The sequence below is a fragment of the Aulonocara stuartgranti genome (genome assembly GCF_965226115.1).
Source record: "Aulonocara stuartgranti genome assembly, chromosome: 22".
In the NCBI taxonomy this organism is placed as follows: Eukaryota; Metazoa; Chordata; class Actinopteri; order Cichliformes; family Cichlidae; genus Aulonocara; species Aulonocara stuartgranti.
In genome coordinates, this window is record NC_138957.1 from 14,835,083 (window position 1) to 14,946,220 (window position 111,138).

Genomic DNA, 111,138 nt, shown 5'->3' on the forward strand with positions numbered 1-111,138 from the left:
GTCATGTTGAGAAAAGCTGGACGTCAATATTTTTTCTGTTCTTCACTCAGTTTTGTTTACCAGAGGTTCAGTCAGTCTCCCTTAAATCCTTCATGACTTAACACAACTCTGTGTCCTGCCTGCATGGTCAACAAACACACGCACAGAGAAAACACTGCGATCTTTTTGACTAAAGTCTTCTGTTATTTGGCCGACGAGCGAGCGACGAAAGCAAAGGAAAGGGTTAGCTAAAGGTCTTGCCCACTGAATAAAAACAAGAGAGACATCAAAGAGAAATTAGTGCAAGACAAAGCCTTCTGGTCTCAATCAGGCTGGTAAACAGTTGAGTGTAATATCTCTTTTTAAATTAGTCACTAATAGGAGCACAATGATAGAACAGCCACTTCACTGCAGGGGAGAGGAGAGTAGCCTAATGGAAGTGGGATTGCCTTTTTCACCAGCTGAGCCTTGCAGCTCTTTTTTTGTACCAAATTAGCAATTTACATGAGTGCACCCATTCTTGGCGCCAACCACCTTTTCTCCATTTTAACATATCTATTTGTGTCGAAGCGACAGGATAAGCAGGGGGAAAAGAAACAAATTGAATCATGAGTGGAGCGTAACCTTGAAAACAATCTGGCCAGAATCATAAAAAGAGCTTGAAGAAGAATTAGGATTAAATGAGCAGGACGCACCCCTCAGTGTTATGGTGCATAATTGGACAAACAGTGAAACAGTCTGAGGGAAACTGACATTGTTACCTTGGGACCTGCTTGTGCATAAGCAATGGCTAAACTGCAAATCACCAGCAAAATGCCTACCAATCCATTTCTATTCCATTTGGCAAAGCATTGCTTTATAATTTTATATATATTGTTTTCCTTCCTTGTTTATAAAACGCCTCTTGGAGCTGTTCTGAATATTGATAAGGCACGTGTGTGTGGATGTGTGCATGTTCTGCTTGAGACAGCTTTAACAGGCAGACATGTATCATCATGCAAATCTGCACTCCTTCGCAAACACACACATACATACTGTACATCACAAGCTAAGTCATTTGTCACACTGAAGTGTGTGTATGTGGGAAGGACTGAGCAAAAGGAGAAATTCATCAGAGCCTGCAATCCGTTTCTCCTGCGTTTTTCCACTCACCCACTCATCCCACTACCTCTATATATCTTTAGCCATTTAATTAGCTGGACAGGTAATAAATTGCACGTGTTACGTTCCTCCCACTAGTTTATTTATTTATTCCTCAGCCTTTTAGAGCAGTGCAAAATCAGAGGAGCAGACTCCATTATAAGGCAAGTAGCATCACCAGCCTTTTAAGGTCTGAGTCATTAGTTAACATGACAGTGTGACAGCGAGAGGACTGTTGCATCAACTTAAGCAGCTGTTGCCTCTAACCGCACCACAACAAATATATAAATGTGCATTTTGTGACTACAGCAAGTGTTGGCTTTTGTGGGACAATGGCACTCAAATGTGTGCCAGAGCATTTTTCTGTGCGTCAGTGCAGACAGGTCCTGCCACATTATGTTGTATCATTTAAACTCAGTGAACTGTCTGTGATCTCATTTCTTGGGGAGATATATATCAACTAATGGGAAGTCATTGAGGTTATGGTTTCCTTCTCCTTCTTCCTCCTACACAATGCTCTGTCAGCACTTGCACCTCTGATGTTTTACAATGCATGCCGCCGTATCTGTGACTCTGCTTAACCTTTCCCTAATTGAATCAGGCTGGATTTACAGTGCTTGTTACTCTAGAGTTTGGTTACAGTCAAGTGTTTGTAAATGAGTGAGTGTATGTGCATGGGAAAAGCATGTGATAACTTCATTAGTTCTCATTTCTCACCATTAGGCAGATTGGCAGAGCCAAAGCGTGGTTGACTCATTGAGGATGTCCTAATTAAATGCTTACAGTGTGGTAAAGTTTAACATGTATCCTGTCATGGTAATTGGCCACTCTGGCACAAATTAGCTTTCACTTAATACAAGAGGTTAGGGTTTTGTGTTTCACAAGAAACACATGAGCTGTGTCTGCGATAATGGTAGAAAAAAACAAAAACAGAACAGTTATTAGATAAATGTTTGAGTCTCAAGACACCAAATGTACCATTATTTTTCTTTCTCCTTTTTGTGTTCAAGCACTGTTGTGCGTACACACATTGGAAACATGAACGATGGGGATCTGTAAATGTAAGCTTGTATGTCTGAGTTTTTTTTCTTAGATTTAGATTTGTATATTATATATTTATAATAACTTCACAGTTTCTTTGCTGTGTTCACTCAAAAAGAGCTCAAAAAACTTTTAAATAAAATGCATCTGAACTAATGAAATCAAAGGTTTGTCTATTCAAATAATTATTTTTGAATATACAACGTGTGTTTGGTGTAAATTCAGTACACTGTAAATTTCATTTGACCAGATTCCATTAAACTTAACATCTTACATTGTACTTATGTAACAAGATTACATGGAAAATTTATGTATGATCAATTTGCTTAAAGATGGCATAAACATCATTTTGAGTTTTTTTTTAATCATTAAGAGTTTTTGTCTCTTAGTTTTTTTGTCTGTTTATTTTTCCCTGTAGTATCTAAAATTGTAGTGACAAGTGTAGTTTAACAGAATATTGGAGACATTTGTAAAATAATCTATATTTGTTCTAAAAATGATGTATTTCATAGACTATTTTATGATTTTAACACTTTCCCCAACACAATAGAAAATAAAAGTGATGTGTGTGTGTGTGTGTGTGTGTGTGTGTGTGTGTGTGTGTGTGTGTGTGTCTCAAGCTCAGGTCCTTTAGCAGAGTCCTGGCAGTTTTCTGCAGAGTATCTTAGCTGTTCCTAGAACTCACTCTTCTGGACAGAGACATCGGATGTTGTGTCTGAAACATGCCAGAGTCACTCTTGCAGCTTGGGGGTTAGAGCTCCTAATGCTCCTGTTACTACTGGGACCATTTTGGGCTTTGCCTTCCACATTTGCTCCATTTAGTTTCTCCCTTAGCTCTTGGTAGTTCTCTGTTTCTCTACTTCAATGTCTTCCTGGTGCATTAACGGATGCTCGGTTTCCCCTCCTGGATTGTGGCTCTGACACTCTTTATTCCTCACTCCTCCCCTTTTGGTTGTTCATTGAGCTTCAGGATGCTGGACAAGAAAGGTCTGCTATTGCACAACAGTGTCAACAAAGGTTACTGAAACACTGTCATAAGAACTATATTGTATTAATGGTTTTGCTAAATGTTCCTAGCATTCCTTATATTTTCTCCAGTTTACTTCATTGTACTATTTAACATAATCAACAATATGACAATTCGGAAATGCCAAAAAAGTTGATACTGTCCATCTGTTCTTCGTAGCATTTTCAGAGGGTAGAACAGATGAACACAATCAACTTTTTGGGATTTCCGTACCTGGATGATTGAGCATGCATCAAGACAATTAGGAAATGTTCACCAACTGAGATGTTCTCAGACTGTTCTGCGAAAATTACTGTCTTCAACCTGTGAGCACTGTAGCGCACATGTGAATGTCTTTAGGTGAATAATATAATAAAATTAGGATATTTGCAAATTTACTAAATGATACCATGTCTGCCTCAATGAGCCAGAAGCTCAACTAGATATACATTACTAGGTAATTAACCACCATGCTACTTAAAATAAAGGTTTACTATGCCAACTACACTGTTTAGTTTCTAATTATTGGATTATGTGAAGCACTTTGGCTACCTCTGGTTTTAAATGTGCTATACAAATAAAGTTGTATTGAATTGTATTGCATTTGAGGAGAAATTCAATTTTTTCTTGAATTTTAATTCAACTTAAATCACCTAGGTTTATGGGCCCATGTGCGTTTACAATAAATGTGTTTATGTGTATGTGTGTGCATGAGTGTGGCTGTACTGGTGTGCTGCTGGAGCTCCTGATGGAGTGCCATTAGATTCTCGTTAGTTCAGCTTCAGGGCTCAGGGACTGGGACGCAGCTGCCCTCACTCCCCAAGCACTGTCAGAATCAGGCCCAAAAGGCCATTCTTGCTCCCCCTATATATTCCTCTCACCCTCTTTTGCCATCCACCCCTCCCTTTGCTGGACCCCTGCCATCACCTACTACTACTTCATATTTCTCTCTCTAAACTTTCTTTTTTCCCATCTATTGTTTTGTTGGGACCCACAGCAGCAGTATTGTCCCAGCATGGAACGAACTGAAGGCTGAAGAATGTAGTTTTTTTAATAAACAGCTACCCCAAACTTTTTCACCACATTCATGGCTATCCTGGTAACCCATCTTTTAAATTCATATCCTTCCATTTGGAGATATCTTACACACTTGATCTATAGGATACAATAAGGATACAAGGATAAAATAAGGGCTTCTCACCTTGCCTTTAAGAATGAACCCTTAGAGCAGGGGTGGGCAATTCCAGGCCCGGAGGGCTGGTGTCCTGCAGGTTTTAGATCTCACCTTGGGTCAACACACCTGAATCACACGATTAGTTCGTTACCAGGCCTCTGGAGAACTTCAGGACATGTTGAGGACCTAATTTAGAATTAGAATTAGAATTAGAATTTGAATTCAACTTTATTGTCATTGCACATGCACAGGTACAGGGCAACGAAATGCAGTTTGCATCCATCCAGAAGTGCTTTAGTGATATAGATATATTACAATATATATTAGCAATAATATAGATATGTGAGTATATTACAGAAATGGGTCTATTATGGTATGTTATAATGTACACGGTATGAAGTATGTTGTGAATATTCTATAACTATAAGTATGTACAGGCTGTAGTGAGTACAAGCTATGTACAGGATATGAACAGGATATAAATATGAAAAACTATACAGAATATGAAATAAATAACTTTACAGGAATCTGAGATATACAGCTATACAGAAATGGGAACTATGCAAGTTGTAAACAGTTGTAGGATTAAAAATTATCGAATGTACAGAATGATTATTTACACAGAGCTATACAGTAGTGCAGTTAAGATAAGTGAGGGTGTAGATAGTTTCTACAGAGGCTATATAAAGTGCTAGTGGTTGTGAGTGGTGGTTCAGTCCATGTTATTATTGTGTTTGAGGGTACAGTTGTCCATTGTGGGTGTGTGTATGTTCAGTCCATGAGTTTAACGTGGGTCAGATGTCAGGAGGCAGAGTTCAGGAGTCTGACAGCTGTGGGGAAGAAGCTGTTCCGGTACCTGGTGGTCTTAGTCCGGAGGCTCCTGTGGCGCCTCCCAGAGGGCAGGAGGGTGAAGAGTCCATGTGATGGGTGACTGGGGTCTCTGATGATTTTCCCAGCCCTTTTCAGACACCGCTTCCTGTAGATGTCTTTTATGGCAGGAAGTGGTGCTCCGGCGATGTGCTGGGCAGTTTTCACGACCCTCTGCAACGCCTTCCGGTCCGAGGCAGAGCAGTTCCCGTACCAGACTGTTATACAGTTGGTCAGGATGCTCTCGATGGTGCAGCGATAGAAGTTCACCAGGATGTCTGAGGACAGGTGGTTCTTCCTCAGAGTCCTCAAGAAGAAGAGGCGCTGGTGAGCCTTCTTGACCAGCTTGGAGCAGTTGGTCGTCCAGGTGAGATCCTCGGAGATGTGGACTCCCAGGAACTTGAAGCTGCTCACATGCTCCACAGCCGTCCCCTTAATGTGGATGGGTGGATGTGGGTCAGCATTCCTCCTGTAGTCCACGATGAGCTCCTTGGTCTTCTCGGTGTTAAGCAGCAGGTTGTTTCTGTCGCACCACTCAGCCAGACGATCCACCTCCTCCCTGTAGGCGGCCTCATCGTTGTCACTGATGAGGCCAATCACCGTGGTGTCATCTGCAAACTTAATGATGGTGTTGGAACCATCAGCAGGTCTGCAGTCGTGGGTGAAGAGGGAGTAGAGGAAAGGGCTCATCACACAGCCTTGTGGTACACCGGTGTTCATTGTGATGGTAGATGAGCAGCGGTTATCCAGCCGGACATGTTGGGGGCGGTTGGTCAGGAAGTCCAGTAACCATTTGCAGATGAGGGAACTGATACCCAGGTCTGTCAGTTTCCTGATGAGTTGTGAGGGGTGGATTGTATTGAATGCTGAACTGAAGTCTATAAACAGCATTCTGGCGTAGGTGTTGTTGTTGTCCAGGTGTGAGAGGACAGAGTGCATTGCGATGGGGACTGCATCCTCTGTGCTCCTGTTCCGGCGGTATGCGAATTGGTGGGGGTCCAGGGTGGGGGGAGACAGGATTTGAAGTGTGCTAGGACCAGTCGCTCTAAGCACTTAGTGATGATGGGGGTGAGTGCTACTGGGCGGTAATCATTGAGGCAAGATGGGTTGGAGTTTTTGGGTATCGGGACGATGGAGGTGGATTTGAAGCAGGCCGGTACCACAGCGTGGGCCAAGGACAGATTGAATATGTCTGTGAGCACTCCTGCAAGCTCCCCAGAACACGCTCTGAGAACACGCCCGGGGATGCCATCAGGGCCTGCAGCCTTGTGGACATTGATCCTGCTCAGCACCGCTCCTACATCGGTGGGGGAGAGAGTCATAGGTTGGTGGTCTGGCGTCATGTCTGCTTTGGTTGTGGTTGTGGGGTTCCCTCGCTCAAAACGAGCATAAAAGTTGTTGAGCTCGTTGAGGAAGGAGACATCAGAGGATGCGGGGGAGGGTTTGGTGGTCCTGTAGTCTGTGATGGTCTGGAGTCCTTGCCACATGCGTCGGGGGTTGGAGTTGGAGAAGTGTTCTTCTACCTTCTTTTTGTAATGCTGTTTGGCTTTTTTGATGCCCTTCTTTAGATTAGCCCTGGCTGTACTGTAGGCGTGTGCATCTCCTGACCTAAAGGCAGTGTTGCGGGCCTTCAGGAGGAGACGAACATCCCGGTTCATCCAAGGCTTCTGGTTGGGGTACATGGTGATCCGTTTCTGGGTGGTGACACTGTCTGTGGTTTTGGAGATGTAATCCAGTACAGATGAGGCGTACTGGTCCAGGTCTGTGTGGGTGAACATATTCCAGTCTGTGTTTTTAAATCTGTCCTGGAGCACTGCGTCTGTCCCCTCTGGCCACACTTTAATTGTCCTCACAGCAGGTTTCACACGTTGGATGAGTGGTGAATACCGTGGTGTGAGGAACAGGGAGAGATGGTCCGATTGTCCAATGTGGGGGAGGGGTGTGGCTTTGTAGGCTCCAGCCAGGTTGGAATACACATTAGCCATTTAAATCAGCTGTGTTGGTTCAAGGACACATCTAAAACCTGCAGGGACACCGGCCCTCGAGACCTGGAGTTGCCCACCCCTGCCTTAGCGTAAGTTTTGATAACCAGTGATCCATTTCCAAGACCTCTTCCTCTGACTCCCAGCCGATGTGGCTGGGATGTGGTTGAATGAGACCCTATCCCCCAGCTTCTTGATGAACCTCTAAATTTGAACTGAAATGGCTTTTAATAAGGTTTCTGGATAGACTGTAGGCTTTGACGAATAATCAAATATAATGAGAGTATAAACAATCTATCATTGAGCACTTGATATTAAGGTTAATAACATCTAAAAGCATGTCGTTTAGCATTGGTGAGAAACCAGATAAAAAATATTTGTTGTTGTAAATTGATTTAATTTAAATGTTGTTTTTTTGTCCTATTCGTGTGGCAGGTACAACAGAAAACATCAAAATACTGACAGATAACCTAGAATCATATCAACAATAAAATGTCTTATTTATAGGCCCCTGTGGTTTTGCTCTGTCATCTTGCCTGAAAGCGATTCATACTATCTAAGAAGAAGAAAAAACTACAAAGAAAGGTGACAGGAGAACAGAAAAAAGTTCAAAAAGAAAAGTTGGGAAAAGTTTACTGACTGGGGTTTTGTTAGGGGAGAGTCAGTGTGGGGGCGCTGCATGTTCCAGTGTGTGGAGCGGAAGGGAAAGAAGTCTTTCGCCGGCTGATTAAGACACGAGTCAGTGAGACAGAAATTGAATAAAAGTATTATTCATCCATGGGCAGCCTTCCATCGAAGTGCTCTTCCCTGAAACGCACACACGCATAAAGAAACACAGAGAGGCAGTGAAAAACAGACACACCCAAGCAGAGTGGTACGGATAAATACATCCTCTTCTCAATGCTCAGGAGTGCACTCTGTTCTCATTCAGATTCTGTGGCAAGCAGAGACTTTGAAAACGAGATTTGCTCCTTTTATCACCTGAAATACATTTACCTCGGCAGCTAGTGGAGAAGCTTTATCTTAATGAAATCTATCCCTGCTACCCATCTCACTGACATTACAGTGTGCCACATCCTAAACAAGCAACCTCATAGACAACCCAAGAACTGCAGTTGTTTCTGTATGTGCGTTTAAAGAAAACATAAATAAAAAGTGACTGAAAGCAAAAAAAGAGACATCTTGCATCCTAATAATGTATGCGTCATCTCAGCTGAAGATTTTGTTATTTTTGTCAGTGAATCACTGACAAGTTAGGTTACCTTTGGCTATTTGTCACCCCGATTTGGCACTTGTACATGTTTGCGTACCTCTCCAGCGGTTGTTGATGCATCTAATATTTTTCTTTTCCTGTAAAACATCAACACCTTTCAATAAACTGGGGCATTTGCGGGTGAATTGCTTTGTGTGTTCTTCTATAACTTCAGGGGTTAGTCCAGGACAGGGACGTAGTACCTGGCACACCGCATGCCCTCAGATCTGTCTAGCATTCTTAATGAACATAATTGGCTCAGACAAAAACATTTAAATGATGATGAGCAGATGGCATCGTTCACTTGGGCTGCATAACAAGAGCCTGGCACCCCGATCTGCTGGAAAAATAACAGGTGAAAACTTCAGAAATCATCCTCTTAACTCAGGACATCACAGCGGTAATCAGATGTAAATTACCCAGGCAAATAAATCTTTGATTAGCTTTCATTGCATGCTGTTTTTGTTTTCTCTGGCCTGCTACCGGTTGCTGCAAACACAGTAGCCTCCTATTGTGCATGAGAAGTGTACTAATTTTGTCTGAGTAACTTATACATACGTTTGTGCCTCAACACGACTCAACGGCACATCCACAAAGTCTAATTACAATACCTCTACAGCACTGGTACTATATTAAATCTGTGCAAACAGAATAACAGATGTGTATACACTTCTAAGATATGTATTAAAGTCAAGTATTTGGGTTGAGGATAAAAAAGCAAAGCGCCAAACAATAATAATGTTTGCTGAGGGTGGCAGGTAAGTCATGTCTTTCTCATAGCTGTGCTAATTAAATCCAGCACCAAAGGGACAGAGGGAGAAGACACACTGATATAGCTGTGGGTTTGAACAGATGCTGTGCTTTGATGAGCACCAAGGTTAGCCTATCATACGCTGTCTCAATCATCAAGAGAGGAGGGTGTCTTTAATTACCTGAAGGATATGTAAGGGGCTTTATTTAAAACCACACTGTACGCATTGTTAAAGGAATGAGAAAATACGACCTGAAAAGCATTGTTTCCTTATGTAATTTGCCTCATGCCATTAATTATTTAAGTAAAAACGGCTACTTCTTTCCTATTGGTGACACTTTTACTTTAAGGGTATTTTGTGCTCTGTGTTTGACCTCCAGTTTTATCCAAATGACCTGCCAAGGAGCTATTTTACTACATTTCCCTTAATGTGTCAGCAGGGCTTTCTTTGTAAAATTAGAAATGCTCTGGTTCTATAAACAGTGCTATTTTATTGTGAGTGTTAAGTCCATTAAAACCATACCAATCCTCCATCGCGGATCAACAGGCAGATATGGGAAAATAGTAATTATATGGCCAAAAAAGATTCATTTGAGGTAATTATGGAAAACTTTAATTATGTTCAGTTTATGTTTTGTGTATACAATGTTTTTGGAATATATTTTTGAAATGACTGCGTGCTAAAGCAGTGTTCTTGCACACATTTCAGAGTGCATTTGATGGTAAAAGGATATGCAGTGGATAATACACCTACTCCTGCTTTTCAAAAAAAACATTTTCTCATGGGGATCGTGAGTAAAATACGCATGAAGTATTGAAATCCAAATGAAAAGCTTTCAATAATACCAAATGGCATTGAAAGTTGTCTGTTAACAAACTGAGGAGTGAGTCTTAACAAGCTCAAATTGGACCGTCTGATTCATAATATGCGCGTCATGTACTAGAGTTTGTGGTACTTTTATGAAGAAACAGTGTTGCATTACTTTTTATGTTCATAATTAGTTTGACAGGAACTTCTGGCAATGCCACACTGGAGAAGGTATGTGCTAATCAACAGGAATATATATCTCTGTATAGCTATATATCCAGGCCTTTTGAAGGTTTTTCAACGTTTTTCTTTTGACAGTGGCTGCCTTTTGTTGCACTTTTGTTGCCAGCAGCCCGTCACAACACGTAATTTCTTTCCCATTCTTCAGATGAATGTATTAAAAATGGCAAAGATAACACAGTTTGACAGGAATAGAAAAATAGTTTTACACTAACAAGGTCATTCCCAAAGAGCTGTTAGCCAAAACCTTGGCATATTGGCGTGATGTGCTCTTAAACATTTTAAGGAAACTGAACAAGTTCAGGACAAGAAAAGTCATGTCTCTGAAAATCATGTCATTAATAATGAGAAGAAAAATCAGCAAAAACCTGACAAAGAACCAGAGAGCTGCATCTGGCCATTTAGTTGTTCAATTTCCTGTTCTCTGAAGTCTCATAAGAAATAGTCTCAGTGGAAAGGTGGCTGTCACCACATGGAAAAGGCTCCGTTATACTTAATTACACAAGAACTAGACTCTAAATCACAGGTCTTATGGTGCAGTAAAGCCAAATTTAAATATTTTGTTTCATCATCAATATATACAGAGAAGGCCTCTCTGCCATGGCCTGCATCTTGTCAGAAGAACTATTTCTCCGGCCAATGATAATCTGGAAAACATCTGAGTCACAAGAGCTTCATTTATCAGAATTGCAATGCTCCCAAACACACAGCCTATAAATACCTGGATAGAAAAACATACAATTAAGCACAATCAGTCATGGATTGATCTCTCTAGAGGCCGAACCTCAACCTTACCAAAGCAATGTGGGGTCCTGTTGACAGAGAATGGAAGCAAAGGCAGCTAACATCCAAAGAAGAGAGAATTGTACAAACTTTGCCTTTTCCATTTATGTTTGCATGTTTAAATAAATTGTTGCACCTGTTCCCTACTTATCTAGCAAATAATAATGATCTGAAGACTTTAGCACAGCACGGTAAACTCAAAGCAGTATGTTTTTCCACCTTAAGTCCAAGCACTCTAAACAGGATTGATACTAACAGGGTTAATAATTAATTCTCAAACAGACTACTGAAGTGGAGGATACTTATGCTTGAAATTATTTTTTAATGCTGTCATCTTTTGATAAAAATGTTAATCTAACCAGTCAGCTTCGTACAACAATTCTTGTGATAATGAATTAACTATTAAATCATGAATTTCAATTTAGATTTTGATTCTTCTGTATGTAAAGAAAGGGGGAAAAATATGTACTTACTTTCATTTTTAATAAGTGAAACAGTCTCTCTGTCTTTACCATTGAAATTTGCAGCAATTATAACTGAAATAAATTTCTGCAGAATCTTTCATCTGCTTTTCTCATCATTAATATTTTAGTTAGGATAAATAAGTATACATAAAAGCTGTATTAAGTTCCAGATAAGTGTAGCTGTCCTTTTCTGGCTATGGAAAGTGGAAAAGAAAAAGTAAAATCCCCAAAAGCGCTGCTATAATTTGCACACTGTATGCCTACATGCACAGATGTCGTCTTGTCAACCATGGCAGCTGATTTAAGCTGAAAATGTCAGATCAGGGAGTACCTATTATTGATCAACACATCACATTGTGTTTTGATCAAGACTTAACACAGGCAGAAATTGCAGCACATCCTCTTATTTGGAGAAAACATTCAGATGAGCTCAAGGTTAGCCTGGCTGCAACTTTACAGGCAAGAGCACTTCAGAGATTCTGCTGAGATTCCTGAGAGAAATTCCATATGAAGGGACTCGTGTCCTAAGAAGACTTTGTTTTTACAGGATAATTTATTCTGTCATTTTACAGTTTTTCTCGATTGCTTAAACACTATAACCAGGCCTCTAAACTAAAATTTCAAAACCGTAACGCTACTGTTCAAAAAGCTCACCCATTTCCCTGAACTATAAACACTATTCCCTGCTTTGACACATGACTCAAATTTGGTGAACTGTTACTGCAAAACTCTACACACAAATCCCTACATTTTACAGTGCTTACACCATGTAGTCATTTAGAAAGCACTAGCATGCAATAATGTTAACTTAAGTCAGCATAGCTTGAGCTCAATTAGCACACAATTAACCAGGTGGAAACACTAGGAGTCAAAATTTAGCACACACCAATCAGAACCTGCGATAGATAGATAAAAGGGCCAAAGTCAGCTCATTCAGGTTTGAAACAATGGATCCAAAGAGATGCAAAGGAAGAGGATGTGGTGGAGAAAGAGGACGTGGTGAAGGAGGTGGAGAACGACGGCGACAAGGAAGGGGAAGAGCAAGGGCAAGAAGACAGTCAGTCTCGGATGAAATTCGAGCCACTTTAGTTCACCATGTCCTTGTCCATGGGATGACTATGAGGGAGGCTGGGCAACGAGTACAACCAAATTTGAGTCGCTTCACTGTTGCCTCCATCATCAGAACCTTCAGGGAGGAAAACAGGTAGGTGTACTTGCAGTAAGACTGCTTTGTACAGTAACGTTTAAGTTACTGAACTTATGTGTCTTGAGTTTCAGTATGTTTCCATTATTTGCCTGTAAAATGAATGTGTGACAGTTACAGTAATGAGTGCTTCTATTTTTGTAGGACACAGAGACGACCACCTGGTGGAGGCAGGTTAAGGCTTTTGTCGGAGGAGCAAGAGAGGGAACTTGTAAACATGGTAATTGCAAATAATGTAATCCGCCTGCGAGAGATTCAAAGGAGAGTGATTGAGGATGATCATCTTTTTCGAGGCATAAATGCCATCAGCCTCTCCACAATTGACCGAAAGAATCAATTCCGGATGAAACAGGCATACCGAGTCCCTTTCAAACGAAACTCTGACAGAGTGAAAAACCAACGTGTGGAATATGTTCAGGTATGAGTTTTGATACTGTATAAAGTATTGTGTACCATCACAGCATGGCAGTTTATGCTGCCATTTCAGCACTCTTGAACTGTGGTTCAGGGTACCGATTGACTCTACTGTGTTATGTGTTTTGCAGAGAATCTTTGAGATTGAAGGACGGCCTGTTCCCCATGAAATAATCTTTGTGGATGAGGCAAGTTTTAACCTGACCAAAAGAAGGAAAAGGGGGAGGAACATAATTGGCCATCGGGCTATTGTAAATGTCCCTGGTCAGCGTGGGGGGAATGTCACTATGTGCGCAGCCATCAGCCAACGAGGGGTACTCCACCGCCATGCCGTACTAGGACCCTATAACACTATGCTTCTCCTTGCTTTTCTTGATGGTTTAAGACAACATATGTTCCAGCTGGACTACAGGGAACCAGCACAGCCAGAGCAGCCTCACTACGTTGTTGTGTGGGAACGTCAGCTTCCATCGCACTGCTCTGGTTCATGACTGGTTTACCAATAACCCAAGGTTTTCTAATATCTTTCTGCCTGCATACTCTCCCTTTCTAAACCTGATAGAGGAGTTATTTTCGGCATGGCGGTGGAAAGTGTATGGCCGAGAACCTTATGTCCGTGTTCACCTCCTTCAGGCCATGGAAGAGGCCTGCCTAGACATATCAGTAGATGCATGCCAGGGGTGGATCAGGCATGCAAGAGGATTTTACCCCCGCTGCCTGGCTGGGGCCAATATAGCCTGTGATGTGGATGAGATTCTCTGGCCTGACCCAGACCAAAGACAAGATGCTGAGGTGGGATAATGTTTCTGGTGTGTGTTGTACTGTATAGTACATGAATGACAATGTGCCACTCTACATACATTGGTTGCGTCTTTTGTGTTTATCATGTGACAAGGGTTTTGAAGGGGAGAACCATAAGCAACCTATTTGTTTTGGAACTATTGTTTTGAATTAATTGTACCAGTGTGCAAAACTCTGTTGTAGTGTGTGTGTTTTTGAGGGCTTGTGTTTGATGTCTGAGGGCAAAGTTTGGTTTTTCAGCAGGAGTGAATAGTTTTGGGTGTAGAGCTTCATTTTGACCTGGAAATAGGATGTTTGGGAAATTGAGTGAGATGTTATGGATTTGTGTTTACTGTTGTGAGGATATGAGGCGTAGTTTCAAGAAATGTGTTTTAGCAATCGAGAAAAACTGTAAAATAAAAAGGTGCTCTTTTTTTCTTGACCCTTTCCAAAAAAATATTAACCCACAATCACGAGAAAGCAAGCTTTGTTATCTTAAGATAATGGTATTTAAAAAAGTTTAAAAGCTGCTTTTCTTCTTAGGCCGCAGTCAATCTGCACTTCAACACTTTTTAAAAACAGTCAGCTTCGGCACATTTGAAAGCAACAGCAGTTAATTAGCAATAGCATTTTAACAAGTCTTAATTTAAAAATAAACTTTGTTTATCTACTCATTAGAGTTTCCCTTTAATTGTGCTTTATGTGATGATAAACAATTACTTTGGCAGTACACTGGTGCTTCTGCACATGGTTTTCAGCCTGTTGATCTATTCATCCTAGGAACTGAGTTTGCACACTTATGCGCGCGTACACAACCACATACACACACAGAGTTCATGCAAATACGTAAACAATAGTTGCATGTTTTTAACTGCTCTGGAAGATTCCAATTACTGAGCTTCAATGATCCACAGCAGCACCGCCTACTGTCAGTGTGCTAATTTAACTTGTGCCTATTAAAAATTCATTTTAACAATCAGCACCACAAGGGGCGGGTTGTTGGCAGGGCCACTGATTGCATTTGAGTGAGCGTACATACGGTGTGTGTGGGTACATGTGCATGGATGAGAGTTCCCCAGTGTGTCCCATGTGACCTTTAGAACATGTCCTCCCGTTCCTCTTTGTGTTGTTCGTCCTTAGCTCTATATTCACTCTCTCACCCAGCCCCCCCTCTTTCTGTTCACCTGCTTGTCCTGAGGCCCTGCAATTAGAGACTGTGCTCCTTCTCTCCAACACGCTGCTGAAAATGGGGGACCACCCCATGCGGATGAAGCCTGAGTGATCAAGCCACAGGACAATCCCTGAGATTTCATTAAACCTCCATTTAAGGTTTCATCTGCCCCAGGGAGACACAGGAATGGAGGGTGGAATTTGTGCCACTGGCTGTGAGAAAAGTGTGGAGAGGTGGCAGAAGAGAGCAGTCATTCGGGTCTCTGATTTCCCCTGCTGAACTTGTGAATGAATGAATGAATGAATGAATGCTTTATTGGCCATATGCAGGTTGCCCCACAGAGGAATAGGACCCCCCCCGACTTACACACACAACAACAAGACATCACATGGGAATACAGTCGGAGACCGGCAGCGTTGAGAGAATAACACTGAAAAAATTACACAACATTGGGAAAAGTACAAGAGGAAAAAAAGAGACCTCTTCACACGCTGGGCAACCTATGGGAGGGGGAGGTGGCTAGATGTTGCCTTGGCGACTGCAGGTGTGCAGACAGTATGTGTGTGAGTATTCGCACACGCACACAAACACATCAAGTGCCCTCTGCTAGTGTGGAGTTTCCTGTGGCTTTCTCAACACCTTCTCTCTTTCCATCTCGCGCTCAGAAAACAGAGGGAGACGCTGTCTTTAGCAGAAGCAATGCTTAACTGTTAGCCTGGTGACTGCGTGTGTGACTCCAGATGATCAAACAAACTGGGGGAAGGAGAGAAATCTGAGTGGATCAAAAACATCCATTAAATTCGGCGCCATAACTTTGCTGACATGCTGTGCGACAGCAGCAAGGACTTGTTCTGCTCAAAGGAGAGGTTATCATGCTGTTTCATAGCTCCAACTTTCTTTCTTTTTTTATTTCTAGATTAATTTAACTTTCCTTTTTTTATTTGAGCTGAACATGGATGTTTGAAGTGATAAATGATCAATGCAATGTTTTGTCCTTATACTGGTCACCGCTTGTTGCACATAGAAACAGACACACATAAACTCGAAAAGTTGTCCTGACATGCACAAAGCAATTACGAAGAATCAGTTTACTTTGCTTCTACTTTGACACAGAATTCTAACAACCATATTCTAACAATTCTAACAACCATATCTTGCTTTCGTCCTCTTGTCACAGCTGGAGTAACAGGACTTTTTTTTTTCCTCTTTAGCAGTTTATTTCCTATGTCTACGCATTTTTGCAGCCGCCCCTACTTTCCTCTGTGCAAATGCAATGAATGCACAGGAGAGGATGCATTACTGAAAATAAAATGCTTCATATCCCATAGATAAGACTTGCCCATGGCAACTTTGCCAGTGGCTAGGCAGCACTCCATCAGCTCATTACCCTGAGGCATAAGAGTGTTTCTGTCAGAAAGCTTGTGTTACATGAACATAAAGCAGTTAACCATGCCTGCACCTGAAGGTACAGGAAAAACAAGATCAGTCATGGTTCTATTTGAACACATCAGTATTGCAGGAATATGAAAATATGCAGTCAGTACCAATCACTGTTCAGCAGCTGTCCATAAAATGACTGCTTTAATCTACAGACTATTGTCTATCTTTTACTATAAGTTAGCGATTTATTTCAGTACAGTGTGCTCTGTTTCCATCACCATACAGGGCACAGTTGTGAAAGTGGGTTGAATCAATGATAAGGAGATAGGAGATTGTGTAAATAAACATGAATAATGCATAAGCCGGCTTTGGATGGATAACAGCTGCCTTTGAAAAGTCTTTTTAAAAAGCGAGCATATCCGCTTAATGCAAACTTTCTCATGCTGCGTTATGTGAGGTACACGGCGACATGTGGCACTGGAGCCCTGTAGAGAGGCATATTCTGTGATGAGAGAGTGGCTCGAAACACAGCAGTGTTACTGTAAATGTGAAGATGAGTAAGTGCTCTTTGAAATCCTTACATTAATTGCGCTGCACAGTCTGTTCATTTATAAAGCTTTTCCCATTGTGGAAGTTGTTCTAATCTGCAGTTATGATATCTGCACAATTACTAAATGTTTGTATAAAATCATGATCCTACCAAGATAGCTTAAAGATCTTGATGACAGAACCAGAGATGTACATTACATTTAAATTCAAACAAGCTCAAGCTGTCATAAAATATTAAGACATTTTAAATTTAATTTTGTTTCTTTCTTTTTTAATATAAGCAAAAGGAAAACAATTTTAACCTTCAGTAAAAGCACCTAGCAACAGAAAACAATTTTGTAAAGTATATCTATGTTGTGTTTACTTTGCAACTCAAACTAACTCTTCTTCTAACCTCGTTTCCATCATGAATGAGGCTCCCATTCATTTTTAATTTCTTTTTCAAAGCTTGCCTGACTTTTTCTTACAAATCTGTCTTAAGTGTCTTTAATTAGTGTTTATGGATATGTAAACCCACAAATCACTACATGTTGCTCATTTCCATGAGGCATTCAACAAATCTCTTACTGAAGTGGTATTAAATATATACATTTTTTGTTTTTTTTTAACCAATGTCTTGGTGGTCCTTGTGTGAGGAGGACACTCCCCTAGGACTTAAATCTGGGACTCTGCACCATTTGAATAAAAATAGTAAAAAAAAAAAAGTAAAACCTAAATAAAAACAGCCTAGTAAATGTAGAAAAAATCCAAAAAGCTTCAATAGTAATTTTAATGACATTAAGTGGCTCAGTAAAACATTGTGATCAACAAGGAATCAACAAATCAGCAGTGATTTTAATGTACTAGATCCCCCAAATACAGTAGATATAAATATAAAAAACTAGTTCATGGCCTTTTGGACACCACCAGTCTTTTGATGGTTAAAAAATAAATGAATAAATAAATAAATAAATGACATGCTGGCACAAGCGCTATTATGCGAAAATGCAATCTAAAACTAAAAGGTTTGATTTAGTCAGATTTTGTTCTAGTGCTGTAGAATTTTTCAAGCACGATCGTTTTGTATTGTGTTTTTAAATTGTTTCCCCTGGGTTCAACAATCCCTTAACTACCTTTAAATACAGATTTTAATGTCCCCCAAAAAACAAAAAAACTTATGTCAAGGATTCCACTGGGAGACTTTGGGAAGTAATGTGTCCCTGCTAGGGCTGGGCGATATATCGAGTTTTTTAAAAATATCGATATATTTTTATACGAGATATAAGATGTGACAATATCTTTTATATCGATATAGTCTATGTTACGTTATAATTACAGTTGTGGAGCCACAAGTTTGCCTCTCTTTCGTCCACTTTTGTCTTTACGCAACGTTACTGGGCCTCGCCTCTCCTTCACTGAACACAACTCCCCCTCCTCCCCCATCGCTTCACCTGCAGGCAGCGACAAGATGGACACGGCAAATCTCCGTTAACGAGTTACTGCACATCGCCCCGTGCGTGGGGCTGGACGGCGTCAACGTGTTAACGAGCTAACCACGCTAACGCCATGCACGGCCTGAAATCCTTTCATCTTCTCAAACGTTGACAGCACGCCTTATGTATGAATTCTGGTTGTGCTTACTGACCGCAAACCGATTTTATGTGGTACACAGCGCTCAGCAATCTGTCAAAAATGTTTTAGTATGACTTTGCTAAGCTACGGAGCTGCACCGCTTGATGGATTGTCGGAGCATTACGGCTACCGAGGAGCCTCGCGGAGTGATACGTACTGTGCTTCAACGTAATATTACCGTATTGTGTGTGTATAAGGACCATAAATGGCACCTGTTAAGAGACACGGTTATGAAGAGGATTTCAAACTCCAGGCTGTCAGTCACGAACTTGGGAACAGAGCAGCTGTGAAATCTGCCCTTGTTATTATGCTCAGCGTCTTTTAGTTTACATTTTGACTGCACAATTGTGAGCTCTTTGTTATGCACAAAAACAACATAGTTTTCTTTTATTTGTGGAGCACTTTTATTATATAATAAATGCTCATAATTTATTTTTGAGTAGTTTTTTTCATGTACATCTATGCTGTATGTTAATAAAAGTGCCTGTGTGACATCAGGGACACAGCTTTGACTAAGAACTCTCTTTTTGTTCTTACTTTATGGCTTTAAAAAAATATCGAGATATATATCTTCTATCGCCATCCAGCTAAAAAATATCGAGATATGGATTTTAGGTCATATCGCCCAGCCCTAGTCCCTGCTATTAATAATAAGCATTCATACAGGTAAATGGGGAGGGATTTTGTGCTCCCAGTGATCCTGAATCTAAGCTGAATAAGCAAATATGGCAGGGCAGGTATTCAGTATCACAGCCTCACCTCTGGTTTGACAGAAAATCTGAAAAAATTCAAGTTTAATTCATGAATATAAGCAGAGACTATGACAGCTGGAGAGAAATTTTGAGTTGGAACAGAAAACATCTGCGAGAGGAAATTAAATGCAGACTCAACTCGCATGTTCACCTCTCTGCGGGAGACAGATTCTGGCACTCGGCTTCTCCCTTAGCTGCTGCACTCACTACTGTAGGTTCAGAGCCAAATTATGGCATATGTCAAATAAGGATGCCATATATTTGGAGACTTTTTAAACAGCTCTTCCAGCAACAGCCTGAATCTTAGACATTTCTTACATTCCAATGCTGAGTAGAACAAGAAAATAGGAATAATTAATATGACAGGTAACATCACATACATTCTGTCAGTGTGTATCTGTACTGTGTCTATCCAGCTGTGTTGTGTGTGTGTGTGTGTGTGTGTGTGTGTGTGTGTGTGTGTGTGTGTGTGTGTGTGTGTGTGTGTGTGTGTGTGTTTTCTCTCAGAATCACTGTCGCACACATAGATCAATGGTGCGAGATAGTAAAACTATAACTCAACACCCTGGAGAGATGATATCGATCTATGACCGCACTGTAAACACATGAGACCTTTTACTGAGAATCCAGAAGCACAAATCATACACTGGTTCTGTGAATGCTTAGTCACCTCAGTGTATCACCTGTTCATTCATTTATTTCATTCTCTGCAGAGGAAAAATAACTTTTAATCGTGATTTTTTTTTAAATGAAATAGATTTCTTTTGTTTGTTTACTGTGGATATAATGATTAAAAACACCATCACTGGAAAATTAATCAGTGTGTTGTGCATGTATATTGTTAATCATTTATTTCCAGAATGAGAGTGTCACAAATTGCTTGGTAAATGACTTTGAAATAATTGTTTTCTCTTTTGCAGCGGCAAAATTAAAATGTAACTTGAATGTTTTTTGGTAAATTGAAAGAGTTATTTTTTTTTCTTAGTGTCTTAGTTTAAGAGCAACATATATACATAAAATTCAATTGAATTTTGAATTCAATTGACAGACAAACATAAAATTCTATTGAATATTATGTATTTAGTGCCAGATTACAACAGCAGTCACCTCAAGGTACTTCATATTGTAAGGTAAAGATCCTGCCAAACTACAGAGAAAACCCCAACAGTCAGATTTCCCTCTGAGGAAGCTCTTGGTATCAGTGGTGAGGAAAATCTCCCTTTGACAGGAAGAAAGTTCCAGCAGAACCAGACTCAGGGAGGAGCGGCCATCTGCTGTGAATATTTGGGGGATGATGAGAGAAAACAAGACAAAGCACTGTTACCTGATCCAGCCCTAAATACAAGCTTTATCAAAAAGGAAAGTTTTAAGCCTAATCTTAAAATTAGAGGAGAGAGAGTCTTATTCTTTACACAGAGGAAGGGTCTGAAAGCTGAAGACTCTGCCTTCAGTACTTCAATAGTCATGATTATTCATAACTTGGTATCTGGGGAGAAGGATTTTAAATTAAAATCTGAGTAACTAATATTATTTTATAATAATATTAGTTATTCAATAACAAAATAACCTGGTCTTTAGCAGACAAACTCAGATGAACTACAAGAGTTAACATCAGTCATCAAGTAATTGTTTTCTGATTTTGTCCGTCTCTCACATCACTGAAAAGCAATTCTGGCCCTTATTTAAAACATTGCTTCAGTTCATTGAGGTTTGTGGATATTCATTTATGCATGCATTTATGCTTGAGGTCTCACCATTGCAGCATCTTCATTCTTTTCTTTTTCAGCCCTTCTGCTGTAGAGTTGTTGGTGTGTTTAGGATCATTGACCATGTTGCACGACCCAGCTGGCCCCTTGACCTCACGTTGACCTCTAGAGTACTTTTGTATAGAAAGGAGTTCATGGTCAAATCAATGACTGCAAAATGCCCAACTACTGTAGCTGCAAGACAAGGCCAAATCATCAGTCCTCCACTATTGTGTTTGACAGCTGGCATGAGGTTTTTGTGCCATATGCAAACTAATATATCGAACATAGTGTTGGGCATAATAGTCAAACATCTCCACTTTGTTCTTTTCTGTCCAAAGCACATTGTTTCAGAGTTTTGTGGTTTGTGTCACTACCCAATCCGTACCGGAAACCCGATCAGTACCACGCAAATCTTACATCACTTCCTGTCTTTGCTAACATTGCGACATGTAATATATTTGAATGACACGGTTAGCGCCCAGTTAGCTCCTAGCATTTCTCAACAGCTCTGCCTCCTTTTCGACTGCCTGGGACATTTAAACAATGGATACCCCCGTATACATACAAAGTCATGCTTTTCTCCTCAACGGAGAGCTTCCTCCGATTGAACAACAGCGCTGTAAAATAGTTTTTACTGATAATTGGCAGTGATAGCGGACATCGTCATCCCTATTCCAACAATTCTCTCCACACAGACGAGCATAAACACGCTCAACTATCACTAAATCAAATTTAACATGCATACACAAACACAATTTGGTTCAGTTTACAATAGGGCTCATTCGCTCGGTCAGCAAGTGGCGGACTCGTACACTGGGGAGTAAAATGCCATTAAATGAAACAGAAGAAGAAGTGAACCTCTGCACATGCACGGTATGGATCGGGTAGACCCGATTTGTATGGTCCGACTTTGCACATGCGCAGTAAGGATCGAGGAGTCCTGATCTGTAACTATCTTTTTATTTTTCGTTTTTGTCTACATTATATTGAAATGTTTCATTATTGCAAATGTAGCCAGATGGGCTACTCGCCTTTCTTTTTTTTTCTCTCGCTCTCCTGCGCTCGTTCTCTTCGCTGCGCAAATAGGTTAATTGGGAACCCACCTGTATATTGATTGCAGGGTGGCGTTAGCCCGTATAAAGCTAAGCCGGTGTTTTTGTTGGATCATTCCTCCCGTGCATTCGGTGCAAAGCAGCAGTAAATGCTGGCACACTGCGACGGACTGATCAGCAAGAGCAGATCATATGACAGCTACAGGTATGCTCTCGCTTAACCTCAGATTCCCTCCGAGTACTGGAATTTGTGTTAATATAGTTTTTGCGGCCTGTTGTAGCGCGGCAGTTTGTTCTACTCCGACGTTGCGGAGAGAGATGCTCGTGTTATCCCCACCAGTGAGAGTATAGTGCCTCCGGTCCTGGGGTAAGCCATTAAAACTACTTTTATTAGCATTCATAGCTATAAGAGTCTAAGGTTACATTTATCTGTTGTTTTAGGGTTTGACTGCTGTATTCACCTCTCCGTGGCAAATCGCCCAACCTAAATCGGAAGAGTGAAACGCCTTCCCAGCCGCTGTTGTGAGGACTCCTCCTCGGTGGAGCCTGCTGTCTCGTCTTGTCTTGCCTTGTCTCATCTTATCTTGTTTTTATTAAGCAGGCTTACCTTTTTCTGGTTCGCCTGGTTTTATTCTGGACTGTTGCTCGTACCCACGCTTCTGTGATCGGGCTGAAGCGACCCTCTGCCCGAGTGTGGTGCTGGGACTTTAAATCGCCTTGGTTGCCGGTCTCAGCCGGTGGGGAGCCAGACCGGCTTGCGATTGAGAATAATTACTACCAGCACGAGTAGTAGTTTGACCCGTGGGGTATAAGCCTTCCTGCGTGTGTGTGATTTCTTTTATTAAAGTGTGTTTTAGTTTTTTATGATCTGTAGCGAGCCTGACGCTCAGTGTCCTTTTATTCTTTTAACATATTTTTCTGTTTTATTTCAGTGAACGGAGGACGTGCCAGTGGCCCTGGGACCTCAGGTGGTGGGTCGTTTTCACACTTTCTTTTGTACAGCACCGGGTGGGCTGCAGTGATTTTCTTTTTGTGTGATTTTCTTTTGGTTCAACGGCTGCTGGTAAGTCCAAGTTCCATGATTGTTTTATTTTCACTTTAGGACACTGTCAACAATGACGCCACATCTTGGTTTTTAATATTTTATTTATTTTTACTATAAATAAAACTGTTTTAATATTGGAGCCAACCTACCTCAGTGTGCATCCTTGAATCTGTGCGGCCTCCTTTTATTCCTTTTATCTATTTTTCTTAAATATATTTCCTGGGGGCGAAATTCCCCTAGGTGGCGTTGTCATTTTATTATTTCCTTTTATCTAACCCCGCCGACCACTTGGTCACACAAACATTTTAAGAGATACTTATTATTGTTAACATCTTAACAGAATAGAATAGAATAGAATAGAATAGAATAGAATAGAATTCAACTTTATTGTCATTGCACATGCACAGGTACAGGGCAACGAAATGCAGTTTGCATCCATCCAGAAGTGCTTTAGTGATATAGATATATTACAATATATATTAGCAATAGTATAGATACAGTGGGGCAAAAAAGTATTTAGTCAGCCACCGATTGTGCAAGTTCCCCCACCTAAAATGATGACACAGGTCAGTAATTTGCACCAGAGGTACACTTCAACTGTGAGAGACAGAATGTGAAAAAAAATCCATGAATCCACATGGTAGGATTTGTAAAGAATTTATTCGTAAATCAGGGTGGAAAATAAGTATTTGGTCAATAACAAAAATACAACTCAATACTTTGTAACATAACCTTTGTTGGCAATAACAGAGGTCAAACGTTTACTATAGGTCTTTACCAGGTTTGCACACACAGTAGCTGGTATTTTGGCCCATTCCTCCATGCAGATCTTCTCGAGAGCAGTGATGTTTTGGGGCTGTCGCCGAGCAACACGGACTTTCAACTCCCGCCACAGATTTTCTATGGGGTTGAGGTCTGGAGACTGGCTAGGCCACTCCAGGACTTTCAAATGCTTCTTACGGAGCCACTCCTTTGTTGCCCGGGCGGTGTGTTTTGGATCATTGTCATGTTGGAAGACCCAGCCTCGTTTCATCTTCAAAGTTCTCACTGATGGAAGGAGGTTTTGGCTCAAAATCTCACGATACATGGCCCCATTCATTCTGTCCTTAACACGGATCAGTCGTCCTGTCCCCTTGGCAGAAAAACAGCCCCATAGCATGATGTTTCCACCCCCATGCTTCACAGTAGGTATGGTGTTCTTGGGATGCAACTCAGTATTCTTCTTCCTCCAAACACGACGAGTTGAGTTTATACCAAAAAGTTCTACTTTGGTTTCATCTGACCACATGACATTCTCCCAATCCTCTGCTGTATCATCCATGTGCTCTCTGGCAAACTTCAGACGGGCCTGGACATGCACTGGCTTCAGCAGCGGAACACGTCTGGCACTGCGGGATTTGATTCCCTGCCGTTGTAGTGTGTTACTGATGGTGACCTTTGTTACTTTGGTCCCAGCTCTCTGCAGGTCATTCACCAGGTCCCCCCGTGTGGTTCTGGGATCTTTGCTCACCGTTCTCATGATCATTTTGACCCCACGGGATGAGATCTTGCGTGGAGCCCCAGATCGAGGGAGATTATCAGTGGTCTTGTATGTCTTCCATTTTCTGATGATTGCTCCCACAGTTGATTTTTTCACACCAAGCTGCTTGCCTATTGTAGATTCACTCTTCCCAGTCTGGTGCAGGTCTACAATACTTTTCCTGGTGTCCTTCGAAAGCTCTTTGGTCTTGGCCATGGCGGAGTTTGGAGTCTGACTGTTTGAGGCTGTGGACAGGTGTCTTTTATACAGATGATGAGTTCAAACAGGTGCCATTCATACAGGTAACGAGTGGGGGACAGAAAAGCTTCTTACAGAAGACGTTACAGGTCTGTGAGAGCCAGAGATTTTCCTTGTTTGAGGTGACCAAATACTTATTTTCCACCCTAATTTACGAATACATTCTTTACAAATCCTACCATGTGAATTCATGGATTTTTTTTTCACATTCTGTCTCTCACAGTTGAAGTGTACCTCTGGTGCAAATTGCTGACCTCTGTCATCATTTTAAGTGGGGGAACTTGCACAATCGGTGGCTGACTAAATACTTTTTTGCCCCACTGTATGTAAGTATATTACAGAAATGGGTCTATTATGGTATGTTATAATGTACACGGTATTAAGTATGTTGTGAATATTCTATAACTATAAGTATGTACAGGCTATGAACAGGATATAAATATGAAAAACTATACAGAATGTCAGGGGTAGTGTCGTGGATGAGAGAAGGAGGACCCAAACGCTGGACTCACAGGCAGGTAGGTGAAGGTGGATGTTTATTGCCGAAGGAGTGAGCAAACAGTACAGAGGGAGGAAATGGCTGGCTGACTGAATGAACAAAGGACTGACTGGACATACAGACGACATTGACATCAGACATACATCATTAATGACCCGACATTGAATGGGTAGAACAGAGAGCTTAAATACACAGACTGGTGATAATGATGATAATGAGAGACCGGTGAGTACACAGCTGAACATAATGAACTAATGATAATGGGAAGAGGACGGAACATAATGCACATGGACCAAGGCTAACACAATAAAACAGGAGGTGAAGCAGACAGAATATAAACAGTGAACATGAACTAAGAATACTGGGTCAAAGACCCAGAAACCCTGACAGTACCCCCCCCGCAAAGGCCGGCACCCGACGGCCAAAAGAACGAAAAACCAGGACAGGGCGGGCGGAGGGGGCCCAGGACGGAGGGACGGAGTCCACACAGAGACAGTTCAGGGGGCCGACCGTGCGGACGGCAACGGCGACGATGACAGCGCTGGTCCGGGGGCCGACCGTGCGGAAGGCGACGGCGACGATGACAGCGCTGGTCCGGGGGCCGACCGTGCGGAAGGCGACGGCGACGATGACAGCGCTGGTCCGGGGGCCGACCGTGCGGAAGGCGACGGCGGCGACGTGGACGCAGTTCGGGGGGCCGGCCGTGCGGAAGGCGACGGCGGCCACTCAGGCGATGACGGTGCAGGTCCGGGGGCCGGCCGTGCGGAAGGCAGCGGCGGCGGCTCTCCAGCGTCAGGCGTACTGGCCGAGGCCCGGTGGGCACAGGACCAGTCGAGGCGGGGCCAGGCGAAGCACAGGCTGAGGCTGCAGCAGACGAAGGCTCTGAGGCTGCAGCAGACGAAGGCTCTGAGGCTGCAGCAGACGAAGGCTCTGAGGCCGGGCCGGGCGTGGGTGCAGCTGAGGCCGGGCCGGGCGTGGGTGCAGCTGAGGCCGGGCCGGGCGTGGGTGCAGCTGAGGCCGGGCCGGGCGTGGGTGCAGCTGAGGCAGAGGCCGGGCGTGGGTGCAGCTGAGGCAGAGGCCGGGCCAGCGGGTGCGGAAACCCCTGGCTGAGGAGCGGCCGGGCCAGCGGGTGCGGAAACCCCTGGCTGAGGAGCGGCCGGGCCAGCGGGTGCGGAAACCCCTGGCTGAGGAGCGGGAGAGCTCACAGCTGGCTCTGGGTGCTGTGGCTGCAGGTCCGGGAACCGAACAGGATGGTGTACGGGCGACTGGGAAACAGGAGGCGACTGGACTGACTGGACAGGGGACTGGGAAACAGGAGCAGACTGGACAGGGGACCGAGCTACAGGAGGTGACTGGAGGAAAGGAGGAGACTGAGCTACAGGAGGTGACTGGAGGACAGGAGGAGACTGAGCTACAGGAGGTGACTGGAGGACAGCAGGTGAGGGAACTGACTGGAGGGAAAGCTGAACAGCAGGTGAGGGAACTGACTGGAGGGAAAGCTGAACAGCAGGTGAGGGAACTGACTGGAGGGAAAGCTGAACAGCAGGTGAGGGAACTGACTGGAGGGAAAGCTGAACAGCAGGTGAGGGAGCTGACTGGAGTGGAGATGCTAAGGGAGGAACAGAGGCAGGCGTGGCTGACAACGGAGCTGAGGTTGGTGTGGCTGACGGCTGAGCTACAGACTGGGCTAGACAGGGAGATAAAGCTACGGCCTGGGCTAATAAAGCTGGTGCATGAGCAGGGGACACCTCAGCTAGTCTAACCAGTGATACTGCGAGGGCGTGAAAAGCTGGATCAGGAGGTGGATGAAAGGGTGAAGTAGTAGGTGGACCGGTTAGCTCTTCCAAGCCTCCAGGGAGGTCAGGCTGGGTTCTGGCTGCCCTCAGCCTGGGCGCTGGGACAGGCACAGAAGGTGGCTGGACACCAGTCACCCCCACCCGAGAAACAGGAGCGGGTGTGGAGGTAGACACTGACAGGTCTATCGGGTTGTATTCTGGTCTTTCTGCCACCACTATTTACAGTTTTTGACTGAACAGTCTTTGGGGAGCCAGAGCAGAAAAAATCTTCCCAGTCCACATCATCCTCAAGGAGGGAAACTCCCCATGAATCAGAAAAGAGTCTGTTGTGTGTTTTAAGTGGATAATCAGATGAGGGGTGTGGAAAACAGTCACTGGAACTCACCACCGGGAGTTGCTGAACAGAGTCCGTTTTATGGCGGCGTGTGCGCCGCTTTCCCCGGGAAGAGGAAGCGGGCCGGGTAAACGGCTGAGCCTCTGGCGCGGTAGCCTCCGCTGAGCCGAGATGGGAGGTGTAGCCGCTGTGCCGTGGCGAGGCGGAAAGGCTGGAGAGTGAAAAGGCTGGCGGGCGAGCGAGGAGCGAAGCGGCGGGAGAGCGAGCGGCCGAAGCTTGGGCTGTGACGCCCACTCTCCGCGGCGAATGCTCCGGTGCAGCTGAGGCAGCAGGTGGGGGAACGTGGCGTCTCCGAGGCCCGCCCAGAGCCAGGCGAGTCCCCTCGAAGACGTGCTCTCTCTCCGCGAAGAGCCGCTGTTTTCCCCGAAGCCCCTCCGTCCAGCGAAGGAGCGCTGCCTCCTGCCGCTCGAAAAGTTCAGGGTCCGCTGGGTCCACAACGCGGGGTCGGGTCATTCTGTCAGGGGTAGTGTCGTGGATGAGAGAAGGAGGACCCAAACGCTGGACTCACAGGCAGGTAGGTGAAGGTGGATGTTTATTGCCGAAGGAGTGAGCAAACAGTACAGAGGGAGGAAATGGCTGGCTGACTGAATGAACAAAGGACTGACTGACTGGACATACAGACGACATTGACATCAGACATACATCATTAATGACCCGACATTGAATGGGTAGAACAGAGGGCTTAAATACACAGACTGGTGATAATGATGATAATGAGAGACCGGTGAGTACACAGCTGAACATAATGAACTAATGATAATGGGAAGAGGACGGAACATAATGCACATGGACCAAGGCTAACACAATAAAACAGGAGGTGAAGCAGACAGAATATAAACAGTGAACATGAACTAAGAATACTGGGTCAAAGACCCAGAAACCCTGACACAGAATATGAAATAAATAACTTTACAGGAATCTGAGATATACAGCTATACAGAAATGGGAACTATGCAAGTTGTAAACAGTTGTAGGGTTAAAAATTATCGTATGTACAGAATGATTATTTACACAGAGCTATACAGTAGTGCAGTTAAGATAAGTGAGGGTGTGGATAATTTCTACAGAGGCTATATAAAGTGCTAGTGGTTGTGAGTGGTGGTTCAGTCCATGTTATTGTTGTGTGTTTGAGGGTACAGTTGTCCATTGTGTGTGTGTGTGTGTGTGTGTGTGTGTGTGTGTGTGTGTGTGTGTGTGTGTGTGTGTGTGTGTGTGTGTATTTGTATGTCCAGTCCATGAGTTTAACGTGGGTCAGATACAGATACTCTGACCCATAACTATCGTAGAATGCTTAGAGCGGAAGTAGACTCTGTGTGCCTCCCAGAGCACTCTGGCATACACACACAGCTTAAGGTCATGAGAGAGGTTGTACCTTCTCTTACTGATTTATACTATTGGAGGACACCTACTTTGTATCTGTTTAAGTATAAGTGCCTTTTGTTTAGGTGGACCACTGGACTCCTGGTACCAACTTTGGGGAGTCATTCACAGGGTCACATCTTGGCACACACACACACACGCCTATATGTACACACAGACAAGGTACTCTTTGTTCACATGTATGCCTGTGTAAGACGTCATGTGTTAATGAACTTCTGCATAGTCATGTAACCACAATAAAGAGCAGGAAGCTGGCTGAGAGCGACTGGGGTTCAAGCGGAAGGAACGGCGCTCGTCACAGTTCTCTCCCTTGTGCACGAGATCAAACAAAGAGCTCTGCTTGGTGTCCAAAGCTTTTTGCTGTTGTAGTAGAATTGTCTCGTTCCAGCAGTGGGTCTGTGCCAGACAGACCCATCAGTAGTGTCATGAACTTTAATGTTTAACAAAGGCCCCACTAATTTGACATTGCAAACCATGCCAGCTCTAATAATATAACACTGTACAGACATGACAAGATTGACATTTGACATGACATTTAATGCTTTTAACAATAATATATATATATCTTCTTTAAATCTAAATGCATCCAATTAACTTGTCATGTAATTGTTGCATCAATTTCACAAGAAATATGATATTCATATTTGTTACACATATTTGGTAATATTAACTGAATACAAAATATGACAAATGCTTTAGTCAGTGAGTTAATAATCAAGGCAACAGGATGAACTGAAGGCTTTTCCATATTTTATTCAATTTAAACTTTAGAAACTGTAGATATTATGGTTTGTTTATAGATAAAATTCCTTCGGTGTCCCAAGAGTTCAGGTTATTCCTAAAACAATTTAGTGTAAATAATTTATTCCTCATCTTTACAATGGAGCGCTATGAAAATATTTTTATGTCTAAAAGGATAAAAGTTTTTAATACACTCAACAACACATCATTTCAACAAGAATAAATTTAAATAGTTTTAGGTTGCTCAATTTCATGCAGATCGTACATGATTTTATTACATTCACCATAGAAATATAAAAATATTTTGTTCAAATTACATATTAGACTCTTGTAAATGTAACAACCACCCAATTTCACTTTTTTGAGTGTAACATTATTATCAAATGGTAAATAGTTGTTCGCATTGACAAATTTTTTTCAGCTAAATAATGACATAATTCCTTTTTTCTAACTGGTAATTAATTAGTTTGTGAAAAAATTATCTGCATGTTGAATGTAAAGTTGAAACTCGTGTTTGGACAGTTTAAAAATCCTGCTCATATTCTGGTTCCCGAACCAAACTGTTGTTATGGGACACAATGGAAGAAAGGTTATGGGAGAACCCTCTTTAATAGCCAGCTAGACCTAGAAAACAACATAGGTCATGGTACAGTAGTTAGAAGGAACAAGAAAACTTAGCATTTATTGAACATGCCTAGAAAAGTCATGGCAGCATTGGTAAACCTGTATTTTATAAGGTTTAATTGTAGTGTCTTGCAAGCATTGAAACACTGTGTGCAAATTCTCAAACTAAGCTTTCCGGCTGTACTGGAGGAAAGTGTCTGGTGTAATAGAAACACAAGCTGTCAGGTGTACTTACCAGCAGCCCAATATCAATATCATGTTACAAAACATTAGTCTAGATCAGGCTTGGCCAACTCCAGAGACACTCCGTCTCTTCCAAGATCATGAACTAAGACAGTTGTAGGTAAGTACAAGTTATTTGAATGTGTCTACACTCTGCCACGGACTGGAAACAGAACCAAACTGTCACCCTCAGAGGAGATGAAGTTGATTAACTAGTTTGGAACCACTAAGACCCAAGCATGCATGCACAATTTCCATTTTTTAGTTACATTTTTGGTTAACTATTTCATGTTCAGACAACACATGATTGAAATATGTTGAAACAATTATAAACCGCATTACTGGATGAGTAAAGGTGACACTTTCAAACCTGAACCATCTAGGGGACACTCAATACGGGGAGTGAAGTTTACACGCAACATTTCTTCTAAAGTCTCTGTGGTAGCTTCACTAGACCTTGCAAACACAGTCTGACATTTCCTATCTGGGGTGCAAATAACATAATCAGTTTCATTCTGGTTTTTTTTCTCTACCAGATAAGGTATAGAAAACATTTTCCTGCTTTATGAGACATGGGGCGGAAGGCCATGACAGACTCTCCAGGTTGAAAAATGTCGTCATTGTTACATTTTTTTTTAGAATGACTGAATAAAGATATATTAACATGAAATTTGAATGAAAGAACATCATGCTTATTAAGCTATTAAACTAAATTAAAATGCATCAAATCAAATTAATACTACACACAAAACTGCAAAGCACTATATCACTCAATAACACGGTGATTCCAGAGGGAGGTAAATGAGTGCTCCAAATGTTTTTCAACCTGTTTTCATCTTCCTCTGTCCTCATTCTTCATGTCAACCCTGCAGGCTGTTTCCCGTTAAAATGTCCCCCTGCATTGGGGCAGTTGCACTATGATTCAATTATGAGTCACCCTCTGTAACTTAAACTTTTCCAAAAAGGTGCTGAGAGTGGTGGACAGAAAACTAAGTGGTCGTCCATAAATATTACAGGGCCACGTTGCATTGTAATAAAATATACATGGAACCATTTCATAGAGCATTTACATGTTATCTAACAGAAAGATGACATATTCTTCCCAACTCCTCCATTCACACAGACGCTCGTCAGAACGCACATCAGCAATTTCTAATTGAGTGTTAACCACTGGCTTGAAATGCCATACAGAGAGCCATGCCATTATTATTTAAAGTACAGGGTGGGCCATTTATATGGATACACCGTAATAAAATGGGAATGGTTGGTGATATTAAAGTCCTGTTTGTGGCACATTAGTATATGTGAGGGGGCAAAGTCCTCAAGATGGGTGGTGACCATGGTGGCCATTTAGAAGTCGGCCATCTTGGATACAACTTTTGTTTTTTCAATAGGAAGAGGGCCATGTGACACATCAAACTTATTGGTAATGTCACAAGAAAAACAATGATGTGCTTGGTTTCAACGTAACTTTATTCTTTTAATGAGTTATTTACAAGTTTCTGACCACTTATAAATTGTGTTCAATGTGCTGCCCATTGTGTTGAATTGTCAATGCAACCCTCTTCTCCCACTCTTCACACACTGATAGCAACACCGCAGGAGAAATGCCAGCACAGGCATCCAGTATCCGTACACAGCAAATTCAAAAGTGTTAAATGTTTTGGTGTTAATAGTCTTCTTGCAAAAGTAGAGTTAATTTTACTCTAAGTAGAGTCACATTCTTTTAATGTAACTCTGAGGTGTAAAATGACAGTAGTTAAAATCGAGTGTTAAAAATGAGTGTTTCTATGTCAAATCTGGAGGTGTTACAATGGAAACATTAACTCTTGACCTCTTAACTCTGAACTCCTACAGGGGCTATGACACCAATAGAGTAAATTCACAGACTCCGCCCCCAGCACCATAGGCTCCAATCGAAGCTGAAGTGAAGCCGTTTCAGAACATTTTGCTCTACATATTTGAGTTGTTTGCCATGCTTGGTAATTCATTTTTTCAAAGATTGTTTCAATTGTTATTAGCTTTTACTTCTGTGGCTCTTTGGAGTTGAGACAAAGCTGTGTGAAAGGCATTAGCCATGTTGCTTGCTTATAGCATAATATTCTGTTTTAGCTAGCTGAAAGGTATTGTTTGCGGGCAAATACCACAGCCTTGAAAAAAGCTTGCATGTGAATTTTCAGTCAAACCTTTGGTCAAATACACCTAAAACAATGTCTAGAATGTGAATTGTTGGTATAATGGTGCTACTTGAAGCCTGAAAACGATCGCCCATAAAAAAACGAGCAAACAGCAGTAGCAGATGTCCTGACTGGATTCTACGTTAGCATAGATCCCTCCAGAGTTTTGTGCACACGGTTTAGGTAAAAATGAAAAAGGTTGAGGTTTTACATTTAGTTCAGTATTACCTGTTCCCTGTGTCCTTGTCTTTTGGGAAAATACTTTACACAAATAATGGCTCAAAAAGGATTCCTTTTTTTTTTTCACTGTGCTAAAATTGATTTGTGCCATTAATTAGTGTCAACTAATTTTTATTCGATCTCCACACAGGATATGCTTGTGAAGATGGAATATGGGGGAGAGCAGAAGTGCGTTGAAGTTCCACAAAGGGATGAATGAAGGACATGCATATTGTATTGAAGAAATAAGTGATGAGAATGCTGTTATTTGCATTTACCACCTCACCTACGTCAGACCTTTTGTCAGACACAATTCTAATGAAAGTGAGAACATGTACACTGTTACATCTTTCAGAAAATGTTTTGAAATTGTGATGCACAGTTCAGAATAAATGTTTTTCAAGAACCATTGCGTCTTTTTAGTAAATGTTTATTTTCAAAAGAAATTTCTAGAAGTTCAGAACAGTAAAATTCCCGCTTTTTAGAATGAATTAGAAGATAACTCTTACGTAGTTAAACTAAAATACTCTTTGAGAGTTAATATATAAACTCTTAACACCAAGTGTTAAATTATCAACTCCAGACAGATTTGGTGTTTAACACTAAATCAGAGTTAACGTACCAACTCTCCAAAAAGAGTTAAATTAACACTCTCTGGTGTGGACCCATATAGACACTTTAATAGTGTTGAAATCAAATCCGACAGTGTTAATTTGGACATGCTGGATTTGCTGTGTAGTTTCAGGTGCTGCACATCTCGTATCTTCACACCATAGACAATTGCCTTCAGATGACCCCAAAGATAAAAGTCTAAGGGGGTCAGATCGGGAGACCTTGGGGGCCATTCAACTGGCCCACGACGACCAATCCACTTTCCAGGAAACTGTTCATTGAGGAATGCTCGGACCTGGCACCCATAATGTGGTGGTGCACCATCTTGCTGGAAAAACTCAGGGAACGTGCCGGCTTCAGTGCATAAAGAGGGAAACACATCATCATGGGGCGATCGTGTCTCAAGAGTTGGGAGTTTGCCTTGTAATTGGAAGGTTGCCTGTTCGAGCCCCCTGCTTGGACAGTCTCGGTTGTTGTGTCCTTGGGCAAGACACTTCACCCGTTGCCTGCTGGTGGTGGTCAGAGGGCCCGATGGCGCCAGTGTCCGGTAGCCTCGCCTCTGTCAGTGTGCCCCAGGGTGGCTGTGGCTACAATGTAGCTTGCCATCACCAGTGTGTGAATGTGTGTGTGAATGGGTGGATGACTGGATGTGTAAAGCGCTTTGGGGTCCTTAGGGACTAGTAAAGCGCTATACAAATACAGGCCATTTACCATCATGTAGCATGTATCGTTGTAGCCCATATACCACACCAAACCATCACTTTTGTTGGTCCAACAGTCTTGGAGGGATCCATCCAATGTGGGTTAGTCTCAGACCAATAGCGGTGGTTTTGTTTGTTAACTTCACCATTCACATAAAAGTTTGCCTGATCACTGAACAAAATCTTTTGCATGAACTGAGGGTCCTGTTCCAATTTTCGTTTTGCCCATTCTCCAAATTCTGTGTACCGATCTGAGTCATCCTCGTTGAGATGCTGCAGTAGTTGGAGTTTGTAAGGGTGCCATTTGTGAGTAGCTAATATCCACCGAAGGGATGTTTGACTAATGCCACTCTCCAGTGACATGCAGCGAGTGCTACGCTGTGGGCTCTTGCTGAATGAAGCTAGGACAGCCACTGATGTTTCTTCATTAGTGACAGTTTTCTTGCGTCCACATTTTGGCAAATCCAACACTGAACCAGTTTCACGAAACTTAGCAAGCAGTTTGCTAACTGTAGCATAGGAGATGGGTGGTCTCGTAGGGTGTCTTGCATTGAAATTTGCTGCAATGACCCAGTTACTGCGTTCACCAGATATCAACACAATTTTGATCATGTGTTAACCTCTTCGACATGTCAATGGCTGTGAACAAAGAGAAACTTGCAAATAACTCATGACAGAATAAAGTTACGTTGAAACCAAGCACACCATTGTTTTTCTTGTGACATTACCAATAAGTTTGATGTGGCACATGGCCCTCTTCCTATTGAAAAAACAAAAGTTGTATCCAAGATGGCCGACTTCTAAATGGCCACCATGGTCACAACCCATCTTGAAGAGTTTACCCCCTCACATATACTAATGTGCCACAAACAGGACTTTAATATCACCAACCATTCCCATTTTATTACGTTGTATCCATATAAATGGCCCACCCTGTAGAATAAAAAAGGTGGCATTGATGAAGAGTTTGACAAATGAGCGTTGCTTTTTCTCTTGATTTAAGTCAGCCGGAAAGGGTGTTGTGACAAGTCTCACCAAACTTGCTAGGAAATGATTAAACTGGAGACTTGTTTTTCCCCTTTTCCTGTTGAGAACTAATGGCATATGACAGGATGTGTTAGCAGTGCTGTCTGCCCTTCCACATCTCTTTCAGTTAATTTTTCTCTGCCCGACTACTACTTAAGATCCCATTACAACTCGAAAACACCACTTTATGCTTGTTTCTGGCACTTTAGTTTATTCTCATTTCAGACTTTTTTGTCCAGACACACAGACACACAAGCACTTGTGCACACAACACCACTGGTCCTGTCCGCCTAATGATGGTCCATTTCTAGTGGATGGGTGAGCCCTCTCCTTCACTTCCTGTTTTGATCTGGCCTCTGATAGGTTGAAGGTCATGCCAGATATGATGCGGGATTGTTTGTTTACTCCTAGCGGGGGAGATGGATCTAGTCCTCTGAGAGCAGGACCTCATTATGGGAACATATGAGAGAGCCACGGAGGAGCAGGAGATGAAGGGGAACAGAAACAGGTAGGGAGGAAAACACTAAAGTGCCAGAGTACAGGAAAAATGGATGATAACAGAAAGCTGTGGAAGAGGGAAGACATGCACGATGAAAGGATGGATGGAAAGGTGGATGGAAAGGGAATAATGATGTGAGAGAAGAAGTGGCAGACTTGACACAGCCAGCTTTTAGAGGAGAAAGTCAAGAAAGTGGTTGAGGTTGAAAACTATGACTTTGTTGCTCTGATCTGAGATGAAAGTAAAGTCAGAAAAAGAGGAAGGAAAACACAAGAGAAACAAGGACTGATGAAAAGAAACAAAGGGAATGAGGAGTGGCTAACGGGAGACGGCACTAATGATACCACATTCAGTGTCACAGCCCGAAATATAAACAACAAGCACACATAATAAAGCAGAAGCCTTGAACTTCACAACAATTTAATTGGAATAGCTGGATACTACAAGTGTGTGGGTGGCTGTTTTTTTCTATGATCTATCCTTTTCTCAATCATGCTTCCAGTAGTGTTTCACTGTGCATTTATTAACATATCTGTTAATAACAGACTTTTTGATTCGGATCAGAAACCTTTTAAAGCACCAGTTAACAAAAATGACTCTTTACGTGAATCACACATATTTATGTGGACTTCAGTTTCCTCTCTGATTAAGGAAAGCACAAGAGATGAGAAGAAGTAATGAAGAGAAGATGAGGCAGAGACTTGCGCGCTGGGAATCTATCAGAGGCCAGTGGGGCACAGAGCCTCCAAGTTGCTGGGGTCTCCAAGGCGATTCTGCAGTCTGTATACAGCAAGCAGTAAAGTGAACAGTATTTATTTCAGGGAATTTTCACTGCAGTAATGGTGGATACACATGCAAGACTTGAACATTTTGGTTACTAATTAATTCCTAAGATAGCACAACAGAAAAGAAGTTTTCTGTATCATACTTCTGAAAAAAATCTTTTCATAAAACTGTAAAGATGTCTTTTTTCATCCTCCATCTCTAAATGTACCAGCTAACGGTCATGTAGTTTAGATCTATATTAAGGATACATGCTTGGTGCTAATGGATATTTTTTCTGAGATAAATAAGTAGAAGGTGTGTTAACATCTTCCAGTGGTTTGTGTTGAAGTGGGATGATTTGAACCTTTGATATGTCATCTCTGTGAATGTGACGAGGAGCGCACACCTTCAAGAATCACATCTTAAGTACAGACACAAGAAGCTTCTAGAAGGAGATGCTTGTATGAATCTGTTTACCATTGCTTTTGTACATTTTCTTTGTTTTTTGTGTTTAGATCACATCAGATGTAGTCCTGGCATCTCTTTTGAAGTTTTGAGGATGTGAAAAAATCCTATGCATAATTATTTGTTATCAGAACTATTTACTTCTAATGATCAGTGTGGATGGCCATGTATTTTGTTGTTCAAAGAGACACTGTGGCAAGCAAGGCTTGGACTGATTGGCCAGTAAATATGAATATTATCATTATTCATTATTTATTTTTTATTATTCTTTTTTTTTTTTTTTTGAGGACTGAACAGCAGTGCAATATATACACAGAGTGGGAGAGAGAGAGAGAGAGAGAGAGAGAACAGTTGTAAAGCTTAGTATTAACTAAACCATCTTGCAGCCACACAACACAAAGGCCAATAAAGTCTTTCTAGGCTCAGATTATGAACCATAATTGGATTGTATAATAATCCGATTTTCTGGATTATTGTATGCCAGTAGGGTGATGGGTAGGAATGTAAATCTTTGGTGCTGTCGTACCTGATAAATATGTTTTGTGCAATAGTTTGTGATTATTACATGATAACAACTGCAACAATTTTTCACCTAAATTGATTTGATATGTCAGTGCTTCATTACTCAGACCGAAGATTGTTTTCTTCAGGGCTGTAGTAAAATGTTACTTTATCGACTCTGCAGGTGCTTCTATCATTCTTCATTCTTTGACAGCACAGAAAAAAAACTGACAACCTCGAGTTGTTCACCTGGCATAATGAACGCCATTATAAATTTTTCTTTGAGATTATTTTCATCAAAAGCTGGTGTGCAATAAACATATTTCCTGCTCATACTTCACTGAATCAATCCGATAGCCACGTCGTCAAACTGTTGCTGAAATTAAATTACATTAAATATGGTTTACCTTAAGATGAGAATGTATCAACTTATTTTAGATGTGTCTGGAATCTTATTAACAAGCAGATGGGCAAAGGTATATGCTGTGCATCATAATGTAGTATGAAAACAGCCCTTTGCTGATTATCCTATAGCCTAGAACCATTTGTAAGGTTATATTTTTTTCTCTTCATTGCCATGGCCTTGGTTTATAAATTAAATACCTTATACTGCCTAACACATAAAATACACAACTGCTTTTTCCGCATCAGCAATAAAACCATGAAAACAAAGTTGGATACAGACATTGTCATGTCAGCCAAATGCCACAAGTAGCTTTCAGTCACTCTATAAAGCAAGAGCTACTGTTGCAAGAGTATCAGTTTTCTGTACTTAATATCAGCACTAGTTACTTTTGCTTCATTCAGTCGTCTTCTTTTTCTTTCAGCTGCTCCTTTTAATGGGGTCGGTACAGCAGATCATCTGCCTCCATCTCACCCTATCCCTTGCATCCTCCTCTGACACACCAACCCTCTGCGTGTCCTCCTCCGTTACATCCACAAGCGTCGTCTGAGGTCTTTTCCTCCTTCTGGTGGCTCCATGTTCAACACTGCTGTGCTTCATTCTTTACGAAATGAAAATGTGTTGATGTTTTCACACAACACATTGGGCAAAGGAATTTAGTATCTTGTTTTATTTATTTATTTAACAACAAATAAACAAAGAAGCTACCATACAAGTATGTTACGTGGTTGGTCACCTTTGTTTTCATCAAAAAACTGATTTTATTTTTTTCAAAAAGAGAAATATGGTTTTTGAAAAGGTATGATGAATTATTGCAGCGTTTTGAAATACATGAAAATATTGCACTACATTGTGTTGGCAAAATCAGATCTCTCCTCAATATGATGCATGAACACTCATTGGCTACTTTATTGGATACACTTCGCTGGTACCCTTTTGGCTTTAGACCTGCCGTAATGCCTTAATACTTTGTGGAGCTGGAAACATTCCATGATATTCCAAACATTGACATGACAGCATGCAGTTGCTGCTGATTTTTTGACTGCACATCAGTGATGCAATCTCCCATTCTTCCACATCCCAAAAGTGCTCTACGGGATTGGGATCTGGCGACTGTGGAGGCCATTTGAGTGCAGTGTACTCATTGCCATGTTCAAGAAAGCAGTGTGAGTTGACATGAGCTTTGTGACATGGCACGTTATCCTGCTGGAAGCAGCCATTAGAAGATTGGTGGTACACTGTAGTCATGTACACTGGATCTATGTTTTCATGACATTTACAATTTGGTCCTACCATCCAAATGTTGCAGAAGAAGTCACATCTCATCAAACAAGTCCTCTGCATTCCACTTTGACGAGCCTGTGTGAAATGTAGACTCAGTTTCCTGTTCTTAACTGACAGGAGTGACACCCTGTGTAGTCGTCATCTGCTACTTCATTGGCTTATAGGTTTGACATGCTGTGTATTCATAGATGCTTTTCCGCATAGCTTGCTTGTAATATAGTAAGTGGTTATTTGAGTTGTTCTTGGCTTCTTATCAGCTCAAAGCAGTTGGCCATTTTCTTCTGACCTTTGGCATCACCAGCCCTCAGAAAAGTGCTGCTCACTAGATATTTTCTCTTTTTCCACCCGTTTCCTATCAACACTAGAGATGAAGAAGATAAGACAACCCTTCTATGCTTTTATGATGCTTGGTTTGATTTCCAGCGGGTCCTCTTGGCCATGTCTACATGCATAAATGCATTGAATTGCATGCATGCGACTGGCTGATTAGATATTTGTGTTTACAAGCAGGTTAACAGGTGTTACTAACAAAGTGGCCAATGAGCATAATTTGCTATTCAGGATTTTTATTTGGTTAATCTAAAAGGATGATATGTACATTAAAAGATAATTACAACCTTCCACATCTCATAGCAAGTTTTACCCAATCACCAAAACTATTAGAAAGAAACATGCAATAACTATGATTTATTAGCATATAATTACTATTTTTTCAGGACTAGATGTTGTGATTACACAAAGGGCTTTGTGTTGGGTTTGTTTAAAAGAAAAAAAAAATGTAATCTAAAACTAACAATTTGCACATTCCACCAAAGCAATGCTACTCTCTATAAAACCAAGCGTTTTAAAATGACAGACTATAGAGTAACCATTGTGACTTGGGCACCATGATCTTATTATCAGCCCCCATAAAGAGCTTGTTTCTTGCTTGTTAGAAAGACATTATTACATCCAAATGATCATTGCCCATACAGGCTACTCAGGCCCTAGTTAGCGACCAAGAGAAATAAGAGGGCACATGACAAAACAGATAAGAGTGGATATAATGGAGAGAAAACCACACAGGATAATGGATGAATTATCCACACGCAGACCGAAAAATATGTGTCGCAGGGGTGAGACGGGCTAAAGGGCAGAAAATGAGCTGGCATAAGAAAAAGGAGGAGTGTTCAAATATGCAAAAAATACCATAAAATTCAGAGACTGAAGCTAAAAAACAGAGCAAGTCAAAAACCACCAATCACTTGGTGACATTCTGTGTTTAAAGGACAAACGTTTTATATATATATTGTTTTTAAAAGGCCAATAAGGAAAAATGCACAAGAGCAAAGTAAAACATATGTACATGAAGAAGCTAGATTAAAAGAACGGGAGGCAGAAGGAGAGGCTCGCAACCACTAATCCCGACAGAAAAACATTCTGATTAGACTTATCCTTTTCTCTGAGGATTTGAAGCTTTGATAAAACCTTCACCCCAAACCAAAATCAATTTAGTCAGGGTGTAGCGTTCACAAGCAATATCCTCCTTTTCTCCACTATAGACAAAGCTCTGAGTGAAACCCGGTAAAATGAGCAAGTATTTTTGTTGACTCATTTTAGTAACTTTTCCTTTTTTCTCCTAAAAAAAGACTTAATTCTATGAGCCCGATTAGAGCGCGTCCAAACATTGGAACCTAAAGCGGGCCAGTGGATATACAAATATTCACTCAGCTTCATACAGACAGAAAATATTTAATTCCAGTCAGATAGCAGTGTGCTGCACTTTGTTGTTTTCCTTTCTTTCTTTTTTCTATTTTTAATTCCTTGGGTAACAAAGGAGATCCGCTTGAAAATCTGGAGGGCCCTTAAATGCTGCGAGAGGAAGGAGACTAATCAAAACAAGCAGACCACCTCGGTGACACCCTATCAGTGATTTACACAGAAATGTCAGATGTCACTCATTTAATCAGAAAAAAAGGTCTTGTTTATAATTGAGTTCTTGCTGAGACAGAGTTTGGATCATGAAGCCTTATACCATTTAATTTACAACTATCACAATGGTTTTTCGGGAGATGTCATTTGGTAATTTCTCAAACCAATGCCTATAAAGTACCATAAAGCTCATCATACATATGAGCTATGTGTATTTATTTCTTTTGGATTTCACCTCACCTAGTGTCTGTAAATGACTCAAAGCTGACCATGAGAGATTGCTGCCGGTGTATACTTAGTGTGGATGGCCTTAAGAGTTTTTTTTTCTTAAGGCAGTGTGGCTGTCTGTATGTCTATGTGTGTTTTCTCCCCTTTCACAACAAATCAACAGAGAAAAACTCATTTTTTCCCCACCATGGCACAGTGCTGGGAGTTTGAGTGTAGTCTTAACTGTGCTTGGCAAGCAGAACACACAGCGTAGCACAAGTCCTGAGAGACCCAGCAGCCTAAGCTAATCACTGCAGAGACATGACACACACCCACACAACTCACCATGCCCACACAAATTTGCACATGTGAAATGCTGTCCTCCGTGCACAGCCATGCACGCAGGCTATTACACATGCTATTAATGGAAGGGGGTGGAGGTGGGGGGCAGATGCAGAAAAAGGAAAAAGAACACGCTTTCAACCAAATTGGATTAAGAGTGTCATCTAATATGGAACAAGCGTGAGAGGGTTCCCTTGAAACTTTGCTGTAAAGGGATATTGGCGTTGAAAAATGAGCTGCATGCTTTTTGGTTAGGAGACAATTCAGATTCCTCACGGATGGGAGAGCAAGGGGGGACGGTGGAGGGAGAGAGGCCTTAAATCCCAGGAAACGATGATCCATCTGAGCGGCCATCCAATCATGATCAGTAGCTATCCCTTGATATATACAGTCTACTTAAAAGTATATGAATAGATAAAGCATGGGACCTCTCTGTCTCTATTCTTTTGACTCTCACACTTTGTTCCTGTTTCTGTTTTTTTCTCTCCTTTGTCATTTCTCCTCTTAGCACTGGCTATGCACTTAGAATATGCAGTGCAAGCATTCTCTGCCTACCCTTTGCCTTCTCATATATTCTCCATCTGCTCATATGGACACACAGACAACCCAGTAACTCCCTGGAGTGGGCAGGACCTCAGGGGCAACTGGGGGCAATGATGGCCACTGGCATATCCATTTTACTGCCCAGGGCATGCTCATGGTAGAGAATGGCCATGTGCCCTTCACTGTGGAAACAGCTTTCAGCAAATAAGAGGAAACAATACCGAGTTATCTGGACATCAAAGACAACTAAAAAAATACCAAAAAACAAAACAAAATAAAGATGAAATACAAAATCATTGTGTGTGATCATTTAAAATAAAATAAAAAATAAATCAGTCTTTCTTTGTTAATATGCTATTTGTGTTATGGAGATGAGATATAGTGCTTAATATTTGTATGTTCACAGTAAGTATCATTCAATGGCACTATACTTAAAAGCAGATAAAACAGATAATGATGACACAGCCATTCCTGCATTCTGTATGCGGCACTCATGTTTCAGAATATCTGAGGTTAACTGTGCTACATAGGATTGAACCTGTGGGGTTACGGGTACTGTGGGTGGTGAAGTGCAGAGTGAAAGCCTGTAAGTGTGTGAGCACAGCGCTGTCAACCTGTTAAAAGGTAGTGTTGTGTGTGTAGGTACGTACATGTTGTAAAGAGATGTTAAGGAGCTTGTTCCATCATGCTGATGAGCTCCTTAATGCAATGTAGTCGCGCTTTCCCGACAGACACAGGGATGCTTTCCAGAAAATCTTCTCCATTATCTCTGTATACATTAACCTTGAGCACAATGGCAGGTAAGTGAAATGTTGCACACACATACACACAATACACACAGCATACGTCCAGATGCTGATATTTGCATTATGTAAATTCTATTAAATCTGCTTTTAACCACAGAAAGTGTTTACATTAAGTACAGGACAGAACTGTATTTTGCAGTAAATGCAGACATGCACATGTTTAGACAACTATAGAGCAATATATTGATTTGTTTGTCTTGTAATATGTTAGAAAAATATCGGTCCCAAAACAACTCACCAGACATTTTATTAGGTACACCTTGGTAGTCCCAAGTTGAACCCCATTTTGCCTTTTAGAAATGCCTTAATTATTCATGACATAAGTTGTTGGAAACATGTCTCAGAGAGTTTTACTCAAAAAAGTAATGCGTTTCACAGTACATTTAAAGTAATGCAGTATATTACTGTCATAAGAGGCCAAGAATTGACCCAAAAGAGCAGACCCAAACAACTGAAAGACAGTGAAAGAACTCATTTACAGTTAAAATGGTGAAAGCAACAAAGGGCGATCTGCTGGAAGAAGGGAGAGCAAATGTTAGACCAAGCTGGTCTGGAGAACTAATACTGAATGAGGCAAGTGTTGGGAGTAGAGCTTACTTGTTACACTGTTGGAATGAGCATGGGGAAGGGTTTCTGTAGGCAGGCACGCAGAGGCTGTCAGCAGCGGAGCCCAAGTAAATGAGGTCCGAAGCAGTTGAATAGCTGGAATGAAAACCCAGGAGCAAGTGTTTGCCCGTGGCTCACTTCTTCTGGCAGGCATGATGTAATGCACAGAGATTTGTCTGGATGCAAAGGAAAGTAGGAAAGCTGAAAGCTATAAAATGCCTAAACAGAAGTCACTTGGATAAGGCCAAAGTTTTGTTAGCAGTGTTTCGCTGTTGCATTTTTTTCCCTCTTTCTCTCCACAATGTGCAGATTACTGCAGAAACTTTGCAATGCAAGTCACAACATAAATGTAATTATTGAATTTAGTACAGTAATGCATGACATTACTGCAATACTGATAATGTCATGCGATTACAGGAAAGCGAACACTGAATGATATGATAGTACCACATAGTTGCTGCACATTTTGGCTGCTAATCAATGATGTAACTGTCCCATTCCACCCAATTCCAAAGGTGATCATTTGGATGGAGATCTGGTGACTGCACAGGTCATTTCAGTAAAATGAACTCACTATCATGTTCGAACTTGTTCAAAAAAATAGCTTTAGAGGATTTGAGTTTTGTAACGCAGCATGTTAGCCTGCAGGAAGCAACCATCAGAAGATGGGTACTCTGTGGTCACAAAGGGATGGACATGGTCAACTGCTCATTTGGTACTAAGTGTATTCAAAGTGTGCCAAGAAAATATCCTCGAGATCATTAAACCACCACTTCCATTCTGAACCAGTCATTCAAAATAATATGGATCCATGTCTCATGTTGATTATCCCCAGTTCTGAAATGTTGCAAGAAAAACCAAGACTTAGAACAAACCAGGCAACATCCGATTTTGTTGAGCATGGGCAAATTTTAGCTTCAGTTTCTTGTTCTTGACTGACAGAGGAAACAAGAGCATAGCTGAAAACACAAACTATCTGAATCTGTAATTTAGTGCACTTTCTGTCATTAGATGGGATTTTCTACCACACCCTTTTAAAGTGAATTCTGGATCTGTTTTCTGTTTGCTGTGTCTAAGGCAAAAAAAAAAGTATCACATTTCTTTACTTTCCATAGCACATCCCTTTTCAAATCCTTAACACTGCTGACTGCCAGATTTGCTTTTAAAGAACTGATGAGGTTTTGACCAGCACTGCATATAGAGCAGTGTTTTTACAAGTAGGTCCCATTCTTTGTTCGTATTGTGCACGAGGAGGCCAAACACACATTCAAATCCACAGCTGCAATTCAATTTCCTGCCCTCAGTTTCATGCTGTCTTATTGATTGGCACTTGCCGAGTATAATGTGCCGAGAAACAAAGCAGAGCCCCCAGACTCCAATACAGATGTAAAAACTGTGTGATGTGAAATTTTCAAGGCTAATTTTGTGAGACTGATGATATACTACTGTTAAATGTCAATACTGATAAATACCAATAATGTTCACAGTGTTATATTAGTAATCAGTTTTGTAATAAAAGGAAACTGTTCTTGAAAAGCATATTATGAATGCTGGTGAGAAACTCTGATTTTAAATGTTATACTTTTTCCAAAAACCTTTTCCAAGACTGTCATTTAGGGCCAAGAGATAAAAAATATGCTAACAACATGTTGATTCCATAGTTCAGTAATGCATGGATGTACTAAAGCTGTTTTCACTACACTAGTTTTGGTGTTGTGGAAGACAAGCAGCTAGCAAAGGACAAACAACATTCTCAGTTTGGTGTTATGTTCCTTTTTAATGCATCTGTTAGTAATGAGTGGGTAGCTCTGAAAAGATTTGTAAAGCCATTCATCATCTTTGACCATAATACTGCTGTTTGAGCTAAGGAAAAGGTACCAGAATATTTCATAAAAATGTTACATAATGAACTGATCCCTCAGTCAAGATTTTCTACTGTCAAGGACAAACACTGCGAGCCTGTTAATGCTTCTGTTTCAGCAGAGTGAGTGTGTGTGCCACAAAGCAGAAGAATACAGCGTGGTCCAAGGTTCACTACAGTTATGGTGTCATATTGATCAAGATGCAGTCTCTGCAGGATGAGGCATTGTGAAGGTCTCCACATACAGGTAAGCATCGCTTTTTCAAAAACAGACCAAACTGAACAAATGCGCTATAGTGTCAGGTCTTTAGTGAGTGTGTCTAAGCAGTTAAGAATTACTGTTGAATCAGATAAAATGCACTTATGCTTGCCACATGGAGATGCAAACCAATGAAAATGAGGGTTCTGAAAGATTGCAACCGATGGTAACCGCAGCGAGTTGCAATCCACTGCAATTAGGGCCTGTGGAGGTCCCCTGGGAGACACACACACTGTGTCTTCACACATTTTATTTTTTTTCGTGCCTGCAAACAAATCCAATACCATAAAATCAGCCACTTCCTTGCTGGGCGACGATTGCAGTTTTATCTGTGTTTAGGGAAAAACTGTCATACATAATACACAGTACCAGACACACAAACACACAAACGCGCACACGCCTGCAATAAAGAATTGTTTCCATTATGAGGTGTTGCTAAAGCTGCATTAGGTGCAATTGGTTTGCTGTGATGGAGAGTTGAAGGAGGGGTAAAGAAGGGTTTAAATCTGAACTGAAAACAACCTTTTATTCCTTCTGAGAATGCAGGAAACTGCATGTCTGCTTATCTGCACCATTAAAAATACAAAAGAGATCAATTTTATGTGGGTTTTGGCCATTAAACAAACTTCTATATGTAGTAAATAAGTGCAAGGTGGCTTTCCCACAGTGAAAGTTGCCGTTTCAAGAGTCTTTTTAGTCTTTCAGGTAAATGTTAAATGACTTAAAAAATGAAAGGTTCGTACCGCTGCAGATCACACTGATTAGGCAAACTAAACCAGAAGGAGCAAACCAAAGCAACAACCAGCAGAACTGACAACGTCAGTCACAGAAAATGAAGATAAATTTGATGGGGCAAAGGGACAAGGGGACACTGCTTACATACACACACAGAGAGAACACAATTAGACACAGATGCACAATACTACGTAGGAGCAGTCAAACCCAAAGTACTAGATAAAACAGAAAATAGCTTAAACAATATGAAGAGAACAAAATATACAAAATATAACTTAGGAACAAGGGCAGGTCCTCGTGGTCTTTCAACTTTAAAGAAACTTTTGAAAACAACTGAACAATAAGTATTCTGTTGTCTTTAGTTTCCAAGTTCCTTGGCCACGAGGCGATGTGTTTGGCATTTTGATAAATACCACAGAGATTATTACAGCAAATGAATTGCATATGTGATTCTGAAGATGCTTTTATCCAAAGTGTTTTACATTTCAGTGAATTCAGAGATTTTCAGGATAATGGAGTGCGAACGAACTTCATAAAATGAATGATAGTCAAAGGCGTTCATGTAACTAAGATTTTTTTTTTCTTTTCTTGTGGATGGAGGAGGATGTAATCTTTTGTTTAAGTAACTCAGCATGATGACCGATCACATAACTAACTGAGCTACTGTTGCTATACCTGTTTCTATTCAAATACTCTCTATAAAATTGCGACTGTAGATTTGTTACGCTAACAAAAAACATTCTAAGATAACTTAGAAAAAATGGTTCTAAATATGATCATGATGTATGTAAGGTATATACATATACATGTGTACCAACGCACAATACGTGTGTGTCTGTGTGTGTAGCAGCACTGTTTTCTAACCACAACTTCGAGAGAAGAAAAGCAGCTACTCTTTGTTTACATGCAGCCATTAGCAATCCACGCTCCAGTGCCAACGTAAAAGAGAAGGCAATGATACGGAATTTATCCAAAGCAGGAGAGGATGGGGTTTCAATCTCCATGCATAATGTGATGTGGCATGGCCAGATTTTAGAGCCAGAGCGCTTGCAGGAAATGCTTAATTGTAAGCTCAATATGAGAGAGACGAGAAAGCCGTTTACATGTTACTTTAGAGGTGGCGGTTCCCTGAGGAGTTCTTGGAGGTAGCAGGACCCTACAGCACAGAATGAATCACTAGCTCTGTTTTCTTTAGTTAATTAGAGATGATGGACAGATGGCCTGCATATATAAGGGAAAAAAAAGGGGGGAAAAAGAGATGATGGACAGATGGCCTGCATATATGTGGCAGGGACAGGTGGTAGTAGCACAACACTGCCAAATGCATGATTCTTACAATAAGAGCATGACACGTATTAGGGGGGAAAAGAAGGAAGGCAAGAAGAGGTAGCAGAGCTGAAATTTTATTATATATGCGTGTGTGTGTGTTATATATTTGTATTGCATTGTGTTTCTTTACTGTGTGTATGACAATAAGCTGAAACTTAAAGTACTGGTCTGTCTTTGCGAGGGTAGACACAGGGCCAGTGCATACTTTGCTACTTTGATCAGCTCTTGTATTAAAATTTTTAGTTGCCAGAGTTGTCAATCAGCATAAGACTTGTGTTAAAAATACACATAAATGTGGATGTGATCGCCGTCTCTCATGTATGAATAAACATACAGGGTACAGAAGTGTGTTTGTGAATATATTATATTCCTTCCCAAAACCCCTCAAGCACAAATGTCAACTCATGCATGCTTTTTTTTTTCTTTCTCTCTTCCACAACCACATAAAAAAATCTGATCTTAATTATTTTATGCTGTCATTTCAAATTGATACATTACATTGTCTGTGATGCCTAATTTTAGACTGCTCAGTTCTACAGTGGTGGTAAATAATAAAAAAGTGTTGTCGGCTAGGAAGCCCAGAGCTCATTGTGTAACAGCTGACAGTCTGGGCTGCCTAACCAAATCAGACACTAGTGAGATAGATCTGTTGACTAAATCTTTTGACAAGGGAAATGTTATGTAACTGCTTTTGACTTGTCTTTGTGTGTCTATCTTCACATATGAACCTCCATGAATAAAAGTGTTATACATGTAAAAATGTAAATAGACGCTGCATAGGTGTAGATACCTAAAGATCTCTTTAGGTAAATATAGCAAAGGCAAATTGTTGGCTGATTAGCAGTCACAAGCTACATCATACAAATGTCTCATACACATTACTATCTAACTTGTAAAATGTTTTTTTTTTCAACATGCTGCAACCAAGATTTTCTTTTTTCTATTTCAAAATTGCACAAGTCTTTTCATGATTAATAATATAAATTTTGCAAAGCATTAATATAAAAAAATACAACAGCACAACAATACAACAGTAATGTGCAATTTAATCAACTTTTAATTTCTTCCGAGGTGTATTTTTATGAAGTCTGGCACAACATTAGTTCAGGGAGACCATTGAGTCAAGTCCAATCCCAGCATCTCTGCCAGCCCATATGAGCCAGTGATTCAGCTGATGGTCTTCCACACATCAAATAGGTAATTCCCGCTGGGGGGACAATACTCAACCCACCTCCATTTTAGATAAACTACTCATATATCATATCACTTACACATCTAATGTCACATATGCTGTTCCCTCTATGCTTTTCTGGGTGGTAGGGTCCTGACTGAAGTTCTCATCTGTTCTGCATTATAGGAAAGAACTAGGCTCTAATTTACTGAGAACTGCAGAGTGTATAACTCTGTACTTCTGAGCTACTGTATCATAATCAAACACAAATTAATGTTTTCTGAAAAAAAACTGTGAACATGTATTTAACAGTTTTGTATTGTTTTACTTACTTTAATAAAGCTGAGTAGAAGAAAGTAGAAGAGTAGAAGAAAATGTTACAGTTTTTTACAGTCGCTAACAAGCGTTTGTCCAAACAGTTGTCACATTTGCAAAACTCTAAACACAATTAGCACAGCATCGGTCTGTTGTGGCCATACCAGTCACACATTTCATGTCGTGTTCACCCAATATGCAGTCAGTGAACACATTTCCACAATGCTTACATTTTCTTAACAGACAAGCTATACCTCCCAGCAAAATCATGAACTGTTTTTGTAGTATCTACGAATGTTAACACACAACATCCCACAATAGCAAAAACAATATCCCAAACCTTAGATACAGTATAAAAACCTCTGCTTCTGCAATGATATGTCGGTGGATCCGACATACCAGGCGGTTTTATCCCAGGTGCATCGACTTGGATAACATCAGATGTGATGTTGATGAAAACATGTGGCCTAACCCTGAAGATCGCAGAGATTAGATGCAAATCTTTTGCCTTTTTATAGCCCCCCTCCCCCTCCCCCCCTTTTTATCTTGGCTTTTTGCTGTTGTTTTTTTGTTCAGAATGCTCTTGTGTGTTTCATGGATATTTTGTTCACTGTAAGCAATACTGTAAAACTTTCTCTGTCCTATCATACCGTGTTTCTACTGTACCTCCTGTGGTAAACAGTAAAGAAACAAAAACTTGTTTGCTTTTTACTGGAATGCTTTTGAATGTGAACATTACTGTACATGTGGACATACAGTTACCAACCAAGACATTTCTGGTGTCAATATGGTGGATTGCATGTTTCGCATGCAAATACCTGTGAAACTGAAACATAAATGTCTATGCAGTTTTTGTAATGTCAATGATAGCCAGTATTTTGAAACCTGGTGTACTTTGATTGACTGCATGTACCTTGTGAAGTGAAAACAAGTGTTATTCTTTGACAGACTAATTTCATTTTGAGTCAGATTTATAGTGTTTTTGTACAGTTAGTGTGTGCAGAGAAAGATGTGTTCTAATTTTGAAATGAGGAGTTAGTATATATTTAACAAAGTGTATTTTTGGGAAGGATATTATCCATTTGGCCAATTGTGTTTTGTAGGTGTGGGTCTGTGTTAAGAGTTTAGAAAAGGTATCTGAAGTATGGGTAGGCGCTTGTTAGCGACTGTAAAAAACTGTAATAACACAAACAAAGCATTTTGAAAAGTTTAACTTGCCTTTGCACAGCTCGGTGCTTGTTTGCATTTCCACTGCTCTGATGTTCTGCAATCCTTGTCAAGCTAATGGGCCACATAGGTAATAATGCAAATAGTATAGAAAAGCTATTATGAAGTACATTGAATTATAGATGTGTGCTATAATGAGTACAACAAACTATTTAAAAAGTAGCATTGTCTGGCTGTAAAAACGCATTCATTAAGTGTTCAGTGCGTGTAAGGGAATTATATCCTTCATCAAAGCCTTTCAGAAAGAAAAAACAAAAAAAACTTGATTGCTTCTCCAAAGAGAAGGGTATTTTTAAGACGCACAGCTTTTTGCTGTGTCACAGGAGAGGCTTGTTTCAGGTGATTGTTCTCAAGCTTACACAGCCGTCCCCTTAACTCTACATCCAAAGCCAAATTTGTTAGTACTTATTAAACGTATCCTCAAAAGTCACATCTCTCTTGTGAATCTATGCATCCACGCATTAGAGAAACCTGCCAGGGAAGCTAGAACCTACTTGGGCACAGGAAGAACATGCAAACGTCTCACAAAAGCAACCAACCACCCTGTGAATTCTAAACCAGGACTTTCTTGCTGTGAGGGATGTGACAGAGTCAATACTTAGAATACCTCTTGATAGCAAAAATGTGAAAATGTAGTTTTCAGATTTTTTTAGTACCTGCTGTACCTATTAGTACTAAGTACAGCAGGCAGTATTTGTAGTTTTGAGTAGATTAACCAAATAAATTGATCCTGAGATACTAACTGATACATTTATTTGATACAGTACTGATAACAACAGTGTCCACCCCTCCCACTAGCAGCTGAACACATCAACAGCAGCAACAATGTTGTCAAAGCATCTTTAGGAACTACACCCTGGTCTTTATGACAAATTTTGTGAGGTCAGTAAAACTTCAACAAGACTGAAGTATTAAAGAGTTACCATAAATGGTAACCTGACTGTTAGTTTCCATTTATTAGCAGTTAGCATTTACCTAACTATTAACAGTTACCTATATGAGTGAGCCATCTGTTATCAATACGATAGCAGATAGCAGATATAATAATAATAATAATATGATAACATCAATATGAAAATGATGCAGCAAATGGCTCATAGTATTAAATTTTGGCTTTTGTTTGCACATCACCTTTTCTCTATAGTAAATGTGTACACACGTTTGCAAGAATGTGTGAGGTCTGTATATAATTTATACATCTAGCCCCAGGAGAGCTTGATTCACTCACATTAAATGGAGGGCTCAATATGTGGTGATCACACTGAAGAAGAGAATGTTCTCCTGCTGGAGGCGCATTATGCTGTGTAGCTGTAAGCTGTGTATTTATGAGTTGGCATCCTGCAAAGTTCACAAAGAGGTCAGCTTTGTGAGTAGCCAGTTTCCTTGAGACTTATTTTAACTGGTCAGCTGAAAAAAAGGATAGTATATAAATAAAATAAAAATGATTTGCCGTGTCGTACTATAATGGACAGGAAGCATTTGAAGAAAAACAAATAAAGGGAAAAGAAAGAGCAATGCAAACAAACACAATATTCTCACTTCAAACAATCTGTTTACCTTTTTCTGTTATTTTAGTGGAATAGGAGGCCATCCAAAAATACAAGAAACCAACTCATGGGGCATTACAAGTTGTAAAAAGTAAATATAGTAAAATTATAACATTAAAATTAGTTTGATAAGTATAGTTTACTTTAGTTGTATTTAGTGGATGATGATGCTGTAACTTTTGGAACTATGGTTTTCATTATCTGAGGGTTCCACAGATTCAGTATAATTTTACCACAACTAACTTTGACAAAGAAAAGTTTCAGTCTGCCTACTTTACATCACGTTTTCACTTCTACGGTGGAGTTTTAATGTTTCTACACTAAATTCATTATGATTCATTTAATTTTAATACTGACGTAAAACCATAAGTCTTTCGTTTCACACCCCTACTTAATCTTATTTATATCAGTTGTCGAGCTTTCATCTAATATTTGGATCAAAAGATGAAACCAGAACCTTTAATCGCTTAGTAATTAATGCTGAAATTCTAAATGAATAATCATGTGTGATGCCTACAAGCCTAAAGCGCCGCAGACCAACAACAAACCAATGCATAAATAATTGAATATATAATTTATAATTTAATCTATTTCACTTTTAGTTTTAGAATACTCATCTGTGCCCACATTCATTTTAGCTTAAATTAAGCACATTCTTAAAGCTTTATTTTACTAATGAATTACGGTTCACTTTTTCATATTGCTACTGGAGTTGGACCAGCCAAAATCTGCCTCATTTTCTGTCTCTACCCATAATGGAATGCAAGCCATTAGCACCTTTCCCCAATGTCAGGAGGACAATTGTTCTTCAGTGATAACGCCATTAAAGAAAGTGTTTTAGGTAAGAGCTGTCCTCTGAACTGTCATATCTGGGACCTCGTTCAATGAAATGTATTGTGTTTTTTTTCTCTCTCTCTCTCTCTCTTTTTTTTTTTTTTAGATATGCAAGCCTCATTTGTCTTCTGGCATAGTCTGCAACGCCTTATTAATTGACTCTTTTGTCCTGTCTACACGTCTGAGCCTCTCTGATGACCTGCTCTTCTGTTTTATGCTCGTACAATCTGTACATATTGAAAATCAAAGCCTCTCCCTGGACGTCATTTCCTGTCTTCTTTTCTTTGTTGTGTTCCTGCAGTTGTTAGAAAATAGGAATTCAGCGGTTCAAAAATAAAATTATAGCAGGTGACGGAAGCACTACTATGTCTTCTATTATGGATAATTTCACATAATGCATTTGAAAAAACTACTGCATGCACTGAAAGTTTCAGAACTGATTCATCATTCACCGAAGCCTCGAGAATTAAAAAAGCTACAGTTACCATCTCTGCTAGTTCAGTCAAGTTAAAGTTTATAATTACATCTGTCCAGACATAATATTAAATGAAGACTTTAATAGGTAGTAACAAAGGTTACATATTATCAATTAATTATCTGATAAAATTTTAGTTTACTTTTATTTTTTCTTAAAATGTTGCAAATAAAAGACACAAATAATTAAAAAAAACAAAAAAAACATTTTTTTTAAAATCCAGTGGTTTTTTTAAAAAAAAAAAATTAACTGTATTGTCATCTCACAAAATCTTTCTTGTTGCTGCTTGAGGTTACTGGGAGTGTTTAGGTGAAATCACAGAGAACAGCTGCAACCCAAACAAACACATATATGGTTTTTTTTTATTTATCTGTTTTTGTCTCTTTGCATCCAATTTTACCTAGCAACTGCCAGCAACTTCCAACAACTGCTCGCCAGCTGGTAAGGGAATGCACATGTTTCCCTGGAGAACGCTTGTTTCCAGGAGATTGCCAACCGGACTTCAGGTGACTGAGGGCAACATAACACCACCTTCATAACTTCATTTAGTTTTATTTAAAGGTCAGTGAAGCCCATGTGGAATAGTTTAATCTGTAAACCAAATGTTTGTCCTCTCGTATTTATTCAAAGGTGGCTGCATGGGCCTTTACCTTTCTCTTACGTTTGTATCAAACTAGTTATGCAATTTCTGTTGCTGCTGGTTGTTAATTCTCCTTAGTCACATAGCAGCATTGATCCACGGTTTAAGCCATTTTCTGATTCCAAGTCCCTTTGGCTTTACCTACGGCATGTTAATGTGTGTTTTAGTCCAGTGACAACCATTGCAAACACACTTAGCGCTTGGTGTGAGCATGAGTAAAGGGTTAGGCTTGACAGAGCACTAATGGAATTTTCCCATGAGTCTTTAGAAGCCTTTCATATGTCTTAATGAGAAAACACAGAGTGACTGCATAATGTGTGCGTGGCGACTGAAGTGGGGTGGGGGGCATGTGCTAAAAAGGGCTTAGGTCTGCTCATTTGTATTTGTGTGTACATGCAATGTCACAGATACTGGTTTCGTGTGCAGGTAAGCCTCTTAGCACTTCCAAGCTAGGCCCATACTCTGTGAGGTTAACACTGTTGCTGAGAACAGTCACCATAATTATCCCAAACCTTGTCATTCCTGCCCTCCTACTGCTCCCTTAACCACCCCTTTGACTAAAATGCTTGCATTAAATTACCTAACATGTGCCTTCAAGGTATATATATTGCCTTTATTTATCATTCAGGGACCAGGGCTTACTGTTATTGATTTTACCCATGTTAATTGAGGTGAGGGGTCTTTTCTACCAATTCAGCTATTGATCTGAAATGCAATCCATCAGAAGCTTAATTAAGCAGCTAATAGAGGGAAATGCTATTGATCCCATGGTGTCAAGGTATTTTTGTGTATGTGGGAGCCAAAATACATGTATCTAGAATTAGTTATATATTGGTTCATGATATAAATGCAGTATTTCATTTATTAAGTTCATGGATGGTAACTTGTTGAAGGGTCACAACATTTTAAAAGTCATGTTTATGTTTTATATTGTGAAAGGTTAATTCTGGGTAGGTTTGTTTGAACAAATACTAACACTTAAGAGACATGCGTCTTTTTGTTGAACCATGAGCTTCATGTAGGATCCCCACCAGCTGCTAATAGCTGAAGAAATAAACAAAAAGATAACACTTTACACTTGTGAATTCCACCTAGTGGGTGCATATTAAGCTGAGTTATAGCACATTAGACAAAAAATATATAAGAAATATAAAATATATAAAATATAAGTACTATGGATAATACCTACTGCAAGCATTACTGAGACTAACCAGCTGATCTGCACTACAGCAGCGGTGATCAGTGAGATGCTTGTCAACAAGGTGAACAGCCACAAGGAGCAGTACCCTCCATGGAGAAGGGCAAGATCAAGGTAACATGGAGGGAGGTTAACCAACAATCAGAACTGCAGAAAGGTGCAATGAAGAAGGTGCCCAAGAAGTACAGCAAGCTGTCCATGCCACATGCACAAGTCACCATCAAGTGCGGGATCACCAAGGAGATGCGCTGTCCCCACTGCTGTTCTGCATAGGCCTGAACCCCCTCAGTGAGATCATTAAAAAGACTGGCTATGGATACCAACTACGGAATGGATCAATTGTCAGCCACCTCCTCTATATGGATGACGCCGAGCTGTGAACAAGAGTGAACAGGACATCGATATGCAGCAATGACATCAGAATGGAGAAGTGTAGCTGGATGATAACGAAGAGAGGGAAAGTAGTCAGAACTGAGGGCATCAACCTAAGTCAACATTCCAGACATCAAGGACAGCTACGAGTACCTGGGGATCCCAGAGGCAAATGAGAACCTGACGAGCTCTGTCCTAGGAACAGAAAAGATACTGTGCAGGATCCTTGAGGTCCCAGGCCTCTGGTAGAGGACTTTTTAAGGAGGGGAATTTTTAAAATTCATTTTAATTTTTGTTTTTATGATAGTAAAAACAAATACTGTTAGCTTAAGTCAAAGCAGTCCTTGATTGTCACATATGCTGTGAAAGTCTCTGTGGGGAAAAGTACTGACATTGTCACATTTGTCACATATATATATATTAAAGATGATTAACACAGGACATCTTAGACTATTCTCTACTGCTTTGTTACTAAAAGGTTTGGTCCCTTCAAGTTGCTCTTCTTAAGAGTCAGCTTTTTGGATTTTGTAATAACATTAATTATTAAATCTCAAATATAAAAAGGCTGTGTTATGTCACTGACAGCTTGAACAGTACACCAACTAAGCTCTCAAATAAAACTCTTGGTGACATTTTAATTTTTGTAGGATTATACATAAAGCACACCGCGTGCGTGCGTGCACACACACACACACACACACACACACACACACACACACACACACACACACAGGACTGAATCTGAAGTAGATTATATTTTCCAACCTCTTTCTCTGTTCACCTCTGTTGCTCACTGACATTTATGCTATATGTGTATGGCGTGTATGTTTGCAAAGAGAGTCTCTGATAAAAGCTATTGTTGTTAAGAGATAGTCATTTTTGTGATTCTGTCATCTGTCCACTTTCTTTCCAACTTCAGAGCGTGAAATGAAAGAGAAACCTCTTCTTTTGCAAATTTTAGCCATCATGTCTACAAGGTCAGTGCTCTGCTCTCAGAGTGCGTTGTGTTCTCATTCTTATTATCTTCCCCCTGCTGAGCATTCATCCTTAATCTCTATCCATTTAAACAAAGCATAGAAAAGACTTTTAACAATCTCACTGAAAACTACATGAGCTCCACGAGCCTTACTAGACCCTGTTACATGTTATTCTAGCACATTCGCTTTCCATGTCCACTCTCTACCTACAATCTTTCCTTTAACATTGAAGATTCATTTCAAGCTGAACAGCATCACATTGTGGTTGAAGCCAGCTTCCACTCTACTATTCTATGCTTTTACAGTTTATTGTGAAAAATGAACTGCACTTAACCTCAACATTTACTAAACTGGTCACTATCATTATCTACACATTTGGAAAGTCAAGTACTAAATATGGTTATTTCTGTAGAAAGAAACAGCCAGATGTGTATGGCATTGGCAACAATTCTGTCTAAAACTGCAACATCGGGCATGCTTTTTCACACTGTTGGCTTTGTGAACCATCAGCTTGTTCAGCTAACTGAACTGGTCCAACTGTAAAATTAGTAATGAGTCCTGACAGGAAAGAAGACTGGGAGTTGGCTTGTCTTACTTCCATCCTATTATTTTTTGAAATTCTAGGAACTACAAATAAGTCTATGAACTCTTTAAGATATGATGGAGCTTGGCCATTAAGGGCTTTGTATGTAAGGAGAAGCACTTTAAATTCAATGGATTTCAAAGGGAACCATTGAAGATAAAGTAAACAGAAATACTATGATGTTTCTCTTACTGCAGCATTTTGGATCAGCTGGAGGCTTTCATTGACCAATTAGAACATCTTGATAGTAATGACTCTAGTCCATCCTAGAAGTAACAAATACATGGATCAGCTTTTCAGTATTACTCTGTGATGGGGATTTTGTAATTTTGACAATACTGCAAGAAGGTAGTCCCACAGACCTTTGTCGTTTTATATAAGGGAATGAATATATTCTGATTAATAATGATTTAATCTTCTGCAATAGAAATTGTGCGCCTGAGATTTTTAGCAACAAAAAACAATCTGGAATCTGAAAAATGACTGAAACTAGCCTAGTGCCTAGTTTCTTTGGTCCCAGAACATATGTTCCAGTTTTCGAGCACAGAGATTGGCAAAGTTAATTAGAATTAGTTTCAGTGACCTCAGGGTGCCATAATTGGGTGTTACCAACATGAACAATCAATCTTAGTGTCTATTCTTTTATCCTTAGCCAGGAAATTCAACAGGACTTAGTGTTGGCCACCCGGACCCCAAGCATGCATACAGCTATGATTTCTGGAACATACCTTTTGGAGTTACTGCTGGTTTAGTAGATGGTGGCAATGAGAGTTTAGGGCTTTGTTTGTTTGTTTTTTCAAACTGTCACAAAGCTGGTGTGGCTCCAGAGCCACTTTGATCTGCCATGGCATAGCTACCCAGGGATACACTAGGTCACCATAAACTGTACTGAGGTGAAATCGGTCACTATTAATGAGAAGAAGAGAGAATTATTTGCTTTGTGTAGCAAAGTATGGTAGGACTAACGCAGAGCATTGCAGATATATTCTAATTGCCACTTGGTGGATGTTTCAAGAATAAAGTTGGAATTGCATAATCTTGTTCATGTTTGTGCTGTTTTTAGTTATTTTTCTTTTGATCTGTGGCAAGGAAAAAATATATAAGACACAACGAACTTCTTTGTAGATTTAGAGGGTGAGCAGAAGAAAAAAAATTCTTAGAAGTCATTGTTTGAGTTTTTCTTCATAGTGGATTCTGCTGCACTTGTTACTTTATGATTCATCAACAACATTAGGGTGTTATAGACAGAACAACCATTGGCTGTGTCCCTGAGCTACAGAAATCCAAGAAAGACAGGCAGAACAACAAAAAACACCACCACACGGGATATAACACACACTGCATGCTGTTGCATAAGCACAGCATACTCCTTTAGAGTAAATACTCCATCCTGTGCACAGAATTATGTTCTCTGTTGCTGGTGATTACTTTTAAGATGCCAGTGCTCACTGACAGAGATAAAGTAATTTTTGGTCACTTTTTATGTGCACATTCAAGTGCACGTGCATTGAAAGCATGTATCCAATGCATTAAAGAGACAAAAACCACTGAGATAGCAAGTCTACTGCATAAAAACAAAAATCACAGTTATCAAGAGCAAAGCATGTTTGTTGATGTGTCACTTGGTCTGCATGGTATCATATCATGGTACCTTCATGTAGCACTTATTAACTACTCTCCAACTATAAATATTCTAATCCCAGAGTCAAATTGCAGGAATTTGGCCATTACCACTTCATTGCCATGTTTTTATTTTTCTTTCAGTATCATCTGTGTTTTTTTAACCAAATGAACAACTCACAAAATTGCAAACTGTCTTTTTTCTGTGCACTTCTGATTCTGACTGATCGGTTCACATCAGGATATCTCCCTAGTTTTAACAGTCGCTCAGGGCTATACAATAAAAATGATCGAAATATACAGTGGCAATATACCGCATCCTATATTCACAACTAATTTCTCCTTCTGAGTGTCCTCTCCTCATTCGGCTCCTTTGCTTCTCCTCTTTCTAACCGCCGCCTCTATCGTCCATCTACCCCTTCAAAAACACTGTGAACATATGGATGAGCTCGTTTGATTGCTGTGACAAACAAGCCCTTTCAGCTCTCAAGCTGGATATCGTTTCACAGCACGAAACCCCAAATGCGATTGCTATGCGAACAAAATTACCATCGATTTGATTTGCAGAGATTAATTAAGTAGCATTACAGAAACCCTCACTTGCCTGACAGCATTACCACTACCAGCTCAACCACTTAATTGTTGTTTCTGGAGGGTGGTGGAGGTTGGAGCGGGGAGCTTGAGTGACGCTGTTTCTCTCCTCTGCTTCTGTACGCTTTTGACAAGCTGACAAGCTCTTCTATCTGCCTGCCCCAGTGATTTAAATCCATCTTTTGAATACACTCATTAATATCACTGACGCACGCTTGTGTACACTTACAGATAAATACACACACACACACACACACACACACACACACACACTTTAAAAACTCTTTCCACTTCCTTACAATTCATGTCTATCATTGCCAAGCACTTGTCAACATAATCTTTGAATTTATTCAGCAATATGTATGAGCTCAACACGCATCACTGTACTCTTCCATGTAAACAGCTTCTGGAATTGCTAATCCTTGACTGTTTACCTCAATAGTTTATGGACTCAATCTACAAACTAGCATAACTCACATGAATAATCACTGTCAATTGTGGCTATCATATGACAGATGAAGAGCAAGCTTAAAAACTAAGTTGATGTTTGATATTGTTTAAATTGTTTAAGAACTAAAGGGTGAGATCCACGGTAGGCATTTACAGCAGAAACAGCCAGCTACATGATGTTTCTATAGTGTCATAACATTTTCTTAGACTATCAAGGTGCTGATGGATAAAATGAGCCCATTTTTGTTTGCTTTTTTTCTCGTTTGATCTTTCTCCCACTATATTCTCAACCTCTATCTTCAGCCTGATCCAGGTAATATCGCTCTTAGCCAGCCCCCTTTTTTTTCCTCAGATAATGTCAAGGCCTTTCCTTCTGCCCATCTGATAAGCAATGGGGAGTAGGTGGGTAAAGGAAAGCTTTCTCTCTGCACTTCCACCTGCACCCGCAGATCTAATCTCATCTTGTTATTGACCACCGAGATAGTCCAACCAGGGTGTAAACAAATATCAGGTGGTAACTTGTTATGCTACAAGTGTATCAGCCATCTAAATGCATTTGCTGCTTATTCCTCAGAACTATAAAGACTGTATGTTTACTAATTATGTGACATGCATTTAATTACGCGGGTGTTTGATGATGTGATGTCAAAGTAAGTAATGGTCATTTTTATTATTAAATATTGAATAGTTTGCTGAGAAATAATGTAAATTACATTTTAATCCCATTACTGTAAAATAAAACAAAAATAAAATAGTGGTAAAAAACTACAGAGGTTATATGTTTAGTTTTTCTCAATTTTTCTTTTTTCTTTTCTGTATTTTCAAAAACTGCAACGTAATCATAAATAACCAGAAAAATCTAAATTGTTCATTTATCATTTTCTAGCCAATCGCATATTCTTTAGTAAATTCATGAGAGGCAGGTGAGATTCAGATACAAATAAAAGCAGTAAATTCATATATGCATATACACCTATGCAGACACACGCACAAATAGACACACACACTCACATTTCCAACCTTTTCCCTTCCCTCCCCTCTACTTTATAGCATAATCTAATGAGGTGTCGTGAATATGCGACCTGCATATATACAGGCATATTTGTACTTGCAGAGGAGGAATTTGGATAGATGGCAGATATAATTTCACATGATAGTAATTTTAACCAGGTCCAAACCTCTGAGCGAGAGACTATCTACTTTCCTATCAGCTATTTGTCATGCTATTGTTGGAGGACTCTGGCAAAACACAAAAGGTCACAATGCGAGCAGACATAACTCAGCAAGACAAGAAAAATACATCATGAAAAAGGCATGGAATAGGAAAGGGATGAAAGCAGGAAGAGGAGGAGGGGATAACACACCGGCCAAGTAAGTGTAACATTTGTTGGATTTTCCTAAAAATCTGTAGTTGCAGACAAATGAAGACACAAAGGGAAAAAAGAGGGGGTAAGGTGAACTTGGGGATTGCTCGGAGGTAGCAACACAACATCAGCACTTGTTCTGGTGAATCTTTGATATTGTTAGACGTCATCTAGCTTTTCGGGGGTTATCTGCTGCATCTCCACTCGCTCTGGCTTGGTTTCATTCTATTTGAGTCTTTTGGCTGAACTAAATTCAGCCGTGCCCCGAACTGTGGATGATGCGGAGTGATTAATCTAAATCATTATGGGCCCGAACTTCCACTTACATAGTTCTGGATTTGTTAGATAGTTTGCTCGATGGTTAGTTAAACCATCCCTCAAACCGTTATGTGAAAATGGACTCTGAAAATAAATTAAACAAATACATTTAAATAGTAAAGATTATGAAACCTGTATTTTTTTAAAGAATTGTGTAAAAAACATCTAAACTTACATTCTCCTTATTATACTAGATTATAACACAACAGCCTACAGGATTATAAAAGCCACTGTGTATTATAAAAAGAATGCTACTTCTTTAATTTCCACGTCCTCCACTGATTATCAAACACAGCGTTTGCTTGCAGAGAGAAATATTCTCATATGTTTTCTAAAACAACTATACATACAATCAGCTTTGTGTGCAACCTAACTTCACCCTGCCATTTTCACAAATTTATGCAAGAGACAAATCAATTTAGGGACCAACATACATACACTTAAACATTACAACATTACTATGTGTACGCCTCTTTTATAACTCACACTGTGAAACTAAACCTGATTCCACTGTTAACCATGAATGAATCTATATACGTCCTAATTTCACATATAGTCACGCAACTAAATGCTATTAAAACCAACAAGAATAACTGTGGCTATCAGCACTTTAACTTATCTAAGGTTAGTCCATGCTTTTCTCTGATCATTAAATTACATTTGCTGCTTCATTCATTCACTGTCTGTTATTTAATGAGTGCCAACATGCCAAAGTCATGTACTGTTTAACAGAAAAATAGCTTCCAGTCTTTGTCATTTATTCCTGTTAGCCAATTTGAGTCCAGAATCAAATCCATCACACAGTGCGTGCTATTAGCTTAGTGCTCATCCCTGGCTATGCAGGTAATGCTTGGCATAGCCAACATTGGGGTGTTTCAGGCCTCAAGTCACTGTGGATCGCTAGCAAACACCAGGAGCCAGGCACGTGCAGGGGGGGGGGGGGGGGGGCTAGAGGGGCTTGAGCACCCGCCCCTTTCCTGATGAGTGCCCAAAGTGCCCTTTTGTTGAGGCAACTTTTAAATTTTTTTTATTTTATTTATTTATTTTTTTATGTGTGTGCGTGCGTGCGGAGTCCTGTCTGTGCTCCTCAACAATAATATTTAACTATTAATCACAGTTTTGCTAAATAAAAGGATCTGGCTTGCATCAGTCACATGATCACATTTAACCAATGATTGCCCTTGACGGCAGAACGCGCTGGTTACGAGCCGGGAACAAGCTCACGAAGAGCACGCGCATTTTTAGCGGTCCGGAGCTGCAGGAGAAACACAAGTTAACTCAGAGACACAGACTGATGCGACAAAACCAGTAAGTAGGTGTACAGCGCACACTGTAGTGTATAGCACACAGGAGTATTAGCTTATTACGTACATGTTGGTAAGCTGTCTTGTTGCAACTGACGAACTGAAACAAACGAGCGTGCTGTGCAACAGCGCGACAAACATTACCTGTCCTTTTATTAACTGCACAAGTAGTGCTGGTTGGCTGGTCATAGCTGCTGGCTACCTGTGTAAGGCTGTCATGGGTCTGTAGCTCTGTCACCGTTTTAGGGAACATATTTAGTTTTAAAGTATTTAGAAACATATTTAGTTTTAAAGTAAGTTTCCGGGCTTTTCCTGCCTTTCTGGAGGGATTATATTTCACTAAAAACGATCTAATATGCATGTCCACATAATTATGCATTATTATAATTATAATATATTAAAAAACACACGCTGTATTTTAAAGAACATACATTAAGAAGCAGATTATATCAGATTTATATTTTAAATAAGACAAAATTTGGATTTTACAGCAGTAAAATTATTGTATCTCTACAGTTTAAAAATGTAATAAGCTTTGCCCCTGCACAGAGTGGATAGTGAAACAAATGGAATCATCATAAATACATTATTTCATATTTATTACTTCCCCCTCCTCTTTGCTTTATTATTGTAGCTCTAGTAATAAATATGTAAGGATTCTGGATCAGCACCATGATGCCCATAGTATATACAGTATTCTGAAGAAGGTCTAAAATGTCCCTGTGTGTGCGTGCATGTGTGTGTTTTATTTAGATGGATTTTTAAAAAAAGAAATTACTCATGATATAACATTGTCCAGACATGCCTGGTAAGGACATGAGGAGGAAACAGTAGGAGCTGTGTGAGGCTACTAAAGGCAGGGCTATAACATTTTTCTCTCATCATTTTATTATAGATTAAGTGCAAGAGTTGTCCATCTCTCCTATGGACTTTTTAATGTCTACAGTCTCAGATCCCATATTAGATTCTTGATGAATGTTGTTATTCAGCCTGGTTCAATGTGCCCCTTTTTAACTTTGAGCACCCGCCCCTTTAAACGTCTCTGCACGGCCCTGCCAGGAGCAGTATCTAAACCTTTTTGACTTTTCTCAGTCAACTGCCAGTGCTAGAGGTAACTTCCACAGTGTTTCAGTAAAAATACTGCATGCTTGGGATTAGGATTTACTCTTTTGGAGAACATTCTGGCTAAATTGTGAGACAGATACCCCACAGATCCTATTTTGTTTTGTTTCTTGTTCGGAAAGAGGATTCTTTCTTGAGTATTTCTTGTTTTGCTTTAATTAAAGGAAGATGGCTTACTTGGTGCTATTAGGACACAAAAATCAATCAGTGGTTTTGTGGGGTTTTCTATGTTTGTTTGTTTGTTTGTTTTTTCATTTAAATTCCTGGAAATATTTTTTAAACTTCAAATTTCCTTCAAATTTAATCAAAATTATATTTCTAATGCTAATGCAGTATAAAGACTGAGTGAAATAAGGATGTGGAAGATGGGCGACTTGAAGAATATATGGTAATCAATCAAAAGACTTTGAAATAGAGGATGTTTTTTTATAACTTGGAAGACCTAAACCTTTACATGAATCACCAAAAGAAAGAGGTGGCACCATGTATTTCTGGGAAGAAAAATATCCCTTAAGAAAAGCCTGAGTTCCAACAACACAATAATAGCCCAAATATTTCATGAATAATTATCAGCACAAATCTGCCATTTATTTATGATTCCTCAATTTCCAAAACTTGTTTACTGTGGAAAAAAAATAGCCTAACTACAGCAGCTCGTGACGCTATAAAATGTGTTTCATTGTTACCGAGCTGCCTGTTCGTATATCTTACTTTAACGAGGTCACGGTAGCTGTGGTAAACATTCATGCACACAGTAATGATATGATATAAATTATAGCACTGCTGCAAATGCAGTCTTTAAATTTAATCAGAGAAACTGTACAGATTGTATTTTGCTAGTCACACTGTCTCTAAGTTGTGATTCGTGAAATTATTGCTTTTGGGCACACAACACTCTTTCTTTGGGGACACAGGGATTCTGTTTCTAAAAATTTGAGGCTGCAGACATTTAATAAACTTAAATGTCTGCTACACTGTGAATGCTCCTACATAAAGAGTCTTAAAGATTTCTCTTATTTTGGATGAGGGTTGTTTGTATTTTGGAAGCCACAGTTAACAACAGCTAGATATTTAGCTAATCCTTTGTAAAACAGCACCAAAGCTTACACTGTAAACACAGAAACATTATATCCAGTGCAGGAATGATAAGGCTGACAGGCATAAGAGGGATGAGATGTTTTATGTTCAGGTTGTGTGCTATACGACAACATAACCGGTTTTGTTATGGCACTGTAATTTGGTTCCATCCAGATGGATCATTCAGTGTCATTCACATGGGATAAACATGGCTGCCATTTGTCTTTCATTTGTCTTCATAAACTCGCTCATCATTCATCTTCCCAGATATAGCTGTGGCAGTAACAGTGAACCAAATGGACCCGCTTTTATTAGAGGTGCCTCTGATAGGGTCACCTAGTCCTACTTCTGTATGCTTTCATTCATCTATTCATTTACCAGTAAATGGTGGGTACAGCTGATTATAACTTGAGTGGTCAATGAACTTGAAAAAAGTGTTGTCAGCTCCATAAAACACGCAATTTATCACAATATAAAAGATGCTGCGTATATTTGAGACTCTATGTAAAGGTGTCATTTTTAAAACAATCTGCTTTTTGAATCAAGATGAGAAAGGGTTGGACAGATTTGATAACATCACTCTTCTCAATTCCACGAAAAGCTGTCTGCTGAATTTCCATCCACACCAGGGTCCAGGCTAGACTGTGAGAAAATTAATGTGAAGTTCAGTAGGGCGGGAAAACAAGAAATGAGGGAGATGAAGAAGTGCTTCATCTCCAGATCTATATTGTATCCCTCAGGGTTGTAAAAAAAAAAAAAAAAAAGTATCTGCTGTCAGAGCTGTGTATAGGTGGGCTGTTCAGTGGGAGATAACTTATAGCCTGCGCACAGGTTCAGAAAAATGTAATATGAGCCTCAGGAGTATGGAATCTGTGCTACGACTGTATGACTGTTCTGTATATATTAATGTACCCAGCTTTCCCTAGGATAGAGAGCCCAGTTGTATCTCATTCCTCTTCGCCGTAAACAACATGACATCAGGTATGGATCACTTCACCCATCCTCACACTGTTGCATGCATCCCAATCGAACATGCTCTGGCCCACACATGTGCTCTGCCTGCCACATGACCCTCTCTTCACCTCCATCTAACCCTGTCATTGTGTTTTCCATGCTTCTCAGAAACCTAGTCACCCCTTGGAGAGGCCACACTAACACTCGGCTACAGCCTAATGCATGGGCAATCTGACACGACCCCACGTGTTTAAAAGTGACCCCTCTCCAAAGCTCACAAGCTGCTAATAACACACATCACCACCCACAGTGATACAGATGCTTTTCCCTGGGATGCTGTGGTGCAGAATAGCACTGCGAGGTGAAAAAACAAAACACAAAACAGGCAGGGGTCATGTGACTGCCAGAGGCAATCACAGGTGTTAAAAGACTACTCTTTTGATTTGTTTTAGCTAGTTTTTCTAGCTTGGCCAATTGCATCATATTATACAAAAGCCACCCGTAATTTCTATTTTGTGTCCAAGAAGCTGGACCTTTTATCAGATTCTTTGAACATTAGCTGCTTTTTTGCTCAGTTTCACTCCAGTCCTTGCACCTGACCATGTTCAATGGAATTTTTTTCTGTTTGATAAGCCACTTAACAGTGACCTATGAATTATACAAGGCACAGAACTCAATTGAAACTTGGATGAAAACTATCAGAAAAATACCAAAGATAACACAGGCATAAAATAGCACCAATAAGGTGCTAACAACAAGGTGATTCCAAAAGAGCTATAATGCAAAACCATGGCATATGTTGGCATGTTGGGCAGCATTAATAATTAAGAAATGAAAAAAAAAGAAAAATTAAGACAGTGGACAGATGGAGGACCAAAAAAAAGAAGTGGTAGGCCTAAAACAACATCTAGAGCAGATAAACATTATTTGAAAATCATGCCCTTAAGAAACAAAGACCCAAACCGAAGACCTGAGCAAGCATTTGTCCCTTTAGTAGATCTGTCTATTGTTTTCTGAAGATAAATCACAGCAAAAAAAAATTTCTGGCACAACTTCACCTGCTTCCAAGGTGCATGGAGAGGATGAAAGAGTTCACAAAGCAGGAACTCCAGCAACACTTGAGGGAAGATGAACAACTTTAATAATTGACCAACGCGTTTCGGCTTGTGGCCTTCGGCTGATGACCCTGATGAAGGCCACAAGCCGAAACGCGTTGGTCAATTATTAAAGTTGATCATCTTCCCTCAAGTGTTGCTGGAGTTCCTGCTTTGTGTATTGTTTTCTGAAGTCCATTTGAAATAGTCTCAGTGGGTGGCTCTGATGAAGCATATGGATATACATATTCATAAGGAAGGGAAACGGAGAAAGGGTGGAGGTATGCCAAGAATTGGACTGGAAAAGTAGCAACAGGTCTTATGAGCGTCTCATGGAGATCTTGTCAAAATTGATGGAATTATGAATGCAGAAAGGTACTGTCAAATTTGTATCCACCATGTTGACAATGGGTTCATTTCCAGTGCAACAATGATCCTACCATTGCAGTAAAAACATACCAGGATAGAAAAACAGACAAAGGAACACTATCAGTCATGGATTGGCCTCCCCAGACCTCAGACCTCAACACTATTGAAGCACTGAAGAGCTGTGCATGTCTTTCAAAATGTCTGGAGAACTATTCCTGAAGACTACTTAAAGAAATTAAAAGAAAGCTTGCCTTAGGCAGTTTGGACTGTGTTGAAGAATAATGATGGTCATAGAAAATATTGACTTTCAAGTTAGAATTGTAAACTCAGCTTTTGCCTTATATACTATATTCCAGTGTTCATTTGCACACTTTTAAATAAATCAGTTCACCAATTTTCATTAATTTGGCATTTATTAAACTTAGACATGGACAGTATGACGCTATGGGATGCATTGGGATGCTTGTCTGTGCCACACAGTTTTACAGATTGTCAAGGTCACTGCCATTTTTTTCTTTTTCTGTTTCCAGCTCTGCAGTCGGAGTAAAACTTTCAAATGGAAGTCGGGGAAATAACAGCCTAAACCACATCATTTTTATTCTTGTGTATTGCTGTAAAAGGCCTGCTGCAATCTAGTCCGTCTGCTCCCCCTTACTCCCTTCCCTTGATTACACCAAGGTGATGCATGGCATTAGCGACAGGAAACTCTGATTAATACTGAGCTAGAATATCCTGAGATTCATGTGTCGCACAGCTGCAGACATGCATAGGTTTTAAACATTATATATCCATTTTAGTGTCTTATCTTTTCCCCACATTTCTTCTTTGGTGCTCTACTCATTAACACAAGTGGAAGACAAAAGACAAAGTTCATGCTCATGTTGCATACATCTTCTTGAAAGGGCTTTTTTCTATTTACTTGCACACACACACACACACAAACAGACACACACGACGCTTGCTCTTTCATCTTCTCTGTCCTGAACTCCTCCTCACACACCTTTTGCTGAAATCTTTCTATCACCTCTTCTTTCTTTCCTTTCTGAACTATCACTCTCCACGATGCTCTGCTGCTCAGTGTCAGATGTAGTTCAGGGGTATATTTCTGCCACCCATCCACCTACACACACACACGCATACACACACACACGCATACACACACACACACACACACACACACACACACACACACACACACACACACATAGTTTATCACTATTTAGAGGTTGCATCTACCTGTGTTTAATAAAAACAGTCAATTTGTATAATACTACTTACTTGTTATGGACCGGGATGATTAAAGGGTTGTTGATTAAGTGCTGCAACTGAATTGCATTAACTAATAACTGATGCATGGGACAAGTGGTCCTTTTCTGCTACCCTGCATATGTGCTAAATAGCAAGCCACTGTATCATAGCATGGGCTAGCAAGTGATTTGACATGCCAGTGACTGGCACTTTTAAAGTGTGACTCTTTAACAATAGCCACACTTTAAAATTTGATGTGCAAGTTTCATGCATTTTCTTAACTGCTAATCCAATGAAGGGTCAGAGGGGTGCAGAACCTGTTCCAACTGACATAGGGTGAGAAGCAGGGTATACCCTGGACAGCTCACCAGTCTATCACAGGGCTAAAACAAGGGGACAAGCAGCCAATCTGTCATCTGACATTCACACCTACAGCCAATTTAGAATCACCAATGATGCATGTTAACGGGCTGTGGAAGGAAGCCAGAGAGAATCCACTCAACCACATGGAGAACATTTAAAGCCCACACAGAAAGTTCCCAGGTTTTACACCCTGTAGGCTAACTAGCAGGAATCTTGGACATGCTAACGTGTCTATCAGCCTTTAGGTGGAGACTAGTCATTGTATTCTTTAACCTGAGGAACAACTTTGACTGACATTAGCATACAAGTATCTTTTAACTACATAATACCATGCTAAACATAAAGGTGATGCTAGTGGGAAAGTTGCCTCTTATGCAGGTATTCAGTTGTATAAATTGAAATCTTGAAAAGAGAATGAACAATGATAAGAAACATCAAGGGTTCATTGGCTATAATTCATCCCAGTGGGGATTTCACCGCAATCCAGCTAGTAATTGTTGAAATATTTCACTCTAAATCACACAAGTGAACCTGATGGAAGGCTGGAAAATGAACAGTCAGGGGATCACCAAACACATTTAAATGCATTGAATGGAGATTAGAAATGCAAAGAAATGTAGTGCACGGCTCAAGTTGCATTTAGAAAAGGAATTTAAGCTGCACTATTCTTATGTTATAAACCAAGCACACCCTCCCAAAGGACGGTTTATTTATGCAACAGAATTTCATATGCCTCCCTCTGACAAGCTGACATGTCTAATTCAGATGGTTTAAACTTGGTTTTAAAATTGGTATCTGCATGTTTAGTATAACCTGTGTTATCCAGTGCAACCTGGAAAATTTGTATTGTTATTTAATGCTTTTCTAGTTTGAATTTCACTGGCCATCACATCAAGTGCATACAGGAAATAAATTTAACTGGTATTTAAACTGGTAGTTATTTATTCTTGTGTTCTGCACTCATTGATTCTTGGTAAGCCTTACCTAAGTCACGCTAACATCCAATACTCTAACAAATTGTTACAAGACTGGCAGTGTATAAAGCTCCAAAGCAGAGTCTGATCTAAGTGGTGATCCCTGAGGACCTTTTGCTATTGATACCCGGAGACAAGTGGATTGAAAAGAGATCTCGCAGTGTATCTGCGTCTCTTCCCCGACACATTGTCAATATCCCCTTCTGTGCATGCCTCTTTGTTTTCTTCTCATTCAGTTCCATTGAGGTAAATACAATCAGGCTACGATGCCTTACACTGAATTAAAAATATATAAATCCTCTTATTCATCAGCTCCTTTAGCACATCATCAACAAAAAAAATCTATATTTTTTGGATTAAAAAAAAAACTGAAAAGAGCAGAATCCATTTGTTTTATATGCCATGAAGCAAGTTTTATCATCTCTTTGAATCGTTCAAACATTTCTACTGGTGTCTATTTCACAGTATATCTAAGTGGGAAAGTAAGTGTCAAGAAAATCACTAGCGGCTGCAGGATGCAGTTCAACTAATGAGCTGCTCAATATATTCCTGACTGGCAGTGTGGGCCTTTTTTTTATCAATATATGCAGTTGCATTTCATTTTTACAATCCCCATTTCCCCTATGGTTATTAGGCAACCTTCTGTTTACAATCGACTCTTGCTCTGTCTCCTACAGAAATAAATATTAGATGTTGCCTATTCATTTTGCATTTGCTCTCATCTTTCTATCACTCCCTGCCTCTGACTCTGCAAGAGATTGGGAAAATGAAGAAGCCAAGTCAAAAATGAAAACAAAAAATATTTAAGTGTTATGTTTTCATACACTTTCATTTGCTTAGTCCTTAATATGTGCTATCTATTCCCAATCACATTTGTCTATAAATATAGCTTTCTTCTAAGCTGATGATAAGCAAGATGATATTCTCATAAATATTTAAAAGCTGATCTTTCACTATAAACCCTGCCCTATGCCTTCTATCATCTTATATTCTTATATCATCTCCATAGCTTTCCCCCGATTCCAAACGGCAGTCTACTTTCTCTATACAATGCCAAAAGAAAGGGCATCCTAATAAAGCTTGGAATATCAAAGTGTCCTTTTACGAAGGCAATTTATAGCAGAGGGGCCAAGGCTTCTCTTTACCATGGGCATGTTCTGTTTATTTCACGAAGGACTTGTTTTATGCATCTAAATCATGAATTACAATGCTGCTGATGGAGCCTTCGTCTTGGCACTCCATCACAGTTTGAACCCCAGCCATAGGCTACATAAAACCAACTGCAGACGGATAAAGAACAGACAGATTTATTTACTAATAGGGTTAGTTTCATCTCTCTTCTTGGAAAATATATTGTTTTCACACGTATTTCAGATGCTTCAGAGAGGTTTTGGCATTTTGGCGAATAAGGAATTAGGAAAGATTTCTATGACATTCAAGTCATTTAGGTTTGCCGAAGTGATGCTGAGCTCTGAAGGAAAAGAACAGATGAAGGGAACACAGATGTGGGACAAGGAAAAAAAGGGCGGTGAAAAGGAAAGAGGAGGAGCTGACCAGAAGGGAAACAGAGAGAGAGGAAGAAGAAGTAGCAGGGGGGCTGCTTGTGTGGAGGAAAAGATGATGGTGAAGGGGAGGTACTGGTGAAAGAAGGCGAATGATCAGGAATGATACATGAGGAGATATAAACAGGCGCAGAGATGGCTGCAATGTGGAAGGCAGATATCATTCTTTTTAGGGGACTGATTGAGGTCTGATTCTGGTGTGAAAATTTATAGCTGACAGCTTGGAATGTCCCCAGAAAGAGAGAGAAAGAAAGAGAATATAAAAATGAGAGCAGTGGATGTCCAGTTTACAATTTCTCTCCTGTTCTTGTGATCTTTAAAAATGGACAGCAGGGTTTCTAGCTGCAGTCTTCTCTTTGCTTCCTTTTATTCTTTTAAAGAAAAAAAAGTTGCAAATCTGTCAGCAGTAATTTACTTAGAATGAGTGGGTACAATCATCACCCTATGAGGATCCCAAATAAAACTGCATGCGAAATAATTGTATGAGAATCCCCCACTAAGATTAATGGTCCCACTGTTTGCTAATGCACTTATCTGTGCTTTTGAAAGCCCCTCCATGCTAATCATCTTATCCTTAAAGCTGTCCAACCGTGAAAAACAAAGCAAAGCAAAAAGTTAATTTACAGAGAAATGTACCATAATTTAGCCCCAACAATATCCTCTTTTTGCTTTTTTTTTTTTTTTTTTTTGGGGGGGGGGGGCTTTTGTGCAGTGAAATTCCCCCCCAAAATCTTGCAAATCATATTTAAACTCCTGCATTGGAAATAAAACAAAATAAATGCGGTACATACTTTGAGAGTGACTTTGATTTAGCTTTACACATTACTTAAATCATTTTAAAGCAAATGAAATCTTACTGACCCTAAGTTTCCTTTGCACCACTCACGCTATTTCTCATTCTATTCACCAAATGGACAAGCTGTAAAAGCAAACAAAAGAAAAGACCCTGATTTGAGATATTTCCTTTTTCAGTTTCACAGCTTTTTCCAAGCTTCTGGTTGCTTAGCTGGGACACACTGCAGCACAGTCTCTTGGTACTGAATTATCATAGCTGGCTGGTCTGAAACGCCTCAGAGAGGGGGCATTGTGGAAGAGAGCAGAGGTGATGTGCTTGCTTCATTCTTTGTGCATGATCCAGGTGACAGGTGCTAGTGCAGTAAATGGCAGCCCCCATAGGGTTCCACCTTAGGGGGCTCTCACCGGTGTGCAGGTGTATGCGGAGGTGTGTGCTGGCGTGCACAAGAGCTGCCACATGACATCATACATCAGCATTTCAAATTTGCTGTGTTTGTAAACATTCACTGTCATGTGCACTGTACGCGTGCGTGCGTGTGTGGAATACGACAGTAATGCTCTATGACAGAATGATCACACCCTTCTCCCAACAGCTCCAAGGAGTCTCTCTGCTCCACTCTTCTGCACCCCCCCCCCTCAAAGGAACTATGTACTTTCACATATGTCAAAGCCTGCATCTCATTTTCCCTCCTCTCTTCCTGCCCCGAAAAATCTCAGGAGTCCTTAAAACACTAAATAGCTGAACCCACTGAAGTTATGCGCAGGAAAACATACAGACTCCATGATATGACAGCATAATGCTACCCTGTCCGTCTTTTGTGGTTATAGTCTGTGGCCATCTTTTGTGCTGCTATGGTTCCGCTGTAACATATAATGAGGATGTGGGTTTTATTACTAATTATATCTTTATTGGTTAGTGTTTAATGAGCTGCGAGAAATTTTCAACACAGATGTGAAAGCAAAAAGAAAAGAAAGGTTGGTACGGTTGGCATCTGGCTGACAGTCTAATAATGGTACAAGAAAGACTGTTTTGTGATCTGTTTGCTTCCGTAATGAAACAGTATTTGTTGTGATTACCTCACTTTTAAAATTGAAGTACTTAGACAAAATGAATTACAAACATTCAGGTATAATAGAGGATTTGCAGGGATAGCAGTCACAGGTTAATCCCGATGCAAAATGCAGCGGGGAAAAAAGTCCCATCACGTCAAAGATGTTCTTGCTGGGGAGGATTATATTCATGGGAGATTATATTGCATATCTCAATTTTAACAAGTAATTAAATGTGATATTCAGAGTTGAAATCTGTTTTTTTCTCTCTTTTTCTATTTCTGCTAAAAAATAAATTTAAAAAATAAAATAAAATAAAATGATGAAAAGTGGCAGCAGGTTGAAATAATTTCATTTGTGTTTTTGCAGTTCATCTTGTTTGCAGTAAAAACAAAAAGAGATTGTGAGGCTCAACATGCCATTTAATTGGTTGTTAAGACTTCCCTGTGCTGTGTCACTCTTTAAACACCCTCTTCCCTTTAGTCTTTCTCTTCTCCATCAAGTAAGAATCATCCGCAGTTAGACGACTCTTGGGCCATAAAGCATCTCACCTGCGCGAGTCCATTTCCAGTCAATTACTCCTCTTAAATCACAGCCTCCGCTAAAGAGTGAAGAGCTACTCTCAACAGTGGGATGTTACGTGCAGGTGCTGAAGCTGACTGGTGCCACATCATAAATCTTCCTCACTCTTTTGGTGAACCATGAAAGGAATGAAAGAAAAGTAGAATGCACAAAAGTTCATGTCCCTGGCAGCAGGTCCGATAACGTTTGAAGGGTGTCTCGTTGCATTTCGCCAGGAATTATGCATGAAGCATTTTGAGTGTGAACAGGCTGAGAAAGGAACAGAGTGAGGGGAAAAGCAAGAAAGTAACACGGGGGCTCTCGTTGTGCCTCTAATGTAATTGTCTGGACCACTTCATCATAAATGAAGCACTCGTGTGCAACGCTGGCTTATCTACCCCGAACCACCACTCCGCCTTAAACCCTTCCATCCTAGTGGACACAATCTCAGACAGAGTCTTAGTGATGGGCTTCAGGACACATCAATAAATGCCATAACACATCAAAATGTCACCAGGAGCAAAGACTTCATATACAGGGAGAGTTAAGGTACATATATAGTAACAACACAAGGACAGGAATGATTACTATAACTTAAAATACCCGCCGTAACACTTTTTGTAAAAATTTTAGTACATGGTTAAGAAAGTATATTATACTGTAGTATAATCTAAAAGCCTTCAGCTTACTGTTTTGCTTTTACATTGTGCAGTTTTACTATTTTGATTCCACTCCGGCATTCCCATTATCCACAACAAGCAGCTGTTATTGAAAAAGCTTCGGTAAACTCACTGTTCACTAACTGGCCCACAACAGAAAGCAGGCAGGCATTATATTCATCAGCTAGCTGATTCATCTGCCAGCAGCTGATGAATGTAATGGAGCATTTATCAGTTGAAAACCTTGATATTTCCCTCACCATCTGGTGCAGACTAAAACAGAGAAAAGTAAAAATATAAAGCACTGAGTGGACAAAAGCACTTGTATTAGTGACTACGATGGTAGCTGCAGTTACTATGAGTCTTATTCTGTTTCAACTAGGACCTACTTGGAAGTTTGAAAGACTTTGGGGTAATCTGATTGCTGGGTTAATGTCTTTTACTCTTTTTCATGTTTCGTAAACCATTCCTGAGGAGACTGGTGGGGCACCTTATCCTACTTGGGGAGGCTGCAGCCACCGGGGAGTTTTCTTGATGGAGGGCACTTCTTTTATCTGCCACAGTCATGTCAATTAGGAAATCCAATAGTGAATTTTGCTATTGCTTATTTTGTGTGTGTGTGGGGGGGGGGGAGAAGAGAAGATTTCAAGAAATAGGGAATTTTATGCAGTAGAATTTAATGCAGTTGCATCGAATCACTGATTAAAACAAGAAAAAGTTGTAAACACTACGTGATCCTGTCGACATGATTTAACCTGAGGTTATGATACAAAATATAAGACAGGTTAATTTAAATTGTGGTTGATTACAGTCATTTTACAGCATATTTAGTGACTGGCTACTGAAAATTTGATATGAATAAGAAATAACAAGACATGTGCTTAACACATATACAGCAACTCCACGGTTACGTCATTCAGACATTTTTTCATCTGATGTGTTTTATTGTGAATGGACATCAAATTACTACCTTTTTATGTCAAAGAGGTCGGATGGACCGCCTGAGGAAAACTGATGTGCGTGTACTATTGTGTAACATGATAAGCAGGCTGTGGTTGACTGGCTCAGTAGCCTTGCATTAGAGACAGCCACAGAATAAGCCTCCTATCTCTAATGGCATTCTCCTCCTTTACTATCTGGACTCATGTTGACTGTGCACTACATAACACCATCCAATCTAGACTCCTGCTGACTTCGTATCACATGTAGACAGACAGACAGACAGACAGACAGACAGACAGACAGACACACACACACACACACACACACACACACACACACACACACACACACACACAGTAGCCTGGCTAGGCAAAAACACAGTCTGCCCATGGTTTGACACATCTCTATCTACCTGCTGTTCTTTCTGTTAGAACATGTAAGTGCCAGTTCGTTCATGTCAGTGTGTAACAAGTGAGATTTTTTTTAAAAAAGTTGAAAAAAAACCTCTTTCCTTTGAGATCATCCAAGCTGATTGATTTCTCTTTCACCACCTTGTCCCCTCACCCTTTCCTGATTGCAGTATGCATGCTGAGCTAAAATTGATTTATTGCAAGGTTTCTCCATCCCAGTACCCCCTCTGGGATTCATTTGCTGGATGCCAAGTTAAATTTGATCCATATCTGAGCCAACCAACACCTCCAACCCCTCTGCTCTTGTGATCGTGCTGTCCTCATTGATCCATCTCTCAGGTTGCAAAGAGGAAAGATGTGAAGACTACATAATTGTTCACATCCCTATTTCTGGGTGGCAACCTGGGGAGGAGTGGAGGTCAGAGAAAGATGAGGAAAAGTCTGTTTCCCTCTGAAATGATAAAGCAGCCTATATAACCCAGAGCTACGATATGGACCTGAATCTGAGAACAACGGACAAACAGGAACATTTGTCTTCGCAAGCACTTTCCTCCCTCCTATCCCAAATCCTTTCAAACACTATCTCTACCGCTGATATCTCTGCACACATCTTAATCTTTTTTTTCTTTTTCTAGAGATCATATGGGATTTATGGCTACAAAGAAAATCACCCCATCTCACACAAAGTGGTAGATCATGTGAGATGAGGAAAACAAAGTTTAAAGGTAAAGCTAATTGATATTCAGTAAAAAAAGAGTTGTGGCAGACAGAGATAAATGCCAAATACTTTGTGTGCTGCAGGGAGATTAGCAAAGAGTTCTTCATGTAACTGGCATGAAGTCGATAAAGGACTTAATGCTTTCATGTACTGGATATTCTGCCACTGGTACAGTTAAAAGCAAAGGGACATATACATGACTGGACATCAGCCTTCTCAGTAGCCTGGTATGCTCTTAACATCAGGAACTTCATCATGTCAGCTGAAAGACCATGATGTACAGTATTGTGCTAAAATCTTGAGTCACCCCTCATTTCTTTAAAGTTTACTTCCAAAGAGCCACATTTTTGTGTATTTTGCAAAGTTTATTTTAAAAATGCTATTGATAATCGTTAAGTATATTATAAACCGGAAAGCTGGAGGACAAAAGAAGAAGTGTCAGTCCTAAAAATAAATTAAAAAAAACTGCATATTTAAAGTGTCTCATTAGCAATAGCTTATTTTTTTAAGCATGCAAGTGATATCCAGCACACTGCAAACACTGTAGTAAAACCATATGGACTAAAAAAAACACACCATCAAACATTATCAGTTTGGCCTCCCCAGAGATATCCCAGGTATTCTACTTAATTTAAGCATCTTTGTCTCACAGCAGTGAAAACCTTGTTATAGGTTGCCTTTAATGTTTTGCAAAAGATTAGGGTTAAATAAAATACACCTTGTTTTATATGTATACATTTTAGTTGTAGGCTTGAGCTAGGTTAGTTGAAGAACAAAAGTGATGCTTAAAATACAAAACCGAAGCAGTAGCAAGCAAAAGTCATGGGATTAAAAAATAAATAAACCAAAGGAAGAATATGATAGTTTGCACAAACAAGCTCAGATAAGTTCAGTATATATTATAATGACTATATGAAAAATCGATTCCATAAAAAACGAGTTCCTGTTACTTCAGATGGAAGTTTCAACTTACGCTTATTTTCATCTCCATATTTCTTTTTCTTGGAGTTGGTTTGCATGATTCACAATCCTTACAGGCCAGTAATGGTGCCTCTGTGCTCACAGCAACACACAAATGCCTTAGGTGACAATGTTAAATAAATAAATATAAGACTTTAATTTACCATTGGCTTTAATGCTCGCAGGCTTTGAGAAATAACAAAATATATTTCACTCAGCTTAACTTAAACATGCATCACTTTCAGTGGATTTCTTAGCTGCATTTTAGAAAACGTATGGGCATTCTCGCAGAAGCTGTTTTCATTCCATATTTTTCCTTCTTTTTCCATTTTGCAATTAGATCCTATTTTGTACAACTAAACTATAAATACTCACTATGCACTTAAATGTGGAAACAAGCGCAGCATTAAAAGATTCCCTTTTTAGGCAGCCAGTGTTGGCTATGAATCCCATGGGATGCAACAGATAAAACATAAACGTAGGTACATTTAAAAATAAAGGATAGGAGAAAGTGGGGCACCTGTATTTTTCAAGAATTGATCAGGAAGAGATTGATTATTCTATTTTCAGTTCAGTTTCACTCTTGCTCTGATTGACACCATAAAGCAGGAGACCTAAAACAGTGCTACAGCTGCTGGCATCCAATCTAATGTACAGCTGAATTCAGATATTATACTGTAAAACGTTATCATTGGAATTAAAAAGAAAAGGTAGCCAAATCAGTGTGGGTGCAGTAGGAAATGAAATTAAACTTAATCTATAATCATTTCACATGAACAAACACTTAACAATGATTATGCAAACACCAAAAAAAAAGATGAAAATAACCGTATTACTCATTGTGAACTTTCTAGGAATTCTTGGGTGATGCATTAATACACTCTTGTTATATGTTCTTTGCTACCTTTCTGATTTGATAATTTGAGATATACTTGAGATACACAGTGAATAAGACCTGCTTAAGAGCATTCGGCATCTCTCAGCCCATTAAATCCTCCTTTGAACACGAGAGACACAAAAAAGCATCAATTCCTTCTTTGAGCATCAATAGATTTTAAAAAAGTCCTAAAATAAACAGCACTGCTCAAGCAGCACTGATGGATTACAGCCTTAGACTGAGTAATATTTTGGAGAATTGGATGTTTAAGCTTCAAACTAAAGCAAAAGATTCACTGTGAATTTCAAGAGCATCCAAGAACAAAGAAAAAAGAAAGCACTAAAAGTATTATGGCGCTAAAATGTTACTACTGCCTCAATACCCCTTAGAGTAGTCTGATTAGCTGATAAGGAGTCAAGCTTACTCAGAGCTAAAGAAGTACTGATAATCCTTTCCCCGGGATCGCAATTTTTTAGGTGCTGAAATGAGAAAATTGAGTTCATTATCAATTCAAAACAGGCAACTTATTCCCACTGCACCAATCAGTGAAATGATTTGCATATCAACGCTGTGATTAAAATTGTTAAGCTACTCTGGGTATATGCTTCTCAAAATGAAAACTTTTCAATAATTATTCACCAAAATGTTTGCAAAAAGAAGAAAAAATGGCCACACGTAACCAAAAGCAAGACCTCCTTACATGCAAAAATAGAACTGTAAGGCTATTCAGTTAATTCTCTGGGGTCTAACATTATTCAGCATTTTCTATGTACGCCACTTCATGTTCCAAAGAGTGCACTCGTGTTCATTGGGCTTTATTGTTGGGTCAAAAAAAAGACGCAATTAGATGGCAGATGCCTGACTGACAGCTGGGCTGATAATGCATTTTGTCTGTGACAAAAATAGATCTTCCAGTTGCTCGTTACAAGCTGACCTCAGTTAAAATGAATTGAGTTTGCCTGTTTTTTCGGTCATTCACCAGGATGAAAATAAAGCACTCTAGAAAAAGAAGAAGGGAAAAAAAAAGCACAATTAGTAATGCCCCCCTCCACCCCCTTGTCTCCTTGCCTCTCTCTCCTCCTGCCTCTCAGTCCATTTTTCCTGCAGGCTAATTGTGATTGGCTGATTAAAACAATTACCGAGATAACGGAATCCAATCAACTATGGACGTAAGCATCATGCAGATATGTGGACCACCTGGAATACGTGTTGGATGATTTAGGCATTTTCCCAAACGCTGCACAGTAGATAAGACCAAAACACTGGAAAAAATAAAAAGCCTGATCGATACATGTCTATATGAGTTGCATATGGACATCCAAATCAAGAGATTATGGTTGAGGGGGGGAAAAAAGAAAGACAAAGACAAAACCCCCCACAAAACTATATAATTGAGATGCTTGCCTAAATAATCTTCTGTGAAGTCAGCATGTAGTGGTGTTTATTTCCCTTTTTAAAAACATTTTACATATTCAAATTCTACTGTTGATGATATTGCAATAAACTGTACTGCAGCACTGCAGCGGCTCCTTTTCCCTCTATTTTCACTCTCCTCTCCACCGCATTTTTATCATTCACCTTTAGACCAGTGTTATTATGCAGCTTGTTCCTCTCTGCTTCTCTCTTTTTGCACGCATTTAGCAGGCAAAGTAGATCTGAGACACCCAGATGTTTGTTGAACTGGAAGCCTGCATTGGCAGCAGCTGCCAGCCCATCACAGACGAAAAAAGACAGGAGGCAAAAATATCAGCCTGCAGTTTAACTTTAAAATCCTCTTTCTTCTTCATTTTTTTCCCAGCTTGCTTCCTCCAACATCCATTACTTTGTTTTCACTCCAGAAAGAAAAAGTTGAGTTGATTACAGCACTTATACACATCCAAAGATGTGACATGACCATGCAGTCTTGAATTTGAAATGTTTGTGGAGTATAATTTAATTATGGTTTGCAGTTTGTCGCTTTGGCTAATAAGCAAGTTTATATTTATATATTGACCTGCTAGATAATGAAAAGCCTATCTCTGGGTTGTGGTTCTAAGTCCTTTGGTGGCCATTAGCTCTAGTGCATGCGCTTCACTCCGCACTCATCTTCCAACATCTATTGTCTACTGGCCCAATTTTATTTCTTAACATGTAAAATGTTATGAGAGAGAGCAGTGGCTGAAGGGTGGGAGTGAGCCACAAAGAGACAGGGAGAGATAGAGGAAGAAAGAGGGAGCCTGGCAGGAGGCGGAATCCATTTGGAGCACTTAGTCAGCCAAGAGACCCCAACAACAAAATTGAGAAAGGGAAAATGACCAGCAGGCAGCAGCCACTATGCCAACCCAAGCTTCCAGTGGAATGAGAAAAAATTGAAGTAAAATGTAACCTAGAAATAACTAACTGGTGCATGCAGGCGTGTCTGTTTGGCTTCCTGTCAACAAGCTGCTTCCAGAGCCATTTTGTTTCTGCCACAGCTGCGACACAAATTTCAGAATTTTGTAAAGAGAGAAAAAGCTTTACAGTACTCTGTCCTACTTTTACGATGTTTTGGAAAATAATACAAGCTGAGTCAGCTCTACATGTGGCCATCACGGTGGTGATCAGCGCTACCACTAAACATGAATTTTGTGAATTTATTTTTACTTTTTCCATTTTTAAAATTAACAAATTGTCAAATAGGCACTACTTAACCACAAATCAAGTATTCTCCCAGATTAAATTTCATGTATTACACACATAACTGCAGACACTGAAAATCTATTTAATTCAAATTCTTTTTTTTTTATCTAAATAGCACCAAACTACAACATCATTTGCCTTGAGGCACTTTATGTTGTATGATAAAGAACCTACAACACTGCAGAGAAAACCCCAACAATCAGACGACCCCTACGGGCAACACTTGGCGACGGTAGGAAGGAAAAACTCCCTTTTAACAGAAAGAAACCTCCGGCCAAACAAGGCTCAAGGAGAGCCATCTGCTTTGTCCGGTTGGGAGTGAGGGAGGGAATCAGGACAAAAGACACACTGTGGAACAGAGCCAGAGACTAATTATAACTACCGATTAAATGCAGAGTTTGTGTGTATAAACACAAAGTGAATGAAAAGAGATTAGCAAAGAAGAAACATCATGGGAAGCCTTCACTAGACTAGGCATACTGCAGCATAGGGAGGATTCAGGGTCACCTTATCAAGTTCTAACTATAAGCTATATCAAAAAGGAAAGTTTTAAGCCTACTCTTAAAAGTGAAGAGGGTGTCTGTCTCCTAAATTCTATCTAGGAGCTGGTTTCATAGAAGAGGGACCTGAAAGCTGAATGCTCTGTCTCCTGTTACACTTTTAAATATCCTAAAAACAGCTGGATAGCTTTCTGACGAGTTGACCCAATCTCCAAGCTCAGAGTACCTTTATAGCCATGAGCAGAAGCATTTCACTACAAACAAGAAGGTAGGACACAAGAGAGGCAAGTTAAGTATTAGACAGCAAGTGATACAAGAGATACAAACATTGCAAATACAAGATACACAAGCAGGAATGCTAACGTTAAATCACAACTGTTCTGATTATCAGTCGGGATGCTTTTTGCAAGTGAAGCTTGATTAGTCCAGGGAAGTATGGTAACAGTCAAGGGCAGGATGGAGAAAAGAAAAATGGGAAAAGAAGCTTCCAATTCTTGGCAAGGGTTTGAACAAACTAGCATACAAGGAATGAACACATGGAGACACACATTATATATATATAAGAGAGAGAGAGAGAGAGAGAGAGAGAGAGAGAGAAGAACACCATAGTGCAACGTATTTTGTTACACGTATCAAGCACTATAGCCAGGTACCTGCCAGTGAGTCTCTTATCCTGTAGGTCGATTGCAGATGGTAGTCTTTGTTTTGCTGCGCATCCTTGGTGACACACGAAGTAGTTCTCCACCTGCACCAGGTCCAGCTTAGAGTTTCCCTGGTGGAGCTGGATGGAGTCTGGTGATCTATGAGAGACTCACTTGAAAAGCAGCATGCCCAGCTAGCCCAGTGGCACAGACTCACAAGATGGAAAGAAGCAGGGACAGCTGGTTAGCAGCGATCACTACTGGTGTCTCTCTCAGGGACTAATGAGAAAACGAAAACATACCTGAACAGCCTGCCAAAGTAAAATGTGTAAGAGAAGCCCTGTTATAAAAGTAAATCAGAACTGCCAGTACCTTGCAGTTAAAGAACATGACAGTTCTTTTTCCTTCCATCAAACCTTGTGCAGCTTATAAATCCAATACGCACTGTGTTGTTAGGGTAGGCGGTTAAAAAGGTTAGTGAAAGATGACTTTACACTACAAACAAAACCTAGCCTACATGTTTTATGTAAAAATGTACTTTAACCAACTTTAAAATGTATTTTTTAAATAATTAAAGTGAAATATTGTCAGGGTCCCTGTGCCTACCCGGTCGGCTCAGTACGGCTACATATGTTTTGTATTCCTTTTTTTATTTTTTTCCTGCTCTCTCCTTTCCCCTCTTTCCCTCCTCCCTCTGCCTGGGCGGAGCTTACCTGCGGGCTCCTGCCCTTGGCCCACGCACCTGTGGCTCATCACGAGTGATCCAGCTCCTTTATAAGACGGCAGCCCTGTGTTTCTCGTCGCTGGACCGTTGCCGACCCTCGTCAGTGTAACCCCAGCTCAATGACTTCAGAAGTGTTTCATAGCGATTTACCTAACTACCCATTCGTGTCTCTGTGTACAGATTCCCTGGACCTACCCCTGTGTTACCCGAGTGAGTGGAGTGTGAGGAGGAGTGGACGGAGAGTGTGCGTGTCTTTCCCGTTCGTGTGTGGACCCCCGGAGCCCGGCTTTCCCCTCACTTTTGTAAATAATCACCTGGTGCATCATAATAAAGACTCTTGTGCTTTCAAGACCTAGAGCCTGCGCGTGAGTCCGTTCAGTCCCGTTGTGACAAATATGAAACAAAGCCTTGATGGTATTCAAGGACAGTAGCTTACTGTAGATCAAGTGTTTTAGGAAAAGGATTGAAAGTATCTTCTGTCTGAGTGAGGCTAATGATGGATGCAAATCGCCTGGTTTGTGATGCTGAAACAAACTCTAGCCAGCAAACAACTGCAAAATCTTCACAAAGCCTGTGCAAGCTTTTAAGATGGCTAATGATGAGGATCTTTCATAGCTGATTTCTCATCTGCCGATTTGTTGGGTGGAGTAAAACAATTTTATTTCCAGGCGGTGGACCTAATCCTGTTCACAGTAAAAATGAGAGGCTGTCAACCAGATGTCTATTCTCCTCAGCTGCAGTGAGCTGCGAGTGCCCACGAGGCACCTGACAAGCCATCTTTACCATAAGCCTCCACCAAGAGACTGAAAGAGAAAGACAGAGACCTGGTCGATTGCCACACCTGGGGTGAACATCAATCATCATATATCCGTGCCCTGAAAGTTCGGTATGTGAATTAGACAGAACAGTGCTACACTGACATCAGGCCTAGTGAGTAATTTCAAAGAGTTTTTTTGATATTTAAAATCAAACAAGGAAACAAAAAAAACAATGCTGTGAACAAAAACATTAGGATTTTTTAGGAGTAATCACTCACTTATACAAACACACAGATATGCAGCACATAAGTGTTGTTCTTTTTACACATCTATTTTTACACAGTCATGACTGCTGGAAATGATGACTAATGGTTTAGAGAAGTAGATCAATATGAGCAAAGTTCACTCGGAAAAAAATTAAGACATCATCCGACTGTCAAAGCTGTATACACAGCAAGGACTTTACCTTTATAGGCAATATTACTGTTGTGGAAGTTTTCCATTAAATAAAGCCTGCAGACGAGCGGTGAGCGGTAGCTAACATTCTTTAATCAAAACACAAAGAACAGACAAACCACGCTTGTGGAGAGCGTGCATGACCGCGGGGCAGACGGCCAGCAGAGTCTCTCGAGCCTAACATGGCTCTCAGTTAAATGCCTTCTTGAGGAACAAAAGGCAGTACACAGCTGTTTCACACCTTAAGGTTCACACTCCCTTGCTACCTTCCCAGAGTCCTCAAAGAGACAAAAGATTCTTCCTGTGAAGTTGTCTGCTTCCCCCCAACTTCCTTACTAGACCCCCACCATTTGTCTTACTGTATGAGTGTGAGACATGTTAAAATCCAGTGACACCAAGGCAATAAAATAATGTGATTAATACATAAGTAAAAGAAATTCCTATACAATCACACAGACATTTAACTGAATCCAATACCTGACAATGGATGGATGGATTATTATTATTAGTAGTAGTAGTCACTTCAAATGTTTCCTAAATATGGGATTAAAGTATTTCTTAATCTAGAATAGAATAGAATAGAATAGAATAGAATAGCCTTTATTGCCATTGTACAGAGTACAACGAAATCGGAGTGCCACTCCTTTGGTGCAAGATTCAATAATAAATATAAATGTAAAATATAAAAAGTACAATAAAACAATCGCAAGTACTATCTAATCTCATAATAAATACATTTTGATTATATAGGCAGCAACCCGGCTTAGCCACAACTTGGCTTGGGCATTTTATGAAAGTACATGCATAAGGTGGAGAAAGCACACTGCTCCACCCTTCTATACATGGAAAGTGGGAGGCAGATACATCATCATGACCCAATGCAGAACAAAGCAGGCAAACTGGGTGTGTTGATGTGTTAGCATACCAGGTTTGCTGGTACGCCAGCTGAGCTTGACCTGCCTGAATAGAACAGACGTTCTTAAAGCATTATTATATGCTTTAAATGGGAAAATGTCATGTTATGTCAAGCATAAGCAAATCTCATTAATCCACAGTCTGGGCAGATTTGTTTTTTTTTTAAATGTCAATCATATGACACTGTGAATTTCAATAATTGTAGAATTTATAGCAAGGCTGTTGTATTGTTGGGTTTATTTAAGAAACTGTTGACGTAAGCAAACTTGTCAACGGCACAACATTAGTCCTCAGCAAAAGAATGATGATATTCAATTTCCCACTTGGCATTTAAAAAAAAAAAAGCCCTCAGCGCACATCTGGATTAACGATCATTAAAGGACGAGGTGCCACAGGAAACACGCTTTTGCATAGAAGAACTGCAAACATATTCCATCACCTTGTGCTCTTCTCCCTTTAAACCACAAATCTGATTGCTGTGTTTCATTCAATTTAGTTTGCCATTTGTTGCTAATTAATTTAAATTTCTCAGCTACCAAAAGATCAAAACAAAGCAGATTGCTAAGATCAGGTGATTTCTGTTTATCAACACTATTAAAACGCAATCTGAGTGCTGAGTGGGGTGACTTATGCTTCAAATTACACCGAATTCTTTTAAACAAAAATAATCCTTTCATTACTTAGCTGAATTCATTATTATAAATATGAACTGATGACATGAATAACTATTGAATAGATACAGTCCCAATGCATCTGTTCTAACTGTACCTGCTCTCCTAATCATGAAAGGTTCTTTTTATTTCTATTACTTTTTTGTTCATGTTAAAAGTAATGGGAAATACTAGTGAGGGTACATGCAGGGTTAGAGTATGAAATGTACCTCCTCTTACACTATATTCCCAAAAGTATTTGGCCATCTGTCTTCACACGCATATGAATTTGAGTGACATTCTTAATCTATAGGGTTTAATATGATGTCAGCCCACCCTTTGTAGCTATAAGAGTATGGAACGCCAGGACTGCCATAATGAATTAATTAAATACACCATTAAATAATTAATTAAATGTGGCAATAATTAATTAAAATTGGAATTAATTAATTAAATAAATAGTTATGATATATGTAATTAATTAATTATTGACACATTTAATTAATTATTTATGTATTTCACGTTTTAATTAATTATTGACACATTTAATTAATTAATTATTGACATATTTAATTAATTATTTATGTATTTCACATTTTAATTAATTATTGACACATTTAATTAATTATTGACACATTTAATTAATTATTTAATGATATATTTATTTATTTCATTTTGGCAGTCCTGACGCCTGGCTCTCATCATGAAATAATTTTATCTGTCAGCCTCACCCATCAAACTCAGGGGGCGGGGTTAACGCTGATCGAGTCAAAACCATTGCTTTGGCCTGGTGGCCATTGTTTCTAGCACACAACAACCGGCATGTGGAAGCTAACAGAACTGAGCTTTGAAAAACCCTGTTTGTGTGTTACCAAATACCGTTTTAATATTTTTTTAGCCGAGAATGTAGTGGTTTAATCTTCATGTGTCTGGTCGGTTTGTCAAGATACAGCCTCTTTGCAAAAGTGTTTCGATGATTTCGGAGATGTCGTCCCAGTCTCACGGCAAAGCGTGGGATAGACCCGCTCGCCTCGCAAGCAATCCCACCGACAAAGCGCAGGCCCCGGTACACAGCTGTAGTAACCCCCGCTGACTTCTTTTACTGAGGTTATATTTATCGGTGTTTTATTTCCTGATGTTCTTATGTGTCCTACGTGTTTCAGTCGCCAATTCTGAATTATAACTAACATTAAAAACATGTTTAAGGAGGAGAGAGAGCAAATAAATCTGTTTAACATCTGATCTTTGGGTTTTTGTTCAGTAATCAGCGTGACCTGTGTATAAACACATAAAAGAGATAACGTTGGTGTTTCCGTCATGTAGTAACTGCTGGCTTTAACTGTACAAAGGTTGTTCGACACTATGAAACACATACAGACTTCATGATGTTCGGCTAATATTTTTATTGTGAATATTAATCATGCTGACCTCGCTCTGTACACCACGCAGCGAGGTCAGCATATCCACGATATCCTCAGCTCCATGAGTTAACACAAAGTTTCCCAGCTGACTATCTAACTGCCAACTATTCCAGAGACGTGAAAATATACAGCATAAAGAAAAGTGTAAGAGACTCAGCAGCAGATTAGAATAACAGTTTGTGGCGTGAATAAGACACGGCGGGACCACGGAGCAACGTTCAGAGTCATCTTTATTTACATCTCACCACACCACAACACCCCCAAACCCCTCAGTCCCCGTGTTTTTAACTAGGCGGGCGTGATTAAGGATGCCGTGCAGGTGCGTCCGCCCTCCCTGCACGGCACCGCAGACCACGCCCCACCACATACCCCCATCGCCCGATTGAGGCCGGGGAGCCATCCGGCCGAACCTACTCCCCCACCGCCAGTGGGAGAGGGAATCAGCCCGGACAGCTGGCACCCCCAGGCCCCGGCCAAGCGACGGGGAGGTGCGAGTTCAGGCGGCCGCCCGCGAATCCAGCGGCGCAGGCAAAGCTGGTTCGGAAGTCGGACACGTGACAGGTGCACCCGGCGCGGCCGGCACAAGCGTGAGCCCCAGCTCACAGGTGGCTGGGCAGAGGTGTGGCGTGTACAGGCCTCTGGTGGTGGTGAGGCCGGTCTGGCGAGCACGGCGATCTCAAGCGTGGCGCCCGCCTCGCTCGCCAGTTCCACTCGAGCAAGCTCCCCTGGCACTGGGACCTCCAGCTCCTTGCGCGGCCCCTCCGTCACCGCTGTCGCTCCCTGCTGGAGCAGCCCATAGCGCGACTCCTCCGTCACTACTGCTCCCTCCGCCGCCACTCCCGGCTCGAGCAGCCCCTCGTGCAGCTCCTCTTTCTCCAACCGGCGCAGACCCTCGCGCACCTCGTCTGCCGCCTCCGGTTGGAGCGGCTCATCCACCACTCCCGGCAGGAGCAGCCCTTCACCTGGCTGTTCCCCCTCCTCCGGCAGGCGCAGATCCCCGCGCGCCTCGTCTGCCACCTCCGGCTGCTGAGGTGCCTCACGCGGCTCCTCCACCGCTTCACTGTCCTCGGGACACACCTGTGGGGGTGGCGCCCAGGCCCAGAGCAGCGCCGCCAGCTCCCCAATCCTTTCCAGGTGCCGCTCGGACTGGTCCTGCAGCTCTTCCTGCTGGCGACGCACCTCCGCCGCCTGCTCCCGCTGGGCGGCCGCCATTTCGGCCACCCTCTGGGCCAGCTCCTCCATTCCCTGGCTCCGATATGGACCCGCCGTGCTGCCTCCTGGGTTTCGGCACCAATGTGGCGTGAATAAGACACGGCGGGACCACGGAGCAACGTTCAGAGTCATCTTTATTTACATCTCACCACACCACAACACCCCCAAACCCCTCAGTCCCCGTGTTTTTAACTAGGCGGGCGTGATTAAGGATGCCGTGCAGGTGCGTCCGCCCTCCCTGCACGGCACCGCAGACCACGCCCCACCACACAGTTATACATTTAATAAATCACCAAATGAATCCAAGAAACGAGCAAACCTGTTCCGACAATTTGAATTTGTATTCCCTCAGCTGCAGACTCGCTGCTGTTTAAATGTTTGAAAAGGAAGATTAGATATAAACAAACGTCAAACATAGACTCAGTCTGCCTTCACATTTGATATGAGGCCAGCACGTATAGTGGCCTCAGCAGGCTATTACTGAAATACACGTGCTATATCATAAACTATGATATAAACAGGGAGGTCCTATTAACATGTTTAGTTTTAAAGGACACCTTCCTGCCTTTAGTCTCATTCATGAGCAGTATTCGTTTTCTTCTAACATCCAGAAGTCTGCACAATGTGTTTCATAGTTTGTAACAAGCCTTTGACAGGTAAACATAACATGACCGAAAAAGCAAGCAAAAAAAAAAAAAAAAAAAAAAAAAAAAAAGAGAGAGAGAGAGAGAGAGAGAGAGAGTGTTGACATAAGAAGAGAAAATTCTCTCAATTATGGAGACAGGCAAATGGTTCATTTATGTTTGATGTGTGTTTATTCCTCCCTAAATATCGTCGGTGAAGTTTGCCATGCACGTCAGATTTTCCTGCGCATTTTTATACCTCTGCCAACAGAGAGAGAAAAAAAATCACATTCTAACAGACAGCTGGTGCTTAGAATACAGTTGAATAACTATTAAAAAACAGATGATATTTAGATGATAGTTCAGTCTAACACATGTGCCAGTGAACCATTAAACGTCTGTGAAACTATGCAGTTATGAAACGTAACTTTAACCTCAGCCAAACCGATTTGCTCAGTTGTAAATAAAACAGCGAAGTAAACGTGACCCGACAGACAGAACCTGAGTGAATGAAGTCCAGCGTTTAACCACTGAGAGCTAAAACTCAGCTGAGGTTTGAAAGCTGTGTGCTGGTGATTGGACATCAGCCGCTGATAAAGCTGGCTCGCCTATAAAGTGCTCTGTAAGGAAACAAGCTCCAGCAGCTCTGCGCTCGGGGAAAACACTATATTTACTTATCTTGTGCAGTTAAACTGTGACTATCACCAGGTAACTAGGCGTGTTTCTTGAATTAGCAGCAGGTGTTAAACAGCTGACAGATGAGGAGGAGGATGCATGCAGGTAAACTGAGGGTCTGCTGAGCTGATCGCTGGTTTCGTGAGAAAAATGTCAGCTCGTTCTTTATGTTACAGAAGCACAGAGACACAAGACCAGGCGGAAAGAGACGATCGTTCGGTGAAAATGAGAATCTGCGAATGCAACATGTGGAACACGGAGAGTGGAATATGTAAACAAACCGGTTAATGTACCCCCTCGGTGCGCTCTGCATGCTAACTGTTAGCAGAGCTAGTGAAATCTCTGAAAACATCTGAGCACTTTTGCAAACATGTTCTATGTTGACAACCTGACCAGACATACGGCGCGACATTCGCGGCTAAAACACTGTTAAAAGTGTAGCTGGTGACAGAAAAACGGCCTGTGATTTGATCTGCATTCTGGGATAACTGGCTGCCCCAAGTCTACACAAGCAATCGATTATCTAGGATCGACCTGTTTTGACTTACTTTGCACGGCAACCAATCAAATGTTAGAGAAGCTGCATGGGCAGCGTTAACCCCGCCCCCTGAGTTTGATGGGTGAGGCTGACAGATAAAATTATTTCATGACGAGAGCCAGGCGTCAGGACTGCCAAAATGAAATAAATAAATATATCATTAAATAATTAATTAAATGTGTCAATAATTAATTAAATGTGTCAATAATTAATTAAAATGTGAAATACATAAATAATTAATTAAATGTGTCAATAATTAATTAATTAAATGTGTCAATAATTAATTAAAATGTGAAATACATAAATAATTAATTAAATGTGTCAATATTTAATTAATTACATGTGTCATAACTATTTATTTAATTAATTAATTCCAATTTTAATTAATTATTGCCACATTTAATTAATTATTTAATGGTGTATTTAATTAATTCATTATGGCAGTCCTGGCGTTCCATATAAGAGCTTCAACTCCACTGAGAAGGCATTCCACAAGGTTTAGGAGTGGGTTTATCAGAATTTTTGACCATTCTTCCAGAAGCACATTTGTGAGGTCAGACACTGATGTTGTATGAGAAAGCTGTCTCCCAAAGCTGTTCTACCGGGTTGAGGTCGGGACTCTGTGCAGGCCAGTCAACTTCTTCCACATCAAACTTGCTCATCCAACTCCTGAAAAGCAACCCCACTCCATAATCTCCTCTCCACAAAATTTTAGACTTGGCACAATGCAGCCAGACAAGTACTGTTCTCGTAGCCACTGCCTAACCCAAACTGATCTATCAGATTTCCAGGCAGACAAGTGCAACTCTTCTCTCCTAGAGTCCAGTGTTGGTATGGCTTACATCATTGCATCTCAAAATTTGCAGTGCACTGATGAAGCTCTTTGTGCACTGTTCTTGAGCTAATCTAAAGGCCTCATGAAGTTTGGGGGTCTGTAACTATTCGCTGAAGAAAATCGAACACTGCGCACTGAGTGTCTCAGCATCAGCCAACCCCACTCTGTGATTTTACATGGCCTACCACGTTGTAGCTGAGTTGCTCTCTTTCCAAAATTCTTCCATTTTGTTATAATACCACTAACAAGTGTGAAATATTTAGTAGTGAAGAAGTTTAACAACCGGACTTGTGGCATCCTATCAAGGTAATACACTGGAATTCACTGAGCTCCTTAGAGCGACCTAGTCTTTCACTGGTGTTTGTAGCAGCAGTCTGTATTGTTAGCTAATTGATTTTACACACCTGAGTGTAACCCTGGAGAGTTAAGGGTTTTAGTGTGTTATGAGTGATGTTAGTATTTTGAGTTCACTGTTAAGTTTTATTAAGTTAAATTATTTTGTTGAGAATTAATAAAATAGAAGATGTCTATAATGTCCTGATGGTCCTTGAAGTATACAGGGGGAAGAAAAGTCCGTTTTTTTCCAAGTGAAAAGCGTGGTTGTTTTTATTCAGTCGGATTGTACGGTGGAAATAAACTATCTGGAAATTGTTGTTAACCAGAAAGGAGTTTGTTACTGCTCGGATTCTTCTGGGTGAGTTAATTTGTTGTGAACAAGAATATTGTGAGTTTAAGCCACTAACGATGACATGCTAGCGGCTATCGCGGCTATTGCTATTAGCCATGTGGCTGTACATGTGTGATTGTGAGGATTAAACTGTATGTTAGAGTTTGTTAGCTTCCTATGACGATGCATGTAAAGATTGTAAGTCATATGTATGCTGTAGATGTTGATATGTTCCTATATCAATCCTTAATTGCGTTCATTGTGAGGTGAATACAGTTTAAAGAAAATGGGGTTATGTTTCTTTGTAGTTGTGCTACAACGCTTCACCATCGCCATTTTGAAGCTCCAGGAGAGCCCATTTTATTGGTTACTTTGGTAAGAAGTTATCATTGTCTATGTTTTGGAATATTCTGTCGTTCTTTCTGTATACTGGAAAGGTAAAATACAAATTTGTTAGTATGTATGAACGAAACATAAGAAAGGATATATGTCTAAATGACTGAATATAGATTTTTGAATGTTATTCTGACTGTGTTATACAGGTCAGGTTTTTTTACTTGGGAGTACAGTTCAGTGATGATCCAGTCCAAAGATGGCGAGCCACCCCTCCAGGACCCTTGAGATGATTGCTTTAAGAAGAGAACTAAATTCTTTGGACGAACTGTGAACTGTACAAACTCTACTTAAGTGGTAGGACAGGTTTACACGTCATTCCTCCTTTGCACATCCTGCAAAGAGAATCCTCATTGCTGGACTCACACTTAAGGGTGTCGGCTGACACGAGAGAGAGACTGAGTCAAATCCCCCCGGGGTTGTGTGTGTTTTGTTTATTATTTTCCATGACTTGGGCCCAATTTTTCCTTTCATGTACTGTTATCGTTTTCATTGTATGTATGTAAGATTCTTTAATTGTCAATACAAATTGATCAAACCAAGTTCTCAGAGCGTTTCATTAGTCATCCACTCTGCTCCAGTAGTCGAACCTCAGCTATTGGCCCAACACACAGGTAACCATTTAAATCTGTATCCCAAGTGTTGAAAGGGGTGTTACAGAAAATTGGCGAGCCAGCCAGAAGCAGGTGGCAGACTATTGACGCTTTGTTTTCATTTTTTCTCCTTTTTGGGCAAAAATTCTTATCTCCAGTCATTATAACAGTAATTTGCCAAATTGGTGACATGGAAGTAGTGACACGTGAGCTGGTAAAGATCCCTAACTCTGTCATGGTTGAAGGGTTAACCTGGACTGAGGTGGACAATGAGGTACAGAGCTATCTAGAGACTCATGGTTCTATTAACCGTGTCCTGCGTATAGATGAACCAAACTCAGAGTTCCATAACAATGCAATTGTTGAGTTCACTTTTGGTACCGCGCTGCAAACGCTTGCTCCTTTGTTTCCATTTAAATACAAAAGCCCTACTCGGCCTGATGTGACTTTCCACGTCTGTGCGCTTGCTAGTGTCTATACCCCTGTGGTTAGCAATAGTGCTACTGAGAGTTACATGTCTGAGTTGCAAAACATTGCTAAGTTAACAGGGAAGTCATTTCAGCTTCTTTTGCAAGATGAACTAACTAAGTTGAGCTCTACAATTGCAGCCACAGTAGAAAATGCCCCTGTGGACAGGAGTCAACATGAGGGAAGTCAGGCACCTAATTTCAGCTCGGCATCATTACCGCAAGGTGCAATGCAATCTAGAATTGCTCCTGATACCACTATTCAGGGTGCTGCACTACGCTCAGCTCCAGAGATACAAAACCTGACCAAAGAGCAACATCCGAGAATACAACCAGTGATGGTGAGTTCATGCCCAGATCTAAGCCCCAGTGATCTCAACCCCCCTGAGATACAAAAGGTCGTTGTGGAGCATATTGTGCGAAATGAGGAGGCACCGCCACACCATTATGCTGCCTCACGCCTTCGAGTCTTTTCAGGCCGATTGCCGCGGCCAAATAATGAAACGGATTACGAGACCTGGCGCTCTAGTGTGGAACTTCTTTTAACAGACCCAGCATTGTCTGATTTAAGTCGCTCCAGGAAGATTGTTGACAGCTTGTTGCCCCCTGCTTCAGATTTCATTAGGCATCTTGATTCACAAGCTTTACCTTCTGCATATTTGCAGCTTCTTGACTCAGCTTATGGTGCTGTGGAGGATGGAGATGAGCTGTTTGCTAAGTTTATGGGTACTCTGCAGAATGCTGGTGAGAAACCATCAAACTACCTTCACAGACTCCAAGTTGTGCTTAACACCGCTACAAGGAGAGGAGGGGCCTCTGCTGATGAGTTTGATAGGCAGTTGTTGAAGCAGTTTTGTAGAGGCTGCTGGGATGACTCCTTAATAGCAGAGCTCCAGCTTGAACAAAAAATTAAAAACCCTCCTAGTTTTGCTGAATTATTGCTCCTGTTGCGTACTGAGGAAGACAAGCATGCTAACAAGGCAGTACGTATGAAAAAGCACCTTGGTACTTCCAGACAACAGCCAGCCCCACCCAAACAGCATGTTTGGTCTCAACTGAAAACTGCCTGTGTTTGCTCTGAGTCTAAGGCTGTAGCAGAAACCAATCTCCTGAAGAAACAAGTTATTGAGTTACAGGCTCAAATGGCTCAGTTAACCCCCCACAGGAAAAGCAGGGGTAACAACGCAAACTCAAATGCAAAGGTGACTGTGCAGACCAATCCTGCTCCTGAGCAGCCCTTGACAGTGCCTGTTCCAGAGCACCAGCCACCTCCCAGGCCACGCCCGTGGTACTGCTTTCGGTGTGGAGAGGATGGCCATGTAGCCTTGAGATGCAGTAATGAGGCTAACCCCGTGCTAGTAGCAGCAAAAAGGAAGCAATTTCAAAGAAAACGGCAGGAGTGGGAGACACAGAATGGCTCTGTGGACCCACACCATTTAAACTGACAGCAACTCCTGTTGTGGGACAGACAGGAGTTCAGTCTAACACTAGTCCCTCTACCTCCAAGCAAAAAGGCAAAAGACAGACAAAAGGTCAGCCATGTGGGCTGCCACAGAGGTTAGTTGGAAGCAAATGCACTGCTGAAGTGTGTGTTGCAGAGAAAAGAGTAAACTGTCTTTTAGACTCTGGATCTCAAGTTACAACGATCCCATGGTCCTTCTATGAAAGCAATCTGAAGGACCAAGAAATTAAATCATTAGATGATTTGTTGGAGGTTGAAGGAGCTAATGGACAGCAAGTTCCATATTTTGGCTATGTGGAGATAGATATCACTTTTCCCAAAGAGTTTGTAGGAGAGGAGATTGAGATTCCTACTTTAGCCCTTGTGGTTCCAAACATGAGAGAAAAGGCCCAAGAGCAAATTCTCATTGGCACCAATACACTAGACGTGTTGTACTCAAGTGTTGCTACTCACATGAATGAATTTGGCCTACCTGTCCAGTATGGCTACCGAGCAGTCCTCAAAGCCTTGGAGCTTAGGCACAGACAGCAACCAAATGGCAAGCTGGGCCAAGTAAAACTGTCTGGGGGGAAATCTGAGACGATTCCTGCTGGACGGACTGTTGCTTTAGAAGGGGTAGCCCTTGTTGGGAGCTCCTTTAATGAAAAGTGGGCCTTGGTAGAGCAACCAACCACACCCTCCTTGCCTGGTGGCCTACTGGTAGCGAATTGTTTAGTCACATTGCCTAAGAAAAGGGCGAGCACATTGGCAGTGATAGTCAAAAATGAAACCGCCCATGATGTAACGATCACACCAAAAACAGTGATTGCTGAACTCAGTGCTGTTCAACAAATAGTAGCACATAAGTCTGACACAAATGTACCTGACTCTGTCAAAGACAAGAACAATTCTAGTCCAGATTTACAGTTTGACTTTGGAGATTCTCCTTTGTCAGCTGACTGGAAGGAAAGAGTAACACAAACATTGAAGTCAATGCCAGAAGTGTTTGCTCACCATGACCTCGACTTTGGTCATGTAGGTCAGGTCAAGCATCACATCAGACTTCACGACCAGACACCTTTTAAGCAGAGAGCCCGGCCAATACACCCACAGGATGTTGATGCCGTGAGGAAACATTTAAGGGAGCTGTTGGATGCAGGCGTGATTCGCGAATCTGAGTCTCCTTTTGCGTCCCCTATTGTGGTGGTCCGGAAGCGTGATGACTCCATCCGTCTCTGCATCGATTACCGCAAATTGAACTCACAGACAATCAAGGACGCCTATGCCCTTCCCAATCTTGAAGAGGCTTTTTCAGCTCTCACAGGCTCAAAGTGGTTTTCGGTTTTAGACTTGAAATCCGGCTACTACCAAATTGAAATGGAGGAGGCCGATAAGGAGAAGACAGCGTTCGTGTGTCCCTTGGGATTTTATGAATTTAATAGAATGCCTCAAGGAGTCACAAATGCCCCCAGCACCTTCCAGCGCTGCATGGAGCGTTGCATGGGTGATCTGAACCTGAAAGAGGTGTTAGTTTTTATTGATGACCTTATCATTTTTTCAGACACAGTTGAAGAGCACGAGAGGCGCCTTCTGCATGTTCTGAATCGCCTGAAGGAATATGGTCTCAAACTTTCACCAGGGAAGTGTAAGTTCTTTCAGTCTTCTGTCCGATATCTAGGCCATATTGTTTCTCAGAACGGAGTTGAGACTGATCCAGAGAAAACTAGTGCCCTGAAAACCTGGCCAAAGCCATCTAACCTAAAAGAACTGAGGTCCTTCCTTGGGTTCAGCGGTTACTATCGCAGGTTTATTCAGGATTTCTCCAGAATTGTGAAGCCGCTGAATGAGCTAACAGCCGGATATCCTCCAACCTGTAAGAACAAGGAAAGAAAGGCCAATGTCAAGTACCGCAATCCTAAAGAACCATTTGGTGAGCGCTGGACTGCTTCTTGTCAACAGGCTTTTGACACCATAATCGAGAGGCTCACTTCAGCACCTGTCTTGGGTTTTGCTAATCCTAAACTTCCCTACCTGCTCCACACAGATGCGAGTACGACTGGGTTAGGTGCAGCCTTATACCAAGAGCAAGATGGTGAGCTTAAGGCTATAGCATTTGCAAGCAGAGGGTTGTCTAGAAGTGAAGCTAAGTATCCAGCACATAAGTTGGAGTTCCTAGCCCTTAAGTGGGCTGTCACAGAAAAGTTTAGTGACTACCTTTATGGGGCTAGTTTCACTGTGGTCACCGATAGCAACCCCCTTACATATATTCTAACCTCTGCCAAGCTTGACGCGACTAGTTATAGATGGCTGTCTGCTCTCTCCACCTACTCATTCAAGCTGCAGTATAGGGCTGGAAAACAGAATGTGGACGCAGATGCATTATCACGAAGGCCACATGGTGGACTCATAGATGATCATATCTCAGTGAAAGAGAAGGAAAGGATCTGTAAGTTCACTGCCAACCATCTATCAGAAACGGAAACTTCAGAGGTCATTCAACCAGAGGTGATCAAAGCCATCTGTGAGCGGCATGACATCTATTTTGCTGGTGAAGGTTCTGAGTGCTCTGATCACTCAGTTGCTTTGGTTGAGTCCATAGCACTCAGTCCTGAAGCCCTGCCACCTTGCTTCCAAGGGAATGACAGTCATGGGCTGCCAGTTATCCCCTTTTTCTCATTTGCTGAAATCTTAGAGAAACAGCAAGCAGACGCAAGCATCAGAGAAATAATTACTCAGTTGGAAAGTGGTGAGACACCTCCACCTCAGGTGAGAAAGGAGCTCCCTGAGTATGGACTCTTGTTGAGAGAATGGAACCGGCTAGAGCTCAAAAATGGAGTCTTGTTTCGCAAGAGACAGGGAGTGATGGGAGTGACTCATCAACTTGTCTTACCAAGAGAACTGAGAGGCATGGTACTTGAAAGTCTTCACGACGACATGGGCCATCTTGGTGTTGAACGCACCCTTGATCTAGTGAGAGCTAGATTTTATTGGCCTAAAATGTCCTCAGTGGTTGAAGAAAAGATTAAGACTTGTGATCGCTGCGTAAAAAGAAAAACGCCACCAGAGAGAGCAGCCCCAATGGTTTCAATAGCGACCACCAGACCATTGGAATTAGTCTGCATGGACTTTCTGAGTGTGGAACCAGATCAAAGTAATACCAAGGACATATTAGTAATAACGGATCATTTTACTAAGTATGCCCTCGCAATACCAACGCCAAACCAAAAGGCGACTACCGTGGCTAAGTGTCTGTGGGAACATTTTATATCACATTATGGGTTCCCTGAAAAACTCCATAGTGATCAGGGCCCCGATTTTGAGTCCCGTACCATTAAGGAGCTGTGTGAAATGGCAGGAATCCGGAAGACACGGACAACCCCGTACCATCCAAGGGGTAACCCTGTTGAGCGTTTTAACAGAACGCTGCTGCAGATGCTAGGCACTCTAAATAATAAGGACAAGTCACGTTGGAGGGACTATGTTAAGCCTCTTGTGCATGCATACAACTGCACAAAGCATGAAGCCACAGGGTTTGCACCTTATGAGCTTATGTTCGGGAGACAACCAAGACTCCCTGTGGACTTAGCTTTTGGGCTTCCTGTTGATCCTCTGCCATTGTCTCATTCACAGTATGTGCAAGGCCTGAAGAACCGCCTGAAAGAGAGTTATGAGCTTTCAAGCAGAAATGCTAAGAAATCTGCAGATCGTAACAAAACTAGGTTCGACCAGAGAGTTACAGGGTCTAGCCTTGAACCAGGGGATCGAGTGCTAGTTCGAAATGTGAGACTGAGGGGAAAGCACAAGCTAGCAGACAAATGGGAGGCAGATGTGTATATAGTTGTGTCACATGCTAATGACCTTCCCGTGTATACAGTGCGGCCTGAGGCTGGAAATGGTCCTTTGCGCACTTTACACAGGGACCTCCTGTTGCCCTGTGGGTTTCTGCCCGTAAGTGCTCCTGAAACCCCAGTACCGCCAACAGTGCGAAGGCCAAGAACCCGTCAAAACCCAGGTCATGTAAACGAATGCTTTGATGATGTCATGTCAGACGAAGAAGAAGTGTATCCTTCAAGGGTTGTACTTTTGGATCCAGCTGCCTCCACCCTAATGCCCAAGGTTGACCACGTTTCATCCAACATTCCACCAGAGCAGCACGTTACTGACAATGTGATCCCTCTTAGCAGAGTGGTCGTTCCCGGAGCAGTTTCAGATGAAATTGAGGTGGAAATTCCCATAGAAGCAGGGGAGGAGCCCCCAGCCACAAGCTCACCTCAGGTCAGCTTTCTTGACCTTGAAGAGCCAGGAAGAACGGGAGGTGATGAAAGTGAATCTTCTGGGAAGGATAGTGAGATTTCAGTGCCCCTCATTTCACCTGTTGGGGAATCTCAGCTGCTTGACATTGAAGGTACACAAGATGTTCCTGAAACTGATGACATAGCTAATTTAACCCACATAAAAGAGCCATCAGAGGGGTTAGATGAGGCTGTCAGATGTTCGAACAGGCAGCGAAGTCGACCAAAGAGACTCCATTATGCTGAACTTGGAAACCCTTTAATAGAGGTGGTTCAGTCACTTTTTCACGGTCTGGGTGCTGCTATAATAAGGTCAATGGATGCTGCAGAACCGTTATGGTACAATCAAACCACCATCCCTCCTGTCGACCCAGTAACAACACAGCCGCAGAGAAGGTGCACGGGGACGTGCCACCCTTCAGTGGGGGAGGGTGTAACCCTGGAGAGTTACTAAGGGTTTTAGTGTGTTATGAGTGATGTTAGTATTTTGAGTTCACTCTTAAGTTTTATTAAGTTAAATTATTTTGTTGAGAATTAATAAAATAGAAGATGTCTATAATGTCCTGATGGTCCTTGAAGTATACAGGGGGAAGTACCGCCTCCTGCCGTTCACTGCGTAGCAGTTAGGGATATCAGGAGAGAGGGAGAGGAAGAAAAGTCCGTTTTTTTCCAAGTGAAAAGCGTGGTTGTTTTTATTCAGTCGGATTGTACGGTGGAAATAAACTATCTGGAAATTGTTGTTAACCAGAAAGGAGTTTGTTACTGCTCGGATTCTTCTGGGTGAGTTAATTTGTTGTGAACAAGAATATTGTGAGTTTAAGCCACTAACGATGACATGCTAGCGGCTATCGCGGCTATTGCTATTAGCCATGTGGCTGTACATGTGTGATTGTGAGGATTAAACTGTATGTTAGAGTTTGTTAGCTTCCTATGACGATGCATGTAAAGATTGTAAGTCATATGTATGCTGTAGATGTTGATATGTTCCTATATCAATCCTTAATTGCGTTCATTGTGAGGTGAATACAGTTTAAAGAAAATGGGGTTATGTTTCTTTGTAGTTGTGCTACAACGCTTCACCATCGCCATTTTGAAGCTCCAGGAGAGCCCATTTTATTGGTTACTTTGGTAAGAAGTTATCATTGTCTATGTTTTGGAATATTCTGTCGTTCTTTCTGTATACTGGAAAGGTAAAATACAAATTTGTTAGTATGTATGAACGAAACATAAGAAAGGATATATGTCTAAATGACTGAATATAGATTTTTGAATGTTATTCTGACTGTGTTATACAGGTCAGGTTTTTTTACTTGGGAGTACAGTTCAGTGATGATCCAGTCCAAAGATGGCGAGCCACCCCTCCAGGACCCTTGAGATGATTGCTTTAAGAAGAGAACTAAATTCTTTGGACGAACTTTGAACTGTACAAACTCTACTTAAGTGGTAGGACAGATTTACACGTCATTCCTCCTTTGCACATCCTGCAAAGAGAATCCTCATTGCTGGACTCACACTTAAGGGTGTCGGCTGACACGAGAGAGAGACTGAGTCAAATCCCCCCGGGGTTGTGTGTGTTTTGTTTATTATTTTCCATGACTTGGGCCCAATTTTTCCTTTCATGTACTGTTATCGTTTTCATTGTATGTATGTAAGATTCTTTAATTGTCAATACAAATTGATCAAACCAAGTTCTCAGAGCGTTTCATTAGTCATCCACTCTGCTCCAGTAGTCGAACCTCAGCTATTGGCCCAACACACAGGTAACCATTTAAATCTGTATCCCAAGTGTTGAAAGGGGTGTTACATGAGGCCTGTAGAAGTGATTGAAATGGCTGGATTCAAAGATTTGGCTTGGTGAGTGAACACATTTTTTTTAAATTCATAAATACAGTATGCAAACAGCTGTAAAGTGGCCAATTGACAATTCAATAAGGAGAGATCATTTAAAAGAACTAAACATCATTTACTGAATCTGTCAATTAGACTTCAATGCCACATAGCAGAGCAGAATCCAGGACATGAAACAGAGGCAGACTGGCTTGCAAAAAGCATGCAAGGATATGATTGGTATAGAGTGATGATGACAGATTTGAGTTTGACAGTGTGGGACAGCATAAGTGATGTAAAAAACAGATTGGCAGCCTAAACACCAAGAAATGTAGCCAGATGAGTAAATACAAATCTTCCTTGTTGAACACATACGCTTCTTTAGTTTGCGTCCTTAGTGATCCCTGTAGTATGTAAAATCATATTTGACTGTTAAATCAAATTGACTTGAATAAAAATGGATGGTATGCAAGGAGAACAGAGCTGAATGAAAACTATAGTAGATGCCAATATTTTTCTTTGAAAGAATACTATCTAGATACATAAGAAACCTACACAGAAAAAGTGTTGTTTCTCCATTGTATTTGTGTCTTAAAACATCTTCACGTGTTCCTACAGATAGTACGCTTTTGTTTGTGCTGTGAAGTCTTTTTTGTTTTTTTCACAAAGGTTGTATTATATGAGGAAGTCAACATTTGCAAACTTAACTTGAGATGAGAGTTACTAAGCAACCACCAGCCATTGGTACTGGCATAATAAATGCAGATGCTAGTCATTTCCTATACACTACTCACCTACAACAGCACAGCCATCTGACTAAAACTGTAGTTATTGTGTTACCAAAAGTGCTCTGACTGCATGCATACAGGAGATTTTCAGGTATCTAGCAGCTAATCTTTTGTGTCTTGTACTTTATTGATGGTGTGGGGGGTCTGTGTGTGTCTGGCGTGTTCTGGCACATCCTGTGGATGCTCAATCAGTTTGGGATGTGGGGGGTTTGGAGTCTGGCTCAACACCTTGTAATAATCTTTGAACTGCTTCTGAACAATGTGTCATGTTACAGAGTATGGACCAGTCACATGGATGGTAGGTAGCAAAGTAACATCCACATGAATTCCAAAACCCAAGTTTCCAAGCAGAACGCTGCAATATAACAAGATGCAGTTTACTTACAGTACACCACCTGTCTAAAGCTTAAAACCACTTTAACACCAGATGACCTGTTTCTGGCTATTTCTATTCATAATGTTGAAGCAGATATTCCATGAAGAGTCCATATATATTAGATGTTTTAAAGTTTAAATTCAGCTCCCTTGTGCCTTCAGCTGTCTGACATTTATTTCTTCATTTCATTCTTTATGTTGTATCTCTGGCTTTTCCTTCTTAAGATTATAATTGATAATGTATATGCTGACCAGAGCAAGACCAGAGGAACAATAGTTAGAACCAGTAACCTTCCAATGTACACATGGGTATGCATAAAATGTGAACAATCTACTGTAAATCATATCCAAGACATAACAGTAGTAGCCTCTTTCCCTTGACTGAAGGCTTTTCCATTTGAATTCAGTTATTCATAGGTTCAACTAGTGTGCATTCAAATTGCCAGCAAAGCAGGATGATAATTAAGTAATGAAATCCACCTGGGGTGGAAAAAAGAACCTGCTTTGTCAGTGGCTTATACGTGAGAATAGGCAGATGGTAAGTAAGTAAGGTGAACTGGATTTATAATACAAATTCAGTGGGTTTTACAAAATGAGGGCTTCTGGGTGTCAAATATTGTCACGATCCTGGGTCTTAGGACCCAGTGTTTTGAGTTTTAGTTCATCTTAATGTGTTTAGTATGTTAAGCTCATTAGGTCTCCTATGTTCATTTGCTTATTAGTTCCACCTTGTGTTTCCAACCCATGTTAAGTCTCCCCTGCTCTTCATGTGTTTCATGTCTGTGTCTTACCTTGTCAAGTTCTGGTTGTCATGTCTGCGTCTCATTATGTTTCTTATTTTATTTGGAAGAGATCCTGTGCTTTTATATCATGGTTTATGTTTTGAGTCCTTTGATGTACTGTTTCTTGTTTCCCTGGATCTCAGTTATGGTTATCTTAGGTTTAGCTTTTTGGCTTTGTTATATGGCTTCCCTGTGTTCCATGTTATGTCCACTGTGATGTTTTGTACCATGTTTCAGGTTCCTATGTTCTGTCTCCCCAGTTGCTGTTAAGTTTGCGTGTTTTAGAATTCAGTCAGTGTGTTTCCTGTTTTACTTTGTAGGTCCATGCCTCATGTGAGTGTTTCTAGTTTTGCGTCTCTGTCTCGTCCAGCCTGATTACTCCCAGCTGTGCTCCCCTTCTGTGTCTCATTCCCTCGTTATCCCTCTGTGTATTTAAGCCTTGTGTTTCTCTTTGTCAGTGTCGTAGTCTCCCTCATAGCTGTGTGATTTTTCTCTGTGGCTTCTCGTGCTTTAGTCTCTCCAGTTTAAGTTTAGTACTGTTTTTGTGTTTCACTTTAGGGCTGCTCAATTAATCGAATTTTAATCACGATTACGATCTGGGCTTTCAACGATCATTAAAAATGACTGAGCCGATTATTAGCCCCTCCCTCGTTTATCCGCGACACCTTAAAGGCCGGTCTGTGAAAATATTGTCGGGCATAAACCGGTCCGTGGTGCAAAAAAGGTTGGAGACCACTGATTAAGAGGACCCGAGGGAAGCTCGGAAAGCTAAGCAGAAGTTATTTGGAGAGGAGAGTGACTGCCGTTGGTTGAAAAGAGAGGTAAAAAAAAAAAAAAAAACTTCAGTGGTGTTGCACACTATTTTATATTTTTTTAAAGTCATTGTTAACCCTTTAAAGCCGGTCAGAGCAGCACGCTCCGTTTTGTGTAACTATTTTTAAATCCCTGTAGAACCTGGACCGTGTAAGCTAGCGCAATAATTTGTTTTGCATATGAAACCAGAGGAGTTGTACTTACATCTCATACCATCAGCTTGTCCTCGGTCACGGTTTCCTTCCACATATAGCTTTGCAAAAATTGCATAAAAAGCTCTTGCAGGAACAAAAACATAATATTCCAGAAACACGCTTCGCTGATCCGATCAGCTGTTCGTAACACTTCCCACAGTGAAACAGGCGTCAGCGCGAACTATCACATGTCCGCCATTTCCTGGCCGAAACCGGAAGTGACGTCGTTTTCGCGGAAATGTAGTTTTTTTTTTTTTACTTGTAGGCCTTAAAGGCCTATACTGGTCATGTTTGACTTTTCTGAATAGTTTCTGGGATGCTTAGAACTCGAATTGCACAGCTGGAAATAGTTTATTTTGATGCACCTGCTGTTTTCTTTGAAAATTTGCATCATAGGATTGTTTTTTTGTTTTTCCTGCAGTATATAAAAATTGGTGTATCTCCAAAATAAAACTATGAACACACTCAAAATAAGTTTCCTGTTGTTGTAAACCATTTTTTGCAACTTTTTTGTATTTAAAGTTTTGAGGGATAAACCTCTTAAATTTCTCCAAGTAGAAATATATGTAAAAAAACAAACAAACGATTTTCAATTTTTTTTTGTAGTTTATTGCACTTTTTTGCAATTAATGTAGTTACTATGGACTTAATGCATACATATTATTAAAATATGGGCTATAACAGTTGTATAGCAACTTGAAATGCTCCCATAAATGGCACTACAACATGTAAAAAAATAATATAAGCTCTGGCGGACTTGGTTCTATAGTAGGTCTTAAAGGGTTAAATAAATATCGTCAAATAATCGCGATCTCAATTTCAGTGAAAATAATCGTGATTATCATTTTTGCCATAATCGAGCAGCCCTATTTCACTTTATGCCAGCATTAAAGCTGTGTTTTTGAGTTTACGTTTCGTCTCCGTGAGTTTGCGTTTGGGTCCTCTCCTGCCTGCCACACAGCCGAATCATGACAAATATAGTCAGTTTTCTTCATATAATTTGCAAAAATAAATGAGAGAGAGACAGAAAAAGAGTTTAGACCCACTGATTGCAACTGATCAGTCCTAAATTCATTCTGCAGAAAAAAGTCAATGAATCCAAACTTAAGATAACACAAATTATGTTCAGCAAAAAAGAAAGAAAGGGGGGTATGCAGGTTTTGCTTTAACCCTCCAGAACCCTCTCACCTTCATGGACACAGTCTAGGACTTTGTAGAGACACAGACAAATGTGATATGGCCTTAATCTACATCAAACGCACACACCCGTAGTGATATCTTCAGCAATTTCTGATCCTGTAAAAAAAATAAAGGAAATTCACTGACCTGCAGCAAGTTCTGTACCACGTTTGAAACAACCTACTTGCCTATTACCTTGTAAAAATTGTGTCCAAGTACACCTGCTATATATCTGAGGCTGCTCACTAAACAAAGCCAGAGTCAAATTCTGCTTTTTCATGCTGCCTGTGTCTCAGCATTATGCACTAAGTGTCTTTTAGCATGGGTGCCTTAACACAATAGTCCCAGCAGTATTGGCTCCTGGCAGGTTCTTCCCATTTTAAAGGCCTATAAAACCTGCATTGGGAGGGTGGGGGTGGGGGGTGGAAGAGTTATGTCACAGATGTATCATTCATGAGACGGCGGCTCTCATCCCATTTGGACATTTGTGTGATGCACTTTGATTTTCCCTTGCTGATTTTTTTCATTTTCAGTCAATTTGTTCTTTCGCTGTCACTTGCTGATTCGGTTTAGACACTAAAAAGTACTTGGCTAGATTTAGGAAAGATCGTGGCTCAAAGTACAATACACCCCTTCAGAAGAGTAGTCCTGCACTTTGAAAATTGAAGGCTTGTAGATGACAGACCCGTCTCTCTAATGCCATAACCCAGTGCAGCACCAAATGACACCTTGTGGATAACTCATAAAACAGCATTATTTTATGCCCCAGGAAATGACAATGGGCTGACCAGAAAGAGAGAAAGCAGTGTGTTCAACAAAACTACACCCACCCCAGACACAGCCTGTTCACCTTGCTGCTGCCTGGCAAGCATTACAGAAATATTAGCTGTCGCGCTACCAGACGCTGAAGCTGTTCCTTACCTCAGGCAGGCTGCGAGGGTGCTTCATTCATAATCCGCTTTCCACTCTGTTTTATTTTTGTGACTTGATTATTTATTCATTCATTTCTAACTTTTTTCTGTTTGCTTTTTATAAAAAGGACAACATCAGCAATTTAGTCAGTGTTGTTCTGCACTACGATAATGAAACTTGAACTTGAATCAAATTGTGATACAAAGGCTTCAGTACGAAACAGTACAGAACTGCTCAGCTGTGACTGACAGAGGCATGCATCATTTATAAAAACAAACTTTTAAAAATTGTTTTACACAGTGAACACAGCGTTAGACAGAGGACAAAGACTAAAGAAGTGAAAACAGGCAGATTTATTGAAGATACACAATAAAGCTGAGTGCTTTCTTTTTCTTTGTATTTCTTTTTTAACCGTACTATGACTCTACCCTCGAGAGCAACAGCAATGTGTGGTAAATAACTTGTTATAAAAGATTTTTTTGTTATTGTAGTAGCACTTTTCCTCATTCTTTTATCAATTAAGTACCAGGCAAGGTTATCTGCAAATGCACGTGGTATTTGGGCCAAAGTTGTGGGCAGCAGTGCTTTTGCTGGCCTACTCTGCTTTTTAATACACAGTAATTTTGGTTAAAAAAAAAAAAAAGTGTGGCATACAGTACAGAAAAACCCCAGTGGTGTGGATACAGATAAATAGCCTTGAGATGAGAAAGTATTAAATTGCTCCCATGGTAGAGGTAGCAAGAAGAATTGGATGGATTTTCTTGTGCATGTGTTATTAAGGGAGCATTTATAAAATCATTTTGAGGTTAAGTGCACATCAGCTTTAAAAAAAAAAAAAAAAGGGATACTAGCCCTTAGGAAGACTGGGGGTTTTAATTCCCATGCAGCACCTATAAAAATGGAAAGAGAGAAACATACAGAAATAACATGCATGTGCATAAGCAGGTTACATGGAATTTCTAACCTATACGAACACTGCAGAGGCGACAGAATCTGGTGACAGAATCAGATGAAACCAAAGCAGTCAAGAGTGCAACCGATGCTCTGTCACTCCCACTCTGTTCCGTCTCCTTTCTTCCCCCTTCCTTGCTCCTTTTGACATTTCGTCACAACAGTGCACCATCTTTAATAGCAGAAGTGCTACCGAACAGTTTTTTCACAAATACCGAACCGCGTGAATGTCAAAATGGAAGATTTCACCTGAGGCTGGTGCCCTGTACTTACAGAGGACCTACCAGCAGCAGTCAGTGACATGGAATGATCTGTAAATGGGTGGAGAGCAGTGAGTATCAAGAGGTATGCTTGTGAAGTGCAGAGGCAGGGCTGAGATAAAATGCAGGACAATTTGAGAGCTCTTAAATCCAGGCTGATAAATGTCTGATTCATCGCAGTGTGTGTAAGTACATGTGTGTGTCATTGCCTCTTTCTCCTCGTTTCAAGAATGAATGAACAAAGACACGTGCTCCTTTTTAAACAACACTTTTTTTGTTGTTGTTGCTTTTTCATTGAGGTCCCGTGCATCAGGTGACACGGCTCTCTCGTACGTGTGTTGTGTCCACGCATGTATGTCTGTTGGTGTGCATCGTGGACATGTGAGGTGGGATGCATGGTGATGGATTAGGGCTGGAACTAATGTGCTCGTCCACCTGTGAAATGAGAACCAGGGGAAAGGGGACAGGCGGAGGAGGGCCCCATCACACTCACATCAGGCTTCCTGCGACATAACTTGACACTTTTTGATGATTTGATGGCAAACACACAAACAAAAGCATACTTCTTTGCCCTCTACATTTTCCCTCTTTCTTTTTTTCTTCCTCTAAGAAAGCCGGCACAAAACAGATCTGACAGACGCACAATTCATAGACTCGCTTGAAGTGCAAGACACGTTTGACCACACTGTCAGAAAAGGAGGCCATGGATGAGGTGAGCAGACACACACACAAAAAAATCAAGCACAACCAATACCTCTGTTGGGGTATTTTCAAAGTGCATCAAAGAAGCAATACCATATTACAGCAGTACCATTTACTGTGACATGACTGACATTCTCTTATCTTTTCTTTGTGCTGTCTCTCTCACAAGTGAAGTATTTTGTATTGTAGTGTAACTCTTGTCAGGCCCATTGTACTACATTGTGCACAGTGTGTATACAGTATAGACATAAATTATACACGTTTTCAAGCAAATTTCAAAATAATAATAACTTTCACAAGTTAGTAGAGTCAAGCCAAGGCTAAAAAAAGCTAAAACCAAATGTGAAAAAAACATTTTAGTAAAGTAAAAAATGGAAACTTGCAACAAAAATAAATAAATACACTTCTCCAGATGACTTCAAGACTGTGAGTCAACTGCTTTTAAAAGTGTCTTTATTGTAATATCTCTCCTGGTTTTCCTTAATCTCCCCTTTGACACATGTCCTCTGTATAATAATAATTTAAAAGGTTAAACTCACACTGAATGCCATGGTACTGGGCCGTGTGACTCAGTGTTTGAGTTTTATCGTATTTTGTTATTAATTTGTGCCTAGGTTGCTGTTCTAGTCTGTTGTTTGCGGATCCTTTTGTGTCTTCTCCCCTGTTCTAAGTCTCCCTGCTTCGTGGGTCTGTTTCATGTCTGTGGTTCTTGTTGTCAAGTTCGTGACATGTCTGTGTCTCGTCATGTTTCCTGTTTATTTTGAAAGTTTTCTTTCCATCTTCTATGTGCTTAGTTTACACTTCCACTGTGGCGTCATTATGTTCATTCTAGTCAGCTGTTTCCTTATGTGTCTCCACTTCCCCTGATCTCCTCATTTGTGTATTTAAGTCCTCAGTCTCCCTGTGTTCAGCATCACGTCGCATATGTACCACCATGGTCAAAGGAGCTTGCAAAGCAAAGCGTCTGGACTTCTTTAAGTTGCTTGAAGACGTTTCACCTCTCATCCGAGAAGCTTCTTCAGTTCTAAGGTCAATTGGTGGGGAGTCCCAGATTTAAACCTAGTGGGAGTGTCCCCCCACAGGCGGACAAAAGGACCCCCTGATGATCCTCTAATCGCCTGAGCCAAGGTGTGAAACTGGGTGTGGGTCTCAATCAGCCAGGGTTTCGGGTGAGCTCATTGTGAAACCTGGCCCCACTTTATCATGCGAATTCCTGTGGTCAGATGGCCCAGGATGTGAGTGGGCGTTAAGGCGTCTGGGAAGGGATCTCAAAACTGGATTATAGATGGCAGACAGTTGGTGTCGTAAACCACCGCCTCTGTTCAAAGATGGTCGCTCACAGTGGACATAGATGGCTTCTTTCACTCCTCTTTCTGTCCTGTATCACCATGTTTTCCTCATCAAAGTCATAGTTTAGTTCATATTTGAGTCTTATTTGCAGTTTTGTTTGTTTACTCATTCTTTCAGCCAAATAAAGGCTCACTTTATTTTTGAAACTTAGTCTGGTTTGCACTGTGTCTGCTTCTGGGTCCACCTCATCTTCACACTGGCCCACCCCACGGTGACCTTGAAACCAGGGGCGATTTTAGCCCATTTTTGGGGGTGCTTCAGCAAAAGTATAGATAACCCCCCTCCCAAAATGGTTTGTTCCAGCTCGACGTTTCCGTACTCTGGCTCTAGCGCCGTTGCTGCCAGAGTGCTGGTGGCTGAGATGGTGCGGCGCAGAGGTGTTAGTGCCTGGCTTAAAACAGGACATATTAGCTGCATTTAACCTTCAGTTACTCTTTATATAGTTAGGTAGGAGTCAGACCATGTTTCATTTTACTGAAAAACATTACATTACTGGGTGTAAAACAAACAAACAAAAAAAACAAAAAAAAACAAACTTGTTTTCCGGCGATGTTTGATACCCCACAATCCTTTCTACACTGTAGTAAAATCAGTGACATTTGACCGCCCTGTTGCTCCCATTGAAATGTATACAGCCTATTTAAAACCTAAAACTTAAAATTGTCCGTAGCCTACTGTTGTTACCACTGTCCTGTTTGAAATGGATACTAACTAGCTAACTGGCCGAATGCCCATTAACCTTATAACTCCTGTTGTGTGTGTGTGTGTTTTGTACAGAGAGACAGCCAGGTTCATAATGGATATAAGGAAGTTTTTATAAGGACGTTTTTTTGTTTTGTTTTTTTAAAGGAGCCACATTCAGGTAAAAGTTTAAAATCAAATGATCCATCAATCAAGAATAATGTTGGATCAGTGTTTCAATATTTATGTCTTTTATTAGATGTTCATGTGGTTTGGTTATTTTCCTTTTGGTTTTTTTTTTTTTGTTAGTGATCTTAATAGTATTTTTTCATATTAATGTAATTTTTCATCTAATTGAATACAATCTATTTGTGTATGATTGTCAGTCCAAAGAGGGAGAGAGGTAAGAGGGGAATGTGAGGAGAAAGTACAAGGTCAGGAAGAACCAGGTAAGAAAACAGACAGGGAACAGTGACAGGCACAACAGAAACTGTTAAACTGACAAAGAGAAAAAAACTGGAAGTTGTGTTCTCCCTATGTTAAAGCTGCTATACAGAATCTGCAAAACAAACTGGGTTGAAACATTTTTGACCCTCTTTAACAACATTCCAACATAACATTATAATTGATTGGGGAGATTAAAATTAACTATATATTTTTATGTGGTTCAGCCACAACTCTACTAAAACTTCAGCCAGTAATAGGTAGGCCAACTTTTGGACCGTCCAGTTGTCTGAATGACTGCCGCAGTACGTGCGCCACATTTGCGCACTATCAGAAAGTGCCAAATGGTGCCCTGGTGGAGTGAGGAGCTGTAATAAGAAGCAGAGTGCTCTGTTGATATTCTTAAAAATGTTTTAAGCTAGTTTGTTTCAAAGATTCTGTACAGCAGCTTTAAATGTTTTCCAAAAGTACACATACACTTATCAGTGTTTCTCAAACTTTTTACAGTGTGTACCACCTGATAAAATGTCAAGCTCTCCCAAGGACCACTATGAAAGCATGAAACCCATAAATCTTACAACACAAAATTAGTATTATTAAATTAGTAAAATTAGTGTCTGCAGTAAAGATTTTTATTTGTAATAATTTATTCTGTTTTGGGAGTGTTTTTTATGTATCTGTATTATATTATACATACACATTAGAAGTGAATCTCTGTCCAAAAAATGCACTCAGTTTACTTTTTACTATGAGCATCAATTATTATTCTCCCCCAGTAATTAAGGTTAGGATATGTATTTTTTTTATTCCAATCCATTCTTCT

General features: G+C 40.6%; 1 protein-coding gene and 1 long non-coding RNA gene across 2 annotated transcripts; one reads left to right on the top strand and one right to left on the bottom strand.

Annotated features, from left to right (window-relative positions):
• Window positions 1–12,477: 12,477 nt before the first annotated feature.
• Window positions 12,478–13,596, top strand: LOC309698149 (uncharacterized protein; the record flags this gene model as incomplete). The annotated part of the gene is made up of 3 exons (XM_082520461.1): window positions 12,478–12,691; window positions 12,836–13,109; window positions 13,237–13,596. Exons 1-3 carry the CDS (start codon window positions 12,600–12,602, stop codon window positions 13,594–13,596), a joined length of 726 nt encoding a protein of 241 aa, XP_082376587.1. The 5' UTR covers window positions 12,478–12,599.
• A 22,663-nt stretch (window positions 13,597–36,259) lies between these two features.
• Window positions 36,260–104,426, bottom strand: LOC309699313. Its single transcript, XR_014274302.1, has 3 exons — window positions 103,847–104,426; window positions 38,384–38,595; window positions 36,260–36,640 (listed from the first exon to the last, which is right to left on the bottom strand). It is a non-coding gene; the product is annotated as an uncharacterized lncRNA (long non-coding RNA).
• Between the last annotated feature and the right edge of the window lie 6,712 nt (window positions 104,427–111,138).